At 46.2% G+C, this 144,179-nt stretch overlaps 4 protein-coding genes across 4 annotated transcripts in view; 3 read left to right on the forward strand and 1 right to left on the reverse strand.

Moving 5' to 3' along the window:
* LOC144132598 (flavin reductase (NADPH)) overlaps nt 1-12,861 on the forward strand; it is a 16,933-nt gene extending 4,072 nt beyond the window's left edge. Inside the window, exons 2-5 of the mRNA XM_077665126.1 lie at nt 1,187-1,348; nt 3,461-3,550; nt 9,873-10,004; nt 11,065-12,861. Of these exons, the coding sequence (XP_077521252.1) occupies nt 1,187-1,348; nt 3,461-3,550; nt 9,873-10,004; nt 11,065-11,216 (536 nt within the window). The 3' untranslated portion in view covers nt 11,217-12,861. The remainder of the gene's footprint in view (nt 1-1,186; nt 1,349-3,460; nt 3,551-9,872; nt 10,005-11,064) is intronic.
* A 13,671-nt stretch (nt 12,862-26,532) lies between these two features.
* On the reverse strand, nt 26,533-78,069 carry LOC144132601 (uncharacterized). Its single transcript, XM_077665128.1, has 6 exons — nt 77,887-78,069; nt 74,975-75,051; nt 51,755-51,898; nt 42,813-42,940; nt 32,758-33,097; nt 26,533-31,682 (listed from the first exon to the last, which is right to left on the reverse strand). Exons 1-6 carry the CDS (start codon nt 77,957-77,959, stop codon nt 31,497-31,499), a joined length of 948 nt encoding a protein of 315 aa, XP_077521254.1. The 5' UTR covers nt 77,960-78,069; the 3' UTR covers nt 26,533-31,496.
* Nucleotides 78,070-82,730: 4,661 nt separating this feature from the next.
* LOC144134900 (uncharacterized) lies at nt 82,731-85,447 on the forward strand. The gene has a single exon (XM_077667708.1). The coding sequence runs from the start codon at nt 82,966-82,968 to the stop codon at nt 83,587-83,589; it is 624 nt and encodes a 207-aa protein (XP_077523834.1). The 5' UTR covers nt 82,731-82,965; the 3' UTR covers nt 83,590-85,447.
* A 41,035-nt stretch (nt 85,448-126,482) lies between these two features.
* Nucleotides 126,483-144,179, forward strand: part of Rsph4a (Radial spoke head protein 4a) — a 21,102-nt gene continuing 3,405 nt past the window's right edge. Inside the window, exons 1-6 of the mRNA XM_077667711.1 lie at nt 126,483-126,609; nt 129,609-129,802; nt 132,989-133,134; nt 135,333-135,365; nt 138,911-138,982; nt 140,700-140,759. Coding sequence (XP_077523837.1) covers nt 129,609-129,802; nt 132,989-133,134; nt 135,333-135,365; nt 138,911-138,982; nt 140,700-140,759 — 505 coding nt within the window. The 5' untranslated portion in view covers nt 126,483-126,609. The remainder of the gene's footprint in view (nt 126,610-129,608; nt 129,803-132,988; nt 133,135-135,332; nt 135,366-138,910; nt 138,983-140,699; nt 140,760-144,179) is intronic.

Raw genomic sequence — 144,179 nt, forward strand, 5'->3', positions numbered from 1 at the left:
ATGTGGTTGGCGCTTGAGTGCTTGGGCTGCAATTGCGACAGATTCAAGCTACACTGGAACCATTGACACTCTAGGGAGGGTCCTGCCAACTGCATACACAAGTGACCTGTGCCACGTGACTGACTGCAAAAATTGATGCTGGTGGTTTCAATTAGTTTTGAAAAAGCAGCTGAGGCAGTCTTAAACATTCAGGTCTCTTTCTTAAAGAGGTATGGTGTGGTCACTTCCACACTTCCACCTTACAATGTTTTACCTAGCATGGCAAATATTTGCCAAAACTGCTTGCCATCATGTTATGCTTTCATTTTCTGTGCAGTTGTAGGTAACGTTTCCGCAGCTTGCTAAACTGTTGTATAGAATCATACTTATTACTCATTGTCATTAGAAAAATATAAGTAAGGCAAGTTGAGAGGCTTGTCAAGAAAACGGTATGTACTAGAATTGGGTGCTCTCAACTTGGCATGGATATTTCTGTTGTTAAAATTCCTGAAAATGCAGCAGTGGTTCCCTTACTACCGCAAGAGAATGGGTAAATTTTTACATTGCAGGGCTGCAACTATACTTTGAGGCATACCAGAGTAGACTGCTAAGCCTTTATCACTGTGAACTTTTTAATGTGCGCCGAAATTTCACTACACGGGCTCTATCATTTCTACCATCATTTTATAACTATCTTTTTCATCAAAATGTCTTGATTGCTGATGATTTCACTCAGCTAGAACACAGTCAAGCTCTTGCAATGCGTCATTTACATGCCCATACTATTGAGGAGATTGGAAAGTGGTAGTGCAAGCAGGAACACTAAAAGCCTGCTTGCAATGCTCATTGTCATTTACTTTTTGTTGGTACAAAAAGCATCAAAGTGCATGCAAAAATAAATCACTGCACAGGAATTACCATTTAAGAATCAGCAGTGCTCACGATTATAGCCAGGCTATTTCTATCAAAAACTATGCTTCACAGACATCATCACTCCAGCATAGGGTGCCTGAGCATTGCTCAGGCAGCAATGTGGACAGCACTTTGTCACAGTTACGTTAGTACACCTCTCTACAATCTTTCTCAAGCAATTTAAACTTTCAGGCGTTGTCTTCTTGCTTGCAGAATTGAAGTCCTCATCCAACTCATATACAACGATGCATTTGCCCTACCTGCCTGAGCATTTTCTTTAAAAATCGTCTCGCAGGTTATGAGGTGACGGTCCTTGTGCGAGATGCTTCTCGGCTTCCCAAGGAAAGTGCAGCCCAGCACGTGGTTGTGGGAGATGTGCTGAAGAAGGAAGATGTTGACAAGGCTGTCCAAGGCCAGGACGGGGTCGTGGTGGTCCTTGGCACTAGGAATGACTTGAGTAAGCCCCCTTGGAATCTAAGTTGGCTTAGCATTCTTGTGCAAGTGTGCCCTCCCTCTCAAGTGACCCTGTGCATCCCTCTACAAATGTCAATGCTGTGCTTCTTCTCTAATGAACTCAGCCGTTGTGCAGGTGGATCCTGAAATACCTTAATGCGGCCTCAGCGGTGGCCTAGTTGTTTGAGCACCCACCCTGTAAGCGAGAGGTTTCAAACCCCAGGGCCTACCAGTTTTTCAGTGGTTTCAAGCTTTCTCCTCTATTAGTACTGAGTGCCTCTGAGATGAAATGTTTGGAAAAATCAATCTTTGACACCTCGTCAAGTGGACGAAGCATGTTGGACATGGTGCTGCTTAATCAAACGGCCCTTTTGCAGTCAAATCCAGAGGTGGATTTAATGGGTGGGGTTGAGGAGGCAGTCCCCCTCCTAAGCAAGGAATTTTTCACAGGAAAACCATGCTGAAGCCTATTTTTTTGGACTAAGAAAGTAAAAATAAAATACATGGTTGAAATGGCGCCACCCCTGCCAACCGCCGCCTCCAAGAGCGACACATAAGTCTGCCCTTGGTCAAATCATCATCGAAATGCTTTCATTTGCTGTTACATCTGTTTGTGTGGCTGAGGTTGTGTCAAGTGAAGGGAATAGACTTCATTGTTTGTATCACAAGTTCAGTCCATGATTCACCACTGAAGATGCCGCCGTGCTGGCTCAGTGGTTATGGTACTTGGCTGCTGACCTGAAAGAGGTGGATTCGATTCTGGCCGCGGCGGTCACATTTCAATGGAGGCAAAACGCTAGAGGCCTATATACTGTGCGATATCAGTGCATGTTAAAGAACCTCAGGGGGTCGAAATTTTCGGAGCTCTTTACTATATGATATTCCTCATAGCCCTAGTCACTTTGGGACGTTAAAACCCCATAAACCAACCCATCATCACTGGAGACAACGGGTCACCATTAGCCTACTTTCTTGTGTGAGTTCTTGTATGAATGGAAAGGATAGCACAATCTGCACATTGTTGAAAAAGCAGAATGAAGACAAGAAACACTATGATAAATCTCAACCAAACAATTGGCCGACTTTTAGGAACATTGTATACATGCTTTGTTTGCGTCCTTCTGTGCTATCCAGCAAACTAAGATTACCAAGAAAGGAGAGAAAACTATTCAAACTATATATTTTTGTGTAGTAAAAGTCAGAAGTGTTGATCAGTCAGCATGACAGAGCGCACAAATGCATTGTGTTCAGCTGCACATCAAGCGGAGTTCTGTCATTCATATGATAGACAAATTGCCTTCTATAGTTAAAACTTGTAAGTCTGGAGAATTCTCTTGCCCTCTATTTGAGATAGTAAGGAAGAAGGATAACCATCATAACTTGATGCCATTGGAACTCAATGTATTAGGTTGTATATTTGCTGATTTTTGGCACTATTGTTACCTTAGACTGTCAACCATCTAGCTCTGTTGTCAATAGAATTAACCACTGAGAAAGAGTGGATAAGCAATCCATGCAATATGTATTGCCGCAAAGTGACACTATTGTCTCTAAAAATCTAATATCTCTCTGAACAATGTTTCATGCAGTAGGTCTCTGCCCAGGGAAAGTGCTGTTGTGGAAAACCTAATCTGAACTGACTGAATGACAGCAAAACCTACTGGCGGTGTTGTGCAGCCATGCAAACACAAACTAACAATGCGAAAATGGTATAGTAAGGTGGAGTGCTTGTTTGCACTCTTGTGCCATTGTTTCCCTTATTTCTGGTTCTTGCTACAGCTGAACTCATCTGCACAGTGTCACCGATAGTGATTGGTCATCGCTCCATCAGTCAAGGCTAGTTTGTAGATGACCATACTGCATGAAGCTCAGAGGTGACCAGTACATGACGCCTGTAGGTGCACATAGTGATTTAATGTCTTCGTTTTAGCAGCGTGCATAGCTCAGGTGAAGCCAGCAGGCTAGAGGTTAACTCGTTCTTTTCAGATAACGTTTTGAGCTGACCGCCAAATTCAGGTCCAAGGATTAGTATACTGTGTGTGCGGGTAATCCTTGTCTCAATGTCTTCATATAACCATGAAGAGGAAGCCTGATGCCCTTTCCATACTTCTTCCAGGTCCAACAACAGCTCTGTCCGACGGGCTGAAGAACATCCTACAGTCAATGTCTGACCACGGCGTCAAGCGCATCTCTGTCTGCATATCATGTAAGTCTTGAACTTCATCCAGAATCTGAAAGAGAACTTCATCAGGAATTGTTGAATGCACCGTGTTTGACTAATGGGAGAACAATGGAAGATAAAGAGGCATTGACTGAAAATGCTGAGCTGTCTATCAGTGATCGCCTGTCTGTCACTCCTGGTGTTACTGCTTTTCAGATGCGCTGTGATTCCAGAACAAATACTTCACACCAACTTACCTCGCTATCTACTTTCAGTCATCAGGATGTTTTGTAGCTGGTATTAGCTGATTATATCTTCAACATGATATTTTACATTTATCTGTAATGTATACATCATTTTTTGTTACCTTGCATCCTGTTGGCTCTCAACTTCAAACCCAGAACAGCAATGGAGCTTGCAGCTAGCACTGAATTGAGGCGAGAACGAAAATAGTTAGGAATGGTTACATGTGCTACTAGCACAAAACACGCATGCTTTGGCAGCACTTGGCTTAATGATGACTCTATCTCTTTTGATCTGTGACAACAGTGCATTGCTGAGAGGAGCACAGAATTAAGTGCTGTCATCAACGCTTTCTTGCGCTTCAGTGCCTGTGTGTTGTAGATTAAAAAGTTGACTCAGTTTTGTCAGTACAAAAGATTAATACTTTGCTGCACCACTGAGCATACTAACATTTCTGGATAACTGCGGTATGCTTGTGGGCCATAGTTCAATGACCGCAATAGTTGTGCGGAATCCTCTAGAACTGACTTACAATGGAAACTTGATGTAGCTTAAAGTCTGGCTCCATCGAAGGGTGTTTCTAGTTATTCCAGCATATGTGCAGGGGGAATAAAGAGGGAGAGAGAGAAAGCGGCTGGTGGAGAAATCACCTTTAAAGGCCATTGTTTGCTCGATTTATGACAACAGACCTGGAAGAAGTAATCCCATGCTCTGCCAGTGCATGCTCATTGTTGTGTTGCCTTGGAGCTGAGTGGCCAGCTCTGAACAAACTCATGGTGTGAGGGCACGGGTTTCCCTTTTTCTTTCAGCTTTTGTATAGTGCTGCCGACTTTTTATTTTTCTGCATTCATAAAACATGTTAATGATTCTTACTAAAAATCACAGTGAAAAATTCAAAACTATAGATAAGAAATTTTCAGACTGCTACCACTGACTAGAAGAATGAAATATGGTAGCTTGCTTCGGATTCATGCAGTCTCTACATTATATCATGGTGGGTCTCAGATCCCTTGTCAATACTGGCAATGGGTCTGAGACCTCCCCGAGAGCCCCTCACTTTAAGCCCTGACAGTAATGCTAGCAGGCAATAATAATAATAATTGTTTTTTGGGGAAAGGAAATCGTGCAGTATCTGTCTCATATATCGGCGGCGCCCTTCAAGGGAAGGGATAAAGGAGGGAGTGAAAGAAGAAAGGAAGAAAGAGGTGCCGTAGAGGAGGGCTCCAGAATAATTTCGACCTCCTGGGGATCTCTAGCGTGCACTGACAACACACAGCACACGGGCGCCTCAGCGTTTTGCCTCCATAAAAACGCAGCCGCCCCGGTCGGGTTCGAACCCGGGAACTCCGGATCAGTAGCCGAGCGCCCTAACCACTGAGCCACCGCTGCGGCTACTAGCAGGCAAGCCAGCCACGAGTTTATAATTTCTAGAGCAATGGCACAACGACGAAGAGTAGAGTATTGTGTGGTTTCGTGCCATTTTATCTAAACCGTTCTCACACTTGCCTTTCTGTGCAAGTGCCGGAGGCAAAGTTCTGGTAGTCATAAAAGCTGGACTCCATTATGTGCTTGTGGTGTTGTCATTCTTGAGCACCTCGGCTTGTTGAGAATGAATCAGCAAATGAAGCAAGAGGCCAAGGGGGTCAGAAAGCAAAATTTTTTCTAGGTTATCATGTGTCTCTCTTAATATTTCCTTCTTGCCATGCTCTGCTGGTTCACGAAAGTGTCCATCTTTCCAGAATTCTTAACTTGTAAGGCATATTAATGCCCGAGGAAAGGTGGTTAGTGACAGCCACAATGAATAGCGAAAATGCTGCACTCAAATAATCATTTTATTTTCATTCTGCAGCCTTTTTTTTGCGTTCTAATCACACTCAGAAATTGACTTCATCAACTGCTGTTGCAGTCTGTTAATAACTGGCTGTAGCAAAAACATCTTGTCTCTGGAATGTTTTGCTCAAGGGGACCTTTAAGCAGTCCTCACCATGTGCAATTGCTGGCCTTGAGAGTAGTGATTAAAATGACCCTCTTCAAGATAACATTCATTAACTCTTATTAGTAGCTTCGCATGTGCTCAATCCATATTGGGGTGATGCCCTCTCTAATGTTCGGTTTTGGGCCACAGATACAGCTACCTCTCATGCTTTAATTTTCATCATTATTAGCATGTGTACTGACAATAGCTTGGACAAGTCCATTTACCCATTAACAGCTGTGGAACATTCACCAAATTTTTTGTTAATCTACTGTGATGGTGGTGGTGAAAACATTTGAATAAACTTGTTTAAGGGGTCGTAGCAGCGATTGGAGTTCTCAGTCCGGAACCCCGTTGGTGTTTCGATTAGTTATCTTTGACTCATTTCATCCGAGCTGGTCAGAGCTGCCCCCCACCCCTCCTGCGTTAGCTGGTTATTAACAGTGACCACCTGATTTCATTGGAAGGCCCATACCGTATGGTGCAGGTCCGCCTTCTCCGCACAGAATTTCTATTGTGAGTCAAATGACTCCGGATCTATTGCGTGTAGTCTTCGTGGTTTGCTTTAAGTGTTGGTCTGTAGCTTTCGGAGGTGTGGTTCCTCCCCTTTGTTAGTGTCTTAGCTCGCGGAGCGTAGACCCGACGGGATAATTTTAAGTGCTGAAGTATGTCGGCGTAAGTTAATAGTGGGGTAGGAGGTTCCATGGCATCCGTACTGGGTGATCACTCATAGGAAACAGTGAAAAGCTTTATATTCATTTATCGTCTGACCATGCAAAGCTTAACTGCCATCAGTGAAATACATAGATGGGTAGTGCTGTGAAATGAGAGGTTCAATCAGTGTGTGGCACTTTCATGGATCTTCACATTGAGTAGGCAATTTCAGCATGCACAGAATAAACAAGACCATTGTAATTTATGTTGCAGGTCTCTACTACGTGTCAAAAACAAATGACTAAAGCATCACTGCATAAAACTTTCAGTTTAGCTTTTTGTAATCCGTAATATGACTATAATTTGACTTTGATACGAATTTGAGAGCGGTTTTATGATGTTGGGAATGATGGCATGTCAATGCATTTCTACATACACAGCTGCGCAACTAACTTTAAGGCTTGCCATAATGGAGACCTCTAAATTAACACCACCTGGAATTGCTTACAATTTGCTACAAAATTCGAATACATGCACATTTTTTATTTATCTCTGTCAAAATGTGACTGCTGCAGCTGGGATTCAACTTGTAAACTGAAGCTTAGGATCCAGTGCCATATAACCACTGAGCCAGCATACCTGGCTAGCAGTGATTGGCAGCAAGGCGAACTCATGTGAGAATCCTGTAACTCTAGGTTAGAATACTTGTGCGAGAGGTCTCCAAGGGTTAGGGCCAGTTTGGAACGAGGTTTTCAACTGCTTCACAAAAGGTTGCTCGAAATAAAGTCAACAATTGGGAGCACGTACTGAATCCATGGTAGCCTATTTTCGTCGGAGTAACAATGGCACCATTTGTCGCAGCAAGTGGATGAAGTGTGGGAAGAAACTGCCGCAGCTTGTGAAATTCTGCTTGACCTCAACTCTCACCTGATGATTATATATATATTACCATGCCTATATAAGTAGGTTACAGTGCTGCGTATATTTAAGTTCTGCTAGTGTTATATAGTTGTGGTACAGCCCCATTAAATCATGCACAATATTCAGTGCACTGTTTGTTTTTGAGGCATTCATTGTTAATGCTGCATCTTTTTTAGCACAATATTTCACACTTAACAAAAGAGTTGAATGTGGTATAAAGTCTTGTTTCTTATTTTTCTGAGTGCACTTACCACTGTGGTTGGTGCATATGTCCCCTCCAAGGACTGCGTGTACTACATCTGTGCACACTAACTAACCTTGTCAAATCTTCAGGTACAAGGTGCAGTGTTTGCAAATTATTGGTGCTATAAAAATGTGCTGTAATGTGCAACTTCTTGCATAGAACCATTTCAACTCAGACATTGAAGGGGGGGGGCAGGGGGCAACAGAAACGCGAAAAATCACTTTCAAGATGAACATCTTCATGTTTTACAGCAGCTGTGGTACAGCTGCAGTGTGTTCAGTGCTTAAAATTGGCTACGTTCTTATGACAGGAGTGAGTTGAAAGCAGTACAATTCAAACCCTGTAACTAGTGTTGGGTCAAGATGTGGAGATATGAAGTCTTGATGGAAATTGCTATGCATCTGCAAGGACGGACAGTTCTTTGTGTGCAAACTGGGCATGCTGCTCAAAAAAAGCCCGAAGATTTCAACATGTTCCCCTTTTGGATAATATAATTGGAACCTGATATGTTTATTCTGATCCCTTGAAATCATCTATCAATAAAGTCATGGCTATGCTGGTGTCCCAGTTTGGTCATTATAGCCACCGCGGTGGCCCATTTGCTGACCTGAAAGATACGGGTTCGATCGCGGCCGCGATGGTCGAATTTCGATAGAGGTGAAATTCTAGAGGCCCGTGTACTGTGCGATGCCAGTGCACGTTTAAGAACCCCAGGTGGTAGAAATTTCTAGAGCCCTACACTACGGTGTCCCTCATAGCCTGAGTCACTTTGGGACGTTAATACCCCATAAACTCAGTTTTTTCATGAAGTATAGCATGCAGGCATGTTGCACAAATTTTATAAAGGAGACTGATATGGTGCTTGCAATGTAGTGTGGTAGATTTGCTATATTGGACGTGTAGTGCTGTTTGGTGTGAAACATGACAGTATTGAAGAAAATGCTGAGACCTGCTGTCCGTCTTTGTGGTGTTCTCAACCCAATACTATTTTTAGCACACATACCGGGCATATTTAGGTACGCTTTTTGTGTGTTCTCAAATGCTGTTTTATGAGAAAAAAGGCAACCAGATATCAGCTGCTGCAAAAAAAAAAAAACTACAGACACTTTCATCTTTAGCTTCCATTCAGTGTGTAGTAAAGTAATGCATCAGCTGGCACCCTTTGCAACACCAGTATTATTACGAAACTTGTGGCATCTGTCTTTCACACTTATTTGGCATTGCCGCTGAACAGATAGACTACCAGCATCAGCAGCCCTTGAGGTTCAAAACCGCTCACTACTTCTCAATGCAATTGACACTGCCAGCACCAATTTTTCATCACAATGGTACTATAATCTCTTTACTCAGCATTTTGTCATTCAGCACTGAAATGTGTGTGCATTACACAGGACCACTCTATTCCTCAGTCTTCATTTGCATGGTGGGGTGCAGAATGTGGCAGCAATGGAAGCAGGGGCACAGTTCCTCTCATTCCTATTTTGGAGCATGAAACAATCTTTGTAAATTTTACTCCAGTGATCAAAATTTCAGCTGCCTAAATTTGGCTGCTGAAGCTGTTGCATATTTGCAGCTTGCTGAGTAAAGCCAGAAGTTGTGGCAAAGATAGTTTAGTCAGAAACTTATATTCAATGCTGTCAGTCTGCAGCAGTTCAATAAACCAAAAGAATACATTCTCATTACTGTTTAGAGTATCCATTGTGCTCTTTTCTTTGCTTTCAAGCAGGGTAAGGTGGGAGGAAATGTAAGAAGATGCTCATGATTGCACCGTGCAACTACTGATTCTCTACGACTCTGGAGTAGAGTAACAGAGTGCTGGATAGCTCATTTAGTATATCTTTAGGGCCGCAATGTGACCATTCAGTGACAAATAGATGCGTCATTCTTCTAACACCTGTAGCATTACTCCTTCACCTTTTCTAGGCTAGATGTGAGCATGTGAGTGTGACATCAGAAACATGCTTCCAAGTGTTATATGGTACCTGTGCTTTATTTATTCTTGCTGTGAGGAATTAATTTCAAGGCCACACAAAGAGGTCTTCAATCTGCACTTCTCTTGCACTACCTGGTACCTCTGTCTGGTACTTGTTAGTTGTTGATTTTGTTTATAGTAAAATAAAAATGGATGGAAAAGGTGTCGCTAGTCATGGCATCTGCCATTGAAGCCTGAAGCATGGGAGCTGTGGCTAGCAGAAATAAAAGGGACAAGGAGAAGGAAGGAAAGAGGGGAGTGATGCAAAGAACGGGTGGCACTGTACACTGTATTCAAAAATACATGGGTTCGAGGTACTTGTTGTCCTAAACCACCATTGCGATCGACGTGCATGCAGCGTTCCTGTTCTGGGAGCGTGCCAAGGTTCCATCACAGTTCATACCGGTGACTGAAGACCATGAGCGCATGTACAAAGCACTGAAGACCTGCGACCGTGAGTGGGTCGCCATCTTCCCACCACACATTGCAGGTACGTCTTTGTCAGTAGCGTTTGCGTCTTTGTGCCCCGCCCATCGCAATATGGTGCAGTCATGCAGACATTGGATTCATTAATATGTTTTCATTTATTTTCATTTCACTTCTGTGTTCTTCATTTTCTTGTGCTCACAAAGAGCATAAGCACTTGTTGGACTACTGGCCAAAAGTCATGTTGTGGTTTGTGGAGAAGGAAGATTATAATGCAGGTAAAGTGTAATAGTGAAACAATGTGATAGCTTGTTCATTCCTTAATTTGTTCTGTGGACATCCCAGCATCGGTAGTTCAGTGATTTCCTCGTGCATTTCAGCTGGGTCTTCTCCAACACTTCTCCATATGCCTTCAGGTCCTGGTGGTAATGATTTGAAGAGTTTTAAGAACTGAAGCTTCTGGTGGCAGGAAAAATGTTTTAAAGCTCAAGCACGTGCCACATGTGCAGGCTTCATGTTTCATGCACTGAAAAGTCGACAGGGAGTGCTTCAAAGTTTTTTCTTATCAGGGGTCTTAACACAAGTTCCGCTGACCCTAAAATGTCTCACCCTTTCTTCCAGAAGTGCCACTGCAGTGACATCTTGGTTTCTTTGACACCCATATTGCATCTCTTTATCGCTGTTCATTGTTTAATGCAGGCCGATTACTTACTGTGCCTTACTTGCGGCTAGACGTGATTTCTGTGCAAACCCAACTCCGTGTTGTGCCCAGCTTTGAATCTTGAATTTCGCTACATCCAAGATTGCAAAAGAAGTGAAGTTGCCGCAGGCGGCGTGAGGGGTGCGCTCCCTACTCTCTTTTTTTGTTTACTGGCTAGCGGCAGACAAAAGTTTTCAAAATTAGCCCCCACAGTGAGATGAGTTTGCGACACCTCCCCCCTTTTCTACAGAGTACTGGCTCCGGTGGCTTTCATTAAAGATAAGCTGCGAACACCTTTACACAGCTCACAAAACACACACTGATGATAAACCTTTTTATCACCATGTTTTGCAACACTAACCATTCTTACACAATTAAGATTGTTGTTTTGCATGCAATATCTGTTTTATATTTGATTTGGCAGATGAGCCAGCACGTGGTGGCTACAAAATGGTGAACGACGCCCCTGTCGGTAGAGTCATCTCCAAGTTCGACCTGGCCGAGATCCTCGTCAAGGCTCTCACCATGGATGAGCACATTGGACACAGCGTTGGCATTGGCTACCCAGCAGCCTGATGGGGTGTGGTGCCCACACACCCTGTGCTTCATGGGAACATCCCTTGTTTGCTACTGTTCCATGATATGAATTCCACTGATGCACATGTGTGCATTTCGAACATATATTTTTATATACAAATGTTCCTACTTAACTGTTGCGTGTTGCAAATGCAACAGGTATTAAATATATCTTTAAGATATGTACTATGTGCTCTTCTGTAAATTTTGCTATGTGTAAGTTTTAGAATTTACTGATGGCCATGGCATTTTCTCCCTGAGCTGTTAGTGTCACATAGCTATAGCTATTGCTAGGTCCAGCCTCATAACAAGCTTTAAATAAACAGTATATATTTTGAAATAAGGAGTATATATTTTTGAGTAAAGGGCCCTGTAGAAGCCCTTTGAGGGAATAAGTTTATGCACTGGATCCATGTTGCTTGATGTGCAAAAACTTCTGACTTGCCAAGCCAGTTCTTTTCAATGTCATTAGCATTAGCTCTGCAGAGCATTTAGGTCTGTATTATTTGATATGCAATGAGTCTGACTGTGCCTTTTTCAACTGAAAGATGTGTTCCAGTGTGACGTAGCAGTTCTTATAGCCCTGCTTTTATTTACAGTCCCTTCTCGCAAAAGAGATCAGTATTTTTTTTGTTCACCATAGCACATTATGTTGGCAATGATTGCCAAATACCTGTAATAGGAATGAGCCTTGTTACTTGAAACAGTTAAAGGAAGGTATTGTCTTTGAAGCAGTTCAAAGTATTTTTTAATTTTTTTCAGCAGTGCTGTTGCTTTCAAGATATGACATACTGGTCAAATTTGATTCTACGAAGATGAATTTAGTTGAGCAAATGTCAATAAGTTAAAAGTAGTCTGCTGGACTAATTTATTTGTAGGCCTGATTTACACAATGCAGACAAGATGAGGATATAGTGAAGAAAACATGCATACACAGCTCGGTGCTATCATATTGTATGTGATGCATAAACCATGTCAATAAATGCCAGGTGGCACGATCTGAAAAGAGACAGGTGTCTGCAGATTGCATTAAATTCTTGTCAATGCTGCTGATTTAATTTACTTATCATTAGAATTCCCGTGACATTGGATATATGGCATTTTTCAGGTTTTTCTCGATCCCTGATTCTGATGTACTTGCTGTTGCTGTATTTTATGAAACATGATATATTCCATTATTGTTACAGGTGTATGATGTGGCTGAGCACTTTTTTTGATGGTAAAATATATGACAATATACGGGACATTAAAACAATCCACCTATTGTGCCATCTATCTTCAAGGGTTGTTTCCTTTCTCTAGGTGTGTAATACAGTGAAGCTGCTGGTATCTATGCCAGTATGTCATTGACATCTTACTGATTGCTGCACTCCACCAGTTGCACCCTAATTACACTCGTGCTGCAATGAACTTGCAGGGGACTATAATATTCAATATTTATGCAAAACCCACCTGATTGAACCGTTTAATGCAGCACGTGCACAACTGCACAGTTGCAATTGAGTACACAACTTTTACTTTTTTTTAGGAATGTGTTATCATTTGTGTCCTTGTTTCAGGCGAATTTAGCATCCTACACATTGCAGAGAGTGTGATTTTTAATGTCAGTTTGCTAATGTAGTGAATAAATATTTACAGCAATGGGCTTAATTGTGATTAAGCTCGTGGTAGCATGTCCTCCGCCGCTTGCATGCAGGCAGCTTTTCCACCAATACCATTATTGCCACGTAGTGGCGACTGCAGCGCTGTCTACAAAAATAGATGAGCAAAGTGATGTGGCGCTGAAATGAATTCTTTACAGCGCTGAATTGCCCTCACAGAGAACTAAAAAGTTTGATGGTGACGATAGCAACAAACGTGCTCGGCAGTCGTCGAAGAACGCGCTGCTGCTCTAGGCCGCGCTCAATTCTTCGAGATAAGCCGCGGGAAGCGACTGCAGTCGAACCCAATTATATCAAATTCGGCTAGATCGAATTATCCTTTATATCGAATAATTTCTGACCGCCATAAAGGTACAACGTGTGTGTATAGGAAAATGCATGGCTACATCATACAAAAATTAGCCATCACATATGCGATAGACCGAACTTTGTTCGACACTTAGCGACTCAAGAAGCTAGCTTTCTCTGAGCACATGTTCGTGGGTTAGCTTCCCCGCAGGTCCGATCGAACTCCGTACAACTTCGGTCGACTCAAGAAGCTGGCTTTCCCTCAGCGCATCTCAGTAGGTTAGCTTTTCCACATGAACCTGCGATTATGGTGCTGCGTAGCGCACGCAGACCAATGATGACGCGAATTTTTCATAGTACAGGTGGCAGGCACGTACCCATGGAGGCAATCAGAATATGAGTTTTTAGCTCGTTGCGCCGGTTGTGCTCGCGTTGTGGCACATTTCGCACGTACTTCCTCTGCCAAAAGTAACCGAGCAACATGTTTTCCCTTCTCAGACTGTATAACGGAGCCTTTACTGCACCCCTAAAAACCGAAAGCTGTTAAAACGTGAAGACAAGGCAGGTGCGGAACGGCGGAAGCTCCTCTTTTCTATGAAACGAAATTATAAAGCGAGTTGAACGATCCATGTGAGGATAAATGCGAACTCACTGCAGTGAGGAAGATTCCGAGAGGCACGCTGAGCACCATTTTAAAGAACAAGGCGACATTCGGGCTCAAATGGAGGAGAGACCCGGAGCTCGCGGCGCCAGATGCACGTACGCACAGCTGTGTATGAAGATGTTGAGACAACTGCGTAGAAATGGTTATATATCGACATCTGCCTCACCGTAGAGAATAGCTGCGCCCGCCGCTGCAGTGCGAAGTTTCAGCAGCACTGCACTTTGCTTCTTGCCGCCGAACGCTCCGTCGGTGCAACCCTTCGACCAAGGAATAATACGCGCATTGAAGGTGACTTGTAGGAAACATCTGATTGAACGGCTCCTGCTGAACCTGAGGACTGGAATATCCCTCAAAATCTACCTCTTATACGCCCTGTCTATATGCAAAGTGGGTCGTGGACTGATGGTAAAAAAACACAAAAACTATACAGAGCTGCTTCCGACTTTCTTGCCTCTGCTTTGCCGGAGGAGACGGAGCAAATTCTTTCTCGGGTGACCTCGACGTCTCGGGTCTTATGATTTGTGGGATAGATTAATTGTCCGAATTTCCTGGTGCTACTTGCGATGGGGGCAGCCACAGGCGACTGTCTGCGCGGACGATGGCGTTGAGACCGCGAGAGAACTTACGGACGAAAACATCTTTGCTGACTTTGCGGTTAACCAGGACACCAATGATGCGAATTGTGGTGAGTACTTGAGAGACCCTGTGCCCACGTGAGCCGTGCGTTCAGCATGGTTCATCGATATACTGCGAGTCAATAGAAGCCTCAGCTGTTCGCAGTTCATCGAAAACGTTGGAAATTTTGTTTCCTCCGAGGCATTGAAAATAAAGAAACACAATAAATTCACGACTATTTTTCTCGGTAATCTGCGCGCAGTTAGTGGCTGTTATAGAAATCCATTTTTTTTTTCACTCTCACTGGACGATTGGTGGTCCGATCAAACTCCGCCCTTTACCTTCATGCCCCTGGCTGCCATTCAATTGCGGCGAACGCCTCGAGATCTAGCGGCTCAACCGCAGGATTCATCCTCCCCCTCACAAAAAGCTTAGCACTGAGGACGCCGTAGCTCTCAGACTTATTGAAACAAACACATTCCCATACCTTCACAGATACGCAGCCAGGTATGTACCCAACAGCATATCGCGGCGTCTGCCCCTAGCTTAATTGTCCGCCGACACGTCCCACCCTCTTCCACATCTCGTGGAGGTGCGAGTGCAAACCCCAACGTGTTAAAGACGCCGCGGTGGCTCAGTGGTTAGGGCGCTCGGCTACTGATCCGGAGTTCCCGGGTTCGAACCCGACCGCGGCGGCTGCGTTTTTATGGAGGAAAAACGCTAAGGCGCCCGTGTGGTGCGCAGTGTCAGTGCACGGTAAAGATCCCCAGGCGGTCGAAATTATTCCGGAGACGTCCATTACGACACGACTTTCTTCCCTTCTTCTTTCACTCCCTCCTTTATCCCTTCCCTTACGGCACGGTTCAGGTGTCCAACGATATATGAGACAGATACTGCGCCATTTCCTTTCCCCAGAAACCAAGTATTATTATTATTATTACTATTATTAAAGACGCCCAGCACGTCATTTGAGCGTTGGGAGGTACAGCTCTTCGGCGACGCGCTGGCGGAACAACAGGGGCTCGTCCAGCAAATTCGTCGAGCAGCCCTGGCCACTGGAGTCCTGGAATGAGGAAGCCACCCATTCGACCGAGATCAATAATTTCGTTGTTGCTAATAAACGTTTCACCTCCTCCACATCAATGCATTTCATTTTATGTCGTTAAATTTACTGCTACTTTTATATCGAATTACATGTTATATCGAACTCAAAGGCGTTTTTTTTGTCAGTTTGATATATGCAGGTTCGACTGCACAACAATATAGCGGTGGCTGCATGTATTCCAGATAAATCTCGAAGCATCTCTTATCAGAAAGAGATAAACCATATGTGCCGGCGGCTTTGCGGATGAGCAAACTAACCTAACAAAGCTCTGAGGGATATGGCTTTTCTTTCTTTTAAATGTCTAGCACCTTCGAAACAAAGGGATTTCATATGTCTCTCCATCGGCTATTTATTTGGCAAATCCGAGAGTCGCTAGCAGATTTTAGCCATGGCATTTTGTATAAAATTTCGTATGTGCTGTAAAAAATCAACCGTTGTTACATGCTTTTCAATGATATCAAACTAATTGGGTGTCGTGAGGCCTAAATATTCTGTTTAGGAAGGAAAAAGCTTGTTATTCTCAATCGAACAACGAACAGTACCTGAAAGGGCCAATCTGCAGTTCTTGTTTTAGTCTGTTATACTTCTGTACAGGCTACGAATTTGTCGAAAATATTCGGCGAGGGCTGTTAAAGGTTGCAAATCTCGCGCAGCAGCGGCGGCTGCTTCACGCTTACACTGTCTTGCTGCTCTGCTGCCTTCCAAGAATGAATTTAATTGGTTCTAATTGAATTTTACAATTACTTCCGATTGTGGTTTTAGCCACTGTTCGAATTGGACCCAACTGGACCAAGCATTTGGACGTCCCTAAGCAATTATTTTATCCAGACAGTATTCTCAATATGTACCTTACTATTAAGTTGCGCAAAATACACAATGTGAGAAAACTGTAAAAGGAAAACTGATTTGTGAGGACTGCAGGGAGTCTTAGCCTTTTTCCAATCATCATTTTTTAAGGGACTGAAAATTACATGCTTTTATGGAAGTGAATGCCAACAGACACACATGCATTACACAACAAACATTATATATATATATATATATATATATATATATATATATATATATATATATATATATATATATATATATATATATATATATATATATATATATATATATATATATATATATATATATATATATATATATATATATATAGCTTAACCTCGTTATAACGAAGTTGGCGAGGCCAGGCGTTTACTTCGTTATAGCCGTAGCTTCGGCATGGCCTGTGTTGACAGAGCTTCCAAGGGGAATCGTCATTCCTTCGTTATATCCAATAGTTCGTTATAACGAGGTTAGACTGTGTGCAGAATATCATATATAAGCTGAATATGCACTTCCAGAGAACACACTTCCGCTCCCACTTGTATACCCCATTTATGATACTCTCATGCTGGGTCTGGTGGCGCTCGCCCACTAAGCGCAGCATTTCATCCAATTTTGACCGAAGTGATAGTGCAGATCAACACAATTCAGTAGGTTAAGTTGCTGATAGCTCTTATTGTAAGAACCGTATTAGTTCTGCCTTGTTTGTCGAATGTGCAAATATTCACATACGGTTGCACTGGGTGCAGGTGGGCCGACCAATTGGATGCAATTGTTAGTACCCGACTTGGACTATCCATTTGGAACACCATTCTAGTTAGAACCACACCGAAACTCAATTGATTCCATATTCCTCCATGAGTCAACAGGTCCACTTGGAACCATTTTTTCACTGTGTCGGCCGTGACGATCGACAGTTGAATGTCCGCCCTCTTTGCGCTGTCTCCGGCGCCTCTGTCGTGCTGCTGCGCGACCTTCTCGGAGCTGCGCAGAAAATAGGCTCCTTGATACGCTGGAATGTGGCCGCTTTCGTCGGTACTGACTTATCGCTCGATTTTTTCTCGCCTCCACATTAGACTTTGCGACAGGCAGCCGTTAGAAAAGGCACGCTTTCGTCTCTTGTTTCTCGCAACGAACGCCTCTATTGCGAGAGCTCAGGCGTGTATGCCGCTTCGTGGCAACATTGCCAGGAATTTGGAACAAGAGCTTCTAGTTAACTGGGATGTCACGACGTGGCGCATGGCTTTTAACATTAAAAAAATACCCGTCTTGCAAAGCAGAACGAACCGGCGCATGCGCGCTACCGCCAAACTCACTAACTGGACCGCACTCAGGAAAGCCCTAGCGAGCCTTGAGCACCCAGACAGTAAAAATTACGCCTCCCGGGCATCCTACCTCAGACATCTATGTTTGAAGCACAGTAGCGCCCTCAAACATGAGACCGTCCTGCTGTCGACTGCCATTTGTTGGGAAGCCCGCCGAACCACAGCTAAACGTTGGCTCCACCAGAGGCACAACACAACACTCAAACGCCCCGTTGCGACCCTAAGCGCAATCGGCCGAGGACTACGCATAGAGCCTGGCCCGGTCAAACTGGCTCACAAAATGTGATTCCCTCAGAGTTATACCTTAGCTCCAAAGAAACGCGGAGCTTTCTCAGATGCCTCATTCACTTCGAACACCAAAAGCGAAGAAAGTAAAAACCGCACCATGGCCTACCGTGGCTCCACTGCAGCTCTGATGCGAACCACCACGGAGAGATACTTGTGCACTACAATCGACCCGGGCCCCCTGCCGCCGTATACGGGACATGCAAACCAGGGACTCGATGCAGACTTCATCGTCGAGGAAATGCAGGGCGTCATTCTACACATGCGCAGAGGCACAGCCCCTAGGAAAGACGATCACGACGGGACCTCTCTCCAGCCTCCACTGGACAGCCCTCACGCAGGTCACGAATTGCATGAACACCTGTTGGCGCACGGGCCAGGTGCCAGAAGAGTGGAAGACTGCGTAGTTACATTTCATCCACAAACCGGGCAAACCAACCAATATCAACAATCTACGACCCATTTCTTTCACTTCCTGCGTTGGGAAAGTCATGGAAAAGGCAGTTCACATCAGGCTCACCCGATATCTTAATGATAATGACCTATACCCCCCCCCCCCCCCTCAACATGTACGGATTCCGGCCCGGTCGGTCCATCTAGGATATGCTCCTCCAAGTTAAAGAAGTCGTTGCTCTTCCCAACCACCACTCTGCCGAGCAGTTCACACTCTCTGACCTCAAGGGGGCGTTTGATAATGTAAAACGCCATATGTGCTGAAAAACATGAGCCACATCAACTGCAGCGCCAGGACCTATGCACATACGTAACGGAATTCCTTCTTCGCCGCATGGTCTCCGCCGACGTCAGTCTAGCATATGTCCATGCCAAACACAGCTCGGCTCACGCGGTACGCCACAGGGTGCTGTCCTGTCACCCTTACTTCTAATATAGCCCAGCTAAATCAGGTACCGGATCTGCGGCACGCCTTTTACACGGATGACATTACCCTTTGGATGACGAGCTATTCCACTGCGGAAATCGAGGAGCGGCTTCCAGAGGCCGCAAACATCGTGCAAGCCTGCGTTGCTAACTGCGGCCTCACCTGCTCCCCAGAAAAGTCAGAGCTGCTGTTACTCCTCGGCTCCTGCCAACGCAGACCCACCCTTGAGGTCCACCTAAATGGCGGCCCAATACCACAGAAGGACACCATCAGAGTCTTAGGATTTCACATCAATGACAGGGGCCGAAATGGGTATGCCTTCACTCGCTCAAAAACGTTAGCCTTCAGGCAGGGCGCATGATAGCCAGGATTACTAAGCTCGAGCAGGAAACTCTGCGCCTGGTCCAAGCATTAATCCTGAACAGGATTATGTGCGGCACCCCTCATTTGCACATGCACACGGGGGTTACAAGAAAATATGCACCATGATCCGAAACGCCGTTAGAAAGGCGTTGGGCTTACCCCAATCAAAACACGTCTACAGATCGCACCTTGCAGTGGGGAGTGCACAACAGCCAGAGAGCTCCTTGCCGCCCAGCGCGCCACCCAAATTAATCAACTGGTGGCCACCCGCACGGGCCATACTGTTCTCATGAACCTTAAACCATCTAGCCCGCAAGGGCTCATACAAAAGCAAGCTCTACCGGCTGGGTGGCAAGTCTCGCTCATAGCTAATCCCCCACCCCACAATATACATCCTCTGTTTCACCAAGACCACCGGGTGGATGGTGCCATTCTCTGAAGGGGTCATTACCGCCTCTGTGGGGACGGCTGACATATCTGTGCCCACTCCGCGCTTCGCCTGCGCCAGCTGCTCGCGAGAGGTCCAGCGCACGCTAGGCCTCGGCTTTCTTCGGCGCGAACCTGTGCACGAACCACTCCAGAAATGGCTGGAGAACGATCGCTTTCCCAAGTGGGTGTAAAAAAAGTTCGCTGCCACGTACGGAGGCTCTGTGGTTATGAAATTCGGCTGCTGTCCCGAAAAGACGCGTGTTCGATCCCGGCCGCGGCGGTAGAATTGCGATGGAGGCGAAATTCTAGAGTCACGTGTACTGTGCGATGTCAGTGCACGTAAAAGAACCCCAGGCGGTCGAAATTTCCGGAGCCCTTCACTAGGGCGTCCCTTATAGCCAGCTGAGTCACTTTGAGACGTTAAACCCCCATAAACCAATTGCCTAAACCAAAAAAAAAAGCGGGGGGGGGGGGGGGGGGTCATATGGACTGTAAAGACGAACACTGACAAGAGGCACCTGCCGAACACTTGGAGTAAATGCAGTGTAAGTACCAGTCTTTAATAGCGTACATCGCGACTTATGCGCAGTTAGGCCTGCCAACCACTGCAGGCTATAATACCCAATATTTGTGCAAGAAGTTGCGTTAGCGTTTCTGTAGGAATTCATTTGCAGTCACTCATGCTGCTGCGTATAGCCATCGATGCAAGTATATATCAGCCGGATTCGTTTGTTGTTTTGCTCATGCTTATTTGTGAATAATTTCTATAACAGGCTGGTGGGGACACCCATCATGTTTTTATCGAGCAAATGGAGGCTGGTGCAAGAGGCTTTGATCTGAACTGAGTGAGACACGAAATACAAAAGCGCGTTGGCTGCAGCATGCGGCCATTTCAGTGCTAGCACACCGCCGTTCGTAGACTGCTTTCATAGCGCTGAAAGTGTCATTATTTATAGTTAAAATGGATGTGAGAGGAAGGCTGTGAGTGGCCAGTGCACATTATTTTGGGAGACAATTTTATCAAAAACAATTATTCTCTTATACCGACAAAAACATGTGTGAGGTTTCAGCAAGTATTTACTTTCTCTTTAACTCCCTAATAAAGTTTATCCTCCTCCTCTCTACAATTTCTCTCGTTAATGTAGGCTTCGGTATACCAGATGTGATAGACTTTGCAGTTTTGGACTATAATGCTCATGTCCTGATTATATTTTGCGTTTATAGTGTTAGTGCACTGAATTAATACTATATGTCCTCGTACTGCCCAATGTTCGGTCGTCACAGCAAGGATATTTTAGAGATGGTCACTTATTCGTCTTTCTTTCTCACGGTTATTTCCTCTTTGCACCAATTTCCTAGTAACTTCGACTCTCGGGGTGGACAAAATGAAGGCAAGATGCGCGGCTGCTCAGAATCTCTGGGGTGCAGCGCCAGCTGATGTACGTGAAATGGAATGTGAGGGGGCTTATCTCTTCCCTTTTTTCCGTTCACACTGAATACCTACAACCATATTTTTTACATTTAGGCCTATCTTGAGGACCGCTGCTATGAGAACAGCCGCGCGGATGGAAGGCAGCTGCTGAAAGCGAACGGCTGCTAAAACCACATAACCGGGCTGCGTCAACTTGAAGGAAAAGAACTTGATGGGCAAGGATGCAATTAAGAATTAAAAAAAAATGTGCTGGAGTCAGCTTGCAATGAAGTTGGATTTTGAAATTGCTGTGGATATGTCGCCATGATTTGTCTATTTATATTGATTTTTTCTCACTGGTTGCCGTATTCCGCAAATAAATAAATAAATTATATGCACTGGTGTGCTGGTTACCGTGACTTGTCAGTTCTATTCAGTATATTCCCCGTACACGCTTTACAGTACTTAAAAATAGATGGGTCTTATGTCGAAGCCACACGCGCACTTTGCCAAAGCATGCTATGTCGATGGTTATGCCTTGCTTTCTCTCGAGGTCATTGACCTTTGACTTACGTGATTGTCTGTGCCGGTGTAGAAAAAACCAGACATTTCACGCTATGGTAAAAGTGGGCAGCTTACATGAAAGAAAAGCTCGAAGGCTGATACGTTGGATGTCGCAGATACGGCGCGAAATACCGTACTGGAGCATCGTATTTGCACCTGCATAAAATAATTGTTTGTCATAGTGTCCGCCACTGCAAGTCTTAATACCGAGATGGTTCGCGAGCCTAAAAAGTACACCATTTTGCTCACTTAAAGGTATAACGTTTAATTCATTGGCAGATGCGTACCTTGCCTTTTTCCCTACTTATTTGTTGCTAACAGCGAAACATTATTTCTGCGAGGGGTGCGTTCAATTTCAACGCACGCTAGCAAAGCGCATTTGAGGAGTGGTCTCAAACATGGCGGACGCCGTAGCAGACGACGCGGTTGTCTCCGCCCTAGAAGAGACAGGAAGGAGAGGAAGTGAGCACCGCAGCGGCAGTCGTCATTGTCGAATGATGCAAGACATACAAGACATGCATTTTCTTCATAAAGCGTGTTCTGTAATGTCCCGTACCTTGGGCCTTTTGAGGTGTACTCTGAGATAAAATAAATATATACATTACAGTGTGATACCGCCGGGCCTCAACATCAATGAATACTTTATTCAATCATTTCCGTCCCTTGATGAACGCTGCTTCTTGCATAATCCTTGGCGTTATTCAGAGAAATAAACTGGTCGGAAGTTGCGTACTGTGGCATGTCATATGTACTCTTTATTTGTCCTTGTCTGTATCCCGCCAACTTGTGTTCTCTTCAAACCGCCTCTCAACATTTCATCCCAGCCGCATCTTTCAACACCATCTCTCCAGACTAGAAAAACCTCTCTCATCCGGGGCAGATCTTATTTTTCCGTTTGCGTTTGCACGCTCGTATCGGAAACTTTTTGAAGCGAAAAGCTTCACCGAGCTATGTAAAGCAGCCGTCACTTAGGCTGGAGAATGACCTTGAACGACTTGCAGCCCAACCACGTCAGCCATGTATGGGCATATGTTATACAAATATGATGTCGTACCCTTGACCCCTGACCTTGACCAATGACCTTTAGATGACCTCTGACCTTTGACATTGGGTGACCTTTGGGTTAACCTTTGACCTCAAGAACATCCGATAGGGTGATGTGAAGCCACGTGATGACATGCGATGAGGGTGTCGTAAGACCATGTGATACCACGTCATAGTCACGCGGTCGTGTAGGTATATATGCACATACAAATACTTAGGTGTTAAAATGTCGAATGACTATTCATTGGGTGCACATGTGTATCATGTGGTTAGCAAAGCTGGTAGGGCGCTGAATTTCCTTTAACCTAATTTAAAGTGTTCGCAACCAAGCCCCAAGAAAACTGCTTTCATGTCGTGTGTGCGACCTATCATGGAATATGCCTGTGTTGTATGGGACCCTGCACAGTAATCCTTGATTGACAAGCTGGAGAGAATCCACAATGGGGCAGCAAGGTTTGTCTTGGGAAGGTACGGGCGAAGAGATAGCTGTACGGAAATGAAAAATTATTTGCAGTGGGAAGCCCTTCCTTCTCGTAGATGGAAGTTAAGGCTAAAGTTATTCTACTCAATATTTGACAATAGAACCGGCATACATCGGGAAATATATTTTAAACAGTCCTTTTACGCTTCAAAACGACATGATCATTTTAACAAAATTCGAGTCTACCGTGCCAGGACAAACTTGCTTTCCAATTCATTTTTTGTCAAGACTGTGCAACAGCGGAATAGCTTATCGGAAGTGCAAGTGTGCTGTGTAAATGAAGATGTATTTTTTGCAAATTTTTGACCCCCCCCCCCCCCCCCTGTAACGCCTTCGGGTAATGCGGGGTAGTTATTGAATAAAGAATAGACGTCGGTCGCGAGCGTGTAGCGGAGCTGCCATGGACGAGCCTCAGACGCTTAGCAAGCGTCCTCGCTTTTCGCCGAATTCCAGGGTTAGCCAAGTTAAGCCACTGCCAATTTTCTTTGCTCCAAATGTGCGGCGTTCCTGCAGCCCGAACGCGGTGGTAAATGGCGGAATATGATGATGATGAACATTAATGGCGCAAGCGCATTTTTGCCCAAAGAACGCATCACCCAAAGTGTGTTCGTCCACACAAGGCGATGTGAAAGACCCATTTTGCGAGCATTTCACAACCCAAAGAAGCCGAGCACTCATCATCATCAACATCATCACCACTAGCCTGCAGGGCTACGCCCACTGCAGGGCAAATAACCTGTACCTATTGAGTATAACCGGTTTGTAACCGAACCCCTTTCTTCGCGGATACGAGGCGGATGCCCAAACCACCCGCGCCACCGCTGCGCCGAAATAGCGAAGTACTTGTAGCGTTTCCGTGCTGTTGCTTCCTCAAGAATCGTGTGGCAAGAGTCATGGATCTTGGCAGTCCTCTGAGATGGTCACTTTATATGAACCAGCTGATGCTCCGAGTACCCCGACATGGAGGTCAAGGAAAAGGCCAAGTTCCTTATTGATTTCTCTGATTTTATTCGCATTTTTAATTTCAGTACATCCTCCGCCACCTAAATACGCGTCTGGCTGCATATTTTTTAAGGCACGGAGACTCGGAGCGCAGAAAAGAATATTATCGTTCTGTTTCGTATTGCATATAAATAAGTTTCAAGAATGAACTCCAGGACCTGCAGCGACAAAGCATTAGACGAGTACCTCGTGTTCAAGGAAACGCCTCGGTCTGAAGATTTAAATAAGCGGCGCGTTCTACTTTAGCTGACGTGTGAAGAGAATACGGGCGTTGCACTTTATATATATATATATAAAAAGGAAGAAGCGGACCACCTTGGGTCGATATGAACGGGTTGAAAAACATTCGCAGTTCACCCAACTCGTGAGAGCAGTAAATGCTCCTGCACAAACATCGTCAAAATAGCCGTAAAGACCTCTCGTCCGTAAGGGACGCACGTGCTGAATGCTTTGGAATGTTGACTGAGTGCAAAGGCAACCCTCTCCTCTCCTACTGACTTGGAAGTACGTCGTATACAGTTTGCGAGGACTGCCGGAGCATGGAGCGCTATGCATATGTAGTACTTTCGCGTGGATATGCGCAAGAGGGTTTATTTGGGTGGGGTAAGCTTGCACGCAGAGAGAAGGGGCCGAAACGGGGCGGCGTTAAGAGGCAAATCAATTTTTATTGCTCGTCGCATTTTCATGTACAGTGGCAGTACAGAGCGCTTGTTCAAGCCTGGAGAGCTAAAAGACAGCGAAATGCACTGCGCGGACAGAAGCACTTGGGCAGAGTCGCGCGTGCAGCGCGCACAAGATATGACGATGAACGAATGCGCGAAACGTGTGCAAAGGCTTCTATGGATCACAACCGTCGTTCTGACCCCGAGTCTAACGGTCCCGCTTCGCGGCTTCAATACAGTCGTTGCGATAGCGGCGCTGTAATTCGGTGTGGTATAGTAGTACTTCGCGTGCTTTACATGCGGCGTAGCTAGTGAGGTTGTTCTAACATGGTGCAACATTAATGTCAAATAAGCGCTGTGCAGCAGTGCCTGCCGTCAAGGTCGCAAACATGGCCGACATCTTCGCATCGGCCTTGTGGAGCTGTGGGCGTCTGAAGTTTCTACGCTGCAAAAGGTCACGTCTGCCTTCCACATCAAAAATATCCTCGAACAACCGCTAGAAAATGAGTCAAGAATAGAGCAGCGGAAGTGCTTTCGCCAAATCTCCATTGAGTTGGAGGTTGTGCGGCGTTAATTACACTGTCTAATACACTTACACCCGAAGAGCTTCCAGTTATCCGAGCTTTTAGGCTGGGCACGCTCTACCGGCTTTATGGGATATCTGCGACCATGACGTCATAGTTGTTGCCATGCCTTGTATGCTTCAGGGTTTGAAACAGAAATCACGCCATTCGCATGTGGCAGTCACACAGTCATAACGTAGAGGGAAAAGAATATGACTCCCAAGAGAATATCCAGGCCTATAGTATCCAATAGATGGCGCTGGCTTTCCTTCCAAACGACGACGGTGTATCAGCATTTACGCGTCAGTACATTAACAACGCGGCATTGCGAGGCCTGCAGATATCTTGCACATATTGGAAAGTCGCGCGTGAATTCTGTTTTCTCTCTATTCTGAAAAGGGGAATTTTTTTCAGTTGTCGTCCGTGTTTTAATACATATGACATCACATTCTTACAACCGCGTAAGCTGGGCGCAGAGTTTCTGTTTGTACGCGGTTTCCATGCTGGCTAGAGATACTGACAAATGCGCATTTTTAATCGCGTGGCATTTTAAGCAACGTAGTGGTGTCTGCATTACGACATTGCCTTCAGTATGGCACGCAGGGCGCCACTAATACAAGAATGCACAAACGTATGTAAAGGCAACCTCCCCGAGCTTAGTGCAGTACAGGCGAAAATCAGCCAGCGACCACCATCGTGCTCGATGTAGCTCTGAACCCATCCGCCAAACAATTTTTATTTCACAGTAGTTGGCTCAAACAAAGTTGTGACATCAATCATTTCAGACCGCTGCAAAACTATACACTTTCGATGTGCGCACGATAGTTTTTTTTTTACTTTGAAACAACTTTTACTGCTACGTGCAGAGCGCAGTTAACCGAATTTCAGGAGTACTTAAATAGTAATCGCACATCAGTATAAAAGAAGCAGGGATTTCTTTGAACCGTTTTAAGTTACCGCAACGGCGTACGTGCCCTTACTAAATAGTAACAATGACGCATTGTCTATCGATGCTCGGACATAGCACTCGCTTGACTTCGTGGGTAGCGATGGAACCGCCTTTACATCTGCCTTACGTTATACGTGGATTCCATTTGCTTACGGTAGCTTTATTTCGAACTTGCATTCACGTAAAACACTTTATGTTTAACTTGGGCGCCACTATAGTGAGAGATATGGCCAGCCGTGTGTTGTAACCCTTATTTGGGGATTCGTTCTTTGCTCTGTTTGCTAATTGTCAGGTTCTGTTCGAAGCTTAAGTTTGCGATTGGCATCAGCCCTAACGTCACAGACACCGGCTACATAGACAAAAATAACGAGTGCGGAAACGAGTAGCCACAGTGCACGGCCCTTAATCTTTTAATATACGCTCTTATGTGCCTGCGCGGTACAGTACAGAGTTGCCGGTAGTCTGTACTATAGTCGAATACAACTCAGGAACCAAGCTGCTTTTCCCCGTCAAAGGAACCCCATCCAGCCAATGGCGTTGGCAGATTCTCATGAGCCTGCTAGTGTGATAATGCATGCAGGGAGTGGCTAATGAAAGGGGATAATCCCTTCCCTCCATGGCCGGCGATAGTTCTCTCCCTGTGTTATCACGCTAGCAGGTTCGTGAGAATCGGCCGACGCCACTGGCTGGAAGGGGGTCCTTTGACGGGGAAATGCCCCTTTGCTGTTGAGTTGTATCCGACTGTACCAAAGGCGCTGTCAAACATAATAACAAGGAAAACCGCTTTTCTGCTGGAAAACATGGCGCAAGTATACCTCTCTGTAGGCGACATGGCTATAAATAGAGAAAAAAAATACCATGATGACGGCGCCTAGGGTGATGTTTACTCTTTCTTTAGTTTGAATATTTAGTCGACAGTGTTTTCTAATGAACATTTTTTTTTCTTTTGAACCTAACTATGGGCTCTGCAGAAGTATTTAGCGCTTGTGGACGAATTCTGCACTGCAGTAAATGTGTACGACAACACGCTGTATGTTGGGCAGCGTGATTGCTCTGGCCAGTACATAACAGCAATGGTGCAGATGGAATTATTAAATTTCTTACTTGTCGAAGACACGTGTCGGTGTGTTTTTGCGGAAAGCTTTGCGTGCATGTTTTTTTTTTCTTAAAACGGCACGAAGACAACACCGATGTCAGGGTACATCTGTATATGCCATCTTTGTATCAAGGCTTATATATGTTGGTATGTACAGGGCTCATACATATATATACGCCCTGTGCATGCTCTGAGGAGTGTAAATAGAAAGAGCTAGAAAAGATCTTTACCTCTGAATGGCTTTCTAAACGCTCAGCATTTGCATGGCTTTTGGAACTCAATCTTACAGGGAAGCTGTAGGACGATCATTAAGGGACACGGCAGAAATGTTTTACACGTGTCCCGTTTATCTGCCGAGTATGCAATGCACAAGAGGGCTTTGGCCAATATGCCACCAGCACGGAGCAGCGGCATGCGCAGTCGTGTACGATATGAGAGGGAACAAACATTTTGAACAATATTGCGAATTTCCTGGTTATTTCTCCGTTAAATTCGAGTGTGACTTTTGAATATATGCGCCAAGAGGAAAGCTAGTTTGAAGGCAGAAAAAAACTGTGGGCGTCACACATAAAAATAGAGTAATCAATAAATGTATGCTGAAACTTTGTTCCCTCTCATACCGCTCATGACTCCACATGTTCTTTTTCCTCTTCGTTCTCTTCTTAATTTCGGTTTCCGGAGGTAAAAAAAAAAAAAACCCTCCGGTTACAACGTGCTTCATTACTCTGGCTCCCTCTCCTCGGTTCTCCAACCCAAAAACTCGCCTCCTCTCCACTTTGTATTCGGTTCCTTCTCCCTCGACAAGGCGCTAGGTCTCCCTTTCTCCTTTCTATCAAAGTACAGCGTACATCGGGCAAGGGACATCCTTGAGGGAAGCCAGTCGAAAAAAAAACGACAGAACCGTGTCGGAAACACGACAAAATATTTCGTAGTTTTGTCGTACGTCAGATTTTCCAGTTCATTTGCAGTAGTTTTCTGCTGTGGTTTTCTGTAGCCTGTAGTTCTGTAGTACATTTCTGACGCACGTCCTCAAAATACTGTTGTTGCTGCAAACATTTCAGTTGTTGCTTCAAGTTTTTTTTTTTTCAAAAACATTACAGAAACTCTGTTGTGAGGACCGAACTTTTTATGTTGTGTTTTTCGACTGGGAAGGCGTAAGGGCTGGCCCTGTAAATGCTAAGCGTTCAGAAAAGAAAAAATAAAGGCCGAGCATAAGGAAGGTTGAAAACTTAACATGTTGACAGATTTGCCTCTCTGGTTGGGTTTGAAGACTTGTAATGAACTGTACATCTCCAACCAAAAATCTTAACTTTAACCCAACGTTTCGAAGCTGTCGTTCCTTTGACCCCCCCCCCCCCCCCCCCCCTCCCCTCCATACTTAAAAGACGCTAGCTACTGCCCTCAGCCACCCCTGATGAACGAGCCCAGTCGGCTTCGAAACGTTGGGTTAAAGTTAAAATTTTTGGTTGGAGATGTACAGTCTATTATAAGGCAGGTTGCCAGCGGTGAGATACACCTGCCGGGAATGCTCTGACCACCCCGCCCAAGTTTCACAGGGATTGTTTCTGCCCATGCGTCAGAGCATGCAAGGCGGCTGCTTCACTTAAGCGTTTCTAACACGTGCGGCCAGCGGGGCAAAGCCGTAACGAGTGGCGACGGTAAGAACAACGACGGCAGAAAATAAATATATGTTGGGTCGGTTGCGTCTGTATCGCAGCTGTGCTCATGTGTGTGTCTCACATACGGGATGTCGACGCGAACGACAATCTGGACACATTGAAGGGTTCCGCTTTGGGTAGTCCTGTTATTTTATATGTTTCAGTGATTTCTTTTAGCGCTCACTTTCACACCTTCGTCTTATGTCGCATGCAGTACATACTATGCAGCGGCGCCTATATTCTTTATCGTTGGTCGCGATTCTGAGGACACTAGTGGGGGTCGGGGGGATGGGTGATTAGCATAGAAGGTTGCCTAGCCGGAATGGGCTTGATGATTGAAACAACCCGGGAGGCGTACCAGAACCGAATAGCCGGTCCGCAAAGGGCCCCCGCAGTTTGTGTGAAGGTGCCCACATAGGTTTTCTAAGTATAGAAGCGAGGAAAAAAAGATGTATTTTCTCGCTGAGCGTCACGCTTTTCATGACTCTCGTGTTCCGGAAACTTCTGCGGGCATCTGTCTCATCTGCGGCCTTTCCTTTGACGCACCTAGACATCCTCTCTGCAGTGCACATCATTGGGCTCTGTAAAGTCTAGGCGAGGTAAAGGGGCTATCACTCAAGTGTAGCCTACCTCACACCGCATTTCAGCGCGACACTGCCTACATGAAGCTTATTCGGCCATCCCAACCGGAATAGCAAGGCCTTGAAAGCGTTTCTTTTATAGATAAGTTGCATAGAGACAAAACAAGGAGCCTATACAGGGCAAATATCCAGCGCTTTCTCATGTTCTTTCTACAGGCCTTAACCAACAGATAACCTATTGGCTACCGGAGTCTTAGCCGAAGGTGAGGTTCAGTCATGCCTGGTAGCTTTCAGCACAACCTTCTCGGTATGAATAGCAAGTCTTTTTAACGCGCTTGCATCGTCCACAGCAGTTGGAGGGGGATCACACTGCCGCTCCGAAAGCTTCGGCGTTGGCATATGCGGATAAAATTTTTGGCTAAAAAAGTGTATTCTTTTCCGCATTACTAGCGGCAATTAATTACTTTATGATGCGCTTCCTTTCATTCACATTCCTAGTATCATCACTGCCTATCAGTGATACCAAGCTTACGTAAGCGTTGGTGACAATAATCGAGACCATACGCAATGTTATTTTCTGCATGTGCTCCCGAAAGAAGGGCCATAATCGAGCAGAAGGGCCAATAATAGCAGCCGCGAACTGAAAGGCTCGTTGAATCGAGTGACAGTGACCTCAGAAAAGCAGGACCAGGTTTGTCGGGCTTAAAGAGTACACGCGTTAAGGTGGAGTGAAGGGCATGTCGGTTGAGCATTACCCGCTATGAAGCGCGTAGGGAAAAGGACCATTGGAATAAGTCTAGGACCCACGAGACGCTGGTCACTTTTTTTTTCCATCGTGTTTAGCAGTTAATTCCGAAGTAAGCCCCGTTTTTGGCGAGGCGACCTTGCTTTGCTTGGCGGGTTAGTTTTATTTGGTCAGCGTGATGGCGCTGCAGATATCAGCAGTGCGGATGCCAAGCAGTAAATAAATAAACTGAGATAAACAAAACCTTTCTCATTGGCAGTGGCCATAAAAATATCGACACAAAGAATTATCGTTTCAATTCACCCGATACGCAAGGTAGCCTTGACAAAGACACACCTGACACTGTGCATTTTTTTTTTGTGAGACGTCGCCGAGCTCTTCTTTAGGAGACACATACACTCGGTTGAAACTTTTGCGGTGCCACGTCCGAAAAGAGAGACATTTAGAATAGGGCGACCCTATTGGTTAGGTGCATAAGGGAATAGCGGGGCGCCAGTGCGCAGGCGCAAGCCAATAACGCCGCTCCGGTCATTGTCCTTCGCGTGTGCACTGGGCCACCGCTACTGCCCCTAATCGACCGCCATCGTTATCATCAGCCTGACTATGTATACGCTCACTGCAGGACAAAGGCCTCTCCCGGATCTCTCCAATTAATCCTGTCCTATGCCAGCTGCGGCCACCGTACCTCCCGAACTTCCTAATCTCATCCGCCCCGTTCTACGCTTGCTTTCTCTTCGAATTCACTCCGTTATCCTTAAGGACCAGCGGTTGTCTTGCCTTCGCATTACATGCGCTGCCCAAGCCCATTTCTTCCTCTAGATTTCGACTAGACTGTCATCATTAAGACGCGTTTGTTCCCTCACCCACTCTGCCCGCCTGCGGTCTCAACGTCAATAGCTCACTGCGTTGTGCCTGACTTAAGCTGAACCGATAAGGTCACCCTATTCTAAAATGCCCGTATGAATGCGCAGATAAAGAACGTGCAGCGGGGCGACGCCCTGTCCAGCGCAGAGGCGTGTCCAGTTCAAGGCGCCTCCGCGGGGTCCCAGCGATACAGTGCCCGTCGCAGGGGCAGTGGTTAGATGACCAGCGCGGGACCCGTGGCCGGCTTGTAGCGTTGGTGGAAGCGGTTCTCCTTCTGCCTCCACTGGAGCGCCTTCATCCTCAGCTGGTCGTGCACGCTTCGCCGGATGAGCTGCGCCTCGCGACGCTTGGCCGCCACGTGCTTCGACCAACGGTCCTCGCGCACTGGCAGCCCGAACTCCTGTCAGGATGGAAAGGGAATAATAATAACAATTGGTTTTTGGGGAAAAGAAATGGCGCAGTATCTGTCTCACATATCGGCGGACACCTGAACCGCGCCGTAAGGGAAGGGACAAAGGAGGGAGTAAAAGAAGAAAGGAAGAGAGAGGTGCCTTAGTGGAGGTCTTCGGAATAATTTCGACCACCTGGGGATCCTTAACGTGCACTGACATCGCACAGCACGCGGGCGCCTTAGCGTGTTGCCTCCATAAAAACGCAGCCGCTTGAATTCAGTTTTCCCATGCCCCGCCGCGGTGGCTCAGTGGTTAGGGCGCTCGACTACTGAGCCGGAGTTCCCGGGTTCGAACCCGACCGGGGCGGCTGCGTTTTTATGGAGGAAAAACGCTATGGCACCCGTGTGCTGTGCGATGTCAGTGCACGTTAAAGATCCCCAGGTGGTCGAAATTATTCCGGAGCCCTCCACTACGGCACCTCATTCTTCCTTTCTTCTTTCACTCCCTCCCTTATCCCTTCCCTTACGGCGCGGTTCAGGTGTCCAACGATATATATGAGACAGATACTGCGCCATTTCCTTTCCCCAAAAACCAATTATTATGTCCGAAGGACGCATGAAATTGTTGCGTGATTCGTTTTTGTGTCGGTTGCTCGAGGGCGTGCGGAATGTTTGTTGTTCCTTCTGAGTGGTAATTCTTTCAAGACGGAAAACTCAGACCCGCAGTTGACTTGTTCTAGCGCCATGGCATGGTGAAATAATACTTTCAGCCTGCTGAGCGGCATAGAATCTCCAGGATTCTGTATTTCAGACTCCCATAAACATGAAGAAACGAGCAAGCAGACAAAGGTGTGAAATGACGAACGTACAAATAAAGAAATTGGCAAGAAGAGAGCAGACACGAGACAGAAAGTTTACGCACGAAGAAGAGCAAAAAGAAGACGTGAAAAGAAATCAAGCAAGCGAAGAAAAAAGAAGAACACAAGAAGGCCACGATCAATTGACACTAACAATCTAAAATGGCACGTTCGCGAAGAGGCAAGTGAAAGGAGGCGACTAAAAGACCGTGGCTCGCCAGCGGTACCTTTCCGTGCTCTAGCCACGGCCTGGGTGGCGGAAGTTGACTTCCGGACGCCACCGCCCTCTCAGTGCGTCGGTGCGCCTTGGAGGGCGCCGCGGGCGTCGATGATGCGGCCGCAGCAGGAAGGAAGGATGATGCGGCCGCAGCGGTCCGCTTGGCATTCGCTGCTTCCGGCCTGTCCTCCCCCTCGTCGTCGTCTCCTTCCGGGTCGTCCTCGTCGCTCTGACTGCTGCTCTCACTGCTGCCCGGGTCTTCCTCCTCCTCCTCTCGCTGTTCGTGGTGTGCGCTGTGCTCTTCGGCAGAGTGATCGCCACTGCCATCCTCACCCCCGTCACTCACGGTCCTGCGGTCAGCGTCGCCGCCGTGTTAGCCGGTCCACAACCACGTATACATGACCAGAGGTGGGCAAATGCCCTCATTTTTACTTTTCCTTCCTCACCCTCACTTTTGAATCCATGGCCCTCCCTCACACTCATCCTCACTTTGAAAAGTTATCCGACCCTCCCTCACCCTCACTTCGAAAAACTTGCAGGCCCTCCCTCGCCCTCACCCTGACATCATTAGCCCTAGCCCACCCTCACTAACAGTCGTTTTAAAACTAGTTACTTTTGTAGTCGGCAACTTCTGGAGATATTACGGAGGAATAAACATTACAGTAATAACCATAAACAGTAATAAGACAAGCCCTCAATGGAATATTGGACGACAGGCTAGATGCCTATATTGTTGTGTGTGCGCGCGTACGTGTGTGTGTTTGAGGTAATACGTGAGACAAAACCGAGACAGCTACGAGTTGAGCCCCCAAAATATCAGTCTGCCTTTACTTCTGGCACGCAGGGCATGCATGCAGGTCCCCTGCACTCAAAACATTTGATTGTTATCTACATGCACTGCTAAAACGAGACAACGCCTTATTTGTGTCTGTGAACGATAACTAAAGTACGCCAAGAATATTTATGAAATAATGCAGTAGCGTTTACTGCCACACTTAGATTAAATGCTAAGCACGGAATAGACTCAGAGCAAGGAAAGTTGTAGATCGCGTAATTATCACTTCCTGGTGACTCTGCGATAACACCAGGTATTCTGAATTTCACTGCTTCAACTTTCGTGCAGTTTGCTGCATGCTCGTCTGATGACCCTTCCACGGGCACGGATGGAAGATGAAGGCCACATTTTCAAACTACATCGTGGGAGACTGGCAACTTAACACGCGCGAACGCGGGTACGTGACGAAGATGAGGACATTGATTAGCAGTTTTTCTTTATTCGAGAAGTTTGCCTTTAGACATTATAAAAAAGGGAGAGAAAGTTAGAAGAAGGAGTGCAAACAAGCCTCGCTTTATAAGTGTCAAATTTCTCGACAAAACGATTACCCAGAGTCCACTTGCCATAGTCGGCTTCAACGTCCCATCGCAGGCCTACCTTCCTTAGGAAGCGAAGTCTGACGGAGGCTGTAGCCGGGCAAGTCCGCAGCAAGTGTTTTGCGTCACACAGTTCAGGCGCCGTACCACAATGAGGACACTTGTCAGTCACTTCTAAGCGTTTGTCACGCCACCGACGACGCACAGAGGGAGTCAGAGCCTCCCCTGCCTGAATCCGGCGCACGGATACCTCCTCCTCCCGAGTGAGACCACGGGAGAGAGGGTACAAACACGGAGGGAATAGAGCGCGTGTTCACTGACGCAGAGCTTGTTTCTCGGAAACATGGGACATGAACGGATCTGGGGGAGTGGGGAAGGTGGCGGGATGTCTGATGTGTCCAGGTGTGCTAGTGTATCCACATGAATATTATGCGGATCGGGAGCATGGCCGCGAATCCAGCGTATACGCACAGGAAAGGGTATTTTTTGTAGAGTTGAGGAATGGATTGTGTAATCTGCAATGTGCGCCGGACAGCCTTAAGCTGATTAAGGGCGGCAGGGGAGTCAGTGTAAATGTGAACAATATCGAAAGTGGGTACGAGTGGACGGGAAGCAATTGCATTGTACATCGCTTGAAGCTCTAAGGCAAGGGGGGTGCAAGTATCCGCGCTGTATGTAGCGCGGGACTGAGATGAGGATGGGAGGGACTGTAAAAGCTGCGGTAACTCCCTGCAGTGCTGTGTGTAATGCATCGGTGTATATTATGCACCCTGGAGGTAGATGCGCGGCTGATGTCGGCAACGCAGAGGAGCGATTGTCTGTGGATTGACAATATTACCATGGAGGAAGATTCTGTAAACGATGAAACTGAAGCGGCATCCATCTTGGCTGCTCTGTTTGCCTCACGCTGGTCGATGATTCCACTTAATGTATTAAGTTGAGCGTACTCTTGCAGAATGGGCATGGGTGTAATACGAGGGAGCTAAGTTATGGAGCGCATAGCCTCTCGGTTGATTGCTTCAAGGGAGTCCCTCTATCGACGGGTGAGGCGATGAAATTGGGCCTGGTGCACTATCCGCGGCTGGAGACCACTAGGTGGCAAAGTGGTTGAGCATCCGGTTCGCATGCGGGAGGTGCGGGGTTCGATCCTCAGTGCCGCCGGGTACCCACTGGTGATACAATGGGTACAAGCTTTCCCCTGGTCTGGTGCTGGGCTTCTTTAGGGTAAAATGTTTGGGAAATGGGTCTTTGGCCCCACCTCGTGGTAGAGCACCCGCCTCGGCTTCGGGAGGGGGGTTCAGCTCCCACAGCCGCCGGTTGCCCACCGGTGATGCTGTAATGGGTACAAGCCATTCCCTGTCCTAGTGCTCGGCTCTCTAAGGTGCATGGCTTGGGAAAGGAGCCCGCGCCTTCAAATCACAACCAACGCTGTGTGAGCCTTGAAAGGGCCACAAATGGGCTTCTACCACACGAGGCGGATTTAACGTTTTTGACGGCGGAACTTATCGCTGATTCGTCAGAGGAACTGTGGTCAAGACCCTTTTCCCAAGCATCTCACCCAGAAGAGACGAGCACCAGGCCGGGGGAAATCTTGTACCCATTAAAACCGGTAGGTACTCGGCGGCACTGGGGATCGAACCCAGCACCTCCCGAATGCGAGGCGGATGCTCTACTGCAAGGCCACGCTTCGGTCGCGGGAGGTGGTTGGTTCAAAACCCACCGCCGGACACCCACCGGTAAAAATGAGTACAAGTCACACCGGCCCGGCGCCCAGCTTCTTCAGGGGTGTGTGCTTGAAGGAGGCTCCGCAAACCCCGCTGCGCCCCGTAGGGGGCAAACCCAGTGTCGAACAACTCAGCCTGCAAAGGTGGCTCGTGCTTCACTCCCAAGTGAAGAGTTCGACTCAAGGCTCGTACGCTCTAACCAGCGTCAAGTTCAGCACTAAGGTCCTTCGTCAGAAGTGATTCGGAATATCACTGCGGTCATGGGCTAGTCCGATTTCTCGGCTGTCCGACTTTGTGAGAAAGTTGAACCGAAGCGTGGGCTTGTGGTAGAGCATCCGCCTCGCATTCGGGAGGTGCTGGGCTCGATCCCTGCAAGTGCCGCCGGATACCCACCGGTTTTTAATGGGTACAAGATTTCCCCCGGCCTAGTGCTCGGCTCTTCTGGGTGAGATGCTTGGGAAAAGGGTCTTGACCCCAGTTGCTCTGACTGATCAACGATACGTTCCGCCGTCAACAACTCGTGCGGTAGAAGCCCATTTGGGCCCCCCCCCCCTTTTTTTTTTTCGATGGCGCAGCATGCTGAACTTCGACGACTGGTACTCGCATTCTCATCTGCTGAGCTCCCATAGAGCGAGCTCATTTAAACTTCATCGAACGCCAAGATCAACTGAATCTCTCATCTGAATCATAAACCACCTTTGCAGGCTGAGTGTTCGAAACTGGTTTTGCCCCCCCGTAGGGTGCAGCGGAGTTAGCGGAGCCTTTTCCAAGCACACACCCCTGAAGAAGCCGGGCGCCTAGCCGGGGGACGCTTGTACCCATTTTTACCGGTGGGTGGCCGGCGGTGGGTTCCGAACCGATCACCTTCCGTAGCCGGAGCTCGCCTAGTGGTCTGGATGTCCGCTTCGGCAGCGGGAGGTGGTTGGTATCACCACAAAGTCGCACAGCCGAAAAACCGGACTAGCCCATGACCGCAGTGATACTCTGAATCGCTTATGATGAAGGACCTTAGTGTTGAACTTGACGCTGGTTAGAGCGTACGAGCCTTGAGTCGAACTCTTCATTTAGCAGTGAAACACGAACCACCTTTGCAAGCTGAGGTTTCGAAACCGGGTTTGCCCACGAAGGGGCGCAGCGGGGTTAGTGGAGTTTCCTCCAAGCACACACCCCTGAAGAAGCTGGGCGTCGGGCCGGGGGTGGCTTGTACCCATTTTTACCGGTGGGTGTCTGGCGGTGGGTTTCGAACCGACCACCTCCCGCAGCCGAAGCGGACGCCCAGACCACTAGGCCACGACTGTGGTCGAGCGCACAAGCTGATGGGCAGTATCAGAACGCGCTCCGTCAGAGCGCATAGATATGCGCCGAATCAGACCGAGAGTAGCTTGAGCCAATTTAGGTGTAGCGTTTAGCCACGGAGTCTCAGTCCCGAATGTATGAAGCAGAAGACCTAGAACACGCACACTTTCTGCTTAGCACTTCATACAGGCAGGATGTTAAGATTTCTCCCAACTGATTGTTAACAGAGGGAAGTGTATATGAAGCGACCGACTTTAAATCGCAGTGGCATTCCCTCTTGGTGATGTGCTCAGCCTTACCTCGCGTGTAGTGCTCTGTTGCTCGGTGTTTTTGCGATCTGTTTAGTGGCGTTTCTTAAAAGCTTTTTAAATAATTCAGTTAATGTAAATAGAACATATTTTCAATGTAATAAATACCATGCTTAAAAAAGCTGTGGCGATGGCGTAGGGGTCTGAAGCAGCGGCCAACGGAATTGATCTTTAGGGCCGCCGCGGGTTCGGATCCCGCTCCCCCAGCTATGAAGTTTTTATTCACTAGCGTCTTCCCCAAGTGCGATGCCGGCTTTCCGCTGGAGTGAGGCTCTTATACTGTCGCTTAAAATAAAAAAAAATATTCAGGCTACTTGAATCTCAAACGGATCACTAAAATACAGCATTTGGGCTGAATAATGCATGCTAATCACTATCTTCTTCAGTTAGTAATTCAGAAATCCATGCCACGATTGCCATTGATATCTGAATGTAGACAAATTACCAAATATACCGCAGTAAAAGTCTAAAATGATGCATTAGCACGTAAAATTACATCATAGACGTATCAACCGAAGTAAGCCAGTTCCGGTCAAGCAAAAGCATAGAAAGTCAGGATAAACCGTGCAAAACCAGGGCTAATGGTACTAGCGCACGATGATTCGTGGTTAACCCTAAGCTACACCGCCCGTAATTTTTTGCTGCACGTCTACGCATTACCCAAACGCAGAGTGTCAATTCCCTACCATGCCTGCAGGAAATTTGGTTCAGAAAATCAGGCGCGCGATTCCGTGATCGCACGTCTCACAGACAGAATTAAACCAAGAGATGTTCGTGTTATTTGGAGAGCAGTTCAACTTTTCCTTTTGTAGCACCTCGTAGAAGGCGGAGCGAGAGATGATTCAGGCCAAGATGGTTAAGCTGCTGCTTTATTTCCTCAGTAAAACTAGAATGGTTGGCGTTGCCCACCTCATTGCGGCACCACTTTTCTATACCGCAATTCCAGCTAATATATAAAGATACGACTCTACTGAACTCCTCAAAGTAGGAATGAAAAAATTCGGCACTAGTGCCGCCAACAGGCTTTGATTTGACCGCGGAATTATGGCAGAAGCATTTTTTGCGCTCCAGCCAGTTCTTTGAAACCTCATTGAGCTGAAATGGTACTTCGTTCCGGGAAGCAACGCTTAGAATTTGAGAATTCTAAAACTATGCCTTGAAGGTATAGTTTCTACCAGTTTTACTATACACTCTGATCATCCGACAGACTTAGGGCTGATAATGAAAATGCTGACTGCGGTACCACGGTTCCCGTTGGACCGGCGGCCACCCGCACGGCCCGACCAGTGCCTCTGTGTTAGCACACTATACAGGGTGTTTGACCTAAAACTTTACATAATTTTTAAAAATAGGCTTTTTGAGTTAGAGCGCTTTTTTCGACATAGCACTGTCAGCAGTGCGGTACATCCCGGCAACGGAGAATGCGTGCGGCTGCCCGCCTTTCGTGTTCGCCTCGTGTACCTTCAGAGTGCAGAAATTAAGTCTTCACCGTGAACCTTCACCTTAAGAATTGCGCTTTAAAATGGGAATTAAAAACGCGCTGCACAGACAAAAAACGTTAGCCCGGAGTTCGGTTCGGGCCACCACCCTCGCCCTCAGAGAGTGCATCTTGCCCTCCCTCACCCTCACCTCACCATGTCTTCCCTCCCTCGCCTTCACCTCACCATCTCTTTCCTCCCTCACCCACACCTCACCGAGTTAAATCCTCATGAGGTGAGGGTGAGGACGCCCTTATGAGGGTTCGCCCTCGTGAGGATGCCCATCTCTGTATATGACCAGCATGCTTGGACAAAAATGTTGAATATTAAAAAATTGTAGGGTACTGCTATGGAAATATTGAAGGCAATGGTCCGTCCTTCCAATATGTAGCAAAATATTTCGTTTAAAGTTTTTTCACCGCTCGCAAAAAGCAGTTAAGGCCGCCGCAGGAAACCAATGGGGAACGCTTTCGACGAGCCCAAAAACGTTAATACGAAAAAATAAAATGCTAGCCTGTTGTTGAAGGGAGGTCTGGGGATATATTGATTATTATAGAGAAACCATACATGAAAAAATTGTGGTCATAAACTCTTTCCCGTTCAAATATGATTTTGTCCAAAAATTATTAGGCGTGAAACCAGCTGCATTTAGCTGCTTTTCTGGCCAAAGGATTTGGCCAGTGTACTGAATTGATTCGGGATTTCTAAACCAAATAAAATAATCATTTACTGCACTGAGCCACTTGTGCTAGTTACGTTGAGTTAATTGATGCATCAGCAACGCAGGCCATCATACGCTGAGTGAGGGTTAAATACGCGCTTCCTGTTAACGCTATCAAGTGCCAAAGTCTATACAAATGATCTGGCTTGTTTAAAATGGTCGCGTTTTCCAGAAACCACCGAACGGAGGATAAAGGCTCAAACATGAAGCGAAAAAATCTTACGGTTATCTAACCTCAACTATAAAGCCATTAAGCTGATATACCTAAAAAGCATAAAAAGCACTTGTATTTTTGTGGTAGAAGGTCCTTGTTTTCAAACAACAAGTCTGCGTAACTATTAGGTTAGAATATCATTTTTTATTTCATTGTTTTATGATTACATCTTTTACAGAGGGGCTCCATAACTCAGCACAGGAGTTGTGTGCGGGGTTTGTAAATAATCCTTAAAGATAGGAATTGAGTAGAAAAGAGTGAACAAGAACTAATCATTATAAAGAGAGCGGAAAATGCGCAGAATTAGGTATAGATTTTGTTTTTCTACTACGAGTGGAGCTGGTCTAATTGTTTGTATGAAAGAAACTACATGTCGGTAGTAACGATTTATGGTTACTTATTCCACAACTTTTGTATGACAAAAATTGAAAATGGTAGCACTCCGCAATTTGTTCAAATGGGCGCACGGTGCAGCTGTAGAGTGTGGGATGTGGCTGAGTGGGTGCATGTGTTCTTGATTTATCTGTGACCGCTATTAGTGGGCAGCTTCCAGTGCGATGCATCGCTTTGTAAGTTATAAGACTGGCACTTGATATTTAATGCATGACGTTAGAGGCGGAATATTTAGCAGTGGATTTGCAACATACAAGATTAACTGCCAAGGCGTGGCATATGTGCGGCAAGCTCATGGAAGACGCCGATCGTTGGAACTCTTGAAACAAGCGCTCATTGACTGCCTTTATTGAACCCACAGCGCTCGCACGCAGGCATATGCGTACAAGAGTTAGCTCAGGAATATTAGTGAGAAGGAAAGAACATTGCCAAAACAGTTAAATAAGACCGCAAGAAGCGCAAACATTGAAGCGTGCGCTGTGGGAAGATAACACTTTACAATGTACTACATACTGTTTGTGCAAGAAGCGTATAGGATTGGGCAAGTTTCTGTTTGTGTTTGCGTACGCTTGCGCTTGCTTCATCGTAATTAATAGCTACATTTTACAGCCCTACGTAGAGTATACTGCTCATGTCAAATTTAAAATATTGAACTTATTACTTTTCTTAACGCAGAAAATTCAGAGACCGTATAGTCTAAAGAGGCGGCAAGAACGGATCACGCATCGCTTCTACGTTCCGCCCGGAGTACTGCATTATTTTTATAAAACTAGTTGAGTAATATTCAGGACATAGAACAAGAAGCACACCAGCGGTAACACTACGAGCTGAAGGAATTTTACTCCAGCAACAGCAATATATATCGTAGGACCACGTCCAAAGATAAAAAAAACAAGTACTTTAAAATTAAGCCACAATATTGTAGGCATTCCTGGCCATCAACAATTCTTATCACTTTTGTTTTCAAGGTCACAGAAGGACTGCTGACGCAGTCTGTTCCTCTGCATTGAATTACACGTGGTTTATATAATTCACGAACAGGATAGTGCTTGTATCATCGGAGAACCTCGCTTTTGTCAAAGCTTACAGTGCGCTTGCAGGCGACCACGTATTGAATTTAAGAACTTACGTTCTTTCTCATGGCACCTTTGATATCTTTGTTGTGCTCTATTTTTGTGCTTTTTTGTGCGAAAGCCGTGTAATTCATTGCAGAGGAACAGGCTGCGTGAGCACTCCTTCTGTATTCCTGAAAACGATAGAGATTAGATTTCTTGATGGCCGAGGGTGAGAAGAATCTTGCGGCTTGGTTTTAAAGTTAAACGTGTTTTGCATAGTGTGGGTGTGGCCCTGTGGTATATATTGATATTGCTGCAATAAAATCACTTCAGTTGATAGTGTACGCGCTGGTGTGTCTTCGTTTTCTATGTGCCGCCTGTAGCGCTGCTAATTTTATGGCACGTACCAAATAGCCTGGCTAATTTCTTGGGTATTACTGTGCCCCAACGATTGTTCTATCTGGAAAGCGTTACGCCTTAAGCGTCTTTTGTCATCGTGATCGCCGCACTTCTTTCGAAAGAGAACACTGACATCATCACTTCAAGGGTACCTAGGCCACTACCTGGTTGTTGAGCATCGCAATGTTGAGTAACTCCATTGTCTGTGGTCATGGTATAAGACTGAGTCCCGGGCACGTGGACACGAGGTCGGAAGTCATTTTTTCACGTGGCAAGAAGGGGAAAACTATGGGAGATTTTTACGCTATCTCCTACTTTATTATCACACTTTGCAATAGTAGAAATGACGCGTAAGGAGAAGTTCAGGGGGTCAGAGTAAATTAACCTGATTTTGAGCGTAGCGCGAAACGACAAGTGAATAAGTGCATACCGCGGACAGACGCAGCCGTGACTTTTGACACTTCGGATGGCTTTCAAATGACATGTTGCGCTCACGTTATATTTTGCTCACTTGCGCACCGAAAGTTGTCTCCTTAGACAGGGTAATGGAAAATTGTTGCATTATGTTTGACAACACAGTCGCTAAAATGACTTTCTCAGCTACTTTTGGAGCGTGTGCTCCACTCTGCTGAGTATGATCAAAGTGGTATCGTTTCCTTCGTCTTCACAAGCTCTGAAAAAGGTGGCAGTCAATGCGAGGAGTCAATGCGGTTGCGGTAAAAAAGAAAAGAGCAAGCGGATTCATTTGTATTTCCACTTAGAGCAATAACCTGTAGCCGTGATTAGCACTTACCAGCACTGGTAACAGTGAAGTCAACATATACTGCATAGCAAACATCTGAGCGGAGAGGGAGACTTAATTGTCTCTTGTACTTCTTAGCTGGGTGCTATACCGCACAGCCGAAAATCCCAGAGGCAGTGCTGCAGCCCCAAATCAGCCTAAGCGTTTGTTAAGAATCGATGACACTGTTAATACGCATGTCTAGGAAAGATATGAGGCGACAAGATTTCTAAAGTCCGGTTACTTTTGAAAGTGCTCTTTACAGCTTTTAGCTCTACGCTGCGCTGACCGCGCTGTCATCTCCCCGAGGATGTGAGACACTCGCCTGTAGGTGAGTTCTCTGGAGGTGTGCTGACGCTGTTCCTTCTTCCGGCCGTCGTCCTTCCGGTCTGTTCTCCGCTGCTTCAACGTCAGGTAGGAGGTCGGCAGCGGAAGCAGGGCATCCAGCTCTTTCTGCACGGACACGTAGTGGGGACGTCTGTTAACCCGCGGCCTACACGCAGCATTCACGCCTAAACGCGGGTTCTTAAGGGAACGAAGGTTATTTAAAGGTAAACCAAAACTCTGGAGACCGCGTCTACGGGCAACGTCGACTGTGTCCAGCATGCATACGGAACGTCGGTCTATATGGCTGCTGGTGACAGTTGTTTAAAGTGCCCCTGACAGAGGAGGACGGAGAAGATACCGAACATACGCGTATATTACAGGCACCTCACCCGTGTCCTGCTCCTCGGGATGCCTATCGTTTGCTTACGTTTAATTCACCGTACGTGTGCTCCGCACGCTTCATGTGTGGTCACGTGCCCTCGTAGCCTCCGCGAAGGAGCTTCAGTGTCAGCTGCAACATGGCTTGCAGCGCAGGTCACACGTAGAAGGTCACGTCCATGCACAATCAGTTGCCTCTTTTCAACAGACTACGAACGGGCGCCAACTGAAAAACCTAAATAACAGAATTAAAAGGCTCTGTGACTGTTTGGTTACGTCAGGTGCGTTACATGAGTCTCCGGGGCGATAGCTGATCACATTTTCACCGCAGGCACGCGTGGCGGTGGATTTGCTTTCCCGTGCTCTTTTGAGACGCACTCTGATGAAAACAAATCACTCAGCGTACTTGAAGTGGATAATGATCTCTGTCCACTTGCTAGTGGGGAATAGGGTTCAAATTAAGTATGAACCTTTACCTACTGGCTGGATTAGGTTCAAGGGAATGCATGGTCTTCGGCAGTGAACCGGTATAGCACAGTTCTTTTTTTTTTCATTTTGCAGACCGTGATAACCATCGGGAGATTAAGAGGGCTCAGTGCCGTTTTTAGAGGACACTGCTTCGCCCAGGGGATTAAAGCGCAAAGAGGAAGTCCCCGTGAGCATTTGCGGCGCCATCGTGGTGCCGCTAAGAAGGTGCGCTTAAAAAAAGGGGTAGGGTTTTAGCGTAGTTAAACCGAATAGATGTGCGAAAGCCTGCATGTTTAGCCTGGTTGGATCAACGTGGTTCTGCATGGGCTTTGGTACGCCAGGTTAGGCCAAGGTCACCCTGAAGGTTGCCCTCACATTGGCTACAGCTACTGCTTGCCCGACGCTCCTCCGAACTTTCCCTGTAGCTTCCTCTCATTGAATGCAGTTTGAGCGAGGCGCGTCCGAACGCACCCGAGCTTACCCGCGTTACTTCTAGACTTCACTCAAGGTTCTTGGTTGGAACGTGTTAAGTAGTGCTTTCGTACTAAAAGGCACATGCAATGTCCTGCAGACGCGTAACACTCCATCGGTTATAGTCCCTTATGTGCATATGAGAAACAATAAATAAATTGAACTGTTTACTGTTTCAGCAAACGCCCAAATTTGTTCAGAGAAAATATGTTGCTACTTCTTCGCTCCTTGATGTCTTTAAACGTTGCAGAATAGCCGACTGCAGAAGCATGGTGCTGGTTCGAAGCATGCGCCCTCAGGAAGGTCGTTGTTGCCAGGTAAGTATCTTGACGGCAAGGTGACAGGTGGTTGCCACGTGGCGTTAACGGTTTGCCACTTGCGCTAGCGAGAATCTGGAGGGGCGGTGCCCGGGTCTGCGGCTGCCGCTTTTTTCGCTGTAATTTCCGTACAGGCATATTAGCTCTATGGCCGCACATCACTGTGCTTCCAGACAAGCTGTCTCTCTTTACTTATACTCAATACATGGCTGCGAGGCCTCTGCTATGTTTCGTTGATTCTTGTTCAAACATTGCTAGTTTGCTGTCGACAGCCGCCAGTGCGCGGCACGGCATTTTTATTCTCCTTATATGTTGCGAGTCGTCTATAGTGTAAGCCTGACCGACGTTCCTAGTGAGTTCGTGAAGGGCTGCTATCTCGTACGCATGCCCAAAGTTACGCAGAAATGAATGTCAGCATTGGCTCAGTGCTTAGGGCGCTCGACTACTGATCCGGAGTTCCCGGGTTCGAACCCGACCGCGGAGGCTGCGTTTTTATGGAGGAGAAACGCTAAGGCGCCCGTGTGCTGTGCGATGTCAGTGCACGTTAAAGATCCCCAGGTGGTCGAAATTATTCCGGAGCCCTCCACTACGGCACCTCATTCTTCCTTTCTTCTTTCACTCCCTCCCTTATCCCTTCCCTTACGGCTCGGTTCTGGTGTCCAAAGATATATGAGACAGATACTGCGTCATTTCCTTTCCCCAAAAACCAATTATTATTATTATTATTATTGTTCACAGCATCAAGTACTCTAATTATGTAGCAAGTACTTAGGTGTAAACAAAACAGCCAAGTACTTGCACGCATTAATATTGCCGCCGCTGTTTTTCGTTCGTTTTATGAGCACATGTTCACTCAATAAACACTTTTCTTCTGCTTGCCTGTCCGCCTGCTAACGTCGCCACGTTGAAGCATACGAAGACGCAGTGAGCGCTGCCTCTCGCCTTTAGCAGATGTTTACGTGAAGTCTCCCAAAGTTTTTTTAGTGCGAAAGCGTAGCCACACTTCCCTGGTTTTCAGCGGTGTCTGTGTGTCAAGCCTCTCAGTAGCAGGTGTAACAGGCTCACTGGGTGGGTGGACACCTTAATCGCGCTGTTAGTGGGCGGTGGCGTGCACCTACAACTTAAGTCAGTTATGCGCGTTTTCTTTTCTCAAAACTAGCGGAATGCCTAGACGCCGTTGGTATTGAGGAAATGAAATACGAGTAACTGGCTCCCCCGGGTCAGCGCACACACCGCCGGCCATTTTAACGCAACAGCGGTAAGGAGCTCGTGTCGCAGAAAAGCCGATGTCGTCGGCGTTGGCCGTGAGCGAAAAAATTGGCAGCGGCTTAGCTCGTCTATGTCAGGATGTACGTAGCGAGAGGTACATTTCCCTGGCTGAGTTTGTAGTCGTCACTGTATGTTTAGCAATGAGAGACATTGGGCATACGCATCTTCTATTCATTTTGCTTGACAGAGACGAAGACTGCCCGATGACCTGCGAAGTACCACGCAGCGTCTCAATTTCGTCGATACAGTATTTCGATTTGGTAGAGCATTTTTAGTATACAAGCTCTATAGTATAGTTCCCCATTGTGTAGTCTGGACGTGAGGGTCCGAAGCTAAATTAAAGTCAAACTTTTCTTTCATACACTGACTAAGAGAGTCCTGTTTCCTGTTGAAATCACCCAAAGTCACACACAACTGTGAAACCGTGTCGTAGGCTGGGATACACGTGGCAACCAACCACGTCAATCGTCTACTTGACAGATGTTCCCGGTGCCACGTAGACTCCTTCGATGATAATGCCGCTCTCCAGGAGCCGAACACATGCAGCAAGCCTCACCATTCACCGCGATCGAAGGGAGATGTCTGACGGCGGTGATACTTTGTTTCACGTACGTAAACACAGACTCCAGCGTCCTTATTCGGTTCAAGCCAACTGCCAGGCGACAGCCTCAGGATCGGAAGAGTTAATCTTCTCTTGTCTATACCGCCGTTTAGCAGCGGCTGGACTCTCCTCTGCATGCATGTCAAACGTTGTGATACAGACGCCTACTACATCTCTGCCTTTTATACGCAATCCTGCGCATGCGACGCGGTTCGGGTGATAGAGCGGCGTGCGGTGAGGCGGCGACGAAGAACGCGGTGCAGCTGTGGGGTCGCTCTGGTTACCATGGTATCGGCGCATGCGCACAAGTGCTCATCCGCGCGACGTCACGCTCGGCTTTGACGGTGGAGCGGGCGCGCGTGGTCCGGGTGTCCAGCGAGAAATGTGAGACATGCGTCATTTCTTTTCCTTAAAAGCAATTTTAATTTCATTTTCCTTCCCTTACGGCCCGGTTTGGGTGTCCACCGAGATGTGAGACAGCCGTCCTTTCCTTAAATTATCCAACGGACCACGCGGCGCGCCGAACGGGCGATGGCGTTCCGTGGACTTCTTGGCCGTGCTGCTACACGCTGTCGCATTCCACTCTTAAAGGCGAAGATTAAGCGTCCTCCAAATTTTCTTTTGAACATTGATGCTCGATGCCAGTTTTAGGGCGCCGAGAACCCAACCATTCGGCACAGCTGGGCAGGCTGGATTTATTTATCAAGGAAACTTTCCCAAGCTGTCGTGGCAAGAACTTAGGAATGTTTGGGAACCGTGTGCCAGCAACCTGTCCCTTGATATTCACGGGAGATGGTGTTTCACCTAAGACTTTACAGTTTTGAAGCGAAAGCTTCACTACGCTAGATAAAGCCGATTTCGCCGTGCCTTGCCGGTTGACCTTCAAATGAGCCAAAGGTCAAGTGTGGCGATAGGCCTTACCCTATGTGGTCCATCATGGTGTCGCCCCAATTGACCTTTAGCCTTTCAATTCGCCGGTAGAGAGTGGTAGAATAAGCTTCAGCGTTTATTGGGGGACCAACCTCTCGCGTTCAATCATTAATTAAACTGCCACCTGCCAGGGTGGCCGGGTGGGCGCGATGCCTATCCAGTGTGCGGAACGCACTCAACGTTACAGACGCCAAGCCGCGTCTACTTGGCGGATACACCACAGCTTTCGCTCTCTAACCAGGTTCAGCAGTAGTTAAGCCGCGGCTAATTGTTTGAAAATGGGCTCTTTGAGTTAGAAGAGAGCTTTTTTTTTTGGCATAGAATTGACAGTCGTTTAGTGCATCAGAATGCAGCTAAGTCGTTCTAACCAGCAGGCTGGTTAACTAATACTGAATAGTTAACTTTTTAACTCTTACTGTTAGGCTCTTAATTATTGACAGGCGTGTAGCACACCGTAAGTAATATCCATATCACTTTTTAGAATTTCGAAAACGTGGTTATCCTCGACGCTGTGACCCAACAAATTTTGACTACTTCGACGAGTTATACACACTGGAGAGGTTGCTCTGCCTGTAAGATTCTCGAAAGCGCATGCATTTTGGCGCGATGCAGCCAAAATTTATTGGGCCACAGCGCCGAGGGTAACCACGTTTACGAAATTCTAAAAACCTGATATATATGAATGTTAACGTGGGCTACACGTCTCTCAATAATCAAGGAGCTCAGTAGTAATAGTTAAAATTTAACTGCTGAATATTAGTTAACCAGTCTGATAGTTAGCACTTTTTAGTTGTATTCTTATGTACTACACCACTGACAATGCTGTGGCGAAAAAACCGCTCTTCTAATTCAGAAAGGCTATTTTTAAAAATTGTTTAAAGTCCTAGCTGCTTCTGAGCACATTTTCTCGTATAATGCTGTGGTTCTAGATGAACTACTAGTAAGTCTATGTTTTTCCTTTTCGTTCGCACATGAATGATCGAATGCAAGCTTAAACCACGAGAAATATGCGATGGAATTTTTCACTAAAGACATTCATTTTTTTCTTTCTGAATTGAAGAGCCATTGCGGCATGATGCACCTACAGGAAAACTCCGCAAACGACAAAAAAGTATACTTGCCACTTATTATTTGGTAACAATCGTCGGCTGTATGCTAATAATTGAAGCTTTCTCTCCCATATTGCTTCCTCCGTATACTTAGTCTGAAGAAGGGGCTCATTATCTCTGGCTTGCAACGCGCTGTCGGGTCCACCAACTCCAGCGGAGAAACCATTACCGCGACCAAAGAGCAACACACATGCTCTCTGTGTGTTTTCACAGAGGCCATGCTCTGGCGAACAGCGCGACGCTCAGTGTCATTAGCCGCCATTAAACATATGCGCTGGGAATTTTTCTGCTTTTCCCGGTGAGGCCCCAAAGCTTTGATCAGGATGTCTGCAAGCAGATATTACAGTATGCGATGCATGCTAACACGCCGAGTCCGCCACAGAAACAAAGGAGGAAATATTGCCATCAAAACGAATTAAACATCGAGCTTCTCTTCATTGACCCGAGAATAAATAAAAGTAGGAGCGGTTTTCTTTATCGCTTATTCTGGCTCTCACACCCAGCAGTTCTAGACAGAAGCATTTTTGAGCAGCAAAAAGCTTATTAGCGCAATTTTTTCATGCATTGTAAGATTTCGCCGTAACAATCCTGAGATCTCCCGTTGGCAGGCTTGAATTTTAGAGCGAGAGCTCAACTCCTCTGGGTGAAACTTCCGATTTCGATGTGGATGAGATAGTGACCTTCAGTGCCTCACAAGGTCAAAGCGAGCTTAACTGCGTGGTGGTACGGCCCAAGCTATGGTAGTATGACCACATGATCATATGACTACGACAATTGGGTATCTGACCTTTGACCCTTGACCTTGACATTGGATTTGAGACAGTGGAGACCATGCTAACAGAGCTTTCGCACTTATAACTGGTTCAAGCCACGCTGAACCCCAGGCAATTTTTTTTTTGCTGTTAAGGTTTTTGCTATCGTGAAAAGCATTCCCCATTGGTTTTCTATGGCAGTCCTCACTGGTCGATGTGAGCGATGGGAACACATATTTTGCTAAGTATCAGAAGAATGGACCATTATCTTCTATGTTTCCATACCAGTGCCTTAGAGTTTTCCAATATTTAAATTTTTTTCTGAAGAATGTTGTACATGATTACCTCATTACCTCAGTGAATTCGAACGCCGCGACGTGACCGATTTGCGCTCTTCGGGGCTAATGGGCTGACGGACACGCTCTCCTGGGTCCCCCTAATGTCTCCTGCCCATCTAAAGTTCCTCGATAATCCGGAATTTACGTCGCAGTGGCGTTCTAAGTCAGCGAAAACCACACGGCACCCACGAATCTTGGATAGGTTGTGACACGTTCTACGGGACACATGAAGTACGGGATCGAACTAGTACTGTGCAGAGATGCTAAGGAACCACCCCTGCATGGGTATAGTGTGGGCAGATAAAAAGAAATAAAAATAATGTCGCCGAGCCCGCATCGCCTTATTAAATAAAGTTGAGAAATCGGTAAAGCTTATTTTTGAACTCCATGTATGCAGCATAGCAGATGCTTATAACTTAGAAAATATTAGACAACGTTAAAATGCCAGTTCAATTGTCAAAGAAGAACGCGTTTCTTCTTTCTTGTCTCGATCCTCCTGCTCGCATTTGGGAAGTACTTGTTGGCCAAAGCCACGAAATTTTCACTGTAGTGGTCTTGTGTGCAAACTGTGCGCGGAGCGTTTTATAAAAAACAGTTCGTCCTTTTGTGCTGAGCTCGTTGCAGTTCAAGAAGCACTCTGCTCCGTGGCCGACATAACTGACACCCTTCAAGTTGTCCGATTCCTACGACGTGTTAGCCGCTGTCCAAGGATATTTCAGGACACCCACCGGCTCGCGGCACTCATCCCGCAGCCAGTAAGCATGAGTGGGTCCCACGGGATCTGCTGACCTCTCAAATCCAAGCAGATTTAGCGACCCGCCTCGCGACTCCAGTCTCATCACCGCCTCGGCTCATTCATTTGGACAACTTCGCCCTCCTTTCATCAAGAAAGGAACTCCTGCGACGCCGCACACGTGCTCTCATCCCTCCGTGTGCGGTAACCCTCTCCCGCGGTCTAACCCGTGCAGAGGAGGTTGCGCTTAGGAGGGTCCGGGTAGGGGTTGCCCTCACACCAGCAGTCACTCGGAAGTGGCCTCAGTACCGAGATTTGTTTCCTCGGCCAGGGTGTACGATATATAAGCACGAGGACATTGAAGCCGACATTCATCACTTACTGTGGAACTGCCCAGCTCTCAAGCCTACAAGGATCCGGAACCTGAAGGCAGCGGGTCATTCACCAAGCAACCCTGCTTCATATAGTGCGTGGACGCAGGGACCGTACCATCGTTCTCTACTGGACTTCATCAATTCAGCTAGACTTTTTCCATTATTTAATCACTACTACATCTTTCATCACACCTTCGCCCATCATAATGCCCTGAGGCAATAAATCTAGCTTAGAAAACAGTTCTAAGGTCAATATGTTTTTTTTTTTATAAGTAAAGCCTTTGTTATTGCGTGCGAGGCTCATGCTTCTAGCTCCATCTGATTTTAGCTTTCCGGCTCTTAAAGCAGAATGAAATTTCCGTTTTCTTATTATTCAGAAATTGCCAGTTTCATAAATTTATTTCAGGATACCTGATTTGCATGCCTTCTAATCATGATAGCGTTTCGGGCGCTGCCCTAAAGTGTTTCAGGTTTTCCTAATACGTACGTTTTTTTTTTGCAGCTTTGGCTAAACATGCAGTTATGTTTCACGTCAATATTCTCGGACAAAATTTTGAAAACTGAAAAATTGCAAGACCCTGTCAAGGAAATATTGAAGGCCATGATCCATTCTTCTGACATGTAGCAAAATCTTTCTTTTGAAGTGTTCCCATGGATCGCATCGAAGAGTTAAGACTGCCGTAAATGACCATCGGGGAATGCTTTCGACGATAGCAAAAACGTTAACAGAAAAGAAATATACAAGACTGCCGTCGGGTGATTTGGGGATATATATTGATTTTTATAGGGAAATCTTCCGTTATATAGAAGAAGCGTTCATTGACAGCTTCCCGCTCAAAAATGCTTTTGCCCAGAATTGTTGGGTACAATACAGCCTTAGTTAAAAGCGAGTAACTGAAGGGGTTTGCATATATGTCCTATACCGGGGCTATTGCGTAAGTCCTTACGTTTGGAGGGGTAAGGCCAGTAGTTGTTCTTCGCTTTGAAGATTTAGAGCACTGGCGGCAAGGGATTTAGAGCACTGGCAGAGACTTAGCCGCCGGGCGTGCCCAAAAGCAAATCCCGTGTGCTTTAAACTTTTGACAGAGACTGTACTCGCAGGTTTTCAGGAACTATACAGCATGCAAGTTGATGTAACTACCGTTTCGTGGTACACGTAGCGTAAAGGCACACTGTACATTCCCAAGAGACGAAACTTACTGCCTCCGGATAGCTGAACGTTTCGTAGAGCAGCTTGTACACCGTATCCCATCCAGACGATGTCGCCTTCGACGCACTGGTGTTAAGAAGCGGGCTCGCCTGTGACGTCACCTCCACCTTGGTGTCATTTCTGGGCTCCGTAGTCTGGAAAAAATTACATAACAAAATTTTAATTGCACTATAATTCGATCAGCTTACTTTCCCCTCATAGAATGGCTGCACGGTATTTTATGTTACCACTTCACATTAGGTATGTAAAGTTTCCGGAAAATTTTAACGGCAAAAAAGAACGAAGAAATGAACAAGATTTGTTCCCCGAAATATTAGTCAAATTGGAAAAATAACAAACAAGGATGTACACACGATTTGGTGCCAAGAACGCCCAGAGTGTCGCAATAAAAATAGATTGGTATAAAGTTGTTTTCGTGTTGCCCTAGAAACAGCTGTTTGGTGACGTGTGGCATCTATGACGAATACGCCTGTCTGCACCCACTGCCATGATAAGGCAATGAATGCGTGTACAGAACAGCACTGCAAGTTGTGAGGAGTGTACACCCGACTTTAGTCAATCTTCCCAGTTTGTACAAGGCAGCGTTTAAAGGATTTTGTCTGACTGCAGTCGCTGTGGAGCCAATTCAGTGAAGTTTGACTCGCGAGTATGCTGTCGGGAGTGTACCAGGATAAGAAGGAACCTGACAAGAAAACCACTCAGTGTGCTTCTGCGGGAACGTCTGTTGAGCCAATCGCACCAGATAGCCAGAAAAAGTTTCAATTCAATTCAGTTGAATTCAATGCGTTTTATTTCTTGCATAAGTGCCAAAACATTTACAGACCAGTACTTGGACCTATCGCCAGGGGCTAGTTATGGGTCTAACATATAAACGGGCATTGATAAGGCGTTGCCACGAACAGCGGCGGTATAACTGCGGGTATCTATCCACAGTAGAGAGAAGACACGAAGGTGCTGTTCTTGACAACATAAGTCAAAATGAACAAGGGTCTATGGCTCTACTGTTCACACTTTTCGTGTTATTGAATTTTTTTTCGTGACTTTTGGATCACACTGTACTTGAAGTGCGAAGCAGTGTTTCTTCCAAATGCCTTCAACACCCATTGCTTATCAGGAAATAACGATGATTGTCATTTGGAGATATTACAACGAAAATCGTTGTAAATGTTAAAGCTTCAGGGCACTTTTTTCCAGATTGTCAGGTGGGCGGGAATAAGGTCGCCGCAGCCTTGCACCGGACGAAGTTTGTTGGAGGGATGTAGGAGAGGCCTTTGTCCTGCAGTGGACGCAGTTTGGCTGATGGCGATGGCGCTGAGTTGGCAACTCTCGGTAGGCCTAAGCTAAGAAGAGCCCTCAACAGCCACATATTGTGTCGGCAGTGGGCTTGTCCTGTGAAATGCCTGTTCACTGGGTGCACGTGTTGCAGGACACGGGCCGCAGGTAAACAATTGCAGATACACGCGCAAAATGCAAGGTGGACTACGCTGCAGAACCGCCTTACAATCTACGCCCAAGAAGACCCTCTATTCTTTCGAAGTTCTGTTCTGCTTCGTTTACTAGTACTTAATCTTTTTTTTTACCACGCTTTCCTGTTCTTCCAAGCTTACATGGTGGACAGGGATAAAGTACAGTTGAACCTCGTTACAACGAAGTTGAAGGAGCCTGGCGATTACTTCGTTGTAGCTGTAGCTTCGTTATAGCCTACGTTGACCGAGCTTTCAATGGGAATGATCATTCCTTCGTTATATACAATATTCGCTTACAAGCAGTTGCGTTATAACGAGGTATGACTGTATACACTATCTATGTGCATACGCCATTCTGCAGTGAAGACGCAAAAACTAGAGACAATCTGGCGAGCAAGCATTATAATGCAGTATTACAACAAAACTGGCAGAAAGCTGTAGAGCAGTCGCCGCACCCTTCCAGAGCATAAGAACCTCTCGCCTTGCTTGTAATTTTAAATGAAGTTACAATTCAGTAATCGCGCGCGATTAAAGTAAGCAGCCAGTATAATTCAGTCACTCGGCGCTACTAGCTACCTTCGGCCATCATGCATCTCGCAGTTTGCGGCCTGTTTTTACTTTAACCCTAATAAGTCACAATGTACACGTTCCCGGTTACACTAGGTCCTCCAGCTTTCTCAACATCCTCAGTATTCCTCCTTACCCCACCACCATAAGTGCCTGTATGTCCAGCATCTTTTCCACCAAATCTTCCTGCCTTTCCGGTATTGTTTCTGTTATCAAGCCCATGGTTAGCACGCATATGTTGCGTCCGCGCTATGTCCGCCAGGTCTCCCAGCATCCACAATATGGCTGCTACTCCGCGTAAACATTGCAGTATATGCGCCAAGCGTCAGTATTCTCAATATTGTTGCCAGTATTACAACAGCGGGTCCCAGATTGTGCGTCATCGTTCGCATAACCATTATTAAGACCCTCTGTTCACCATTTTTGTCTCCACTATCCCTTAGTGGTTTCAGCGTGCTCAAAATTAATTTCATAACGTTCACTAAGCCTCTCAAAAATCCAATATTTTTACCATCTCACCATCATGAGTTCCAGCACGTAAACCATCGTTATGATCAATTAAGTCAATTCTCTCTTGCCAAATGTTTTCATAATTACCAGTGTGGTTCCAGCAAGCACATAATAATTTAAACTACGCTCGGAAAGTATCAGCATTGACAAAGGTGAAGTTTCAAGTGAGGCTGCCCAGACCAACCTAGATGACGTGACAGTTTCGAGCACTCTCTCATGAGTGCCCTTTGCGCTTCCGACATGGATGACTTTCTTGTTGCCAAGCGTGTGAACACGAGAATTTTTTAAGACGTCCGACGGCACCAGCTGTTATACAAGAGGGAGTTACCTCATTTCGATATCGTTTAGAAAACGCAGTTCCGGTCTGTGGTGACCGAAAGTTTTACATGTTCATTATAGCCATTTTATTTTATTTTTTGCCTTTCATCGTGCTATATATAAATGGTAGCACCGTGGTTGGTAGTCGTTTTTCTGTTGTGCACACAGTCGTTCGATGGGTTGCACTTCACAGATTCTTATTAGCTAGAAACATCGCTGCTTAGTTGCATGTTATCAGTGAATAATAAATTAGGAATCAATTTTACCTTTTTGTCCTAATTATGGAGCAAATCCTTAAATGGTTCTAAAAGGCCTTCTTTTAGGATAATTTCTGATTCCAAGTGTGTCGTTATTTTGAATATTCAATGTCTTTTTGTCCAGTCGATGCTGCACCTGCTCAAAAGCAGGTGCCCCAGGCCGGTGCTCGTATATTTGGAGCTTTTTCTTGAAGCTTTTCGTATCTGTAAAGCACTAGCTGGCGAAATAAGCTCATTTAACTTGACTACTACTAGAGATGCTCTTTTTTGTCCTGCTCTAAATTGTTATTTGCGTTGCTTTGCAGTCAAGGAGCTGTGTTCTGCAGACTTAGTGTGTAATGCCACTTAAGCACGTAATGGTGCAATTATAATTAGCGAATACGCTGTAAGCACGGTTTAGTGCGCCCGTATGACGCAGCCTTTCTAATCTACAACTTTCCCGAACAACGCGCTTCAGTTCAACCTTCCTTAGAGTCTCCGGGTTTCCATAATGAGGTTTTTTTCGCTCCCTCAAAGGGGAATGGTGGTGAAAGGCCTAATTGGCAGAAACTTTCAAGGAGGCGTGTGAGGCCTGGTGAGACAGATTTGCATACGTCCAGGTGCGTGGGGAGAAATGTTGGGCCGAGTTGGCCTGATTCGACGCCGCGTGCCGTTGCCAACTACGCGTACCGGAAGCAAATAGGAACCGGCCCAATTATGCTTGAATACACTGCGCGCCTTCTTAGCACTGGCAATTCATGCGCCATTTAATGCGCCTTTTATAGCACCTTTCATTTTCTTCAAGGTACTCGAGCTCAGAGTTTTTATAAGCTAAGCATGGGCCTGGAATACACTCAGTTCTTTTCGGCATCGACATCTGTCAGCGGCATCTTTCCTATACCATATGTGGATGTTACAAGTAGTAGTGGAGTTCCCTTTTAGGACGCATACCCAACAATTCTAGACAAAGCTATTTCGAACGGAAAACAATTTATGAACGTGTTTCTTTTCCCATTATGTAAGATTTCACTATAGCAATCACTATATCCCCAGATCATCCGAAGGCAGTCTATTTTTTTTATTAACGTTTTTGATATCGTTAAAAGCGTTCCCCATTGGTTTCCTATGGCAACCTTAACTGCTCGGAACGATCGATTAAAACACGTTAAAAGAAAGATTTTGCTGCATATCGGAAGAATAGACCATTACCTGGAATATTTCTGTAACAGAGTGTTACAATTTTTGAATATTCAAATTTTTGTCCGAGAATGTTGGACATGAAAAACCTTTAACAGTGTTGTCGCCGGATGCCGCGGAATTGTCAGCCAGTCTAGAATTTCATCTCAATGGCGTCACTCGTTGCGTTGGTCAACTCGTCACCGCTACCAAAGAGGTATGGGAACTACTGCGAAGGGCAGTAGGAGCCCTTCATCGAAAATATCACTCGGGTCATCACAAACACTTTCACCCTCGTTCGGCCGTACGCTAGACAGAGCTATTAAATGACTAGAAAATAAAAGCTATCAGGTCTGCGCTGGTTGTCTCGACACGAAACACACGTACTGCTCCAGACAACAACCGCAGCGGTGGCCCTATAGTTTGAGCGTCCGCCTCGCATGCGGAAGGTGCGGGGTTCGATCACCAGTGCCGCTGGGCACCCATCCGTGATACAATGGGTACAAGCTTTCCTCTGGCCTGGTGCTCGGCTTCTTTATGATGACATGCTTGGGAAATGGGTGTTTTACACCACAATGAGAAGACGAAAAAAAAAAGAACCTTGAGTCATGGCGCTCATTGGCCCCAGACGCCTTTGTGCAATAAAAATTCAAATGGGCTCATCATCATCAGTTTCAGACAAGAAATTCTGCGAAAAAAGCAGTGCTTCCCCTCATGGGGCGACTGTCCGGGCACTGTCTGCGTCCTGGGACAAGTGCCTCGACAAACTGCAGACAGGTGCATATCGCAACGGTTGCCCTGGGTAAGCAATCAGGTCGCGCTCGCCCTCCGTTGCCGTTGGCGTCTTTCACCACCGTACGATTCCACCGCAGGAAAGGAAAGCGCTCTGTATCGATCTTCTCAGCCGTCTCCGAGCCGTGAATATTTTAGCGCCTCTTGGACGCACGCGTAGGCAAGATTGATTGGGCGCCGCGCAGCAGAGGAGAATCGGGTCCGCGCTGCCAGCGGAGGTCATTTTTGGAGGCCGGAGCACCGCCACGATGGTTATCAACATCGGGGTTGTGATAGCATAAAACGCTACAAGATGATGCCGGATAAGACAAGGATATGTTTTTGGCTACGCCAGGAAAGATACGGTGCTGATGGTCTGTATTATCCTTTTCCCGTCCCTTCCGGAAGCTCTGCATTGTGCCTATTCAGTTCCAGAGGGGTGTCTTGCATCAGACAGCATTGTACATGAGATTGCGGCCGGTAAGACAAGATTACGCTGCATGGATTTAATAGATTTGTTTGCCTTTATGTTCCCGCCCCTCCTTAAAACGATGACAGTGGGACATGTGCGTATGCATCGTTAACATAACGAAAAAAAAACCGACAGACCGTCAATGTCAGGACATAGGGACTAAACTTAGACGGTCTGCTTACCCACCGTCGGTTCCCGCGATCGCACTAATTCACTTATACGCGTATACGCATAATATAAGACATTGAAGGGTTTTAGCACAGCGTAGACGAATATTGGTTTAGCGAACGCTTCCTGCGCACGTGCAGTGGAAGGGGCGGGGCCACTGCATGACCGTGCCAGCATCCAGTAGAGTGGTATACGCCTACGCTAGTACGTCTTTGCTGGGATAAAACCCCTGACCAGACATGATCAAGAATACGAGAAACGGCAACACGCATGCGTCCACAGGGGAGTTCAACCCTGCCCCTTTTCCGACGTGGTACATCTCTAATACAATACAGCTGGCCGGCAGGATGAAAGCTACCAGTGTTCTCGCCATGATCTTGAGGTGAAAATCTAAGTGTCAGCTCCGCCCGCTCCGCACCTTCTCTCCTTCTCACCCCCAGAAGAAAGCATGTAATCGAAAATATGACCAAAGTTCTTAATTATCAGAAGCATTACATTTCTCGCGAGTTGGTTGTTCTAGATGCAGAAAATGTTTGCATGCACAACCGCAACCGGTTGGACTTGAAAGGGGAAACACACAGGCCCAATTATGAGTAATTATGGCTAATTACAATATGATCAGAGTCCCAGACAAGCTTGCCGCCGCGGTGGCTCAGTGGTTATGGCCGTCGGCTGCTGACCCAAAAGACGCGGTTTCGATACTGGCCGTGGTGGTTGAATTTCGATGGAGGCGAGATTCTAGAGGCCCGTGCACTGTGCGATGTCAGTGCACGTTAAAGAACCCCACGTGGTCGGAATTTCCGGAGCCCTTCACTACGACGTCCCCCATAGCCCGAGTTGCTTTGGGAGGTTAAATCCACACAAACCAATAAACCAAACTTGGTAAGCCAACTAAGCTAGGTTAGCAATGCGAGTTTTGAAGTTGAATATTTTAACCACATGGCCGATTGAGAATATTGAAAAAAAGGGCTAACGTTCGATGTTGAGAGCCTTTACTTTCGCAATATAAGCTTGCACGTTAAACTCAAAAATAAACATCTGGATTAGGTAAATTTAGTCAATTGTTCGCCTAATTATTGGCCAAAAGCAGGCACATAATGTCCGCCTTGGTGTACAGTCACACAGACACACACAAAAAACGAGACAATGACAGCCGCGTACGTTCGTAGAACGCAGCTTGTCGGAGCTGTCAAGCCTTATATAAAACACTCACCGTTCTCCCGACATGCATAGAGAAACACGCTCCGAAGCCCACCCCAACACCGGCCTGGGAACAGGCGCGTGTGCAGAGTCACGTGCGTAGAAGGACGCACTCGGTCGATCGATGCCGGCAGCGCCGACACGCGAATCTATCTCCAGGGCCACGGGTTCGCCCCAACAAAACAGCGGAGAGAAACGAGTCTCGCTTTCTGTTCCAGTCGCCCGTGCGCCATCGTCGCTTGCCGCGCAATTACGGACATCGCCCAGAGATAATGCGCACATGCATGCGGTGAGATGATACACGGCGGGACGAATATTGAATAGTCCACGAACACGCAGGTGCGCATTGCAGACCACAAAGACAACTGCCGAACAAAATTGGAGAGGACACTTAAACTACGCCTTAAGGGTATGCATGACGCGATAGCCTAGTGGGCTAGGCTTTCGATTCTGAGCAGTTTGACACCATCGAAACCCCATTTCCCCCATTTTTTCATTTATTTTATTAACCAAATAATGAATAAATTTAAATGATTTCATTAACTCATCATCGCCTAATCGCCTATTACACACCAATAAAAGGCAATCACTAGAACCACAAATTACCATGATGGGATTTTTTTTATGCAGCCCCGATTATTTCCGACACGCGGTGCCGACTACTACTACGTCGACGGTTTTTCACCTGCAGCGAGCTCAGAGCCCAAAGGGCCTTTGTGCAGCACGCATGCGAAGCAGCAAGACTCAGCGGAGCCCTGGAATAGGGGCCTGACCTTGCGAAGAGGCCAGACGTCAACGATGAAGACGACGGCCCACCGCTAATCTCATTGAGATTTCAATAAATGTTTTTCTTTCTCTCTTTCTCGACCGAACGAGCTGTACGCACTGTTGCGGGTTTCACCGGGTTTCACTGGTGTCCGTGTGAAACCTCGGAGAAGCAAGTGTAACTGGCTCACTGGGTCAGTGGACACCTCAGTCGCATTGCGAATAGGCGGTGGCGTCAACCTACAAACTAGGGAAGTTATGCGCCTTTCCTATTCTCAAAACCAGCACACGGTTTAGGCTCTGTCGATTTTGATGAAAGGAAACGCCTATAACTGGCAATGGCGCATAACTGGCTCTCTAGATCAGTGGACACCTCAATCGCGCTTGAAGGTACGTGGCTGTGGTGTCCACCTGCAAAAATAGAAATTCTAAACAAACAGCCATTTTTTTTTTGTATACAGCCAAAGATCAAAGGGCAATACTTATGGGGGGGGGGGACGAACCAGACATGTATTCATTGGCTAACATTCATTATCGGGGGATCGATGAACGCAAACACTGGGCGGAGAGAGAAATATTGAAATGAGTGGCAAAACGCATACGAGATAGGATTTATGTAAAGTATATAAACGGCAGCCGAGGCCTCTCGACTTAACTCCGCGGAATTCTGGACCTACGCCCATTTTACTGAAACTTTCACGGTAGGTTCTCCTGAGTCTTCTGACCCTTGGCGTTAAATTTAGAAGCTGGACAGCGTTTCTTTGCAGCACGTATGATTTAAAACTGCCAATTTCGAGGCCTCGATCCGGGCGATTTCTAAGGACAACCTTGCTTTTGTGACGTCTCGAGCTGCTAAAAAATTTGCATTTTGCTCATCGTTGGCTGAACGAAAAAAATGCCTGCTTATGTTTGGACATTTCTGACAAGTGATGATAGAAGCTGTCACAGTCGTGAATTGAACTAATGAACACGTACGAGAGTTTTTGTGGCAGTGTCTGTGACGCCATACGACGGTATGTCGTGTCATACTTTGGTCGAAACCCAGTTTAGGTTTCCTAGTTTTTAGAGCTCTATGATTGTTTTCCTGAGTATTTGGTTTTTGAGGAAAGGAAATGTCACAGTAACTGTCTCATGTACCTCGGTGGACACCCGAACTGCGCCGTAAGGGAATGGATAAAGAAGGGAGTGAAAGAAGGAAGAGAGAAAGAGGTGCTGTAGTTAATGTCTCCGGAATAATTTTGACCACCTGGTGATCTTAAGGTTTAGAGGGTTTAACTTCCGAAAGCGACTAAGGGTATAAGGAACGCCGTAGTGAAGGGCTGCGGAAATTTCGACCACCTGGGGTTCTTTACCGTGCACTGACGTCGCACAGTACACGGCCCTCTAGAACTTCGTCTCCATCGAAATTCGACCGCCTCATCCGGGATCGAACCCGCGTCTTTCGGGCCAGCAGCCGAGCGCCGTAACCACTCAGCCACCGCGGCGACACGAAACGCAAAAGGCGCCCGTGTGCTGTGCGATATCAGTGCGCGTTAAAGACCTGGGGATGTTTAACGTGCTGTGACATCGCACTGCACACGGGCGCCCTTTGCGTTTCGCCTCCATCGAAACACTGCCGCTGCAATCGGTTTCGAACCCTGGTATTCTGACTCAGTAGCCGAGCAACCTAACCACTGAACCACCGCTGCAGGATCACACACCACAGTTGAAACAGGTAGTTCGGTGGAGTGCAATTCGATATTGAGGTTCTGGCTCGGGGCGTTTTTAATAAGACAATTTTCTCTCCCGTACTACTACTGATGAATAGCGGGTTTAATATCACTCGAATATAATAAATACTGCTCGAGAATGCGCGTATGAATTTGCACACTTCAAGGACGAGATAAAATAATTAGGAATGTGTTATTGTAACGACCGAGAGCGGTCGGATCGGACCGGGGGAGAGTCCCTTGATCTGCCCTGTGAAGTAGCGGATAAGAATGGGATTTGCGGGTCGGGATCTTGGCCATCAGGTTCTGGCTACGGGAGTTAGGGCGGGAGTTATTTTATCTCGATCTGTCTCACCCTTCTTGACTCGTTTTCTAGCCTGCCTATAGGCAGCTTGAAATGCTTAAAACATTTGCGGGTAGCCGTTTAAGCTACGGAACCAACAGTCGAAAATGAATCTGCGCAGTATGGAACGGCCCCGTCAATCGGGCCGAGAACGGGACACCGTAGCGGGCACTGAGGATGTGCTGGATGGTTTCATCACACCCGCAAGTGAAAGCCCATGAAACACAGGCGCTAAGTAAGGACCCTGGGTGCAGAACGCTGAGCCGAATGGCACGCTAACGACGTGCACTTTATGCGACTATAAAAAGACGCAGTCGTCGGCCGCCTAATGTGGGCCAAGTTTTAGCATAGTTTGATTACTTAATAACCTCGTAAAGGGACCCGTAACATCGTTGCGCCGTGCAGCCGGGAGCTTCATCGCTAGTGGCGGCACGTTTTATGTGGCCTGTCAACGTAACCATCAACGAGCTTTTATTGCGACGCGGGACGGGTACTATGCTTAACTCTTGCATTAATGGCACTACCCCTGACGAAAGGTAGCGAGCCAACGTTCGTTTTGAGTGCAGCTGAAAACAACCGCTCATGTGTAGAGAGAGCAGCCAGAGCTTAAGTTTTGCGCAATCGCACGCGTGCTGGCTCTCTTCCCGGCCGCTTAAGCTTATCCTCGAGTACAGTTCCGCTCACTGCTAGAAGGTCGAGCTTGGAGTAACGACGTATCGTTTGAAATGAGCACTTTCTAAACCCCCTGCCGTTCCCGTACTTTCGGCTGTTGGTAAAAGGCTTCACATCTGGGCTAAATCCCCTCATGGAGTTCAGGTGCAAAGGAATCACCGAAGCAAAAGGAAGAAGTTCAATGGGCCTGTATGCAGGATGCCCCGACTTTGCGCGGCTGCAGTCAGTTCTACAATACACACACGCAATGCATGCAACTGACTAACCTCCGAGTGGACACCACAGCGACAAGCTTGTATAGCCATTATACAAGGGTGTCCGATGAGGGTCAGGGGTGAGTGTGCAATAAGCAAAGATTTCTGGCAATATAACGGGGCTCTGCATGCAGTCTATGGCAGGCACAATCAAGAGATTTTATTCAACGTTCTCGTCGTTTGAAAACATCTTTACTTTAAGAACAGTTCCGCGAAACAATGCTCAAAATATACTTCTAATGTTGTTTATAGGTAAGATTCCGCCATTATACTAACGTTTATAGCACAATTTAAAAAGAATGTTTAGTTTAAATGTTGAACTATTGTTTACAATACAAGATAGAACATTAAAACACAGCTATACCCCGATGTTTACACACTGAATCTTCAAGTTATGTTTATGACACAACACGTTACACGATTGTGAATATTTAACGTTATGGTAACGTTCGATGTAACATGTAGCGTTACTACAATGTACATGAGAATTTTATAACCTTATTTCAATTTCTGGTGCCCGGCTACATCTCGGCATGGTTGTGAGAACTGAGAGTACAGTACAGTGCTGCTACGGTTAGGTGTTGTGTCTTGAGCAGTAATTCTGGGCAAACGGTTACCCATGCATTTCGTCCTTTACTTGGTGGCACAAAATGCTTCGCGGAGTGCAGTATCTTCCGAAAATACAAATAAAATAGCACCCGTGTTTTGTCACACGGAGCTAACGATTTGTTGGAGAAGAAGCTGACACTCGAAATTTGTAATCAAGCGAGCTGTTCTTGGCACAGTGCTTCTACTCACTAGTTCTTCCCAAGAGTACAGTCGTGGCGACCACATCTTGATAAGAGCAGAACATTTCGGCACGTGCTTAAGAACCGGAGATGGTCGATATCATTACGAACCCTCTAGCATACTGCCATCATAGCCGACGGCGCAGATTTGGCACGTAATAATCTTTTGACTAAACATATTGAAAGCATACTAACCACAAATACCAGATATGCGCTTGGCATGGTGGGTTAGATCCAGAAAAATAAGCAACTGAGTGTCAAAAAAAATGAAACAAAGAACAAAAGTTGTGCGATGCTTATTGTAAAGGAAATTTCTTGGGAATAGAAATGACATTTATGAATGAAATGTGTATAGCTTCTTTTTCCGATTTACTCTTCAGCGCCAGGATCTCAGGCACACCTTTATAAAACACTACAGAATTAAATTCCAGGGTCTCCTGGTTTTAAAACGTATGGGTTGTTTCGTTTTGCATCGGACCAGAGTGTGCAGAGAACTGCTAGTTGTAAAGCTGTCGTCGGACTCACTGCGCAAGCGCGTGCTACCTAGTTCACTTTAACGCATTCGCGATGATTTCAGGTACGTAGAGTGCTGTAGCGGAAGGAAACGGTCAGTGTACACTAAATATACGTGAAGTAAGGCTGAAGCTCCGTGCGAGTCGTTTATTGTTAGTGCAACCAGCGACAGTACGATGTAATTGCAACAACAATCTACCACATCAGTCTTCTGTGGTGATCAGTGAGTGTTCGTCGCGTGTGAGGTGCAGTGAGGCTTCTTTGCCTCAACTAGCCGCCCGTTATTACGTCGTTACTGATATGTAAACGTACAGCGTCAGTCAGAAGTCTCCATGGCACAGTGGTTGCTGTAAACGCGAGCCCTTACAGCACCCCAGTGCAGTAGTATTCCTCGCCATTCGAGGATTTAAAGGATTTGGCGATGCTTAACTGCCGAACTATCTGGCTCAAGATGGAATCGGCCTAAAGACAGTTGACCGTGGATGTATGTGATATCGCTTATTGAATGAGCTATAATTCTCAAGAAAAGACACAAGTGCTCATTCCTTATATTGCAAGGCATGCTTGGACACGAAAGTAGTGAAAGAACGTGAGAGTTAAGGGTGTTGTTTTAAAAAATGCGCTTTCTGTGAAAACATTCGGAAAAAGACGAAAAAAAAATTCTGTCTTTGAGGAAAACGAGAATGTCTTAACCTTCTTTGCTAGAATGTGTGCGTTCAAATGTGGACTCTTGTGGATCGCCCAAAAGCTGTTGTGTTTAAAAAACGGCTGAAAACCACAACTATCATCATCATCATCATCATCATCATCATCATCATCATCATCATCATCATCATCAACCTGACTACGCCCACTGCAGGGCAAAGGCCTCTCTCATGTCTCTCCAATTAGCCCTGTCCTTTACCACCTGCGCCCACGATATGCCCGCACACTTCCTAATCTCATCTGCCCACCCAACTTTCTACCGCCCTCTGCTATGCTTGCCTTCTGTTGGAATCGACTCCGTTACCAGCGGTTACCTTTCCTTCGCAATACATGCCCTGCCCAAGCCAATTTATTCCTCTAGGATGTAATTAAGCCGCGTTTGTTCCCTGATTCATTATGCCATCGTGCTGTCTCTTAACGTTACACCTATCAATTTTCTTTCCATAGCCCGCTGCGTTGTCCTCAGTTTCATTTGAACCCTATTCGTTAGCCTCCACGTTTCTGCCCCGTTGGTTGAGTACCGGCAAGATACAGGTGTTGTATACTTTTCTCTTGAGGGATACTGGTAAACTGCCATTCATGATCTGAGACGGCCTGCCATATGCGCTCCACCCCATTCTTATTCTTTCAACTATTTCACTGTTGTGATCCGGATCTGTGGTCACTAGGTGCCTAATTAGACGTATTCCCTTACACTTCCAGGGCCTCGCAATTTTGAGCTAGTAAAAAAAAAACGTAAGAAGGGCTTGTCACGTTATGGGAGCGAATAATGTTTCCCAAAAGTAACTATTCAACACAAATCCAAACTGCACAGTCAGCTACGACTGCGGTATGCGGCATGAAAACCATTTCCAAATGTAGCGCTTTGTAGCATTTAGGCTTTATCCTCACTTTGTTTTCTATTATCGGCTTACATAAAAGGAGAAAAAAATATAAGCTTCACTGCTTCTTTCATTAAAGCACCTGGCAATTCCTGGGAGTGCTTTCAGATGCAAAATTTGTACCAATGCATGCCATGAGCAACACACTGTAACTGCAAAATAATTTTTGCCCCAGAAACACATGTTACGCTCCGAGACAGTAATTTCACATATTGCGACTTCGAATACATGCGCTGGGCATGGAATTTTTTAGTTTTAGGCTTATTAATCAGTTTCAGTTTATTATTACAACGTGTAGCGACATCGCGCAGCCAAACAATAATATTACAGACGAACGTGTAGTAGCCATTAACAGAAACTGGAGCCTCGAATGGTATTATAACGCCAAGAAGAAATTTAAACACCAGCGATTCAAAGTGCCCCGCCTAGCAGGGCTCAAAAATCAACATTTTTTTTACGTTTTACGTGAAGCATTGGTACTTTCTTTTTGATCGTAGAAGGGATTTATCATTACGCCATGCAGCTTGGTTTTACAGCATAGCACTGCACTCCGAGCAATCGAGAGATGCCTCGAGTCTCGGCGCTGGGACGCACTGTATGATTGATACACACTGCCGAAGGCGTAGCAGGTACGAGAAACAAATTATCGCTGCATGCTTTGGAACTCATCACCATAATCATACTTTATTTTCATCGTGCGATACGTTGGTGTACATACATAGGTATCAGTATTACAGTTTGAGGTCCCGACGCAAACACTGTCCTGAGCTGATTGGAGCAACACGGATAATTTAGCTAGTTGGTACATCATTTTAACACTTTCAAAAGCGCTGCGACAGGGGACACCAAGAGAAAGAAAGAAAAAATAAAAACGAAGGACGAGTGCCACTATCAACTGAACAAGAGAAAGAAAGAAAAAAGAGAAACGAAGGACAAGCGCTACTATCAACTTCAGTTGTTAGTAGCGCTTTCAGTTGATAGTAGCGCTTGTCCTTCGTTTTTCTTTTTTTCTTTCCTTCTCTTGGTGTCCCTTGTCGCAGAGCTGATTGGACGCTTGATTATTTTCGAAGGTCATGCTTATTTTTTTGTATTTAACTTAGTAAAGTAAGCTATTCGCTTCCTTCCCGTCGTGCTGTCTGTCAGAAGAAATCGGCTATTAAGCGCTGAGTCGTGTTGTACTAGTTAACAAGCAGCGGTGTCCCGTCCAGAGGCATTTGGTGTCCACCCTGTGCTCTTTTTTGTTGGCTGGCTGTTTAACCGAATGGAACCACTTGTACAGGCTTCTCAAGAATAACGACGAGGTGGAGTTTTGTGAGGGCGGATGTAGTATGTTAACTAGGCTAGAACTATTATAGATTTGCCAAAGTATGCTCGTGGCACTGGGGACTGCGTCGGCGATGGCGTGTACGTGATGACATTAGTAGGCTCATGCCGTAGGGCTATAACTCTTGGATTCTTGGATAGTCGCAGAAGTAAGTGAAAGAGGTGAGGGGGTCGCTTTGTCTCGTCTGGGGTTAGCTTAATGGAAGCGCAGATTTGCGTGACTAGTGCTCATTTACTGTGCTTTTCACAATCGTAGATACCCTGCTAGATAATGGTCGAAGCTAGACAAGGCCGGCAGCTGTTCCAATAAACTATCGTTACTGTGTGTTAACAAATACCCTGCCGCTGCCTCCGTGAGCTTCCCCGAGGTACCGGATCCCGATTCGCCCTCACTGTCATTGAACAAACTTCACCTTCTGTGCATAGCGCATTGTAAACAAAACTGAGCTCTCTTGGAGAGGGTGCAGTACAGAACTAAATACCTTTGCAGAGTGAATAGTACTACTCACTATTCTCAAGATAGAACATCGTTGTCATGACCACATGCTTTATCTCGGTACCACTGGCCAGGTAATAATAAAGAAGATATTCCCGCTAATATTGCTTATGCTAGTCTTTCATTCTTCTTTCTTTATCACCACCTGATCCAGTTATCACCTTCTGTTTCGCGTGTGGTATTAACTTTTGCTGGTTACCTTCAAGGTAATGCGAGGTGTCTGTGGCGCTGCAGAATACCACGACTGAATCTTTATTTGTGCCGAACGAGGTTCTCCGGGTCGAAGCTTTGTGACTCATGTGGCAAAACTGAATCCCTTTCTCCTCACCTCTCGGTGGTTGGCTCCTCTGCGTAGATTTCATCTGGAGCTGCCCCTCGCTCGGTTAGGGCTTTTACTTTTTATTCCGGTCCTTCTCTCGTTTGGGGCAAGCGCCAGGGGATAAGTTCTAAATTCAGCGTGCGGTTGTCTTCATAATTACATCATTGCGTGTGAGACTTTTTTGGTCAGTTATAATTGTCTGAATTTTTTCCATCACAACAAAAATTTCACCTATGTCAATCTTCATTGTTTTTAATATTTGAATGTGCAAGGAACCCTGGCCTATCCCCCACTGTGGGTATGTGCCTTTCCTACAAAGGCCAACAAGCTCCTGCAACGTTGGGCGTAGTTCACTGAAGTCGGCGCGGCGTATCTGGAGGCCTCCCAGTCTCTTTATATGCACTGCGGCCGACAGTGGTGGTGATTCTGATCCGGACAGCCACCAGCTGTGTATCTTGCAGTCGCCGAGCTTTTTTCTTTAAAGGGTCCAAGTTTGTTAGCAATAAACAACGAAGTCTTGTAAAGCGCATGTGTGGGCCTTCTTGCCTGACTGCCGTCTCTGCTAAGTAAGGATTTGGGCTAACGAGTTGAATAAATGTGGTAATTTAGGACTCTGACACATGCGCCACTCGAGTTTACTTGGATGCTATAATCTTCATTCTTAGATGAAGCTAATGTGTGGAGATCGGGAAACCTGCCATCACATCGAGGAATGCCGAATTTTTCGGTACATCCGCAACTAGCGCCATCTGCTGGCTGCCCCTAGCGACCACAACGCAACAGAATGGGAATATTTCAAACTTTTAATTAAAAAAAAATACTTGAGAGCCCCGAGACAGATTCTGTGCGAACAAGGTGATTATCGTGGATGACTCTTCCACCTAGATGCAAAATCATATAGCATCCCATAAATTCCATGAGTGATTTTGAGTTTTCAGTGCACACTCCACTCGATGGCAGCCGGGAAAACTAGAGGCGTTTGCCCAGATTTCCATGGCTTGGATTAATTTGTGGTACATTGAAGGTTTGAGTGTTTGTCCAACGGCGTCACGGCTAAGCTTGTGTACCTGACGGTGTATTACTTGAAGTGCCAACAGTATTTTACGAGCTGACAACACACCTGCTGACTGTAATATAAAGTACACAGAAGCCGGAGCTGTTTAATGACACAAAAGGAGCGTGATAGTTCAATTAGATACCACTCACGACCGCAGAAGCTGCTGGTAAAAAAATCGCAATTTTACCGCTGTTGAAAGCCACGGTGCCACGGTGTTTAGAGGTCATTGAGCTGGGCGGCTTCATAACATCATCGTAAAATCGATACGTAAGATTATGAAGATATAATCCTGGTAGCAGCACCGCGTCTAGATCAGGCAAAAATGGCAACATGGCAATGTGTTGTGCGATGTGAGTGCAAGTTGAAGAACTCCAGGTGGTCGATACAATTCCGAAGCATTTCACTGCAGCGTCTTTTTCGCTCTGCCTACTCAGGTCCAGGATTCTTGGACAAAAAAAAATTGAACAGTGGAATATTGTAAGGTACTGTCATAGAAAAATTAAAGGCAAACGCCCATTCTTCCAATGCGTAGCAAAATTTTTCTTTTAAAGTTTTCCCTTCGCTCGCACCGACCTGTTAAGAGTGCCATTGAAAACCAAAGGGGAAAGTTTCTGAGAACGGGAACAAAATACAAGCCTGCGGAGGGGAGGTTTGCGGATATATTTGTTGTTATAGTGAAATTTTACAATATGCGAAAAAAACGTGTTCATAAACTGAAGAAACGTTCATAAACTCTTTCCCGTTGAAAAACGCTTATGCCCACAAGTGCTGCGTATGCTCACACTTTCTCTCACCCCTTCATCCTCCTCTCTCCTTCACTGCCTGGTATAGGTGTCCACCAGGAGTATGATAATAACAGCTACTTTACTCATAAAGTGATCTGCACTTCAGTTTTCATATGGGCGTCACATGTTGGCTCTCAGGAGCACTGGTGTTGATTCTTGTGGAACTTTCGAACGCCGAAAGGCTGTGGGAGTCGGGAGTGTAAAAATTACGCAGTCGGATTGAACGAATGTTTGATGAAATGGCGCGTCGACCAACAGTGGCGAAAACTGCAGCACAAGGCCTGCAAAAGCATCTATTCTAGAGCATACAGAAAGAATATGTGCTTTAAAATTAGGAGGAGAGAAGCTGTCCCCATTTTTCTGTTACACACAGACTTCAGTGAGGACCAGAAAACCACTATAAATGATTTATTGTGTACATACCGGAGAGCCGGCAGAAATAATTTCTTCCATAATCGGCCGAAAAGCACTCGGGCTCAATGGCCTAAAGCGTAGCTGGATTGCTAAAGGACGCAGTTTGTAGCCGTCGAAGGCGACACTCCTCTGATTTATGGAGACCCTTAGCGGAGCTCGGGAGTGTCTGCCTCGCAGCGCGCAAATGCTCTTTTATTTTGAACAGCGGAAATTTTATGGCCAGAAGGCAAACATCCCAGAAGGCAAACTTATACGATATGGCATGGGCTTGTCTGAAGCGGAATTCCCATCATAGATGAGGCAACATGGGAGAGCCGGGAGGCGGCCCTGTCCAGCTCGGACCTCGAGGAACAGTGAGTCCTCGTCGAAAGAGCACGCGCAGGGGCTTTTATAAAAGCTGTCCCCGACTACGGACCCGATAAGTCTTCCCGGCCCCGGCCTTGTTGGTTTTCAATAAACGTTTCCATCATCATTACATAATCGCCATGCATATCAGCGGAATCGCCTGGAAACAATGCCGCGTTGGGTGGTGGTCGGTTGGCGCAAGACAGGTCTGTGTATATGACAGATCTTTGTGCGTATACGCCGGAGTGGTATATGACGCTGCCTGTCGTCATCATGACGTCACAGACTCGGCGGCCTTCGTCAGGCTTAGTGGAGCCCGAGAATAAAGCAGCATGCGTAAAGCAGAGGCATCTCTTATGTCTTGCGGAGTAAGTGAAAACAAGAAAATCGAAGCCAGGCGGCGCCCGTTGCTGTTAAAGCCTGCCGTCGTGCAGACCGAAGTCAGGATGGTCCTGGCCCACAAACGGCTGGTCGTCGCTTCGAAGAAGTTCTAATTATAACCTCTTTGGTCGCATTGGAGAGCTACGTCCTGTTTATTGAATGGCAGCCCAGCTGGCAGCCCACACAGCGCACCATAAATAAAAGCAGAAACGCAAGGCGATCGATGTTCACGCCTGATTTTTTTTCTAACAATTTCTGACGCCCGGTACTTCAAGGTTAAAGCAGCTGAAGGTAAAAGATTATCAGGAGCTAAACTGGCACGGAAAGAAAAAGACCGGACGAGTGCGCAATTTTAACCTCAGCCATGTTTGTTGGTGAGAATGCGTCGCGATGTTGTTGACAGAAGACAGACGCTGGCTTCAGCAACAAATGTTACATGAAAGTCTCCGCTCTCTTTACTTGCAGTAAAAAGAAAAGGCCGTCCCATTCCTGACCAATTGCCACATATGTTACTAGCTTCTCAAAAACTGGGTGTGGCAGGGACACCAGCTCTTACAAGCAGAAGTTAACTAACCTTATCAGCAATGCGCACAGTGTAACTATTCCTGCCAGCAAAGCTTAGCAGCAAGCACTGCCTTTGAAGTAGCAACTGGTCCTAACTTGTGTGTGGATGCCTAGTTGTGAGTACATCCTTAGTCAAGTACGCATTACTTCCCCTCACGTGGCAACTGTCTCCATATACGGGTTAAGACATAAAAAGCCCTCAGTGAAAGCAAGTAACTGAGAGTCATTTTTGCATAGTACGGTCTCCCAAACACTTGTCTCGAGCACTCGAACGGCGCTCTCTGTTGTTCATTAATGACAATCACAGCTGCCTGGCGGACACGGTTTACCTTTTAAAAAACATGAGTTAAATACGATCCATGGAGATGTGCATGTACGGTGAGGTGTTTTAACCTCCGGGCCACTTGTAAATGACGTAAGTGTAACCCCCATGGTCCGTTCGTGAGCTCTTAAGAAGTGCGTTTTCATTTATTACATTTTTATTTATTTACATAACACTGCGGACCTCATGTGGTCAAAGCAGGGAGAGCAGATAGCAAAAACACCTTCAGTAAGCCATAAATTTGTGCGATTTATAGAATGTTTTCTCACATGGCACAAAAGAGCCAAACAAAAAGTCACTAGTGTACATTGTCGCTTCGCTTTTTTACAGTGCACGTGCTGCTCAGCGTCCTTTAAAATTTTTTACTCATGAAAATAGTTGCAGGCAACAAATTCCATTCGGTTATTGTACGCAGAAAATACGAATATTTGAACAAGTTTATTTTCGCCAAATGTGGTCTTAAGGCGTGGATGTGTTGGTGACAAGTTTTTCGCGTCGTTGATGGTGTAACACAAGATGAAGAAGAAATTACGAGCTTTAATTGAATAAGTGAATAAAGAAATACTAGGCGAGCAATTTTACGTCTTATTTCAAGCGGTCTTAATTTGTCGGTCATTAAAGCAGATGGGAAATCAGCTTTCTTAAATTTATTATAAATGAATCGCACAGCCCATCTTTCCATGTTTTCTGTTTTCACTATATCTTTTTTTGTGTATGCGTCCCAGTCTACAGCCGCATACTCAAGTTTTGGCCTAATTAGGGAGTTATAGGCCAGCAATTTTACACTTCTGGGCGTTCCTTTCAGCTTGTGTCTTAAAAGACCAGATTTTTTTTTCCAGCACAGATGAGCACATATAATCAATATGGTCGTTCCAGTTTAATTGTGAATTAATTATAATACCAAGGTATTTGCATTTTTGAACTTCTGAACTGGGAGTGTTAGAAACAGAATAACTAAACTGAAGAGCATTCCGTGTTTTTTTTGTCATACGCGAGAGCCCAGTTTTTTTCAGGGTTTAGCTCCATCGCTGATATGTTACACTACGAGACAATTTCATTCAAGCATAAACATCATTTAGTAACATTTGGTCAGCAGCAGAGTGTATTGGGATGTAAAGCAAGGAGCCTTCGGCAAATAAACTAATGTTAACTTTACTATCAACCGCCACATGTGACGAGTGTATATGTTTGAAAAAGGGTTATGCTAAAACTAAGCAAAAAAAAAAACAACAGAATTTACTTGTCCCATATGTTGCTAAGTTCTCAAGCGCCGTGTGTTTCATGGTGTGGCGTGTAAATTTTGGAATATTAAGCAATGATTTCAATAGGATCAGAGTCCAAAACGATTGACATCTGTCAGCAGTGTGCTGGCTCCAATACAAACAGTACTGAGCGTCAGACGTGGTGCCAGTTAAACATGCACAGTACTCAAGGCAATGACGTGGAGCAAGCAATGCTACGCGGCACACATACACATATGCTGGAGCAAAGAAAACCAAACCACATTTATGAAAGGCTCACACAACCGCAATGCGCTCAGTTATAGCATGGAGTAATTCTTTTCCACCTTATCTATACCTCGCAAATTTGGCCCTTCGTTTGAGTCGGTTATTCTTATCAGGTTAATTAGAATGTGCGGTCCCAGAAACGTTAAATTTGTCATTATGCTGACGCAACACACACACACACACACACACACACACACACACACACACACACACACACACACACACACACACACACACACACACACACACACACACACACACACACACACACACACACACACACACACACACACACACACACACACACACACACACACACACACACACACACACACACACACACACACACACACACACACACACACACACACACACACACACACACACACACACACACACACATATATATATATATATATATATATATATATATATATATATAGTAGAAAAGCCAGTTATTAAAGTACTGTCTGTGTCATTTAGCTTATGTATCTTTCTTTGTAAGGGTAAGGAAACGGTTGGTAACAAATTAGCAGTGAACAACTTGATTTCATAAAACGTTGCATTAATTTTTAGTGACTGCTTTTAGGAGCGCAGTGGGCAACAAGTGGAAATGTGCTAACGAGAAATGAGGTTTAACATGCAGGTGCACCAACGTTATTACGTCATTTCTGTAAGTAGTAGATCACTTCCCTCCCTTGACTATATTATACTGTTGAGTAGATTTGAACTGATAACTTTAGGAAAGGACCATTTAATCGCCGTTTTTTTCGCCATTCAAAAGCTCTTATGAGAGATTTTTGAGTGCTAGTGAACTACTTATCTTTAACCTATTAATCTGGATATTTAGACAAATTGATTAATGGTTAACTTTGTGCTTACGTAATAAACTATTTATGAAATAAACATCGGTGATCGAGGAAGAAAAAAACGGCGGTGCGTTAAATGTAACTCGAAAGCTTGATACACGTGTGACTTGGCTTAAAAGGGGCAAGTTCCGTAGACTGTGTGGACAGGACTGGATTACGAAGTTTAAGGGAATGTGGCAAAAAACAAGAGGAAAAAATTTCAGAAAGAGCGCGCGAAACTAAGCAGAAAATGAGCCACATTTCAAGTGTCAATAATTAGGTAGTATGCAAGCGCAAGGAAAATAGCAACGCTCTGAAAGCCGTTTCTGGTGCCTGAATCCATATACGAAGTGTTTAAACTGTGTTTCCTCGTGCGAAATTGGAGGGGATACTTAAACTCCGCCCTAAGAGTGAGACGCGGTAGCGTTCTGGGTTAATTCACAAATATGCAGAAGGTCATTCTGTAGTTAACATTCATAGACGCCTCAGAGTCCTCATACCCCTACTGGCGCAGAGGTGCAGCGTTTAAGCAATGCGCCACTGCCCTGCAATGGTAGGTGCTCCGAGCGGTGGGCCTTGTGCGGCCCAGGTTGCTCTTCTGGAGAAACGAGGCATTAATCTAACCACCACCTGCTACGGTGGGCAGTTCGCTCGCGAACCCCTGTGCAGGTTGTGATGACGTCGCAAGGTCACGTGATCTACGTCGCTCGCCTGCCTCTTTGGTTGTTCTCTGAGGACCACCTGCCAAAGTCATGCTTGTTATTTCTCGCTCCCAACGTCGACACCAGATTTGTTGGTGATCGGCGCTTTTAAAGTTACCTTGTTAAAAGTACTTCTCCTATGGCACCAGAGTGAGTGAGTGAGTGAATAAATTTTATTGCTCTAATAAAGAAGTCTTGCTGCTTGCCCGATGAGTGCCGATGTCTTCCAGGCTGAGCGTGGTTGGCGCCCCTAGTCCAAGGCACCACTGTCCCTGGCCATTCGGCATGCGTGGCTCACTAGGTCCCTTTGGACCTTGAGCTGGCTGCTGGTTAGCCGGTCCTCCCACTGCTCCGCATTTGGCTCTTTGTTACCCCGGAAAGCTACATTGTGTATGCCTTCCCATGGGATATGATACAGGGTGGGGGCTACCCCGCACCACGGGCATGTATCGCAATACTGCTCCGGATACATCTTATGTAGAGAATACGGTTCGGGCCAATTTTTCGCAAAAAAGGACAAAAAAAAACTAGTACCCAAGCGACAAAGCAGAGGTTCCATTTCAGCCAAGGCCACCCATGCTAGCAACCCTGTGCGTCCGCATGCATCGAGCGAGTACGAGTCGGCGAGAGTACCGTGACAGCAGCGGCGGCTGTCGTCGCGTTCTCGACGTCAGCGTGCTCCCTGGAGGACGGGGACTGCTCTTGGGACCCTGTGCCGAAAGAGAAGCGCCACTCTGGGTGAATGGGACGGACGTGGAGTGTCATTGCAGGAAACAGCAACCAGACAAGAGAGGGGAAAAAAAAAACGAATAAGGCGACGTGTGTCGCACCGTTGAAGTGCATCAACAGAATAGAGAATAACGTGCTTGTCAGGCCAGCCTGCGCACTTTACCTCAGTAGCACAATTTGTGCTATAGCTGTGGCAGGCAAAAGCAGCCTTTTGTTGGTTTGGACCATCACTTCAGCGGACTCAACGCATTTATATTTTAAGACACATTTTACGATGATCTTTTTTACACTGCAGATAATTTGTTGAGAACCGACGTCGTCAACGTTTATTTATTTGTATTTCTTGAAACACATCAATTAAATTTTATTACAGTCGGGATAAAATATTCGCAGTAACTTTTAGCTGCGCAACATTTTTAATAAGTGTCTCGTATAACACTTGCGTCCCTGTACAGGAATATGGGGGAGTCCTATAGGCTGGAAACATCGTTAAGCTACAATGCCAGGGTGAGACGGCACGTCAGGCTCACACAAGAACTTCACGTTCAATTACTCTGCATCGTTTCGATCCTGCTATTTCTTCATTCGGTGACAATGTTATGCTTTTATCCCAGGGCAGAGAGTTTAGAAGCGAAACAACCGCTGACCACACTCACACCGCCGAAAGAGGGACGTTATAGCGGTATTTTATGCTGCGAATTAAGAAAGCGAACACTCCAGCAATACTCGGCATGCGCTATTGCAACCAACCAACAGTGCGCACACTCTAAATACAAATGTGTATATAGGAAGAGAGCTGTCCCCCAGTGCACAGCCTTTTATGAAAGGGTGTGCGCGTGAGGGCATCTTACTCGCTTCTTAGGTAAAGATAGAGACAATCTTATTTAGAGTGCAGGGACGACCTTGACGCAAGCGCTGACCTCGTTCAACGAGCCAAACGTCTATTTCTTTCCAAATTGTAACAAGGCTTTCGAGATATAAAACACACGCCTTGATCATTCATATTGAACGTTTCCACAAGGCGAGTCCCGTAATTCGATATATTTAAATATGAATTGTATAGTGTGTATGGAGTCGGTATGGACATTTTGGAAAGCGCTTATGAAAACTGACGGACTGCATATGACGTCATGCATTATATGCAAGTTATACGGCATTTTTTCATGGAAAGTTTATGGACTCCATACGAAAGCGTATGACTGTGTATACATTTTTCTACGTCGTATGGACTCCATATTACTATTATTCCATAAGTTACTCGTATGGATCGTTTCAGTAGGTATGACCAGGTATACTCCTTGTTTCTGCGTGCGAATATAGCTTTCGAACATCAAAAATAGCCAGGCAAATTCTCAGTGTTCACATTAGGGATGCATGTATTGGGGAAGCTGGCCTCTCCTCTTCCCTTTCCCCTCACTAGCGAGAAATTTTACAATAGAAAGCCAGGCGTAACCCTATTTTTTTTTTCGGCGAAAAAAGTATAAGGAATATTTAGCTCGAAGGGAACTGCCCCCCCCCCCCCCCCCGCCCCGCGTCCCTCTTCTTGAAGAGTGACCCCTGAATCCACCCATGGCTAACATTACATTAAATGTGCGTGTGTCTGCTGTTCTCCAGAATTAAAAGCAAGTAAATAACTTTCAGGACCATCCACAGTACCACAAAGCTTATAACAAAGCATACGCACTGTTCCATAAACATTCACCAATGAAAACGAGAAATGCATCTGCCTGGCCGGTGCTGTTATCAAATAAAGGAACATGGCTGCCCCGGGCGCAACTTTATGTTACAGTCTGCGCAGACACAGTTTTATGAACTTGACGGCCGTCCATATAACACGTTTTTCCATCTGCAAGGTTTGGCTCCTGTTGTGTGGTTGCAACACTGCACCCGAACTCCGGCAAAAAAAAAAAAAAACAGTGGTTCTAAACGATTGGTACGGAAAACCAGAAATAGACGAACAATCAGAACACCTATCCTAACCCGCTTTGACATTTATTGTTTTAATGTGGAAACAAGAAAAATTTCACAACCCGCATGGTTTTGCAGCACTTGTTTCTTGACGAAAGCAATTACTACACATAAATTGTCGAAACAAAGAAAACTGCATTAGATGAGCGTAGATGTAGTTTTTTTTCATCCGTTGACTTGCTTCCTGAGCATTTTTGTCTTGCTATATTTAACAAAGTGGGATTTAATTCCTTATTTTTTAAGTATTTGTGTAATACGCCCTATTTATTCATTGATACGGGCAAAAATTAACTGAACCTGTGCTTTTCTAGATACTGTGCGGATAAAGGTTTCCACAGCGTCACTACAGGGTCTGCCTCTCATCACTGCGCTACTCCTCCCTCTCCCATCGTATTATTCTGATAACAGCAATCAATTCAGCCTATTTCCAGAAAGTAATTTTGTTCTATTTATTGTGCAATAACATCTGGCTGAGCAATTGGTGTGCGCATCGCTATACAAGGGCCACGACTTATCCCGGTAAATATTATGAGCGCACTTGCACGAGCATTCGTTTTCTTGGAGGCTGCAGGCTAAGTATACAGCGCCGAAATAAGTGAACGGAAGACAGTAACAAGAGGCATGCAAAGTCAACGACAAGTCTAAGCTGTGCTGTTTCGGCGACACATGGCCGAGAGTGCGCCTTGAGCGAGCCCACGCCCTTCACCGAAAGCACGCCCATCTCAGCAGCGCAAATCGGGCCGAGCGCAGTCGCAACGTAGTACATGTATACGACCATTCAGAACGGCGCACTGCGCGGCGGGACTGCCGAGGGGTAGTTTCAAGTGAAGAACAGTTCGGCCGCTCACCTCCGCATCCACACAGCGCTAACGAGGCGAGGACGAAGGCGACCAGTCCGGCTTTGAACGACGTCACCGGCATTGTCGCGTTGCAGCCGCAGTCAAAACGCACCCGCCGACGTCGGGACACGACCCACAGGACACGCTCCACGGAGTGTCCCGAAAGCGAACATCTGCACTCTCGGGCCACCAGTCGATAGGGGATAAAACGAACCGAGCAAGAAAGGGAGCGACGCCGCCGTTCACTGCGGCGCCGTCTGCTACGGGTGCTTCCCATTGGCTGCTCCCGGAGCACGTGACCGTCGATGAGCGCTGGGATTGGCAGGGGAGCGCGGGACGCTCGTGACGTGGCGCCGCCGGCGCCGGTGACGTAATCATTCGCGACGGCGGCCTCGTCTGCATCCCGAACGGGAACGTGGAGCGCCCATTTTTTGTGTTTGTCCGGTGGAGGCCCCTTTTTCCCTCCTGTCTGCCCCCGGCAGGCTCTTTCCTTCCCTTTCTCCAGCGCGCGCCAGTATTGGCGCGGTTGTATCGAGCGTTGATAGCCGTCCTCAGGCGGCAATATACGCGAGTAGTCGAGCCGACTGTTTATTAATCGCGCTGGCGTGCTAGTTCAGCAACCCTCTGCAAATGAGTTTTCGCCGAGGGGTCTAAGTCGCTTGGTGATTTATGCGTTATACATTTATATATTACTTTCTTGCTACATAATTGAACTAGTATGCAAATGTTTGACGCGTAAATTTAATTTAGATTACGTTGCAGTTTTGCGACCTAATTTAGACCAGTTTCCGCGTTGCAGGTTTCTTAGCTTCTGTACTTACTTGAGGCACGTCGCTTAACCAGTATTACTTAGTTTAGCCACATTAGCAGTGCTGGCGCAGCTTAGCAAGCCCTGATTTACAAAGCGCTACTTTTCGCTATGACAAAAAACAAATTTTCGCTCTCCTCTGCAGTCCCAAGTGCCTAGGAGAACAAAGTACCCGAGCAATATCTAGGCAGTTTGCATTGTTTTTTATTGTTTTGTAAATGTTTCTGCAACCAAAGTGTTTGACGACAACCACAACTTCTTGTCGTCTAGTTTTTAGAAACATGACGCACTTTTACATAACTAGACAATGATAGAATCACCGTTTTATGAATTGCTCATTTGTCACTGACATCAGAGCTAGAAGTCTTCTCTATCCATAATATGGGTGCGGTTTTTTTCGCAACCATTCAAACTTTTCCCTGCTGCTGACGCTGTCTACCTAAAGCGACAAGATAGCGCTATCCTACCTATCGGAGTTCTTTCAACGATGAACAAAGCACGGACAGTCAGCAGATTTGGCACGTTCGCGCTGACCGCATCGTGGTTGCAATGGTGAAAAGAAGCAGTATGTATATTTGAGGATAGCTGCTCACTGCCTTCCGGCTGTCATGTTTAAATATTGACATTAGGGCAGCCATCTGCATAGCTCGATGAAGCTCATCAGAGAAAAAATTTCATGAATATTTATAATATATTTAAAATATTTGTAATCTATACAACGCATATTACAGGTTTTGTTTGAATGCCATTGGTACCATAAAATTCTGTATGCTTTACTATTTTGCCGGCGCGAAATACTATTTTAAAACGAAGTAAACGGCCGTCTCTGTTTACTGGTAATACCGTGTGCGCATCATTACGTGAATATGGGTGGTGTTAACTGATTTGATGAAATAGCTTTATCAGTAAACCAACCAATTCCCCTCCTATTATACTACAAGTAATAAATTCTCCTCCACGGCAAATGTAGTTAGGAAAATGTGATGGCCTGATACGGTACAAGAAGGAATTTAACTTCTCGCAGGTCTCATAACATCGCACTTTTAATCTGAAAAAGTATTGATGAGGTAGTGCAGTTTCAGACGCCTCGCTGCTTTGATGTCAGATTATCCTTATGCGTTTTAAATACAGTAAAGGAAATCGTATTTCTTGTTCTAGAAAATTGCGCATATACGCGTTTTCTTTATTTTTGTGTCTGAACATGCTTAACTACCCTGCATTTTTTAATAACTTTTTTTGTTGCCTCTGGGCATAAGGGGAGTTGGGAAGAAAAGAGAAAGAAAATAAAAGAGTGGGTGGGTGTTAAATGAAGGAGAAAAGGTGGGCCGATCTAATGAAGGCGAGGAGGGAGCGGTAATGTGGCCCATGCGTCCAAGCAATACGGGTTGTCTGGCTGGAGACCCGCTGCTGCCAGGTGGCGAATTCTGGTTGGCTTCAGCGCCGGGCAAACCCACAACAAGTGGTGAATGTCAGCCTCAGTGTCTTGCAAGTTGCAGACTGGACATCCTAGGCGGGGATATAAGTGGCGAAATTGAGGCCACGTCCGAGTTACGGCAGGAGTGAGGGCAACACCCCGACCCGGATCCTCCGGAGCACAACCTCCTATGCACGGGTAAGACCGCGGGGGAGGGTTATCGCGCACGCAGGGACGAGAGGACGTGTGCGGCGCCGGAGGTGTTTCTTTCTTGTGAGAAGGAGGGTAGCATCATCCATGCTGAGGAATCAAGGCATTGATGTGGGAAGGGTAGCCAAGCGGGTTGCAGAATCTGCAGAGCTTTTGGAACACAGCAGGTCTCGTGGGACCCACTCCATTCGAATGGCTTGCGGGATGCGACCCGCCAGGCGATGTACATTCTGGGAGATTTCTGGGCTACGGCTGACGCGTTGGAGTAGAGACGTGTTGCTTGAAGGGCGGCAGTGCGGATGACAATGAGGGCTGTAGGGAGGAGGGTAACTGCGGCTACAGAGCCAAGCGCGTCTTGTATAGCAACCAGCTCAGCACAGAAGAAAGGAGGGGTTTCCGCGAATCAAAACCGGGCCGTCTTGTTAAGTGCAGGCTTGCAGGGACAGTAAACTGCAGTCGTTGTTTCACAGCCCTGGATGACGACTGAGCCGCGGGGTAGGTGGATATCTTGTTCCGAGATTCGCTCCCGAAGGGACGATGCCGCATAAGGTGAGGTTGGGCGACGTAGATCGCTAGGTTTGTTGTCGCTCTGCTGCACAAAGTCCAATGGAGGAAGAACTGACGGTGGCGGCGACAGAATGGTGTGTGAGGAAGCAAAGGTCCGGAGTGCTCGCGGTGAATGCAAAAGGGTGGCCTTACGGCTACGAGCATCACGGCGCTGCTGCACCATCTCATCAACGGTGTAAAGCTGAGCATTATCTTGAAGCGCCACGAAAGGTGTGATGCATGGAAGGCAAGTGATGGTTCTCATAGCCTCTCGATTGACGGCGTCCAGACGATTCCACTGAGCCGCCCTGTTTAAGTGTTGGAACTGTGCTTGGTAAATGAAGCGTGGTAAATGAGCCCTGCATTCATTCAGGACTTCTATGCCTTGGTCGGTTTCCTTGTATCCTGAGCAGTAAAGAGAGCTTTGTAAATGGTGTTGGTTATTTAATTAGACTACGAAATTATTGTTCTAAGGTACTACAGTCGCAAACTGTGCCATGCAAAATGGCTATTGACGGAAGGAAAACTGTCAAGGAGAGATGTTGCCATAATGCGAACATTGGTGATATTTTTCACTTGACACCATAGTGGGCGTTTCCTAACTAGCACGCTAGCCAATGTCTGTGAAATTATTTTTGCAGTTTACATATTAATTTGCGTTTACAGTCAATACATCCTTCAAGGAATGCAGTTTTATATATTACAAGAGGTAATATTAGTGCGTTTATTACCTTAAGGAAAGCATTTACTATTATTGCTACCTGGACATACTTCTGCCCACGCAATAACCCAAACTTATTATGGTTATGCCCCAAACCAAGCACAGGTCTGATTCTTAATCATATGAGCAAAAACGAGGTGTGTTATAAAAATGTACGGTTCTTAAATTTCGCCAGCCGGTGGCCTGTGCGAAACTGTAAGGGCGCTTTTATGGCTTCGCAGGCTAAATTATTTCATGGCCACTAGATGGAATTTGACAACTCTGAAACGATAACTTTACATGTTGTTTTTGCGCACCAAAAGAGCTACGCTTACTCAATTTTCTATGGTTTTTATGTGGTGCGGAACATGGTAATTTGTTGTTGGAAGGAGATTTTAAACACTGCATTAGAGGATTTAGGGACTGACGGTTAAACACGAGGCTGTGCTTTTGATTTTTTCATATTTTTGAGAACCCCATAAAGCTTTTTTTGTAAGTTTTCCGCACTGGTCTGTATTTCCTGCTTTCCTTCCCCGTTCAAGCCATGACCAGCGTGATTTTTATCTTACTTACTTTTCTTAAAATGATATGCCTCTTCATAAATAGCGTCACTTTTATGTTAGACTTGAACCTGTTCAGTTGACTAGGGAACTCTTGTTTTACCTCTCTGTACAGTTCTTCGAAAAGGTAACTGAATTCTTTGATCATTGTTAGAGTTAGGGTTAACCAATGTACGGTATCACATATAGCCCCCGTTACGGTAATTAATAATAGCATTGTTACTACTGTGATAAATGGTTTACCGGTAATTCCCAACAACAGAAGCAGTCGATGCTTGGAGAAATGTTTTAATAAATTGTGCTATAATTTAAAAATGTTTCTGTTCTGCAGTGATAGCAAAGATCTAAAAAGGTTCTTGCACAGGTGCGGTTATTACTGTCACTGCAGTTGCTGTGGCTTGTGCCTGTGTTTTATGCGTTCGTGCTGTCTTAGAAAAGGGCGGGGGGCGGTTGTAAAAAGGTAGTAAGTCCAGCAATTTCTTATTCGGACTGTTTTTACTATATTTTATTCAATATTTACCGCCCTTCGCGCGTTCTTACTACCTGTGGTCGCTTGTTAGTACATGGTTAGTAACCGTTCTGGAATGAAGAAGATGGTCATGAGCCGACGCCAAAGACGACGAAGCTCTTGAGGCCACCGGCTCCAATGACGGGCTCTGGAGGTGCGTTATCATAGCGATGAGTCCCCGTGTAGCAACGTCGCTACTTTGGGTGGAACTAAAAGCCATCACTGCCAGCCAGAACCCTGAATGACCCTACGGAACGAAAGGACCCATCCAAGCACCTCGAACAGCGGACGCGAAGCTTTTTAGACTGCATCCTGAGAAACCCGGATGGTCCTCCGGAGAAGATGTCCACTATCTCGCAAACAAAAGTTGACACCGCGGAAGGCTCGGATGCGGAGGCCACCGACAACCGCGTCGTGCTGAAGCTGAGGAAGCCGATCAAGAGCCAGCGCCACGTCGCCTGGCACCAGGACACCGTCGACAACGAGAACCTGAACCGGCGAAAGACGAAGTTCTGCTATGTGTACGTCAAGCCACTCAAGTTTGGCGAGAGCTCGTCAGATAGCGAGGACGAGGAAAGCGAGCACTGCCACGACCACGTCGAACCTGGACAGAAGGGATCGGCGCTCTCCGGTACAGTGACTACAGTCGAAGACTCAGCGACGGGTGCTGCTGCGCCGACAAACACCGAAATTGAGACTGTTACTAGCGCGCCTCCGCAGTCGGCATCTAGAGGTCGCGTCGCTTGGGCCGCGGACACGGTGGATAACGAGAACATGAACAAGTGCAAGTCCAAGTGCTGCTGCATCTTCGAGAAGCAGCGAGAGTTTGGTGAGAGCTCGTCGGACAGCGAGGTTGACGACTGCCCTAATTGCCGCGGACACAAGGAGAACTCCAGGAATAATGCGGACAATCCCACTGATCTCGTGCTGGGCAACCTGCTCGTGGTACATGGCGACGCCTCGTGAACTCCCGCCCTGTTCTGCGCGACTGTGCCCTCCACCGTGTCAGTCAAGTTGGTGTTCTAGGCTCAAGCGGGGAAGTTTTATCCACTGACATCTTCCGCGATCCTCTTGTGACGTCGAGCAGTAAATAAACAAAAAGGGCGACAGCATCTATACAAGCTCTTGATGGAAGGCTGCAGAGCCCCGGCAATGGAAAAGAGTCGTCAAGATACGAAGTGACAGGGTTCAGGGACTTTTGATTACAAGGCACTAGTGCTGCTTGAGAATATTGGCAGGGCGGTGCTGAAATAAGTGATGCACCCGCCTGCCTGCTTCGAAGCAGGAGGGTGGTACATAAGCAGCGAGTGGTTTTCCCAATTCTTTATTTTATTCTGGCGCCAGCCGTAATTTCTCAATCCTGGACACCGTCCTCTCCGACGACTCGGAATATTCCTCCCTTTCTGAATTCACGCGCCATGCTGAGCAGTGCCGCCAGCTGGCTCGCTCCTTCTTCTCTGAACATCAAGGCCTCCGCTAGCATGAGTCCGATCAAGCCAAGCCTGGTGTTCACTTCTCCGCTGGTTGATTCGTCTGGCTCTCTGTTCCGGCTTAGTCCAATCTTTCGGCCAAGCACCTCGGCCCTTACCGTATATTGGAACGTACGTCACCTGTCGCCTACCTGATCGATCCGGTGACACCTTCTTTGGACCATCGTCGCCGTGGCCGCGACATCTTTCACGTCAGTAGCTTCAGCTCCTCGCCTTGAGTCGCCAGCGTGGCTCCCTCTTTCCGCCGGGGCAGTTGGAGTGAAGAAGATGATCATGCGCCGACGCCAACGACGACGAACACTTTAGGCGGGGGAGGGGAGGTGAAACATTTATTGGATATACAGTGGATAGGAGCTATGCTTGGATCAGCTCATAACGAACCGGTCCTTACAAGCACTAGGTGGAGGTCCTCAGTTTGGGACCCCAGAGGCGGAGGCCGCCGCCCGGGAGTGCCCAAGTAAGGCTTGCTGGGTCTCTAAGTCGTGGCAGTCGAGCAGGGTCATCTTCCAGTCCTCTTGGGTCGGGTTGAGGATGGGGGAAATAGGCGGGATGGAGCGGCAGGCCCACATCATGTGATAGGTGTCCGAAGACACCGCTCTACAGTGCGGGCAGCTGCCGCTAAAGGAGGGGTAAATGTTTTAGGGCTGCCGGGAACAATAATGTATTGGTGAGACAGTGGAGAAGGAGCCGCTCATCCGCCTTCTTGAGGCCTTTACACGGGCGGGGATAGTCGGCATTTCCTGCTGCCACATTTTCTTTAGTAGCACGAAAGATTTTTGCCCTGCTTACTACAGTTCCTATTGCAAAATTCTGGCTATTCGAATGAATATAAACACGCAGAGTTGCGAAACAGGATTCGAAAAACTGCGCTAAAAGACTCAAGCCAAGCGTTGCCGTGCTAGATCGTCTTGGCTTCCTCCAGTGTCTAGTTGCGGAGTACACAAATTACGTACTTTGCGCACAATATGCAGGCTAGCAAAACAGTACTGGAAAAAGCCCAAATTAAGAAATAACATATAACACGATGATATTTTGTATTGAGTAACGGGCAACGTCTGTCATGAATAATGATCCAGTGGTTAAACTGATTTTCGCACTGCTGTTGAGTACAGCGGCTGTTATAAATTTTAACAGCATTCCGTATTGCCCTTATAACAGATGTATACGTTGCAGAGGTTTGCCTAACAGGGGAACGCGCAGTAGCGGAAGCAAATGCAACAAAAGGGATTATTGAGCGAAGCACGCCTTGCCAAAGTGGTCAACGTAAGTAGTAGGCAGGTGAAGCTGCACCAGCAGATGTTGCGAACACTGTTTTGCTTCATACTTGATAGAACACTCCAGATGTTCTTGTGCCCAATTAGCGGCTACAGCCTCTCTTCCCATCTAGTGGAAAAGATGAATATACGGAGAGTGACCACACTGCTAAATTCAAGCAATCTTCAGTGTGGCAACTTTGCAGCGTTTTCACGTCTTTATTCATGCAAATACCTCCAATGATTCTACGGGAGTATTTTGTCAGGGAGGTTAGAGAAAAGGCAGAAAAAAAAACATAGCAAAGATCAACACTGTTATACAATGCTGAAGTCAAATCAGAAGTCACACTTGAAAAATTGGCAACAGTCTATATTGAAATTCATCGTCTCCATTTCTGGCTTGTTTATTTTTAACGTATGCATGAATGATATTGTGAACATTGATGATACTGCGAAATTTATTGTATATGCGGACGGCTGCAGCTTATTTATTCTGGTACTGATATTAACGACTGAACAGAAAAACTCAATGCAACACTTAAATGTAAAACTGGTGCTGTTCTGATTGTCTCCAAATTAATGCTACAAAGAAAAGTGTAACAGTTTTTTGTTCAGGGAACAAGCTAGCTAAACTAACGCACGTTGTTAAATACAGAAGTAAAAAATTGGATTTGTAGATAGCAATAAAATCTTGGGTTACCTTCTCAACTCATCTCAGTTCGGATCGGCATGTCGGTAAAGTATGTAAAAAGCTCACTCATCAGCAGGAGTGCTATCACGATATCGATGTCTGCTTCCCATTCAGATGGGCATTGCGATATATACTGCAATAATCAGCGAACAATGAGGTTGGTGATATGATGTTCGATTGTGGGAGATTGAGTCTTGTTGCGGTTGGCTGTCGAACGTTGTATAAGTTAACAAACATATTTAATTGCTTAATTTTATTATATTGTGGTCTCCCCCACAGGAGGAGAACGGAATATTTTATTAACGGTTTTGACAACAAGCGATAATGTCATGTCAAGTTTCTTAATAACAAAGTATATTCTGGACTTCAGAAAAGTCTTAGATAGCTGTACAGGTGCCGTTACGGAAAAAAATGCAATTAAAATGTCCTGATGATTGCCGTTGTTTTTAACCGATTGTGTGATCAGACATTCTTGCGGCCCATACGAGCCACGGCTCCTCTCGGGGGCTTCAGGTGAATCGAGGACTGTATGCAGTAACTCACAGGAATGAACACAGTGTACGATTTTGCAGTACTGCATATCGCTGAAAACTGCAGCTTATTATATTCGGTGTTCTGAAAGGCTGTCTTGCTTTCGCATACTTTCTGTGTTACTAACAGTGGCTGGCGAGTGCAAATAAACTGTTTTACTTCATTTGTATTGTTTATTTGTAGTTTTCTAGTATAAAGTTAGGGAACTGTTGTCACCAGTTTTGATTGCAATGAAAAGTTTGAATAGAATAAATATGGACCACTATTAGTAGCTAAATACCGCTCGATATAAAATCTGAAAAGAATAAGATTCGTCCAGTTTCGCTCCTGCAAACTTAAATTTAAGCACGCTATTTTCTTCTTGATTCGCTTCAAGGATACAAGAGCGCAGTACTTCTTATTAGTGTCAGTGGTTGGTAACTAATAAAGGTGACCAATTAAGAAGCACCGTGGTGTCTTTGCGCCTTGCCTCCATCGAAACTGCGAGCACTGCAGTCGGCATCAAAATCGCTGCAGACAGCAGCAGAAGGTGGTAGCGGCTGACCCACCACGGCTTGCATTCGTCCACACGGGCCACCAGAAAACGGGCACTAAAGTACTCTGGGGCCACTTTTGATCAGAACGAATGGAGAAGCCAAGGCAATGAATATTTGCACACTCCTAGCGCATAACGTTTTTTGAACCAAGAAACACACTCGCGCACGCCTTCACACAGTCGATAAACACAACACGAAATTTTCTGTCGTCAAAGCAAATTTTCTGTAATATTTTTGCTCATAAACTTGTAGAAACAACACACATTTTTTATTGTAACAAGAAAATTTTGTGCATTTAGTACAGAAAAGTAGTACACAACTATCGACCACAGAAGACTACCACGAAAAAACTACAGAAGTACAGAAAAATACAAAAAAATAACAGGGAAAACCTGTCGTAGCGACACAACAAAACTTTTTTCCTACCTTTGACATGGCTATGTTGCTATTTTCGATTGGGCAATGGCTTATATTAGAAAAGCAGCGCTCACACCAAATAGATGAAAAAACAAACAGAAAAAGAGAAGCCTAAAAAACGTGGCGTATCGCTGGCGTCCACCCTCCGGCTTCCCAAGTGGCAACCCAATACCAACGGAGCCATCCACAAGCGAATCTAAAACACATGCACAAGGCAAAGTCGGCAGAAAGTGCTGGCCGATGTCGTGTTTTCCCAACAACTCACGCGGCGAGGAGTGTTCCTGACTCACCGCTGACGCCAGCAGTGGCGCCCTCTGCTCTCATCGAGCGGAGTCAGTCGCCTCGCCATCGATCCAATTAGGAGAAATAGGCGCCTTCTGCAGGACTGAAGTGTACTTGGACGGGCCTGCCAAAGGCGCTCAGGCGCACCGAAGTTTGGCTCCCAAGCGTTTTTTTTCTTGAACGACCAGGCGCACGAAACACACCTGACGCCTAATAGCGCTTTCTGCGTCAGCTAACTGCGGTTCAAGCGCTCAAAAATAACACTACGCATAGATTAACCTTCGTACACACTGGCTTTTCCTGACTATTTCACTATACTGCTAAAGTCGGGTACAACTCAAGAACGCAGCGGCTTTTCGCCGTCAACGAACCCCTTTCCAGGCAGTGGCATCGGCCGATTCTCACGACTCTGCTAGCGTGACAATGCAGGAAGTGGCTCAACAATAGGGAGAGGGCTCTATCCCATTTCATAGAAGGAAGGGAATATGCCCTCTCATCTACCACTCGCTATTTTGTCACACTAGCAGGATCATGAGAATCGGCCGACGCCATTGGCTGGAAGGGAGTCCTTTGACGTGGAAGAGGCGCTGCGTTCTTTAGTTGTATCTGACTCTAGGCTGTTTCGATTTTGCGCCGCGTATCCGCGAGAAAGACGCTATCAAGCTGGTTCAGTGCTGAGGATATTTCGAAGAATATGCTTTCATCTCACACACTTGTACTAGTGGGTACATAATCACCTTTCGCAATTTAGTTACCAATTGCTGCGATTGTAGGTCAACAACACAGTGATTAACCACCACAGCGCGCAAAATTCACTAAAAGCGCCCAGAATTTTTCATTGGATTTGGGTAGTTATGTTTACAGGAAATACCATCGAGCTAACAAAATTGTATATCTGCTTTGACAGCAGTTTGGACGAACACAGCCTTTTGGCCTAATACAACCCTTTAGACTGAACTGTAGATTTAATTAATTGCGAACAAAATACGCAGATATACCTGTATCAGTCCCAGACAGACTGACAATCGACTAAGAATCCGGGAGCGGCAATGCTGCCGCTGGGTTTATTGTGAGCGCTTATATAGGCCGTTCTCGGTTGACGCGCAACACGGTGCGCATCACGTGCCGTATGCCGGCATGACCGAGCACGATACATCTTCCCAACTTTTTTTTTTTGAACAGAACAGCACAGAAAGAGCAATGCGACAAACAAAAAAAATATTGAAACAAACGGTACAGAGATAAAGGCCACTAAGAGATCTGTTCAAAGTTCGAACCGTATGCTAAACGTCGTGGTTCAGCCGTAGTCCTTGACGATCTTCTAGGTGCCGGTGTAGTCGCACGAGGTGAAGACCGATGCTGAGGCTCTTCTGCATCAGCGTCTCCCACGTCACAGTCACTGTCGTCGCTGTAGCTGGAGTGCCTGAATGCCTCCGAGGTGGCCAGCAGATGCTGACGGTTACGTCGCAGCGTTCTGCCCTCTTCTGTTGCAATGTTGTAGGATCTAGGTGCTACTTTTTCTACTACTTTCGCTTTTTGTGTCCAGGCCTGGCCTCTCACGCGAACAATCGGTCCTGGTTGCAGCTGGTGCAGCGGCCTCCCCGACGACTGCTGCTGGCGCTTCTTTACGGGTGGTTTGGGCTCCTGGCTGAAGTCTGGTAGTCTGGTGCGTAGGCGCCTGCCCTGCAGAAGTTCCGCCGGTGACCGACCATCCTGCAATGGAGCAGAGCGGTACGCGAGTAAACCTAACCAAAAATCTTCATGTGCGTTCCCGGTCTTCTTAAGAAGCCGCTTGATAATCTGAACACCCTTTTCCGCAAGCCCGTTGGAATGTGGAAACTCGGGGCTCGAAGTGATGTGTTTGAAATCGTACCGTCTCGCAAAGGCGGTGAATTGGTAGCTTGGAAACTGGGGGTCGTTGTCCGTGCAGACTTCCACCGGGATTCCGTATCTTGCAAAGATGGCTGCCAACTTGTCGATGACCGCAGTTGCAGACGTGTCTCCGAGTTTTTCGACCTCTGGAAAATTTGAATATGCGTCAAAAACTGCAAGATACATGGATCCAGCATAGTAGAGGAGATCTACGCCGACTCGGTACCAGGGGTGATCAGGAGGGGGTCGTAACATGAGAGGCTCGTTCGGCTGTTTGTATGCATAGGTTTTACAAACCGCACATTTGCGTACAACGTCTGCAATGTCGGAGTTCAAACCGGGCCAGAAGACTAAACGCCTTGCCTTCGCTTTGCTCTTATTTAGACCCAGATGGCCCTCGTGAATGCGCCTGAGCATTTCTGGACGCATCTTCTTTGGAATAACTACTTTGCTGCCCTTCAGCAGAATTCCGTCAATCACTGAAAGCTCCGACGCAACTGGTTTGAGTGTTCCTTCGACGGCTTTGTTTGAAGACAGGTTGTCTGCTGCTGCACGCAGCTCCGGGTCGTTATAGGTCTCCTGTGCCAAAAGCCGTTTTGTTCTTTCGCTTACCAAGGACGACAGAACATCAACTGCGTGAACTTGAATGTCGCCGAAATCGCTAGTGTCTCCACATTCTGCCGGTGCGGCCCTTGACAGCATGTCAGCAAGTGTCAAGTCTTTTCCTGGCACAAAGTGAATACTCGTATATTAACAGACGAAGAAAAAAACATTGAAGCCTGGGGGGCATGCTGCCCATGTCTTTGCACGCAATGGCAATCAATGGTTTGTGGTCGGTATCTATTACGATTTTCCTGCCGTACACAAACTGGTGGAACTTGTGACAGGCGTATGCAATTCCATGGCCTCTTTCTCGATCTGGGAATAACGTTTTTCAACTTCGGTCATCGCTCGCGACGCGTAGGCGACAGGACGCCAGCCACTTGTGTGTCGCTGAAGCAGAGCAGCGCCTAGGCCATCTTTAGAAGCATCTGACGTTATCTTCGTTTCTTTCGCGGGGTCGAATATAGCCAGCAGCGGGGCAGTGCGCAGTGCGTCGCAGATTGTTTCCCATTCTTGTGCGTGCTTTTCTGTCCAATTAAACACGGTGTCCTTCCGTATGAGGCTTCTAAGAAGCTTTGTTTTCTCGGCTAGTGTTGGCAGATATTTGCCGAAATAGTTGATTACGCCGAGCATGCGCTGAATGGCAAGTTTATCGTTTGGCACGGGCAGTTTGCTTACACCGTCTACCAATGCTGGGTTTGGACGAATTCCCGCTTGACTAAGCACATCGCCCAAGAAAGCTATTTCCTGTACCCCGAAGTTGCACTTGGCCAAGTTAAATGTTAGCCCTGCTTGTTGTGCTGCGGATAGAGCGGCTTTCAGGCGATCGTCATGCTCCTGCTTAGAAGATCCCCACACCAAAATGTCATCTATGTACACCCTTACTCCTGGTAAAGGGTCAAAAATCTCGCTAAGCGTTTTCTGGAAGACTTTGGGTGCGGATGCGATTCCAAATGGGAGTCTAAGGAAGCGGTAGCGACCAAACGGCGTGGCGAACGTGCATATCTTTGAAGTGGCCTCGTCGAGTGGAATTTGGTGGAACCCCGCGTTAGCGTCGAGGCGACTGAAAAATTTTGCGCCGGATGGCTCCGCCTCAATATCTTCGCGTTGTGGCATCTGGTAGTGCTCCCGTTTCAAGCATGCGTTTACACTTCTTGGATCCATGAACACCCTGGGGCTACCATCTTTTTTCCTCACAATAACAAGAGGACTTACCCAATCAGTGGGCTCGTCCACTTTGCAGATGATGTTCGCCTTTTCCATGCGCAAGAGTTCTTTCCGCAGGGGTTCCCGTAACGCCAAGGGGACGCGACGCGCTGCGTGGATCACCGGAACTGCATCGTCACGAAGCACCATCCGATATTCTCGCTTCGCGCAACCAGTGCCTTCGAAAAGGTGGCGAAATTGCGGTACTGCTGGGGCAACCTTGTCTGCGGTCACGGAATCCACAGCACGGGACAGAAGTGTAAGGTATTCAGCCAGTCCCAGACCTAAGATGGGCTGGCCGCGCTTCACAACGAAGTCTGCTAGGCACCGACGATCGTTGATCGTGACTACTTGAGTTGTCACTCCGCAGTGCATGATTGCATTCCCGCTATAGGACTGCAAGACGGAATTACTTGGCCTCAGGCGTGGCTTCGTTCGGAATCTGTTGTACACAGACAGTGGTAGTAGATTGGCTTGGGAGCCAGTGTCCACTTTGAATGCAACCTGCTGTTCTCCAACTTGGGCATTAACAATCCAGTCCATTTTCTGGATTCCGCATACGGTGACGTCCAGTATTTCGAAATCCTCATTTTCGTGTTGCACTCCGGCAACCTCATGCTTTCTGCAGCAAACCGCGAAATGGTTTCTGCCTGCACAAGCGCGGCAGATTTTTCCAAAGGCGGGGCATTTCCTTGGCTCGTGTCTTCTGTTACACTTGAAGCACTGGAACGCATTTTTCAGCCCTTGGCTGCGACGTGGATAGCCTTTTTCGGTAGCGTCCACTTTTGCCTCGTTACTTTGCCATGCTTCGTTTTGTTTGCTCGCCACTTCTGCGGCCTTGCATATTTGTTCTGCCTTTTGGAGCGTCAAGTTCTCTCTCAGCATTTTTTTCCCTTAGTTTACTTCTGCAGGTACCAAACACGATTTGGTCGCGAATCATTGAATCGGAAAGCAGTCCGAAGTTACAGCACCTTGCTTGCTTGTGCAGGTCTCGTATGAAGTGCTCCACTGGTTCACCTTCATCTTGCGTCCTTGTTCTGAAGACGTACCTTTCGTAGACTTCGTTTTGCTTTTCTCCGCAGTACTCTTCAAATTTTTTTACCACAGTCTTGTAGTCTTGCTTGTTTTCATCTTCGGCGAACGTAAAGTTGTTGACTTCCAGTGCGTCGTCCCCGGCAGCAGTCAGGAGCCTGGCGGTTTTAGCAGCTTCTCTCAGTGGCTTTGCTGACTGTGTTGCTTGTACGTAAGTACAGTTCGAACTTTTGCTTGAAAAGCTCCCAGTTCTTCTGAACATTTCCCGTGAGACGTAGATGGTCTGGTGGCTTCAGTAGTTCCATGCTTGCCGGGACGAACGAAGCGTCGTAGCTGCTTCCACCATGTACCCCACTTCTGACACCATGTATCAGTCCCAGACAGGCTGATAAGAGACTGACAATCGACTAAGAATCCGGGAGCGGCAATGCTGCCGCTGGGTTTATTGTGAGCGCTTATATAGGCCGTTCTCGGTTGACGCGCAACACGGTGCGCATCACATGCCGTATGCCGGCATGACCGAGCACGATACAATACCTAGGAAGCCAGCTCAAGTACCGTCATGCCATAACGAACTAGGCCATGGCGTTTGTTTCGCAGCTATATAGCGAGCCCATGGTGCACCCATAAGGACCTGCAAAAATGTCAGAACAGGCGTTCTCCGTACCTTACGTAGATTTTGAACTTTCCGGGGCGCCACAGGTGCTCAACTGCACGGCTGAGAAGCAGGCCCCGGCATACCTAACAGTTCGGGACAAAAGCGTTTTTGAGCGGGAAAGACTTTAAGAACGCAATTTATTCATATATTGTAAGATTTCACTATAAAAACCAATATACTCGCAGACATCCCGTCAGAAGACTTGCATTTTTTTCTATTACTTTTTTTTCTTATCATCAAAAGCGTTCCCACTGGTTTTTTATGGCAGTCTTAAATGCTCCATGCGAGCAATCGAAAAGAAACTTGACCGATCTTGCTGCACATCGGAATAACGAACCATAACCTTCAATATTTGTATAGAGTGCTTTACTATTTTCCAATGTTCAAAATTTTTTGTGCAAGAATGCTGGACATGATACTTTCTGCAAAGACGTTAGCTCCTCTTGAAAATATCAACCGTTTTGCGCAAAAAACTGCCAAAATTTGTTTTCGTGAGTGCAAACAGATTCATAAGATACAGCCGAAAAATGAGGGCGAAGCGAGGAAGCGCCGATGGCTGGAATTCGGTATTCAGTCCGCTTGCCTGTAAAGCAGTCTATGCGTTCACGGTCCTATGCCCTCTGTTCTTTGAAGCTAATTTTACCGTCAGCGTCAACTGAAACAGGAACAGCAACAATATAACTTTTTAGCGCTGACAGTGACCAAGTACTGGCGCGGCTGACTTGCACTTCGACAGCGGAATGGCCTCTGTTTTTAAGCGTAAACGAACGCCACCTCTGCATTTCCTTCAGGAGCTAACATTGTTGTATTCTTTTGTTCATGTCATAATTATACTCTTCGTGTTTCATTTGACGCTTACGGTACATAGACATGAAGTAGCTGCCGGAATCATCGTCATCTGGACTTGTGCAATTGTCACACATCGGTAAACCGCGCTTGTGACTTGCCTAACCGTCAGATCATATAGGCGCCATGATTCAACGTACAGTTGAACCTAGTTAAACGAACTTGAAGGGGCCCGAAGATTACTTCGTTATAAGGGAGTAATTACTCCCTTATTACAAATCTACTCCACCTTGGGGGATTCCCCTAAGCATTTGACTGATTGCTTTGTTACAGCCGTAGCTTCGTTATAGTCCGTGATGACCGAAGTTTCAAAGGGGAATCGCCATTCATTCGTTATATCCGCTATTTCGTTATAAACCACTTTGTTATAACGTGGTTCGCCTGCACTAGAGATAGAGAAGCGTCAAAGCGACTAAAACACCCGGGAAGCGTGTTTACAGGTCCTCTTGTGGTTGAAACAGAACTAACGGGATAAAGAAATTTAAGGGACAAAAATGGCACAGGTCTGGCGCGTAAGGCACCATCTGGAGTCAGTGGATTTTGTCTGTCGTTCGCAGAAAAATCTGGAAAATCCTAGTGAAAGAGTGCACTGGGATTCCAACGGAGGAAACGAGTGGCACTCGTCCACAGCGCTTAAAGGGCCATTGAATTTGCAAAACAGGAGGAGCTGCACTAATATTCGGGGTCATTGTCCTATCCGAAACTTCGGCTCGGCCACATCTGCTAGGATATGTGTGTGTGTGTGCCAGCCTAGAAGCTCATATTTGATGGATATGTGCATGATGTGCGTTGTACACCTTTACCACCCCAATAGACGCATGTACTACATGCTTGCGGCTATAGTACATGGACTGTTCGTTTTACGCTTATGATATCGCATGAGAGGTGTGTGGGAGTCAATGTGCATGTGCTTGTGCATCGTTCGGGACACTATGGAACTCACTGCATTACGACATCATCACCGTACATGAGTACTCAACGGCCCTCTCTCGTTCTTTTTCTCTTTTCCTTTGTGGAGGAGCAGGGTATAAGGCCTGTCCAATTTTCTTGCGATTAAAGCTTTGTCTCGAATTTCCGGCCCGGCTTGTAAGCCGGATTTTGGCGTTATTGCCAAGAGTCACGATTGGTGAAGCAGGATCTGGCCAAGCTAAAACATGGCTCAGCCCGGGGACGTGCTCATACGCTTTTTCTTAGACACTTTCATAAATGTATCTGCAGCGGATCACGAAAACTTTAACCTTGTGCGTATAGATACGACTCACAATATTTCATGAAGGTCTGCCGAATTTGAACATATGCGAATTGCCGCATATGCCAGGCGTCCGCTTTTCTCGCTGTTTATTCTTCGAACTGCGTCTCGAAGAAACGGCTTCTGTATGGTCTTGGTTGCCGAGTCACTGAAAGGCTACGAGTGTAGATTCTCTAGTTCCAGCACTGACCTGCACAAGCTGCCTTCTGAAAGTTCATGCTTGGAATTTGGCCATCCTCGTATTCCGTGGTGTAAAAGACGTGTTTAACAATGCAAATACAAGACACCTGCTTCGTCATCGCAATGGGCAGCATCTTTAATCACACTGCATGCAGCAGTGCTCTGCTTTCCGCCCAGTGCATTGTGTTTCGCTCTGGCACAGTTTTGCTTCGTAGTGCCGTACTAAAAGCGGGAATACTAAAGAAATCCATGGTACCAGTCAGCGCACTGAAGCAACTTGCTCTGGCGGAGATATGATCAGATTATCTGAACTACGTTCACGTATGCACAGACGCATCTGTGTCACCTACGGCATCGACAGCAGCTGTGGTGATACCCGCTTGGAATATGACTCTCAGATTCGTTTTAGGACATATTTAAACATCAACCGCTGCTGAGCTAGTGGCCCTTCGTGAAGCGATACGGCTCATCTGTGGGGAATCACTTCAAGAGTGGTGTATATTCACAGACTCAAAACCTGCGGTACAAATTTTAGGACGTTTTCTGCGCCACACCGCTTACCAGTCACTGGCACTAGAGACCACGCAGCTGCCTTCATCTGTTGAATAAAAAGGTCTTCAATAGCATTTCAATGGATCCCTGGACACTACGGGCTCAATGGAAAAGAGAGAGCCGATGCCGACGCAAAGAGCACTTTCAACAATGGCCTCCTTACCGTTATGCCTTTCGCTAGAACGGACACCACTTTGCATTCTTGCGGACATTACGAGCAGTGCGACGGCGAGATACTGGGTCCAGCCAGACGCTCGGCACACCCGCCTTAAGAGTCTTGGTCCGGCAATGAAATTTTTGGTTCCGCGTGGAGTTCTGGCCACATGCATGCTTGATGCGTAGACTACGTTTAGACGCCGCTTTCACGCGAAAGTACTCACATTCCATTAAACTGGCGGAAACCCCGGACTGCTCCACTTGTGGCATAACCGAGACTGTGGAGCATATACCAGTGGTGTGCACTTGTGCACTAAATGCGCGCGAGACTCCACAGTTGGCCGCTTCCTTGAAGCGTTCAGATAGCAGGCCATTCTCCGAAGACTTACTGCTAGGCGCTTGGCAGCACAGTTGGGAAGCAGTCTAGGCAATTTGGGCCCGTTTTTTTTTTCAGTGACACAGTTCTCGACTCGCGGTTTTGGAGTCAACAAATTCGCGTGTATATATTCTCATCTCCCTTCGCACATCGTCACCCATCACGACCCTCTTTCTTCCCCTCTTCCTGTTCCCCAGTGCAGTGCACAGGCCAGATATCCATTTTTCCGGCCGACCTCTTTGTTCTTCCTGCCATTGAACTTATCTGTCTGTCTTGTGCCTCAACCTCATCACTCCCATGCGCCTCTGCGGGCAACGGATTTTGTGGGTATACGGCCAGACCGCCTTGATTCTCCGGAGCCTGTTCGAGGCCGCCTCCAGGGTGCTGCTAGTCTACAAGGTCTTCCTACTCAGGACATCTTAGTCACTTTCCTTTGTGCAGTAAAAGTTATGATGATGAAGGTGATGTCCTCAGGCTTAATGAAACATACCCACGGCGGGGGAATGGACAGGGTGCATAGCTAATACAAACGTACACATGGGCAAGGAGTGGAGTGATTGGATAATTTTTTGACCAAAGCTCGAATTTGGATTAGAAATGAAGATAAAAATGTGAAATGAAAAAGCTGTAAATTCACGTTCTCGCAGAGGAATCTACCTGATCCAATTACATATCCGTGAATAAAATCGCACACTGGTTTCAAGGCATATTCCTTGGCGCTTGCCCCGAAGGAGAGGAGGAGTAGGATAGATAAAGGTAGCCCCAGTCGAGCGAGGGAGTTCTCCAAGTAACTTCTACGGAGAGAAGCGAACCGCCGGGAAAAGAGGAAAAAGTGGTCTATGGATTCAATTTCGACGCAAGACTCACAAAGGTTGGTGCGAGATAAGCCTCAACGACATAAATAGAGATTGATTCGCGGTATACTGCAGCGCAGAAACGTCATGGACACTTCACATTGCCTTGAACTGCACCATCCGTACACTCCAAGTAAAAATCCGCTACAGCAAGGAGAGGCTCATGGCTCCAGTAGTGGAGGCGCTGGAACCGTTGGAATCGTGTTACAGCCAAGTAGACAGTTTTAGGGACGAACGGGACAACAGGTCCACCAAGGGCGGACTTTGACAAAAAATCAACCCTCTCATTTGAAGCAATGCCACAGTGCTCAGGGACCCAGTGAAAGCGTACGCCTGTAATGTGTGGTGGAAAGTTATTCTCTCTTTCAGCCTCAACTTCATCTGTAAATATTTCCTACTATCTCCCATCTTCGTCTTCGTCGGTAGCACCATACCCGTGGGTGGCCACTAAGCCTGCTCATGATGCTCTATGTCTCGCAATATATTTATAATTACTATTCGAGTTAACAGGTTGTTATATCTGGACATAGTGGGAAAGTTTCATCTGTTTACAGAGCCAAGGTAACAAGCAGGCGATGGTCATTTTATAGCCACCACCGTGCGTACAAAGTGGCTATGAGGCGACACACGTATGACGTCTTCTGCCAGTGTAGCCAATCCTGTTTCCGTGCCGAGGTTTGAGCTGGCCCAGTAAGTCGCAGATAGCATTCCTACTCATTTTCAAGCCACCCCAATAAGTGCGTGGCCACCATCTTCTCATTAGTGTTACAAATTGTGGGCGTTAGTGATATAGGCCGCAATCATTGTATGTTGGCGGGAGGTATTCAGCCTTTGGTGTCGTTACAATGACTGAATCTTTTCATTCTTGTTGAATTTACCCTCTTTGTCAGACATCATTTGTCAAACCTAAAAGGGAATCAATAGCTTCTCCTCCTAATTCCTTAAAGACTTTGTACTGAATATTGTCACGTCCCGGTGTTGTTGCTTCGCTTGCTTCTTCTATAGCAGCCATCGTATCCAATGTGTTAATCGGAGATGATATTCCCGTCTGGTCCACCGTGCCCTTCGTGGGCGATAAGGCGAGACACTGCGCATGATTTCCGAAGAAAATGACTGCTGCCTGACCTGCGAACTCCTGTGGTGTCAACTGTAGGGCGAGCCAGATACCTTCAGCGTGACCTTTAATCTGCCGCCCCTTTTCCATGTCTCTGAAAATCCTTCAGAGAGCTCTGTCGTCTTCTGTTGTGGTCAAATTACTGCACAAGTCTGTCAACCTCTTATGTGCCAGTTGTTTCTCACAGCAGCGTGCCTGAGTTATCATTCAGTTGACTGATATCTTCACTTAAACGTCATCAGGTTGCCGAGTAGCCTGTATCCCCGCTTGTTTGCAACTGCCCACAGTTGTAGAAGGTGGAAGTCGAGAGATGGCTGATCTTCGTTTACTGTTGTACTGATGATGTGATCCTTCAGAACCGCTTGTAATGAAGACACAAGAGTATCTGGGCTTACGTTTTGGCTCTTAGTGTGTGGCCCAACACCGTCCCAATTTGTTAAGGGGACTTCGGAATTTCGTCATTTTCGTCGTATTGAAAGCTATGTTTATGGCGGTGTGTCGCTGCCACATGCATCTAATTCTGCGTCAAAGTCCGGCGCACCGGGAACCTTGCAGCTTGTCAGATCTCGAGAGTGCATTGGTGTTGCTGGCAGTGTTGCGACACCGAGTTGACTGAGCAGTGAGAACTCCATGTCTCTTTATGCAGTGTGAATTTGATCCCCCCATTTGGAGCCATGGCCGTATCCCCAAGCCATGTGTGGAGCGTTAGAAGTCCCCACCTATTAATACAGGTGTTCCGGGGTATGTTAGACGAATCTGTTTAACCGATCGAAGATTGATTAACGTGTTTCTTGGTCATGCGTAGACTGGCAGTAGAATTAGCTGTTTGACCTGAACGCGTGAGTATAGCAACGACTCCCTGCCGAATGTTAAACCATATGCAAAAATCAGTGTGTGCTTGAGGAATGTCGGCCCTTATATAACAACAGCTCTTCCTGGAATTTGTCTCTGCTTTTACTCATTGATCAGGAATGGACGGGCACTGGTACCCAATATATCCCGTTATTGTACACATCTGGTTGTGTTCTATGAGGAACGTCCAGGAGTGAAGCTTAACGTATCATAACTTTGTTCTAATTTCCCCAACTGTACTCGGGAGCCCTCTAGAGTTCCATTGCGTTATCTCTTGGTGTTTTTCGAGTTTTGTAGAGCCATCATGTATACTGCTTTGAATAAGTTGTGCCAGTTGCTCAAGGGTGTCTAGTACCGCCTTCCCTATAGTAGGTCTAGCGGCTGGTTTAATTGGTTAACTTATGTGAAATTCACCACTTTCGCTTGTCTGCTGCATGCAAACATCGCTGTTTGCCGATCTGATCTCTCCTTGCAAAGTTCCGCTATACGCACTTTCCTCTGGCACAACTTTTGAATTGGAGACATCAGCATTGAAATCTGTGTTTCATCCTGCTGGTGTGTGCAGTACTCTAGTCCTGAGAACTCATCGGCAGCGCATGTAGGCTGAATGCGGTTTATGTTTTATCCATTATAGAGCTTTGTAGCATAGCATGAGTTGTGCTGCGTGTACTCCATGAGTGGCTTGTTGCAAATGGGTCGCAAGCCCCAAGGGTAGCGTTGGCCTGGCGGCCTAGGGCACAGCTGGAAACATCCGAAGGTCCTGGCAAAGGATGAGTTGACTGCCAACAGAACAACTTGTTTATTCTAGCATCGCAAAAGAGCAGCCGGTCAGGTCGACCGAAGTGGAGAAACGGGCGACCACGTTACTCGACGGAAGAAATCGAAGTCTCTCTTTGGCGTCCGGGGCAGCTGCCTTTATACCCTCGGAGTCGAGGGCAAGAAGGAACGGCTCGGGATGAGGCGCACGAGACGGCGACGCACGGGCACGTTGAGACGTGACGTGACGCGTCCGCCGGGCCGGCGCCGGTCAGACCTCCTCGCCTCCCAGTTGGGGAGCTCCTCTCCCCGGCTGCCGCGCTTTGACAAGCGTGGGCACCAACATGCACACACACACACGCACACACGAAGACACGTGGCATTGAAACCTGCCTGGACGCGCTTGGCGGGAGGCGTTGCGGCAGCGCTGAAAGGGCCAAAAACTCCGCCACTTTGAACGAAGCCCCGGCGTCCGTTGCATCCGCGCCGGCTATACCGCGCGTCGTAGGCGAAACGTAACAGACCCTACCTTTTCAGTCGTCTCATCGGGAAGCTCCGGCGACAAAACAGCAAACCTGTTCTGCACTACTAACGGCGTCGTTCGATTCCGTCGCCCATCCAGTGCTAACTGTAGCTTTCGTTTCCTTTTCGGACATTGGAAAGAAGTTATGCCGGGGTCACCGGACTTGCATAGTCCGCACCTGAATTTGGCCTCACCAGTTTCTGCCACGCAGTCTAGGCCAACTGCATTCGGGATAAATGATTGCAGATATCCCTCTTTGTAGTATCTATAATAGCAGTGAATTGTTCTAGGCTTGTACTGTTTCGGGCGTAACATGCGTCCATGATAGTAGAATCTATCTGAGAGGGTGTCTGGTCCCTGTAATGTCACTAGGAAGGCGCCGTTGTTCCTCACGAAAGGCGCAGCCAACACTGTATGCGTTTGCTGATATTAGCTCTCTTTCGACCATCACAGGGGAGTCAGGTTCAGGTCGTACACGACACATCGCTGAGTGTTGGGACCTGACGCAAAACATAATTGAACCGGCGGATATTACTTCTGTGAACCTGCTATCTGTGTTATTGTGCAAAATGTTCCTGCGGCTTCAAGGAAAACTGAGTGTACAGTGACGCTGTTAGATGCCCTGTGACTTACGAAGCATTGGTTTTCTGTAGTACCAAGCGTAGAGTCGATAACTCTTTGGATGATTTGGTTGGGCAGCTTGGTAACATGAGATCCTACAGTTGGCCTGATATGCTTTGTCAACAATGACTTCTAGCGGGCATTCTCAAATGGTTCTTCAAAGACTGGCGCAAAATCTATGACGAGAAGAGGCGCGACTATATGGCTCCCTATAGCGAGGACAGTCTCAAGGAAGATTCTGCAGAAGTTACAGAAGCGGGCGCAAATATTTATAAAGCCTATTGCTGTCCTCTGTTGCTATGAAGTGGGTCTATATATGTTTAAAGCGTCATCTGCTAAACGCATGTAATGCTTTACTGTGTCATCCGCCACCAGAACCTCAATTTATAATGAATTAATTCTCTAGCTGTCTGGGTGAGCCAGTCTCGTCATAAGCCGACTGTCATTTCTGGCTCATGACTGGTCCAGATTGTGTTGTGTTTCCTGGAACATTTTTCCCTGTTCAAGGCGAGTAGGGCTCTTCCTAAGCATTTTTTGGCATGCCGACAGATTGCAACGCCGGTACGAAAAGACCGTGTTTTTTGCGTTGCCATTTTCGAAACAAAAATATGTCCATCAGAAGGTTAATGACCTCTATGTTTTGAGAATAGCGCCATTGTTTGATCTTGAAGCCAACATCTTCGCTCTCACATATGCTGTTCATTTTTCATGTGCGCATTCGCGATTGGCCTCCTGGAGCGGGTACGTAATGCACGCGCGGCTATAAGAGATTTTTGATTTTCATCGAAAAAAGGTCTCAACTTCAGCGCATACGCCATGCACGGCTGCGTCGTGGCCGATGGCGCGAGTGGTGCACGAATGACTGTAGTTGGATTCAACCTAAGTCTGCACTGAAGCTCCGCCCACATTCAGGACTGCCGCACCGAATTCCTCCACGACAAAAAAGTAGTCCGTTGCTAACACTTTTCTTCTTACCTAAACAAGAAGCTAATCAGTAGAAAGAAATTATAATTTCTGTAAGTTTGATACCTGCTTGTTTTCTATCGAACAATCTCGGACAAAAAGTTTTAAAATTAAAAATTATAAAGAAATGCTTATAGAAATATTGAAGGTAATTGTCCATTCGACTGATATGTAGCAAAATGTTTCTTTTAAACTATCTCCATCGGCGCATCGAACAGTTGAGACTGCCATATGGAGCCATTGGGGAACGCTCTTGATGATAGCAAGAACGTTAATAAAAAAAATGCAACTTCCGTCGGGTGATCTGCAGGTACATAAATGTTATAGCGGAATTTAACATTATATGTAAAAATTGCCTTCATAAACGGTCTCCTGCTCACAAATGCGTTTGTGATTGGCCAGCGGAGTAATACACGACGCTGCGGACCGTGGCTCAGTGTTAACAACCGCTGTTTTTTAAGTTGTATCCTACTATAGCAACTGATTGGAATAATGTTTTGCATAAAAACCTGATTACAATCCCCGTAATGCAGAGAGGCGAAGTTTAGCACATCTAAAATCCGTGCACAAGGTTTGACTATTATTGAGGTCGCTTTCAAGCAATAATGAGCAAAGTGGTTCGTGGAGAACACAGACAAGAAGGAAGGAATGTTCCCTCTCGATATAGACCTCCTGCATGTTTGCAAACAAACGAGATGGCGCTGCAGTCACTAGCGGGCTCGTGGTAGGCAAAAGGCCAGGGAGTGGCGTCGCGGAGAGGTGTTGAGCGCGGGTCTTCAAGGCTTGTAGGCGCGTTTTCAGTTTCTGAGAATCACAGCAGTGGTTGATTCTTCCAACTTAGCAATTTCTCGAAGCACACGAGCTCGCGTTGGCCACATGGGGCGTATTCAGAGAAATAGTTCGCCACTGTAAGTATGGTTAGTAGTAAACGGAAACCGTTTCTGCCGTTGATTTCCACGCTAGGGATTGAATAAAATAAGACGTTTTTGGCACCCTGCTCTAGCCAGAACGATTTTACTTCGGGACAGTAGTGAGAGGAAGTGCTGTCGTTCTTTTGGCAGAGCAGACGTGCGCTCACCATCTGCTGACATACTTACCTGCCGCGCTGTGCGAAAAGTGGGGGCAGCGTTGTGTCCCTGTTCTCCTCTGTCTCGCTTAAGCGCTGTTTTTAGCCACAGGATCACGCACCAGCCAGGCTGACTTTTCTCACCCCATGTTAAACTGGTCGATTTGGTGAAAATTTCTGATCTCAGCCCTGGGGTCTTCTGTTTCGCGACGAAAAGTTATTGCAAATTATTCAGTAGAAATTTATAAATTACTTTGTTTAAATATGTAGTAGTCAAAAATCGTTAGAAAATTTCTTTGATTTCTTTGATGATTTCTTTGAGTTCAGTGCCGCATTTCTTTGACCAAAGAGCAAGCGAAGAGGCCAAAAACGAGAAAATAAACATCAATGTTCGTTTCTGACCTTTCACATTTTCTGTGATTGCCATCACTCACACCTTCGTAATTTCTTAACGCATGAAAATAGTAATTGAGGCGTGTAATAAATATCTCATTTTTTACGCGTGCAGTACTATATATTTGTTATTTTGTAAGAAAAGTTTTCATGTAGCTATGCATGCATATGTACTGATCATCTAAAAAAGATCTAATAGCGTCATATTCAGAACAGGCTTTTGTGAACATGCTTGCATAAAAAATTTTGCTCACTTTCTACTCAATTATTTAAGACCTTGAGGTAACTTGACGAGGGTGTTAATTATAATTACCCAGAACTGCACCAGGTATAGCTATAAATAAAAGGAATTACTGAAACTAGCGTAGGAATTTCATATTTGCACGAAGTTTAGTTACATATCGCATGCATGAATAACGAAAACACTTTTCATTGCCGCGTCCCCTCTCAATCTCGCCACGTGTCTGTTAGTAGCACGCCTGCGGCTGCTTCTTTCCAAACAAACTTCGCGATCAAGGACTGCATCATCAAACATGACACATGCATGTTGCAATGAAAAACCATCTGGCTTTTAGCACACTTAAGGTACGCTATTCTAAGCATGCCACGTGACCGCGCAAGAACTGACCAAACTTCTTTCCACTCGAATCAGATAATTACGCGTGTCATATTAAGAAACTCTTTCAAGTAAATAATAAATGTCATACAACGCGTCATTAAAACATGCTGTGCTATTACGAAAAGAACGCATTCCTTGGGGCCGAGTGAACCTGCCGGCTCAAAGTGATTAATACGTGTGTAGCTACATATGTGCTTTTTTTTTTCCTTGCGCAGGTATAAGCGCACTATGCTGATGTTCAGGTGAATGGGCGCAGTAACTTGCATGCTATTTAGTGCACTGAGTGGCAGTGCCGATGGACTCCCAGACTTCGCGCTTTACTACGCAGCCCATTCCCTGTTAGCCAGTTTCGTAAGGCGGTATTTATCTGCGAGAAACCTATCGAGGCTAATTTAAATTTCCTTTTATGCTACTGCACGGATCAAACAGTGACGCAGCTGGTCAATACATGCTGCTTCTGCAGTGCGCAGGCATGATGCAGCCGCCGGTAGCTGCGGGAGGCACGGCCAGGCAGAACCTGTTTTGCCTACCATGCGAAAGTCGCTGCTGACATCAGCGCCACCGCATCTTCGTCACGTCTCAGGGTGAAGGAGGCCTATGGACCTCCTTCACCCCGCAACGTCACGAAGATGCGGTGGCGCTGATGTTAGCAGCGACTTTCGCATGGTAGGCAAAACAGGTTCCGCTTGCCCGTGCCTACCGCAGCTGCCGCAGCTACCGGCGGCTGCTTCAAGCCTGTGCACTGCAGAAGCAGCATGTATTGACCAGCTGCGTCACTGCTGGATCCGCGTAGTAGCATAAAAAATATTAAATTAGCCTCGATAGGTTTCTCGCGCATAAATGCCGCATTCGGAAACTGGCTAACAGGCATTGGGCCACGGTAGTAAAGCGCGAAGTCTGGGAGTCGATCGGCACTGCCACTCAATGCACTTAATAGCATGCAAGCTACTGCGTTCATTCACCTGAACTTCAGGATAGTAGGCTGATAATTGGTCGAGGGAAAAAAAAAGACATATGCAGCTGCACACGTACTGATCACCTTGAGCCGGAGTGCACGGGGCGCCGACAGGTTCACTCGCCCCCAAGGAATGCGTTTTTTTGTTAATAGCACACCATGTTTTAATGGCGCGTTTTATGACATTTAATATTTACTTGAAACTGTTTCTTGATATGACGACGTAATTTTTTATCCGAGTAGAAAGAAGTCTGGTAAGTTGTGTCAATCTTGCGCGGTCGCGTTGGTGTGCTTAGAATAGCGTACCTTAAGTGTGCTAAACGCCATATGCTTTTTCATTGCATCATGCATGTGTCATGTTTCATGAGGTAGTACATGATCGCGAAGCTTGTTTGGAAAGAAGCAGCCGCAGGCGTGCTACTAACAGACACGTGGCGAGATTGAGAGGGGACGCGGCAATGAAAAGTGTTTTCGTTATTCATGCATGCGATATGTAACTAAACTTGGTGCAAATATGAAATTCCTACGCTAGTTTCAGTAATTCCTTTTATTTATAGCTATACCTGGTGCGGTTCTGGGTAATTATAATTAACACCCTGGTCAAGTCACCTCAAGGTCTTAACTAATTGAGTACAAAGTGCGCAAATTTTTTTATGCCAGCATGTTCACAAACCCTGTTCTGTACGATGACGCGATTAGTTCTTTTTCTATATGATCAGTACTTATGCATGCATAGTTACATGAAAACGTTTCTTACAAAAAATAACTAACACAGTACTGCATGTGTAGGGAAAAAAACCAAGAGATTTATTACGCTCCTCGACGTCTCAGGAATAGTTTGCGACAAATGGAATCATTTGATTTTCATGCGAATTACGAAGGTGAGTGATCGAGTCGCAGAAAATGTGAGAGGTCATAAAACGAACCTTAAAGTTTATTCCCTCGTTTATGGCATCTTCGCTTTCGCTTTGGTCAAAGAAATGCGGCACTGAAATCAAAGAAATTACCTCACAATTTTTGACGACCACACTTCTAAAAAGCGTAATTTATAAATTTGTACTCAATATTTTGCTATAATTTTTCGTCACGAAACTAGACTTCAGGGCTAGGAAAGAAAATAACTCTAGAAATCAAACATTTTCACCGAATCGACCAGCTTAACAAGATGACAAGTCGGGCTGGCTGGTGCGTGGTCATGCGGCTAAAAACAGCGCTAAGCGAGACAGGAGATCAGGGACACGACGCTGTCCCCACTGTTCGCACAGCGCGACACGTACGTATGTCAGCAGACGATGAGCGCATGTCTGCTCCGACGAAACAAGGTCAGCACTTCCCCTCACTATTGTCCCGAAGTAAAATCATTCCGGCTAGTGCAGAGTGTCAAAACTTGTTTTATTCAATGCCTAGCGCATAAACAAACGGCAGGAACGCTTTCTACATGTTTACTACTAACCATATATACAATACACAGTGGCAAACTATTTCTCTTTATAGGCCGCACGTGGCCAACGCGAGCTCGTGTACTTCGACAAATTACTAAGTTGGAAGCATCGACCATTGCTATGATTCGTAGAAACTGGAAACGCGCCTACAAGCCTTGAAAACCTGCGCTAAACACCTATCCGCGACGCCACTCCCCGACCTTTTGCCTACCAGGAGCTTGCTAGCGACTGCAGCACCACCTCGTTCGTTTAAACATGCAGGAGGCCTATAGGAACACCTTTAAATGACTGGAACAATGACGCCATCTATCTCGTGGGGGCGTAACAACTTCAGCGCTGCGCCGCGGCTCATTCCTCCTCTCTATGGCGGCAGCTTCAAAACCATAGTGGGGGTGGCTCAGGGGCACTGAGGGAGACTATATAGGAGTGGAAACTCCCCCGCCTGCGGCGACCAGAAAAGGTCACAAGCCCGCGGCGCCACTATCCTGCTGGCGGCGCCTGGCGACCTGGAAAGAAACTACTGAAATACAACTTCACGGCATGCCCTCTGTAGCCAACACCCGTGCCGTCTGCTTGTCGTCTTTGAGCGCGCGCCGCCGGAGAGCGCGCCGGAGCCGCTAGCCCGGGGGGCTGCATTTTTTCCGCTGCGACTTCTGCGAGGCGCCGCATGGCGCCGCCACTGCATGCGACCCCGTCGGCGCATACAATTGTGACTTTATCCGGTCGCCTACGCTAGCTCGCGCTGACGGGAGTTTCACCTCCTATATAGTCTTGCTCCGTGCTCAGAGGTAAGCGGCGGTGCAAGGGCGATATCTTCTCACCCTTCTCCAGACAAGGAAGACCAAAATGCTAACATAGCGCTTAAAGCAGTGCAGTAGAAAGAAGACATCAGAAGAACACGATGGTTAATAGAGACACGTTACACGCTATCGAAAGCTTAGGAAAGTGGCCATTAAAAGACACCTTGACCGCGCCGTATCATCTCATGTCGCCTTTGCTCTGTACGCTGATTAAACTTTCCCAGTGGGTCCAAATATAACGACAAATAACTGGAATAATAATTATATTTATATTGCGAGACATAGAACGTCCTGAGCAGGATTCATTGCCACCCACAGGAATGGACAGGAATGGCGTTACAGATCGACGTAACCGAAGAAGGGAGAAGATAAAAATTTACACATGAAGGTAAGGAATAACTTTCAGTAAAGAAAATAAAGTCAGGTATCCTGTATAGGAGGGCCTCCTAGTCTAGCAGCCCTCTGGAGGCAGTCTCGGACGGAGTCTGGAGAAGCAGGACGGTCTGGCTCTCCTCTTGAGGTCCACGGCCCGCAAGGCCCACATAGGAGAGAAGTTTAAGCAGAAGGCACACAGATAAGTTTAATGATAAGAAGAGCAAAGTCGGCCGGAAAAATGAATATCTGGCCTGCTAATCTGCGCTGGGGAAGAGTAAGAAGAGGAGAAAGAGGGTCGTGATGGATGAAGATGTGGTGCGAAGAGAGATGAGAACATGTGCACGCATATTCTTCCAGTCCTTCAAGGCCTTGAGATGTTTTAGCCCCCACGGGGGAGGATTTGCCAGGCAATGTGAAATGAGATGGAGAGTAGAATCGAGAGGTTCCGGACAGTGAGTACAGGACGAAATCAGGAAAAAGGGGTGATAGTTAGAAAGAGTGGGGGAAAGGAGAGATGATACGTTTGTAATCTGCGCCAAATAGTTGCCTGTAGATTGCTGAAGGACTTGTACAGTGGGTGGTACAGCTGGCGCGAGGCCTTGGATACTTGCGTCAGCTAGCTGAAAGTGTGAGCGCATTCCTTCATGAATACCGGGTAGGAGGCCGCCACAGCGCGGTTTAAAGAACTTCGTGCTAAGAAGTTGGCGGCCTAGATTCCAGGATTCCTGGAGTGCTGGGGCAAACAAATCAGCTCCACATGGGCTAGGGTGCAGCAGGCGACTCCAGTACGCAAAAAGCAGGGACGTGGACTCGGCCTCGTGTGAAATTTCGGATTGCAGTTTTTGAATCGGATAGAACATACCGGGCTTTTGTGGTGACAATGGTGGCTTCTTCCACAGCTTCGGAGCAGTTGTCTGAAGGGAGTGTGTTTGTACCGATGTGGGAGAGAGTGTGATTCACCATGGCAGCGACCGCTTCATCGCCCGTGGAAGCTACAAGCTCCCCGTGCATTCGGCGTGCGATTTGAGCCGTAATATCAGTGCAGCGCTTTAGCACGAGGTCAACGGTGTTGACCGTGCTGTTCGGGGTGCATGTTACGGGGGAGCGGCTTAATGAGCAGTTTTCGATGTAGGGAATTTGGTATGGAGAGTAATGTTGGATCATTCGCTAGTGTCCGGAATGCAGGATATGCCGGGCAGTTGCGGTTTGTGTCAGTCGAAGATATTTTGCTTGGCGGTGCGCGTCTACAAGCTGCTCGATTGTGTGGTGAAGGCCTAGCTGTAAGAGTTGGTCGGTATGGGAAGATGGAGGGCGGCCCTGTATTCTAGGCGAATGAGACCATTGAAGACGTCAATGTCATAGCGAGAGAGCTGGAGATAGGGGGTGGAGTAGAGCACGGGGTTAAGTACGAAGGTGGGAATAAGGCGACATAGGTCGCGCTCCTTCTTGCCTGTGTGGTTGGCCGAGACCGGGCGTATGAGGTGCGAGATCGTCCCTACTGCTTGCTTGTGTCTCCTGAGGTTAGTGGTGCTCTTCCTATTTTTCTGGATACGCATACCCAGTATCCGGACGGTTTCGATCTCTGGTACCAGTCTGCCATCCATTTCGATGACGATGGAAGAGCGGGGGAGGTTCTGTTCTTGAGACGAATGCAGAACATTTCGGGCTTCTTGTGGAAAGAGGAGTTCAGAAGCTAACTGCATAATTTTGGGTCAGATTTGTAGCTACTTGGAGGAGTCACCTCTTGCGCCATCACTGCCCTGAGTAGTCCGTAGCATGCTGTCGTCGGCATAGAATGTTTGTTTTAAGGTGAGAAATGGTTGCAATTTGTGGGGCTAGGGGGATGAGGTGGTTAAATATGAAAAGTAAGAGGCCGGCCCTAGGGGGAGAGTATGTGGGGTAGGTGAGCGGGGTGACGTGAAGCTCAGCCATGCCTCTTGTAAGAAAGGCCTGAATATAGGTGTACGTACATAGATCCACATTCAGGGGGGAGTGTGCGGTCATGATCGCATGATGTTCCATGCGATCAAATGCTTTGGAGAAATCCAAAGCTAAGACCGTCTTGGTGTGGCCTGGAATGAGCTGGTCGAAGATGTCATGGGTGATTTGCAGCATGGCGTTTTGTGCCAAATGGGGGCGGTATCCCACAATGCTCTGAGGGCATATAAATCATGGTCCACCATGTGCTGTTTGAGCGTCGCTATAATACCTCATGCTCTAAAAGCTTTCCGAGACATGAGGTTAGCGAGATTGAGCGAAGATTTTCGAGTGTAAATGGTTTGTTGGGTTTCGGGATGAAGAGTGCCTACGCATGGGCGTCAGGACTGGGGGAGGGTTCTCTCCTTCCAGCACTGGCGGAAGTACTCAGTAATGCTGGAGATCGATTGATCATCTACCCAGCAAACAACGTACCTCACCAGGTGCGCCCAGAAAGGATGGAATGTCCCAGTCCCAGCAAAACATTTATCGAACATTTCCATGCCGTAGAGGCAGGGCACAGAAACACAAGCAAAAGGGCAGTGCAACGACTAATTGCCTAGAAAGCTTTTTTCGAAGGTGTTAAGCAGAAACAAAAACAAATCATAGCATTTTGGTCCCAGAAAGATAACTGGGAGAACGTTTTTGGGCCAATGCTTTTCAACAAAAAATGCAAATTGACTCCTCGCTCCCTTTTCTCTGTCCCTAGCGCCAAAAGTTACAGGGAGAGAAGGTTTTGCTCTTGCACTCGCCGTTTTGAGAGATCAAACAGTTTTGTTTGAACAGCTGAAGGAAGCGCATTTCACCCCGCATCTCTCTCGTGGGCCGTCGGCTCCATGCTGAAAGCAGGCAGGCGACGGCGGTCTGCCTTTTCATCGCACCGCCGGGAGTGGCGGTCACCAACGTTCCAGTCTTCTATAGTGTTTCCTACTTCAGCACGGTGCGGCGGTCCCTGCAGGCATCTCCAACTACCAGCAGTCCTCGTTGCGCCGCTGTCTAGCAGAGGCGCAGTAATGGCCTCCCGTCTCTCGCCTGGCTTCCTCGCTGGACGAAAGCCATCTTGCGCACACGTATTCGCGCAGCCCCTAGTCGCTCGCGCGCAAGCTCCAGCGCGCGGCAGCTCTTGCTCTCATCACTGGGCTGTCGTGAACTTCATAGCTACGGATTCATGGCAGCTTTCCCGCGCACCTCGGCATGCTCACACAATTCTTTTTGGAACTGGTGCAGCGGCGCGCGGCGCATCGCAAGTCTGTTGTGCAGCTTCACGGCCCTGCACCACAATAGCGCTCTTACAGGCGTCGTTGGCGGCAGCGGATATCAAGGCAATGGGCGACTCCTAGCGCGCACTCTGCATCCCTCAGCACCTCCGACGACTGTGGTGTGTTGTTGGTGGCAGCGTGGCGTCCACTGCGATGATAGGCGGGGGAGATCTTCGGAGGCCCACCAGACTCTTGCTTCGAGTGCCCATGGATTAACCTGCTGTACCTACATTGCCGTCCTGTTGCAGCGGTATAGTTTGTGTTGTGTTCGCGTCGCTGACTCCCAACCCACCCCCACCGGATTACTTGTGCCTTGATCAACTTGATCTCGCCTCCCACGCCGTATTGTGCAGCACGCGCGGTCTGCTGTACCATGGGTGCGGCGAGCCAGTGCTCCTACCTCAAGACGTCCCCCCTTTCCATCGGCCGACTCCAAGCAGTCTTATCTCCACACTTAGTCACAAGAAAATAAAACGGGGGTGTAACGAGGATGTAAGGCGTATGTTTGAGCGTTCGCTGTGCCGTGAGAAGGCACAGGACAGAAAGCTGCGTTGAATCCATATATATAGTTGGAGCATTTTTTTTCATCCCCGGGTTTCCGTTCGCAACGTCGTCAAGGTATGTTGGTTTATGCTCGTTTTTAATTTTCGCCTCGTAGAATTAATTTTTTTTCCTGTTTTGATAACACGCTCAAGTGTACTGGGATGCTCGTACGAGAGGCAAAGAGAGAGGGAGATTTCATCCTGCAGAATATCCGTGACCTGAAACCGCATATCTGTATCGTACGCCCATCTCGTCTTTTCTTTTGGCACCCAGGTTGCTGTTTACATGCGTATGCTTTTGCGTGTACATATATGCTTTTGTACCCTTTAGAAAGTTTGCTTGAGGTGCATCAACTTTCAGCCTGTATTATATTTTTATTGCTTTATTTTTCAGATTTCTCAGAGCTAGAGAAAAATTTGGCCATAATTATATGCTGGCGCCGTAGTGCTCCGTACATTGTGTGTTAAATGGTGCATACATATGCGTCTCCTGTTTGTATTCGTTTTAATACAAAGAGCACATCTAATAAACTGAAATTACATCTGTATTGCGCTGTTATTTCCTGTGCTATTATATGTATTGCGACTTTTGAATTCATATTTCCTTTGTGTGTAAAATTTTGGCACATTTCATGTTCTTGTGGCGAGAGCAGCGCAGCACGAAACAAAGAAGAGATAGGCGGGAATCGACGCTGACTAACCAGATTTTTAATGCGCGTTCATCGAATATATACATCTTGCTCTTGCAATAAGGAAAGGGCAGAAGCATGACAAACCCATAAGATTTACACGTGGTAAATTATTAGGGCAACGCACGCAGGTAATCAATATCGCTGTCACGAAACGCTATCGAAAGTAGGCTGACGCATACGTTGCTCTTTTGGCGGATGTTGAAGGGTTCTTCAATCTCTCTGGTCCGTTGATCAAAATACGACGTGATGACCATTGTGTTGCTAAGCTGCAGGTCACATTCATTCTCTCTGCAATGTTTTGCTAATTCGCTGCTGATGGCGCCCTTTAGGGATCTTTTGTGCTCTCGAAGCCGTTCATTCAAACAGCGCCCTTTTTGATCAATGTAGGTGCGTCCGCATGACAGAGGTATTTCATAAACACCACTTTTCACACATTTCACATGTTTTTTCAGTGTTTTTCTTGCATTGATTTTTTTTTGCTCGCTGTTGACTTAGGCGCACAGGCTTCTTAATTGGTTGGGTGCTGACATGAGCACTTTTACACCAGCTCTTGCTCCTACCTTTTTGAGACTGTGGGAAATGCCATTAATGCAAGGAATGACCGCGTACGACTTCCTTTATTCTGATGTGGTTGTGACATATTTTCTGCCTCTAAGTGCTTGCAGAATCCCTTCTGCGACACTGGATAGCAGTCTCGTCGGGCAACCTGCTGCTTTCAGCCGACTGTTCTGGGCGTCAGAACTGCCTTGCACTTCATGATGACAAGACCTCGTCAATGCGGCTCTCATTGCTGCTTTTGCTAAGGGCTAGAAATAGTGAACTCCCAGAAAACAACGTTATGCAATTTATTGACTTGACGCTAGCCTTTCTAGGCGTTCACATATGCTGACGGTACGGACCACGAAGCTAGAAGAGAATGCTCTCCTACACATCTGCGCACTCCAAGATCATCAAACAGGGGTAGAAAAAACAGCAATGAGAGCCGCATTGACGAGATCCTGTCATCATGAAGTTCAAGGCAGTTTTGATACCCAGAACCGTCGGCTGAAAGCAGCAGGTTGCCCGACGAGACTGCTATCCAGTGTCGCAGAAGGGATTCTGCAAGCACTTAGAGGCAGAAAATATGTCACAACCACATCAGAATAAAGGAAGTCGTACGCGGTCATTCCTTGCATTAATGGCATTTCCCACAGTCTCAAAAAGGTAGGAGCAAGAGCTGGTGTAAATGTGCTCATGTCAGCACCCAACCAATTAAGAAGCCTGTGCGCCTAAGTCAACAGCGAGCAAAAAAAAATCAATGCAAGAAAAACACTGAAAAAACATGTGAAATGTGTGAAAAGTGGTGTTTATGAAATACCTCTGTCATGCGGACGCATGTACATTGGTCAAAGAGGGTGCTGTTCGAATTAACGGCTTCGAAAGCACAAAAGGCCCCTAAAGAGCGCCATCAGCAGTGAATTAGCAAAACATTGTAGAGAGCATGAATGCGCTCGGCAGCTTATCAACACAATGGTCATCCCGCCATATTTTGATCAACGGACCAAGGAGATTGAAGAAGCCTTCAACATCCTACCAAAGAGCGACGTATGCGTCTGCATACCTTCAATAGCGCTTTGTGACAAATTGATTATCTGCGTGCGATGTCTTAATATTTCACCACGTGTTCATCTTATGCTTTTTCATGCTTATTTCTTTTCCTTCTTATACGAGCGAGATGTATATATTCGACGAACGTGCATTAAAAATCTGGTTCTTATTCAGCCTTATGTCCCGCTCACTCTCTGTCTCGTGCTGCGCTGCTCCCGTCAAGAGATCATGCACCAATAAGCCCAAATTTTCACCTTGTTAAAGCACATTTCATGTAAACAGCTAAGTCTGAATGGCCTAGCCAGCAAGCATTCACGCGAGTGGGCAGATGTATTACACCACCTGTAACGTAAGCATGTGTCTGAATTTTTTCACATATGTGCGCTTAGATGCCCGAAGTCTGCATGAAAAAGAAGAAATAATTGTATTGAGCTAGAGCCCAGAAATTTTGCATTAACCTTTTGGGGCTGTCACTGGGACGCACAAATTTTTGGACACGGCTAGTTGTAGGGACGTTTTTTTGGATTTTTGGATGTCTTGGGGAAAAATGAGCACCTCCTGGGGAGATTCCCAATGTCCTTATGGGATATTTCTGGGAGATTTTGAGGAGGTTTTGTGTTTATTGGGTAGGTTACTGAGCTGTGTGTGGGTAACCTGGTCGTCGCCGGGCGTGGAATTACTGCGGAGAGTTATGAGGGCTGCTCTAAGTTCTGCCCTCGTTATGTCGGCGTCGAGTTCAGGGTTCGGCTGTCCAGTTTATGAGGGAAGGGGAGTTGGCATGCCGGGTGAAGTGTAGGTGTCATGGAGTGTATCCAAGATAGCGTCGACATTGCTAACGTGTGCAATATGAGCCAGGCGACCTGGTGCTGAGTGGTGGTTTTTGTCTGCGGCGGATCGATAAGGTGTCATATGTGGTGCCACGCCTGTTCGGTGGACAATTTGCCGGCAATATCTTCGCATACCTGTCCCCAATTTTAGCTGAAGAGCTCTTCTGAGTGTTGTTGGATTTGTGATTGCAGAGTGGCTAAGCGTATTTTCAGTGTTCTGTTATGTTTGCCCCGTTTTCACCTCTCCAGGAGGCTGTCGTAGGCCACCAAGAGGTGAGCGAGTTGGGTGTCTGGGGTGGGGGTCGTTTCAGTCTGCTGCGTGTGTGTTAAAAGTCAGCCTGAATAGGGTGTACACAGTAACTGATATAGATGATTGGGTAGTCTTAGCTGGCAGTCCGCTCTGTGCGGAGTGCGTAAGAGTTAATGTGTTTGTGTGCCGTGTATATGTGCTGGGGTGGTCTGAATGAGATAGGAATTCGTATTATGTAAGGACCCCTGCGCAGTGTCTGTTGTGCTCTGTTCCAGGTGACTTCACGGAGGGAGCGGAGTGGCTGAGCACCAGGTCGGGACTAGTGTCGATACTGTCACTGCTGCCGATTCGCTTGGAGGTCTGAAAGGTGTTGTGTATGGAGAGTAGGAGGTACTGCTGGAGCAGACTAAGCCTGCGAACTCTCTGAGTGGTTGTTGTGTATCCCCCCTCAGTGTGTTGACAGTTGCGATCCCCGCCGATTAGCACGGGGTGCTTCTCTGCTAGCCGGTGCAGCTCTCTCAGAAGGGAGTCCAGCGAGGCCATCGGCTGGAATGGGGGCTGGGGAGTGGTAGATATTGGCAATAAAGATGGATGGGAGTATATGTGTGTGACGGATAATTTCAGTGATCACGCAGGGCACTTTTGAGGTGATATGACGCGTCTTATGTGTGATATCGCGGTGCACAAGTGTGGACGCCCTGGGTGTGTTTGTGATGTCAGTGTGTATAGAATTGTAGCTGGGGAGGGTGGCCAGAGAGGCAGCATCTTGGAAAATGACTTGGGGAACTGGTTAAAATGCACGAAGTAGAAGCTGCAAAGGTGCGCGCTTGCCCTGGAAGCCATGGCAGTTACTGGCTATGATGTTAAAAGAGTTATTATTGGCTCGTCTCGCCATATTGAAGCGCAGAGGAATAAATAAGAGGGGCTGGTCTGACATCTATGGGGATGTGGGGTTCCATGGAGGTTTGTTGTGTTGTAGGGAGAAGTGGGAAGCGAGCGGGGGAACTGTGTGAGGCGCGCTTCAAGATTGTCGACCATCTTCTGTAGTGTAGATTCCAGGCATCGCTCCATACACGCCCCCAATTTCGTCTTGAGGTCAGCGTAAAGGGTGCTGAATTTACTTTCCAAGTGAATGTGAAGGTCTCGGAGTTTTTGTCAAATTATGCAAGGAGGTCTTTCAGTTTGGAGTCGACATGGGTCGACACGGGGCTGGAGGGGTCACCATCATCATCAGCCTGACTGCACCCACTGCAGGGCAAAGGCCTCTCCCATGTCTCTCCAATTAACCCTGTCCTTTGCCATTTGCGCCCATCCTATGCCTGCAAACTTCCTAATCTCACCGCCCACCTAACCTTCTGCCGCCCCCTGCTACGCTTGCCTTCTCATGGAATCCACTCCGTTACCCTTAGAGACCAGATGTTATCTTGCCTTCGCTTTACATGCCCCGCTTAAGTCAATTTCTTTCTTTTGATTTCGACTAGAATATCATTATAACCCTCGTTTGTTCCCTCACCCACTCTGCCCGCTGTCGGTCTCTTAACGTCACACCTATCAATTTTCTTGTCATGGCTAGCTGCACTGTCCTCAACTTATGCTGAACCCTTTTCGTTAGCCTCCACGTTTTTACCCCGTAGGTGAGTACCGTTAAGATACAGGTGTTGTACACTTTTCTCATGAGGGATATTTGTAAACCGCCATTCACGATCTGAGAGAACCTGCCATATGCGCTCCAGCACATTCTTATCCATCTAGTTATTTCCCTCTCATGATACGGATCAGCTGTAACTACCTGCCCTAAGTGGAGGTATTCCTTTACCACTTCCAGAACCTCGCTGCCATTTGTGAACTGCTGTACCCTTGCTAGACTTTTGAACATTACTTTTGTCTTCTGCATGTTAATTTTTAGACCCACCGTTCTGCTCTGCCTGTCTAACTCGTTGATCATGCATTGCAGTTCTTCTCCTGATTGACTAAGCAAGGCAAAGTTATCAGTGAATCGCAGATTATTTAGGTATTCTTCATTAACTCTTATCCCCAACTGTTCTCAATTCAGGCCTTGGAATACCTCGTGTAAACAGGCGGTGCATAGCATCGGCGATATCGTGCCTCCTTGCCTGACGCCGTTCCTTGCTGGAAATTTATTGCCCCTTTTTAGAGGACTAAGATAGCTGTGCATTTAATATATATATATATATATATATATATATATATATATATATATATATATATATATATATATATATATATATATATATATATATATATATATATATATATATATATGTATGTATATATATATATATATCAAATGCACAGCTACCTTCATTCGTCATTCGTCATTTATTTTGACATAAAGCACTTCTACACCCTGATTCCGAAATGACTGTACGACTGCTGAGGTTTCCACTGAGTCAAATGCTTTCTCGTAATCAATTAAGGCTATCTATAGGGGTTGGTTATATTGTGCGCATTTCTCTACCACCTGATTGATAGTGTGAATATGATCTATTATGAAATATCCTTTGTGAAAATTTGCCTGATCATTCGCATAATTAGTATAAGGTTGCCCTGACTCTTTTAGCGATTACCTTAGTAAATACCTTGTAGGAAACAGACATTAAGCTGATCGTTCTGTAATTTTTCATATCCTTGGCGTCTCCTTTCCCATGAATTAAGATAATGTTTGCGTTCTTCCAAGCTTCTGGTACGGTCTAGGTCATAAAGCATTGCGTATACAGGGTGGCTAGTGTTTCTTGCACAACCTTCCCTCCATGCTTTAACAGATCGGTTATTACCTGATCCTCACCGGCTGTTTTTCCCCTTTGCAGTGCTCCAAAGTCTTTCTTTACTTCCTCTTTCGTTACTGGCGGGATGGCGCATTGCTGTGCGCTACTGTCTCTCTCATTAACGTTTTGATTACATTGGGTACTGTATAGAACGGAGGTAGCCTAAAAGCGCTGAAGAGGAAACTAGGCGTAGGTAAAAACCAGATGTATGCGTTAAAAACGCATACATCTGGATTTTACCTACGCCTAGTTTCCTCTTCAGCGCTTTTAGGCGCATACATCTGGTTTTTACCTACGCCTAGTTTCCTCTTCAGCGCTTTTAGGCTACCTCCGTTCTTTAGAGCATGCTCGATTCTCTCCATACTAAACTTACTTATGTCGGATGCCTTGCCCTGGTTTGTGTAGTTGGAGGGTAAGGTTAAGGGTGGCTAAGTGAGGTGAGGTTAATAGGGAAGGGGCAACAGCAACTAGTTAGCTCAGAGTGAGGTTCAGCAAGGCGGAAATTTGGGCGAGTTGGTAAGTGTTCATTTTCTCCCTCAGCGCAACACGAACGGGACACAAGACGAAGGACTAGCACAAACAGGCGCTGTTTGTGCTAGTCCTTCGTCTTGTGTCCTGTTCGTGTTGCGCTGAGAGCGAAAATGAGCTCAGAGTGAGGCCTTTCAGTCAGCTTACCTCCTCCCGCAGAGCCTGGAGATCCACATCCCTAGGGTCTAAGATCTGCGCGGGGGCAGGCGGCGATATCTTTACACGGTCGGCCCAGGAGATCTCCTTCCGGCATTTGCCGCTGCGGTCACGAGAGGCGCACCGGTTGCTAGTTGCACTGTGAGGTGACTTTCGCAGAGGCGACTGCCGCTCCCGGGATCTTGACTGGTGTCCTGCAGTTGGCGGTGTAGTGCGGAGCGGAGTGTGGGCGTACTGGTACTTGCACTGTGCGTTCTCGGTATGATGTCCACCCCCACAGACGATGCACGTGGGGCACACAGGTTGGTGGCTCCGGCGGTGTATGCTTGTCATCGCAATTGTGTCAGCAGCCGCATGCTGGGGCGATACAAACATCCTAGCGGTGTCCGACACGTCTGCAGTTCTAACATGTCGCCACTTTGGTCGATGTAGAGAGTATGTGTGAATGCCGACAATATTGTTTCCCTCTGCAAGGCGGATCCTCCCCCGCTGGGCCTGGAGCACCTTACTACTTGGGAGGCTGGGAAGATCCTGCTGCGCTCCTAGGACCCGGCCTAATCGGTGACAGCAGTTGAGCTCGTGCAAACGGGAATGGATTGGATTTGGACAGAAGCCAGAGATCGAGCCTCCACTTGAGTGCTGATCTTCAAACTGTCGTTGGCCGGATGCAGCCGCACCAGGTCTTGGGCGAGCGCCCCCTGATGGGGATTTTCGTCGCAGTGCAGATCATTGCGAGAAGTGTATGACGGGCTTCGTTGGTCACGTCCAAACCGCTGCGTGGCCGGACTACGATCCGGAGGTCTTCGGGTGGCAGCTGCGATAGAGGCGCGCGCCGCAAGTGTGGTTGGCGCGGCACAGCTGTTGGCGTCGCAGCTCGCGGTTTCTCGGCGGTTGGGTAGCCGTCGCCGCCGTTAGGTTCCGTTCCAGTTTCTGGGCGGTATTGGTTTCGGAGACGCATGGCGGTCTTCCATTATCCACACTGAACCTCGCTGGCGTCGATATCAGCACCATCTACTTCAAAATCTACTGAACACCCCGTCATTCACGACAATGTTGCTGGCTTAGCGATTTCCATATATCGCATAAGCTCTCATATGTATGATGTATGCGCCTACCGCTCCTGAAATCGGTCTGAAGTGATAAAAAAGTTTATTACTTTATGTACGTGTGTGCCATTTTAAATTTACTGCTTTCATTGCCAGCTTATAAGTAAATTACGTTAACGCAATACACCTGATGATTTATATGTTGGCCTTATCCTCTTCGCTTTCATAAACCAGCTGCCTCCTACAGTGTTGTGAGCTATTCGGAGTTTGCGTATGTGATGTGACTGTTCCCAGTACCTTTAACACTGCTTCCTAACTGCTTGTACCAAGTTCATGAATTACCGTGATAGAAAATTCGTGCGTCCCAGCTATTGCATCCTGTAGGAATATCTGCTTGCACCATTTTCCAGTCAAGATCGCTGAAATCTAAACTTCTTTGGGTTACGTTTTTATGTGCTGCTGCTCCTTTCAGGGGGATCACCCTGCTGTCGCTCCTAAGTGACACAAATAAAATAATATAATCTATATGAAAACGTCCTCCCTTCAACTTCCTTTTCAGGAGAGCTACCTTGAGACAAATAGTAGATTTTTAGGCGACTGGGGATGAGAACGACTGAAAGTGCTCGTTTCCATTAAATGAATGGATTAGAACTGCGGCTGTGAACGCACAAGAGAAAAGTTTGATTTTCAGCTGGTGAAAAATGCTTCTGCAGCATTAGCTGCTTTCAGCTCGTTAATAGAATAATGTGGCTTAGCGGCGCTTCACCCCAGCCCGCCACCTGGCACTCACCAGCAAAAAATCTCCGGGCGCCCAGTGGTAAAGATGCTTCTCCCACGTACGAGCCTAACACCTGCCAAATAGCAGCTACCGCGTACGAAGAGGATGCCCTAAGCTCCGGTGTTCTAGTGCTTAGAGCATTTAATATTATAAACTTCTTCGCGATCACAAGAAAAATAATGCTAGGTCATTGGCGTTGCAACCTCGTGAACGTCCTGAAATATTTCGTCTTTGTTTTACTCCAAAGATTTTTGGTCTTCCCAGGGCATGGAACCTTGTATTTTGCGTTTGAGACGCTCTTGAGCAAACACCGCCGTTCAAAAACCTGTCAGATAAGCTGGGAGGTGAAACCGGAAACTTCTGTAGGGCACCGTACACAGAACGGAATTACGTCGTCATACGTTCTGCCTTGGTACAGACGTCGTCCACTTAGATGAAGAGTTAGTATGCGAGTGGCAGCAGTAGGTAGAAAAGGCTAGAAAGTGCAAGTTTGTACGTAAGGAAAAGTATTGGGCCCAGTGGAATTGCACATGAAATGTAATAAGCAGATATCTATCGATCTTCAGACTTCAAAAAGTGAACTCTTGGATGAATAGCGACTGCGTATCCAGCGGGACGAGAGAGAAAACCGTATTGAAAACCGACGAAAATCTGTATTGGATGTTATTTTTTATTGACTTAGTACTTAAATAATGTTGTAATCCTTTGTACATGACTGAGCACTGTATGGGTGACAGAGCCCGCGTCAGGCAGAGAGCATCTGCCTTTTGCTCTGTCATCCTAGACCGTTTGTGTCTGAAAGAATGTTACAAATAAATAAAATAAATAAAACGTCGGAAGCTGTTGGTTCTGTTGGCTTCATAAAATGATACATATTCACAAGGGGAATTGGCCGTGGCCAGGCGGTGACTATACCAGCTTTGCAAAATACATGCAAACATGGGATAATATAAAAAATTTGAGCCACTCAGTTTCCGTGACAGAGGTGGTTGAGGGTGGCAAGGGGGCCTAATAAGCTTAAATTTGTGAGATGTAGAAAAAAAAGAAAACGAGACCAGATACTTGAATAGAAAAAGAGAGAAGGCCAATATTTATGTATAAAAGCGGCCATTCGAAGCCTTATGATGATAGACATCCTGATTATAGAAGCGAATTTTGAACGGCGGAGAAAACGCTCCCATTGCTATGTCCAAGCATAGAAGTGCCAAGGAAGTTTGAAGTTTGAAGTTTATTCTTTTTTCCTTTCTTACAAAGGAGGAGCTGGGACTAAAAGCTGCGGCGACAGCTTGACAATGGTCCCGGCTCCTTTACATACCTGGCAGTACAGGAGGAAAAGCGACGGCTATACATACAACAAACATACATACATACATACAAAGCAAAAGTAAATAAATCAACACTTCGCAGGCCACCTATGCACATCATGCAAAAATGACAAAATAAAATGCGATGCGATGAAAAGGTCATAGATAATCATACAAAGAATGGTGCATAATAATCAGAAAGAAAGCGCTCGTCCCCGTCTACTTCTATGTCCGTGTGTTTTTGTTGCGCCCCTGTGTCCTCCTGAAAAGAAAGATTGCATCTGAAATTCTCAAGGAAAAGAATTCTCCCGGCAGTATTCCCGAATTTCGTGTTTTGATTTTCGGGTTATGTCAAAATTTTCTTCGTTTAATCTGTTCAGCAGAATTGGAAGGTTATAACATAAGGATTGATTCACATAATAGGCTCTTGGTGTTGGGGTAAACCAAATTCCTCTGTGTCTTGTGTCACGGCAGCTGGCGTTTTCTCTGAGTTGTGCAAGCAAAATGATGAGGTTGTCGGGGTGTTTTAGGTGAGATTTGTAACATGATAGTAGTCTATAAGTATATAACGCAAATATTGGAAGGATTTCATACTTTACAAAAATATTCCTGGTGGGAGAAAAGAGTGGTATATTGGCAATACATCGCACTGCTTTTTTCTGAAGCAGATGTATCTTGTTAAGATTTGTTATGCCTGTTGTGCCCCACACTATGTTACAATATTGCAAATGAGAAAGTACTAACGCATTGTAAAGTATGATCTTTACCCTTATTGGAAGAATGCGCCTAAACCGCGCAAGTATACCAAGGGCTGAGGCGACCTTTGAACGTATGTAATTAATATGTGTATTCCAAGTTAAATTGCTTGAAAAGGTAACTCCCAGTGTTTTTACGGACTCAACGAGCTCTATAGGCTGGCTATTGAATACGGCTTTGACAGGTCGCGATATTTTCTTTCCCTTAGGACGGAACAACATAATTTTAGTCTTCACTGGATTTATTAGTAGATAATTTGCTTCTGCCCATAAATTGAGTTGAATAAGTGCATTGTTTGTTTGTTTTTCGACGTCTGTTTTGGAAGTACCTGTGATAAAGAAAGATGTGCCATCAGCATATGATACTACATGAGCGCTACTTGTGATGTAGCAAATATCATTTATATAAATTAAGAACAGTAATGGCCCAAGTATGCTTCCTTGTGGCACTCCAGATGTTATAGGGAGAGTAGAAGAAGTTGCCGTGTTTATATCTACATACTGAGCTCTGTGTGATAAGTAGGATTCTAATAAAGTTAGCGCTACACCACGTACACCATACCTATTTAATTTAAAAAGAAGGACATCATGATTAATGAGGTCAAGTGCCTTAGTAAAATCGATATAAATACCAATAGCGAGTTTACTTTCTCTAAATGCCTGTATTATAATTTCTTTTTGTGTTAGAAGTGCCATTTCAGTAGACCTATGCTTCCTAAAGCCAAGCTGAAAGTCAAGGAATAAGCGATTGTAATCAAAATATGAAGTTATTCTGGTATGGATTATTTTCTCAATGCTCTTAGAAAGCACAGGAAGTAGGGAAATCAGTCGATAGTTACTGAGTAAATTTTTATCTCCACGCTTAAATATTGGCACCACTCGGGCAATCTGCATTTCCTTAGGGAAAATTCCAGTGGATAAAATTAAGTTGAATATGTAGGTAATAACAGGGCACAGGACGTCGAGAACATACTTGACAGGCAGTATTTGCATACCCTTCGAGTCCTGTGAGTTGCTATTTTTGATGTTATTTATGCAAGCGAAAACTTCGGCTCAATCAGTTGGGGCTAAAAAGAGGGACTGCGTATATCGTTTCCTTGTACGTACTGAGCGCAATTTCGGCAGATACTCACATTCTGGTTAATTACACTACCTTGTTCAATAAAAAAACGGTTAAAAGCATCTGCCAAAGAAGTACCGGAGAGTAGCTTTCCGTCATGCGTAAGGGAATCAAGTGTAGATGCATTAATGCTGGGATGCAACAACAAGTTCAAATTGTGCCATACAATATCTGGACGTTGTGCGTATTCATCACGGAACATGTTTATTAAGAAAGAATCTTTAGCCTGCTTTAGTTTAGATGTAACTTTATTTCAATAGGTCTTAAACTGTGCAAGTATTGTTAAATCTTTTGTTCTTACAAATTTGGCAAATAACGCATTTTTATGCTTAATCATATTCAACAACTCTCGCGTTAACCAGGGTTTTCGCGCTTTCTTCGGTTTCTTCACTTGCACTAACGGAAAATGTAGGTGGTATATATCTTTAAATATGCTTATAAATTTTGAATATGCAGTATTACTATCACTCCATGTGTAGACGGAGTTTCATGATTGCTGTTCAACTGCGCACCGGAATGACTCAAGGCGAGCAGGATTAATTACTTGGCGATAAGTAGTTTGCTCTCTATTCCACTTGATCGGAAAGGGCCCATCTACCAATAGAAAAATTCCCAGATGGTCGCTCATGCTAGTATACGTAGTTCCAGCGAATATTGTGTCAGTGCTAATATTAGTGATAAATACATCCAATAAAGTAGAGCTTTGTTCTGTGATCCGTGTTGGATAAGTGATAACGTTGGACAGCCCATATGCAGAAAGAGTAAGGCTGAGTTCATTTTGGTTAGGCGTAGGTATAAGCATGTTCACGTTCAGGTCTCCACCCAAAAAGATATTCACTTTCTGTTCCACAACATATTCCAAAACTTCGTCTAAGAAGGCCAAAAATCGGCTAAAAGTACCAGACGGTGGCCTGTACACCACGCAAAACAGATTATCAAGATGGCGTAGAGTAAGCACCTCAAAATCAGGTGTGACAGCAAAGAAACGTTCTTCAGTATCACAGATAAGATTCTCTTTTACAAGAATAGAAACACCGCCACCTTTCTTGTCCTGACGATTGCGAAAGAAACATTGATAACCAGGTGATTGAAATACAGCCGATTCATCTTCATACCATGGTTCAGTAAGCTTTAACACCGTGAATGATACTCCGAAAAGATCTAGCAAAGCATTCATTTCACTTTCTTTATTTTTTAAAAAGCGAACGTTCTGGTGAAAAAAGGATAGGGCTGGCTTTTTGGTCAGAACCAACTTCTGAATTTCTTGCGGCAGGAAACCCATAATTGTTGGACAACAAAGCCAGATAAGTGCAAGCACTTTACGCTATCTTGGACAGGTCATCCACGCGGGTGATAGGGATGACGGGTGTGGTATCAGATTTGCGAACATAGATTTTTCCATTCTTGACCCACGCGTATTTCCAACCCTGCGCTTTTTTCGCTGCGTTTGCAGCACCAAAGAGACGTTTCATGGCTGGGCACAGGTGCTCGTTTACAAAGATGTCGTTGTTCGGTTCTAACGCCAGGTCATTTGACGTCAGCCTGCACTTTCTAGCTTTTTCCAGGAAAGAGTTACGCTGAGCTCTGCGTGTAAACTGAACAATTATGTTAGGGGAGGCAGCATTTCCGACAGTTTGAACACGATGGCAAACCTCAATGTCAGCGTCCGCCAGAGGCATGTCAATTTCTTGAGCCAATTTTTTCGTTAGTTCTTGCAAGTTTTCATTTTATATTTGTGGCACTCCTTTAATTTCAATGTTGAAACACCGTGAGTGCTGCTCGGTCTGCATAAGTCGGGACTCTTGTTCCTTTACCTGTGCACACAGAGCCTGACGTTCCTCTAGCAGCGTTCTTATTGTTTCTTTCAGATCCTTGTTTTCTGTTTCAACTCTTTTAACAGAATCTTATTTCTTCATAGCTTTTGTTAATAAAGCCCATGCTGGTCTTAATTTCTCTGATATCTTTCCTGAGGTCTCGCTAGATACTTTCTCTCATATCGCGAAACTCTTGTTTTATCTCACGCTACAAGTCTTCAAACATTTTCTGAAACTCTTTGGTCATTTCTCAGACTTTGACAAACAAAATGCAAATCAGCTCCAAAACAAGACGCGCAACAAAGTGCTTGGCAGCAATATGGTAGCGGATTCACACTGAATAGTTTTACATGCAGTAAATGAAAATTTCTGGTAGCAAACCTGCAAAATATGGGCAGAAGATATAGCACGGCCGTTGTCTCCGATACCGCAGCTGCCAAGTTACGCTGGACGAAACTGTCGCAGAATATGTAGCCTCAGTCAATGTGACGTCACGCCGGGGCATCCAATGGCTGATGGCCTCCTTCCCAGACGGCAGTGATGGTGCAGTCATGTGCTGCACTCGGCAACAAAGTCTGACCACGGGAGCTGCAAGCCCTCCTGTCGAAAGCGATGCTGCAAAATATGGGCAGAAGATATAGCACGGCCGTTGTCTCCGCTACCGCAGCTGCCAAGTGCCAGCTGCCAAGCTGCCAAGGAATAAAACAACCGCAGAAGACAGGTGCGGAGTGAGTTTCTGGAATGGTGCCCAGAATTGCTTGGTCTTCAATGCTTGGTCTTCAATGACTGCAGTATGTTTTAAATAAATAAATAAATAAATAAATAAATAAATAAATAAATAAATAAATAAATAAATAAATAAATAAAAAAATAAATAAATAAATAAATAAATGTGTTCCGTTGTCTTATGCAAGTTTCACGTCCAGTAGCATCAGTGTCATTGGGCTGAAAAGTTTTTGATGCTGGACACATAAAAAAAGCAACCGTGTCTAAAGCGGGACATGATATTTGATGGCATTTGCTTATTTGACAACTGTCCTATTTTAAATTCTAGTTTTTTCCCCTCTATCGTTTGAGTCCTTCGCCTATTTAGTGATGTTCTAGCTTTGCGTATTTGCCACCATGGGTCCAGAAGAGGATCCTCGTGCCCATTTCCCATTGCACGTGTTTCGCAGAAGAAGAAGCAGCAGCAGCTTGGATCAGCCGCCGAGTGACAGGATTCGAGGCTCTTCTGTGTAGGCAGGAAGAAGGGGAACAGCCTGGTCGTGCAGAGCGCAGCCGTTTTCGGAGCCATACCAGAAGGTAGGCACGGCCTTGTCCTTCGTTTAGTTGCCACTGCAGCCGGTCCTTCCATGCTGTTCTCTATCCGTTTCCCAGCGTGACGCTTAAAGTCATAAAATTTGAAACGAACTGTCCCTTAGCCCCGCCGCGGTGGCTCAGTTGTTAGGGCGCTCGACTACTGATCCGGAGTTCCCGGGTTCGAACCCGACCGCGGCTGCTGCGTTTTTATGGAGGAAAAACGCTGAGGCGCCCGTGTGCTGTGCGATATCAGTGCACGTTAAAGATTCCCATGTGGTCGAAATTATTCTGGAGCCCTCCACCTATCCGGTGAGAGCCCGGCACCTCTCTCTTCCTTTCTTCTTGCACTCCCTCCTTTACCCTTCCCTTACGGCGCTGTTCAGGTGTCCAAAGATATATGAGACAGATACTGCGTCATTTCCTTTCCCCCCAAAACCAATTACAATTACAACTGTCCCTTAAAATAAGTAGTAAACGGCTGCAACGTATTCTAAGAACCTGATATTAGAAATTTGGACTCTGCTAATTTCTAGTGGTCGCCTTTAAGACGACCTAGCCTGACATCGACCATTTTCAGCCAGGGAATAAAACTGTGCATTGTCCTTTACCCGACATGCATCGCCCATGATAATGTTCTCGCCGCGGTGGCTCAGTGGTTAGTGCACTCGGCTACTGATCCGGAGTTCCCGTGTTCGAACCGGACGGCGGCGGCTGTGTTTCGATGGAGGTGAAACGCAAAAGGCGCTCGTATGCTGTGCGCTGCCAGTGCACGTTAAAGATTTCCAGGTGTTGCGCGTGCTGATCCAGAGCGTGCTGGGGCGTGGCGTCTTCATCGTGAGCCGGGCTGCCGCAGCACTCTGTTAGCTTTATGCCAGCGATGCAGAAAATTTAAAAAAATTTTGCTACGCATCGGCAGAACGGACCACGTTATTTCCATGAAAGTACCTCACAATATTCCAATCTCGATTTTTTTTTGTCCAAGAATGCTGGACATGAGCAAAAGAGACAGACAAGCGCCTCCTTTCTTTAGCTTTTTCGGAGTTTTTTGCGCTGTTCCTTTATTACAGTGATGCATTGCCAAGCCGTCCTCTAGCCTGAGGTGTGACAGTGTAAGGTGTATATACAGGCGTATCTGCGTTTTGAAGGCAGGCGGTGACGTCGACGTTCTCTTCTTCGGTAATGTTGGGCAGCATGGCTTCTAGCGTGGTCGTGGCCTCCCTGCCATGGACGAGAATCTGGGTAATCTGGGTAATCTCCTGCACTGCGGTGTTTTAGGTGAAGACGACGTAAAGCAGGATGACGTCCCAGTTCTTGTGTGTTGGGCATCGACATAAATGGCGAGCATAACGCCGATGGTTTTTTTCAGGCACTCGGTCAGTTTGTTGCTCTGCGGATGGTATGCAGTTGTCATCCGGTGGCTGATTTGGCTGTAATGCAGGATGGCTGGCGGCAGTTCTGCCGTGAGCGCTGGTTCACCTGTCCGTGATGTACGCATCGGGGGCACCGTCTCACCGAAGAATCAATTGACGAAAAATTTGGTGACTTCTGCTGGTGTTCCGTTCGGTAGGGCTTTTGCCTCGGCGTAGCGGATCAGGTAGTCGGTCGCTATGATGATCCACTTATTTCCAAACGTTGATTTCGGGAAAGGCCAAGCAAGTCATGCGATCTGCTGAAAGGGCTTTGAGGGGGGTTCAATGGAGTTCAACTGTATGGTGGGGTCTCGAAGTGGCGCGAGGGCTCTGAGAGACGCCAGAGGGGTGGACTCCGCTGTGTTGTCCCCACACCTTATGTAAAGTCCTGCAAGAGACCATTGAGTAAATAAATAGAATAAATAAAATACTACGCAGGGTTCTTCACAGTGCGGTGCTATAGAACAGCATAGAGGCGTTTTCGTTGCTTCCCGTGTGGACATGCGGCCCTCTAACATGGATTCTGATCCCACGACCATAGGAAAGGCAGCCGTACTCTAATGCAGTCAGCCTTCGTGTCGAGTTATGGGTGAGAAATGAAGGCGTTGGTACACTTGAGTTTCTTTGACGTGAACAAGAATGCGATGATTAGCACGGTGGGACATGCTACGAGATAATGTGACACACGTGTGTTGTTACGCTAAAGAAGTGCAGCCTTGCTATGAATTGCACGCACGTTTTACGCCAAGTGGAGACCTGGGTTTTTACCCGCTACGCCAGACTTTTCGCCCAATGCTTGCAGTGCATCGATTGAATGCTTTAAGAAATAATAAATGCCAAAAAAGAAAAGCGCATGAACAGTTTTTGCAAGTCACGCCGCACCTGCATTCTGGCACGCTGATGAACTTGTGTTGCCACTGTAGGAAAAAAAAATCACGTGACCCTGAAAGGCGACGGTTCTTTCTTCAGTACTAAAAAGGCCGCTAGGGAGACCTCTCGAAGGAATCTACACTGGAGGAAAGTCTTAAAGGAGCCCACAAGTTTTGAATTGATGCAAGTACCGAACTTCAACTTGACGCTCTAAAATCGTAGTCCTCTTTATGCCGGTAAGGGCAGCAAATATACTAACCGCAAAGCGTACTATTGGCCAAGCTTTGCATAGCCGAGTGGTTCAGTCATTTCGGTTATCACCTTGAAGTGCGCAATAGCATGGCCATAGGCGCAGACCTTACATTCTTAAACCCCTTTTTTTCTCCTTTATTTTGTATCGGTACTTCATGAAACTGCTCGAGCTTACTGCCAGGGTCGAGCAGACAGGCGATGTAACCAAGGAGCTCTTTTTTGCACATCTCCTAAATCACTAGCGGATTAGATTTCTTTTATCTTGAAGTTGTTGAAATGGGGCCGGTTGGGCCACTGAACATTTAAGTGCATCTGACTTACTAGGGGAGCTCTTTCTTCTCCCTTTCAGTCCTTCAGGTTACCCGCTGATTTCTAGGCTAGCTCTATTGTCCCGGGTTGCCTTGGGAGCATGTAAACATAATTCGCCTTCCGTAGTTATTGCAACGTCGTTTGTTCCGCCTCATGGTGCAGATGTCGAAGGATGAAGACGAGAGTAAGGAGGACAAGGAGGAGGACAATGGTGAGGAAAAGAAGGACGAGGAGCACAAGGAGGAGGAAGACGAAGAGGAGGAGGACGCTGGCGGAGACAAGGACGGGGCCCTCGGGAAGAACAAGAAACCGCCGGACTCCATGATGGTCCAGAGAAAGTCCGCCAGCCGATCAGGGTACGAAAGCGCTGCTCTCAAAAGCAAATGCTTGATATATATCAAGGGCAAATACAGGTATATTTTAATGCGAAAGAATTTTGGGCAGTGTGTGTATCTGTTTGTATTCGCAGATATTACAGAAAATCCCAGCGATGGCAAGAAAAATACGGTGACGTCATCAAGCGCCAATATGGCCCACACAGCAAGACGGGCACCCCCATTTCAGACAATCATATACATGTCTTTCGTCTATGTACATTCGCCATTGGCCGACCTCCACGTGGGGCCAGTTTTCCTCACACTTATACCAGAATTGTAACGCAACCGTTTGTCGTACAGTGTTCCGGGTGATGCCATCTATTTCTCGTTGCGTATAGCTTACATGTGCCAGTAAAATTGCAGGCTAGCTTGCGACAGGGATTGGAACCGACGAAATATGCATATTAAGTTGTTTGCATTCCCAGACTTTCTTGTCGGAATTGTGATGAAACCGTTCGTCGTGCAGCGTTCCCAGTACTGTGTGTGTGGGTGGGTGTCAATGCACCCAGCAGCAGTAATGGTTTCGCATTACCGCACGTAAGAAGTCTCCAGTACCCCTGCCGAATTTTTTTATTTCAGTTTTCACTTCAATGGCGCCAGGTATCATCGAGAAGTATTTATATATTTTACATAAGTACAGTAGATTTCTTTTATGTGTGTGTGTGCGTGTCTGTGTGTAGTAAGAGACAAGAACTAGGGTGCAGTGCAGTTATCCTGTGTTCCCGCACTGCTTTTGGCTTTCCGCGCATGTGGTCCTGCGCCTCGCCGAAGAAGAGCGACGAAAACACGAAGGTTAACTACTCAAAGTTCCTAAAGGCGGTGCACAGACGAAGACCAGAAAGAGAGGTTCGTTGTACATGAATATATAAAAAAGCAAGAAGGAGAATGCTAGAGAGAAAAACACGGTTAAAGAAACATGTCACTTCTATAGTAGCTGCAATACTATTAACAGCATGCGCCGCAGTGCTAGAAAGTGCGATCTCAGCGAATGTCACATCATTGAACAGTGTTAAGAGACAACACAAGTTGTAATAACACGAGTGCCAGTGACAAGCGCGAGTCACATTTACACTGTCGTTTACATTTAAACTAACATTGGCAGCTGCTAAAACCCTCCGCGATGGCTCAGTGGTTAGGGCGCCCGGCTACTGATCCCATGTTCCCGGGTTCGAACCCGACCGCGGCGGCTGCGTTTTTATGGAGGAAAAACGCTAAGGCGCCCGTGTGCTTTGCGATGTCAGTGCACGTTAAAGATTCCCAGGTGGTCGAAATTATCCCGTAGCCTTCAACTACGGCACCTCTCTCTTCCTTTCTTCATTCACTCCCTCCTTTATGCCTTCCCTTACGGCGCGGTTTAGGTGTCCAACGGTATATGAGACCGATACTGCACCATTTTCCTTTCCTCAAAAACCAATTAAAAAAAGTTGCTAAGATCGCAACTTGCAATTTGTCGCCTCTCGATCCCTACCACCTCAGAAAAAGTTACAATGGAAACCTCACGTACGTGCAGGAGGCGTTTAGAATGGGGAAAAAGTTTGAAACATTGTGGTATAAGAAATAAGAGACATTTGTAATATGGGAGAAAGTGAAAGATTACGCAGGAAACTTAAGACTAATTACGTGCTCTGAATGCGAAGGCGATCTTTTTATTTCACTTTAATTTTAATATTTATTTTTATTTTCTCTTCCTTTCCAAACACGCAGCTACTCGTCGGCGCTCAGTCGTAAGGCAACGCATACACTGGGTTCACCGTTGGTCGCAAAGAAGCAACACGGTTCTGTGGCCTATGGATTGGGTGCTGGCCTTGCAAACTGAAAGGCCTTGGTTGAGTTCCTCGCACCTTTGGGAGAAATTTTATTTTACTTTCATACCATGGTGCCGTCATCTGCGGTTTTTGGGCCACTGCATCTGGCTAACGCCGACGCCGGATTTCGTTGCCGATGACGGATACGACGCTTAACGGCTAAAAAAAAAAAATCCGAGCCTGGACATTGAGTAGCATTCCTCTGAGCAACTGAGAGCGGTCGTGCGGAACCTGCTGGCTGCTGTTAGTGGCGCGGCAGTCACTGGCTGTTCTTCAGATTGTTGTAATTTACGTTTCGTAGGAGCCCCATTCGCACGCCGCGCTTGCTCTGTGCCTATGACGTTCGGCCCATCAACACTCGGCCACCGGCCATTTCGAAATGAAACACGCCCGGGCGCTGTGCGATGGGATTGTGTGTCAAAAAACCCCAGACAGTGTAAATTAGTCCGTGATCCTCTCTCCGTAGAGTCTTCGTATCACATGTGCCGCTTTTGGATGGTGAATCCTCAAACACTGGTGGTGGTAGAAATTATTTTGGAGCTCTCCACTACGGCATCTCTTTCTCCCTTTTTTCACACCCACTGTCTTCCTGTCCTTGACGGCGCGGTTGAGGCGTACACCGATAAGTGAGACAGCTACTGCGCCGTTTGCTTTCTCCATAAAACACTGTTATATCACCTTAAGTAGGCAAGGCACATTTGGCATCGGATGTCACACAAACACCACTTATTCCCCACTGGCTGTGGTAGACTCTGTGCATGAAAGTGCTCTGTATTACCATACCAAATCGACATTGCTTTATGCAGAAAGGAAGGACGCAGTACCTTTGTCATTATTGGTGGACACTTCAACCGCGCCACAAGGGATGGAATAATGAGGGAGTGAAAGAATACATGGATAAAGGGGTGCTATAGTGAAGGACTACGGAATAATTTCGGCCACTTTGGGATCATTGTCCTGCACTGACGGCGGACAGCACACGGGCACCTTCTGCGTTCCGCCTCCATCGAAACGCCGCCGCCGCGACCGTTTCTAACCCGGGTAAAGCGTTGAAAGACGGTGAAAACGACGGAAGAGAGAAAAAGGCGCTATAGTTGTACGCTACCGATGGATCTCGACCACCTGAGGTAATTTAGTGTGCTTTGACATCGTCCAAGTCACCGGCGTCTTTTGCGTTTTGTTCTCCACAGAAACATGGCTGCCAGTGCTGCGATCTCATCGCTCGTCGTAGGTCTCACCAAACACACGGTCTGAGCACACTTCTATCGCAGTGCCCACCGAAAAGAAATAACTCAGTTAGCTGAGCGATAGGGGAAGGTCGCAGTCTTTCTTTGTCCTCAGCGGATTCCTCTGCGCGCAGAACGGCCGGCTTGACGACCCAGCAGTCCGTCGCGGATGCCGGGGCACACGCGCAGGTGCTGATGACCATCGCGGGCCTCGCGACGTTTGTCGTGGTGGTCGTCGCCTTCGTCGCCTTCGTCGTCTACAAGATCGTCGTCGCTCCAAGTTCGTTGCCATTTGTGATTGTTTCGTGCAATTCAATTCAGCTCCAAAGCAGTCCACGCCAACGGAAATATTTAAGCGAAGCGGTCGTTCAGCTACGACGGGAATTTCGGGAGCAACATCGCGTTAAAAGAGACCATACCAAACAATTCTGGACAAAAGTACTTTTGAGCGGGAAACCATTTATGAACGCAAATTTTTCGTGCGGTGTAAGATTTCACTATAACAATCAATATATCCGCAGATCACCCGACGGAAGTCTTTCATTTCTTTTGTTAACTTTTTGTTATCGTCAGAAGCGTTTGCCATTGATTTTCTGTGGCAGTCTTAACTGCTAGATGCAATCGATGCACACACTGCTATATAATTATCATTGTATCATTACCTTCAATAATACTATTACAATATCTGCTATATAATTATATATATAATAGATAGATAAGATTCTGCTATATAATTATCATTGTATCATTACCTTCAATATTTATATTACAATATCTTACCATTTTTCAATTAAATGTTTTTGTCCGAGCATGTAAGATATGTTCGAGGGTGCCCTACGTACGATTTTCGTGCTTTGTCCAAATTCATTGATTGTGTGTATGTGGTTATGGTGATGTTAGTTCGGCTTCATATGCCATATTTATTGCCGATAATATCCAAATTAAAGATCAGACATTCCCTCCTCCAGCTTGGTTAAGACCAATGGAAAACAAAATGAAAAGGATTCTGCGATAACCGCTTGGAAGTGAATGGTGGTGAAGCTTAGCCTCCGAGATTGGCCAATAATTTCTGTCGCCGAATGCTGGCTGTTTCCTCAAACCTGGCTTCAAATTTCATGAGGAATCGCAAAACAGGTATTTATTCCTTGCTTGACCCTTCCAATTCTCTAAAACTATTACGACAGCCTGTCTCAAGAGCTGCAATACGAAGGAACAAGGAGCTGTATTATCGCTGTTTTCTCATGCCTCATGTCGACGTCATAGCCAACCTGCAGGTGTGAAACTGTAAACGAATTATTTTGAATGAAGAAATGTAATAATTTTTTTACGACCTAGACATGAATACCGCGTCATGATAAATTTTGAGTAATGCGTTGCGCATTAGCAAAAAGAACGTAAAACGTAAACTGGGTGTCCATTGTAAAGTTTCTTCACGCATGCTTTCTTTGCCCATGCAAACAGATTATTGCTAATCGTACAAAGTATTCTTTCTTTGTATAAAATAATCAACAGCAACAACTTGGAAAAACGGGGGGGGGGGGAATCAGCACAGTCCGTTCTAAAACGGTTGCCTTACCAGCACCAATGTGATGAACTATGAGCACGCGTAGGTTGCTCGAGTGATTCGGCCAAAATTAATTTTGCGCCCATCACCATGGGTATCGTTTTTTTTTTGTTCGTCAAAATCTTGTGTCTTATGTTTTTTAAGAGAAATGAAACAAAGCACAGAGGACAGACTAAAGTATACTATAGTAATAAAAAATTAACAAGGAACGGTCGACCTGGAGACTGAAAAGAAGCCACAAAACACGATGCAAGAAAAATTTCTAACTCCATATGTTTCCGATCATCCCCAACTCACACGAACTACGATACTGCCCCTCTCGTACCCAACGCTTCTAGCTTTCTCTCTAGAAGTACTTGTGTGTTCAACTCATGATTATATAAGAGGCGGTGATACTAGAGGATTTCACCCTTACATGTTAGCGTTCTTTGCTGTGTTCTCTCTTCGTGACCTTCCCAACAGCACTACATCCGGTCTTTAAAGAATAAATGACCAACTAGCCCAGCACCAAGTTCTGCTCTAGTTGAGCAATCTTGGGTGTTCAGACAGCAAGATAATGATAGCAAGAAATTATATCACGGTGGAAATACGCACATAAATGCCCTGATCAAGGCGCTTTGCGTATGCGCGGGTGCAGGGCAGTTACTTCTCTTAACGAAGAGCGAATATAACCCCTCTTTCTGCTCTATTTGATGTTCCCTAATGGAGACAATGCGCCGTTAAATATTTTGTAGCGAAATTTTTTTCTGAATCTGTACGCTCGTGGTGTCGGTGTCGCCGCATTGCATTCATGTCACCCTTTCCATTGTGCATCAGCATTTCGTGTCTCTTTAGCTTCTAATATTGTGTTCGTTTGTGTAAAACTACTGGGGTACTCTGCTTTCATTTATTTACGCATTGGCTATTTTTAACAGCACCCGAATTGACGACGACAACGACTGCAGCAAGTAAGTGTCCCGGCTCGCTGTTATAGAAAATAAGACACGTAACTACTCTGAAAAGGGTGGTTTCATAAAAACTGGCAGAACTGAGGCAACGGTATCCATGCGTCAATATTGAATATCTATTTAGCTCACCTCCAATGGATTTTGTGCATTTTTACCTTGTCTATTGTCCAAGCAGGAATTTTTCAAATTAACGAGGTGAAAATACACTGAAAGTGTTCGGTCCCAAGCCTCATTTTCCGCCGTTTGAGCCGTTCATAATAACAGGGCACTGTTCTAAAAAAACACCATTAAAAAAAAAGTGACATGCACAGAGATATAGATAAACGAAAAGTAATTCTTCAAAAACTGCCACATTAGTTTTTCAAAAAATGAGAAAGGCAATGCACGAAAAATTAGCAATAAAAAAGAACGTACTATAGATTGTAAAAACAAAATCAAATAGATAATAATAGTTGAAAGAAGTTTTACAGTTGGCAGTGCCAGTTATGCATGTTGCTGATGCGGGGATTTTGTGCAAATCTTAGCTAGTTTCGAAAGAAATGGCTGCGACTATGTTTTAGCCTTAAAGTATGGAATATGCACCATCCGAGAAAGATTACAGATAAATAAATGCACGGCGGCGGTTTAGAATAATGGCTAGCTTTGATATAATAGCTAAAAGAACTCAGAAGTGAATAACTCTTCTTCCCGTGGATAATACCAAGAGGTGAAGAACGCTTTCAAGTTGGTAGCAGGGGCTGTGCTGTCGTAATCGTATTAAAAATGACAAGACGATCAGAGATGTCTGCCATTTGAGGATGACTATAGCGAAATGCAACGCATCGTGCGACGCGTCTTTTAAATTCCAGAAGTGTCCACAGCATTTATTTTTCGATAATTGTTGTATCCGCTTGTACGCCTCGTTTCCAAAGTTGAAGGAGAAGTACTTTTAAAAACTTGTTCTGCGAAACGTGACAGCCGTGCATTGCGGAGAACCCCTCGAACAATGGGCGTTTGCCTCTTGCGAAGCAGGTTACTTCACGTCTGTTTTATTTATCTTGACCCCCTCCCCCCTCCCTCTTTTTTTTTGCTGCACCCCTAGGACCTTAGTGCAATTCAATTCTTTTTTGTTTTTCAGATTTGGGAGTTTTAAATTTATTGTATTCCATTTTCTTCACACTTCTGAAATGGCAACGTACTCACTGCATTTCAGAAATTGAAAAACCGAGATTTCTGCTTTGCAAAAAAAAATGCTAAGAATGTCTCGCGCTAGAGCACAACAGTAGGAATGAGATGGATGTTGAATCAGAGCTCTGCCACATTTTCTTAACTTTGGAGCTATTTCACAGGGTGAAGAGCAAAAGACATACGTTAGAAAACAATTCTTTGAACATATAACAGTGACATTTTGGGAGGGTAGTTGCGTAAATATTTCTAAAATGCTAAATATCTGATTCAAATACAACCAAAAATAAAATAACGTGCTGAAAAGTCCTTGGACCCTTATATTTAAGATGAGGAGTGATAAATTTTAAAGGGAGACACAGGCGAAACAGTTTTGTGCTGGTGGATATCAGCGGGAGGTGCAAGAACGCAGTCACGTTAGTAGCGGCAGATCTGGCGTGGAAACAGTATAGAAGGATCACGAGACGATGGTAAATCTCATGCGAAAATTTTGCGAAAGCAGCTTTATTTACCCATGAAGATTAGCCTGCGTTCATTCTAAGGAATGCTTTACTCTGAACTGGAGCTTCACTTACGCGACAGAAAAGGCTGGAAGGCTGCGGTGATTGTTGGGCAGCTGGCTGGTGGGTGGTGGTTAGTGGGTGGTGCTTCTGATGGGCAGCAGCTGGCTTTGCCCCTGCGTCTTTCAATTCGATTCGGCTGCCACATTTTTTTCCCGCTGCTACAGAGGCTTCTAGTGGGTGTAGGCCTGGTGAAGGGTACAAGTGGGTGCTTTGGGGGTGCGTGGCTCTTCTGACGGGTGGAACTGGGCGGTTGGCTTTTATGTAAGGTGAAGGTGGGCAGTGGATCCGCTGTGACGGTGGGTGGGCGTGGAGACCGCTATGGCTAGGTTGTGAGGCCGATATATGGGTAGTGATCGTGCTTCTGGGTGACAAAGGTAGAAGGCTTACAGTTAAACTACCTTCCCAGTAATGATCCAGTCTGACCGATTCTGTATTGCCTCTAGGGACTTTATGACGGTGACATGCTTGGGCTCCCGAACTGTAATTTATTCCATATGAGGACGATTGTATGCTGTGGACGATAATGCCTCCAGAAATGACGGACGAAGTGAAATATGGCGGAGAATATATCACAGTGTACGACTAGGCCTTACACGTTGTGTGATTGATGTCTGATTTCCAAAATAGGTTTCGGTAGTTTGCTGTCAATAGAAATGAACCGATAGCTAATACTTGCATTCTTTTGCCTGACTGGTAGATGTGAAACACCTTCCCAATTATCCATCAATGTTCAACAGTCGGTATATCACGTGGTTATTTTAATATTTCCGTTGTACAATTCAACTGCTTGCTGAAACATCTTACTGAAATTTGCGGCTGATATACTCGTAGACAGAGAATGAATAATGGTCTACGTGATCATAAGTTTCTTAACAGCTATTTGAGAAAGAATCGGAGATATGAAGGAGTTGTTCTCCTTCAAGGCTTCTGGAAAGTTAGTGACTAACTACAGATAATTTTTCGGTCAGCGTGTCATTTCAAACAGTAGCAAACTGGTCAGTAGGAACAGTGTGGCCTCGTTGGCCTCCAGAAAATGACATTGTTAGACTGTGATAATTGTACTCGAGACGTTTTAAACTTTAATTTTCAGAATAGCAGAAATGGTAGTGGACATAAAACATTAATTAGCTTCCTCACCTGTGGTGATCTAAGCACCTGAGCAGGTTTGTAAGCACACGAGGGCGACTGTGGGGATCAGAACCTGGCTGAAACATACGAGAATTTTTTTCCCTTAGAAAATTGCATAGTGTGGGTATTATACTCCGGCGTTCGAATAAAAAATGAATACAGAAAGCATATGTTAACGAACAATTACGAGTAAAAGTCAATGAGCAAACCCTGAGCAAATGAAATTCATTTTCCAGAGATTATTAGTTAAACTGAGATAATATCGCAGTGGTGGCCTTGTGATTTTGTGTTCCCCATCGCAGATGGCAGGTTTGAAGTTTGATCCCGAGTACCAAGGGAACCCGCTTGTGAAGCGATGCGTACAAGTTTTCTAACTACCTTGTTCTCTCTAATTTGGGGTGAAATGCTTGGGAAATGGCTGTTCGCGCCAACCTTGTGTAGACGTAAATACCATGTGGCTTGGCGCTCTGTGACAAAGCTGCCCATGCGCCATAACAAATCATCATCATCATCATCATCATCATCATCATCATCATCATCATCATCATCATCATCATCATCATCATCATCATCATCAACAACAACAACATCATCATCATCACCGTCATCATCATCATCATCATCATTTTATTCTTATGTAGTGGAATATCTGTATCTGATGCACTTTGCTCGCCAATGCCGTCAATGCAGCTCCAGCGGGGAACGGCAGCGGAGGATTGGTGGCTCTCGAGGACATCGACATGGAGAGCGCCTTCAAAAAAGGTCAGTTCCGCTCTCTTCAGACACATCATTCAAGCGCGGTGTCGGCCAACAAAGAGTGGGGATCACCTCACGTGGAAGTCAACATCAAGCTGCTTAATGGCATCCGTAGAGAGTTTGGCGATAATTCCCCCGTTTCCTCTCTTACGAAATGAAAAAAAAAACAGAGCGACGGCAGGTGGGATGCTGGCGAGCATGTCCAATGTCCTCGATAGGTTTGCTAACCTACCACATAGAATTGCACTCCCGAAAGTATACTCGTGTCCCATTAAAACTTCACTACCGGACAACGCAATATGCTTATAAGAACTAATTTTCATTGTTCAAGTAGCACATCTAGCATTTTTAACAAAGATAAGCGCGATTTATTCTCTTCCGCAGTCTTATACTTGCGGTGACGTTCCGGCAACTGAGTGAAAAATAAAATTCCAATAATGTAAAAATCGTACAATCTATTTAAATCTTAGGGCTTTTTCAGCTCCCCTCTTAGTTTCTGGATTGTTGAGAAGATAAAGTGTTATTAATAATAATTGGTTTTTGGGGGAAAGGAAATGGCGCAGTATCTGTCTCATATATCGTTGGACACCTGAACCGCTCCGTAAGGGAAGGGATAAAGAAGGGAGTGAAAGAAGAAAGGAAGAGAGTGGTGCCATAGTGGAGTGCTCCGGAATAATTCCGACCACATGGGGATCTTTAACGTGCGCTGACACCGCGGTCGGGTTCGAACCCGGGAACTCCGGATCAGTAGTCGAGCGCCCTAACCACTGAGCCACCGCGGCGGGTTAGATAAAGTGTTCACAAAAGTACTTTTGCATCGGAACTCCCCCTGTGTCTAAATAGCGCCGCAGTAGTAGGCCGCGCGCTCGCGCGTTAACTTGGGCGAGTTCATTGCGTGGTCAGAAGGACCACATTGTTCCCAATACCATCTGATCAACGGTTTATAAACTCCTTGTGCTTAGCGTCGCGTTGTCCTTGTGACCACGTGATTGTAGGAGCCGCAAGACCTTTCTTACCACATGGTCACAAGAAGCGCAGAAGTTTTGTAACTGTGCGCTCACATTAGCCGGATAACCTTTGTGACCATATGGGGAAGAATATCATGCGGTATATGGTGCTCACTGTACTCGTGTTAAAGATGTTGCGGTTCTGGCGAACACGGCATTACGAACCAACATGATATCTGTGGCCGCGTGGTTCCAAAAAATCTGCTTGTGTGTGCCTCAAAGGTCTAGAGCACATAACACATGCGCCTTATTAGCAAAAAATCACGGTTGGTGTGGAAACAAAGAGGTCTTTCTTGCCCTAGCATCATATAAAGGATTATGCGCTTTCTTTGGTCAAGTGGCTCAGGTGTGTTTCGGAATGGGCACCATAAATTGTCATGTAATTGCTGATGCCATTCTGTCGATACAAGCTTCTAATGCATGATTAGAAAAAAAGTGCTAATTTACCACAGCCAAACTAGTACCAAGTGAAGAATTCTCGCTGAAAACATTTTCACTTCACGTTGCCTGTGCACAACACGAACACGGTTACCTGAGCAAGTTCAGGCCATCAATAACTTCAAGGCTTTGTTTAAAAAAACAAAAACTGTTTCCTAAAAACATATTTACAGATCTCAATTTGTGCAGTGAACAGTTCAAGCAAGACATTCAAACTGTGGCAGTTTCTTTACGTATACCTTAAGTAAAACATTTTCTGATCGTACGTTTCACCACAGGCTCCGGGTTGCCGTCAGCTTCCATTGTGTTCGCTGAAGCCGCTGAGGATGCCGAAGAAGGTAAGTGCGAATTTTGAATTGACTACCTGAGCACTCTCGATTATCGATTCCTGTATCTGCCTCCGTTTGGCGAACAAAAGCAGGTTTTTGACTTCTTGCTTCACGCATTTTCGACGTCGTTATTACCACTTTTGGTACCGCATACCCCTTTCAGTACAGGCCTTCATTGCATGGTACGATTTAGGATGGTATGTGGGATTAACCTTCCTAAAGGTGTACGTGTGCTTTGCTCGAGTCCGTAGTGAATGACTCTAGGTTTGTTCTGGCCAAGTGGGGCTCTTTGACTCGCACTAACATCACTCTGCACGTGGGTGTTTTTTGCATTTCTGGTCCATGAAAATGCGGCCTTTGGGGCCGGGAAACGATCCTGCGTATTTACGTTCTGAAGCCGCACGGAATAGTCATTCAGACAACACCGCCACTCCCTTTCTTCGAATAAAGTATAGCGAACAAGAAATAAACGCGCATACCTTAATCTTCTAGTCTGGTTGTGAAAAAGAATAGGAGATTTTCTGTGGACAAAGCCGTGTGCCAATATTAATTCGACTATTGAGACTGCAAGCCAAATAAATGGTCATTCAAGCGTGGTCTTGCTTTTGTGTTGTTTATGAACCTAATTTACGGTCACTGATTTCTACTGTAAGTGGCAGCCACGTACCTTATACAAAAAGCAAAAAATAATACCTATGAATGAATGAGCGGTTTATTTAGAGAGGAAATGAGCTCGGTGGCGCTTTTTGCGGCAAGTGTGTTTTTAAGGAACGGAGAACTAGGAACCTTTTAGATGCCTAGGGAAACTGTAGGGCGTTCGAGCTATGGCCTACATGGCTCTTTAGAAGCCATTTAGCAAATCTGCCCATGCCACATCAGCTGCGGCTCTGGTCAGTGCACGAAATTCTTCGCAATCAGTGGGAGAGCCACGCTTGGCGACGAGATCATCACCTCCCTTGTGGAAGTCCGAGCACTGTCAAACTACAGATCAGCACTGAATATTCAACGGCATCACTGGTACTTCATGACAGCGTCTACATATAATCCCCATGATACCACCGTGGGTCGCAAGCCCATTTGCAAACGATGTGGGTTGTGCAGGTGGTACCGGCGATGGTGATAATAATGACGATCTGCTCAGGCCGCATGAGGGCAGTTGAGGTGGCAAGGTATCGGAACAGGGTAGGAGCCTTAAATCGAGCTTCGGATGCTCTATATGGCATGTTCAAGTCTGCACGTTAGGACCGCCAAGTTTCTGGACAAATCAGTAGCGTCGTCGGTAAGCGGGGGGCGGGGTAGGGGAGGATGCCAGCAGAAGAAACGAGATACTCTACGTGCCTTGTCGTAGGCCCACCGGTTCCTATCATCATCGCCCATGTCTGCAGGAATTCACACGAGTGGTAGGTATACATAAATACATACGTTGCGCGTTGAGTAGATTCTGAACGTAGAAGTAACGAGCCTCGAGATAGAGCGCGTCGAAAACGGTTTGTAGAGCTCATGCAGAGCTTTGTGTCTGTCAGAGAGTGTGCGGATATTGCTCAAGACGAGAGTTTGTAGTAGTGGCGAGCAAATGTTCACTCGTGTAGCACGACCGCTATTGCAGTTGTGTTGTCCCGGCTGCGCCATATCACAGATATGGAGTTGTCTTTTTGCAACGCATTGACGTAAATGTCGTCCTCATCTTGCTCTCTTTCTGCGGCCCTGTGTCGTGTTAGGGTAGCCGTGTCACCGTTTCTGGTCGCATTGGAAGCGTACGTATTCAGAAGCGGAGGTGTAAACCCAGGGTGTTGCAGATGGCCGTCATATGGACCGGTGCGGAGAGTTGAAGCTGTCAGCGTTCAAAGGCTCGACCGTGTTTTGTGTAAATTCTGCGTGTCATGTGTACAGTTAGTTCCTTCATTATTGCTCTGAAAGAAGGGAAGGCAGTCCCCTCTCTAGAGTCAGGATGCGTCTGTGTGCAAGGCCCGTTGTGATGAGTAGCTTGGCCTTGTGGAGATAGGTCTCCGTGACTTTTTGCTGTCAGTTTATCTGTGGGGGTGTGGCACAAAATAATGCTGACTGCTAACACGCGCACCAGCGTATGAGTTGCCTCCTGCCTCGTTCCACCGTTCTCGTTTGACTGCGAACGATAATACATACGATATTTTTCCAGGTGTTCTTGAGACATTTGATCTAATTACGAGGACTTTATAGTTGCTGAAAGCTACACTGAGGAGCTCGGTTACCTCTTTATGTGATGTAATGACTTGTTATGCAAAAACAAGGGGGGGACTGCTCAGATGGCTTAGTACAGATATTGCCTGTATTGCAAAGGAATTCACTTTTGTCCGGCGCTAGCTCGAGGACAAGTTCAGTTACTTAGAGGTGTCTAGGTTATGCACCACTGTCTGCAGCTCAGCTTGCATCTGGTCAACACACTGAAAATCATTGGATTGTAACTACAGAGTTGCATATATGCTGCAGACACCGGTAATACTTCAGAGCTATGTATACACCGAGGGTGATGCACTTAGGTTGGTTATATCCGTGATGAACATATTAAGTTAGTTACATGTACGGTCAGAACCCGGCAGTTCGTTAAATCTTAGGTGGAATAATTAGGTTCGTTATATTTGACGTAATACACGAAAGTTTGTTATATCTTAATTTAACAGAAGTTAATTATATTCGATGTTGCATGCTTAGGTTCATTATATCACTGGTTAACACACTAAAATTCAGTATATCCGAGATAGTATACAAAGTGCATTTGTTCCGAGGTGGCCACGCGTCCACACATCACGATGGTTGCCATTTTCGCTTGCACTGATCATCCTAATGCTAACACTTTATTGGTCACATTGGGTTATGGCAGGACTGGGAACTTATGAAGTTTTGAACAAGTTTCTCATTCTTTACTCAAAGTTTAAATTAAACGACGGCATCGATAGATGTTCTATTCTGTTGAAGTTAAGTACCTTCTCTCTTCATTTTTTAAAAATATTACCCTCACGGCTCAGAGGCGTTACAGAGCAGGTGGGCATGTTAGGGAGCATACAGGAATATAAAAGTCAAATACCCCAGAGAACAGACAAAATGAAAAACAAACTTTCGTTAGACAAGACGCCAACACAAGAGGAAAATAAACTTCCCAAAAAATAGCCGCAAGTAATTATTGGCAGCTGTTCGCAATAAATATTCTCTTCGATGGATGATTAGTTCTACTCTGCACTTGTCTTTGCTAAGAAATCGTGATACAGCGCATTAATTCGATGTTTATGGGGTTTAGCGTCCAAAAGCGACTCAGGCTATCTGGGACGTCGTAGTGGAGGAGAACACATAGTCTCGACCACCTCGGGTTCTTTACCGTGCACTGACATCGCAGAGCAAGTGGATTTTTTTTTGTATTTCGCCTCCATGGGAATGCGACGGCCGCGGCCGGGATCG

Source organism: Amblyomma americanum, chromosome 5, assembly GCF_052857255.1.
Source record: "Amblyomma americanum isolate KBUSLIRL-KWMA chromosome 5, ASM5285725v1, whole genome shotgun sequence".
NCBI classification, from domain to species: domain Eukaryota; kingdom Metazoa; phylum Arthropoda; class Arachnida; order Ixodida; family Ixodidae; genus Amblyomma; species Amblyomma americanum.

Coding starts and splice junctions, on each gene's coding strand:
- LOC144132601 (XM_077665128.1), bottom strand. CDS start 77,959: ATGCCGGTGACGTCGTTCAAAGCCGGACTGGTCGCCTTCGTCCTCGCC. Junction 42,941..51,754: donor CGTTCAGCTATCCGGAGGCA/GTAAGTTTCGTC, acceptor GTGTCCGTGCAG/AAAGAGCTGGATGCCCTGCT. Junction 31,683..32,757: donor CGTGGCTAGAGCACGGAAAG/GTACCGCTGGCG, acceptor CCATCCTGACAG/GAGTTCGGGCTGCCAGTGCG.
- LOC144134900 (XM_077667708.1), top strand. CDS start 82,966: ATGTCCACTATCTCGCAAACAAAAGTTGACACCGCGGAAGGCTCGGAT.